This window comes from Pleurodeles waltl, chromosome 7 (genome assembly GCF_031143425.1).
Source record: "Pleurodeles waltl isolate 20211129_DDA chromosome 7, aPleWal1.hap1.20221129, whole genome shotgun sequence".
Taxonomy (NCBI): domain Eukaryota; kingdom Metazoa; phylum Chordata; class Amphibia; order Caudata; family Salamandridae; genus Pleurodeles; species Pleurodeles waltl.
In genome coordinates, this window is record NC_090446.1 from 89566804 (window position 1) to 89710982 (window position 144179).

Consider the following 144179-nt stretch of genomic DNA (forward strand, 5'->3'; position numbering starts at 1 on the left):
GTATTTTTCAGCTACTTTGGATCCGGTCGCAGCAGCACTCCCAGGGTGTTTGCGCGCCGTAGCAGCAGTTGGTATCAGCCTCACTCAGAGTGAAGGAATAGTGATGGGACACCCAGTAACAGTCATGGTCCCTCACTCAGTTGAGATACTTTTGACCCGCTCCCGAACGCAGCACATGACTGGAGCTAGACTCACAAGGTATGAAACGATAATTCTGGGCTCACCGAATGTGCAGCTGAAAAGGTGCACTACGTTGAATCCAGCAACCTTGCTCCCTGGAGAAAATGCTGAAATTGAGAACGCTGAAGACGTCGAGCATGACTGCCTTCAGGTGACTGAATTTTGCACAAAACCCCGACCGGACATTAAGGATACTAAGCTTGATGAAAATGACCAAATTCTTTTTGTTGATGGTTCATGCCTAAGAGACGGGATGGGGATTTTGAAAGCAGGATACGCTGTATGTACTGTAACAGGGGTCTTGGAAGCGGGATGGCTTCAAGGAGTCTATTCTGCACAAGTAGCAGAACTTGTAGCCCTTACCAGAGCATGTCAATTGTCTGCATTGATGAAAGTCACCATTTACACTGATAGTCAATACGGGTTTGGGATTGTGCATGACTTTGGACAACTATGGTCACAGAGAGGTTTTCTGACTTCTTCAGGATCCCCAGTGAAGAACGGGGAGAGGATAAGGGAATTGTTACACACCATTCAAGTGCCAGCCGAAGTTGCAGTGGTAAAGTGCAGTGCTCACACGAAAGGACAGGACTATGTTTCTCTGGGAAATGCATATGCGGATCAAGTCGCGAGATTTTGTGCCTTGAACTGTATATTACTCAGGGACGAATGGAATTCAATAAGTGAGCCAGAACTAGAATCAGCTGAAGCATTTGCCTTGAAGGTCGTAGATACAATAGATGAATTAAAAGCATTACAAAATAATGTCAGGGAGGATGAAAGAGATTCCTGGATTAAATCACAATGTATAAAGAGACCAGACGAGTTATGGGTTTCAAATGAGGGAAAATTTGTCTTGCCAAACAGTCTCTTATCACAGCTTGCGCGGTTCTATCATGGGCAAGCTCACCTAGGGAGAGATGCCATGATAAGATTGTTCAAAACTGATTGGTTTAACCCCAGATTTCGTCAAGCTGCAGAAGCAGTTTGCCATTGATGTGTCACTTGCCAGCAGATGAACCCAGGAAAGGGAACAGTTGTGAACGCGAGCCACATTGGTAGGGCAAGCGGGCCTTTTAGTCGTATGCAGATGGACTTCATTGAGATGCCCGTGCATGGAGGTCTAAAGTATGTGTTGGTGATTGTGTGCATTTTTAGTCACTGGATTGAGGCATACCCCACACGTAGAAATGACAGCCTTACAGTTGCAAAGCTATTGTTGAGAGAGTTAATACCACGTTTCGGATTCCCGATCTCTTTAGAATCAGATAGGGGAAGTCACTTCAATAACGAGGTGATAAAGTTACTTTGCGAAGCGCTGAACATTGAGCAAAAACTGCATTGTAGCTATCGCCCTGAAGCATCAGGATTGGTGGAGCAGATGAATGGTACACTGAAATCAAGAATGGCGAAAATATGTGCATCGACAAACTTGAAATGGCCTGATGCATTGCCCTTAGTGCTAATGTCAATGAGAAACACCCCTGATAGAAAGACTGGATTGTCTCCGCACGAAATTCTCATGGGCAGGGCTATGAGACTTCCTGCAGTTCCCGCAAACGCGCTTTTGAATATTACAGATGATATGGTGTTAGACTACTGCAAGGGTCTGGCTGACGTGGTTCGCTCTTTCTCTCACCAGGTGGAAGCGACCACCTTGCCACCGATACAAGGTCCAGGACACGCACTGAAAGCAGGTGACTGGGTCGTGGTAAAGAAGCACGTGAGAAAGTCGTGTCTGGAACCCCGTTGGAAAGGCCCTTTCCAAGTGATCCTGACGACAACTACCGCTGTGAAGTGTGCGGGGGTTCCCAACTGGATTCACGCCAGTCACACAAAGAAGGTGTTGTGTCCCACAGATGAGGAAGTTGAAGCGCTGAAACTACCAGTGCCTGACAAAGCAGTGCTGAGTGCTGAGACAGAACAAAATCGAACTGAAAGCGAACAGGCAGAAGCAGGAGAGAGGGGGATATTATTGGAGGGCGAAGAGTCCGACTCACTTGGGGAAGACCAAGGAGAAAGTTCAGACAGCGACGAAGAAGCTGAAGGTGACAAAGAGCCTGAAGCAGCTGAGGGTAGCAAAAAGCCTGAAGCAGCTGAAGGTGACAAAGAACCTGAAGCAGCTGAAAGTGATACAGAGCCTGACGAAAGTAACGGTGACGAAGGGCTCGAAAAAGGTGAAAAAGAAGGAGAGCCTGATCAGAGAAGGGCTTTCCCAGAAGCAGACGATACAGAAAAAGAAAAAGAGAACGTGATTGATTCCCCAGAAGGAGGGGACAAGGCAGAACAGAACGAAACAGTTCAAACTTCTACAGAAAAGGTCGCAGGTCCAACAAATGGACATGGTGCAAAGAGGAGACTAAGTATATCACCAGTAAAACAAAGGACTGGAGAAGGTTTGAACGACGGAGAAAGGCCAAAAGTGAAAGAGAAAAGAAAGGAAGTGTCTGTCGTGGTACCAACCTCAAGTGAAGAAAAAGACTTGACAAAAGAGGAAAGTACCAGCGAGGCAGAATCAAAAAGAGAAGCAAAATTGAAAAGAAAAAGGATACCGAATAGAAGATATTCCGGTCCTGAATGGGCATATGCAGTCAATGACGATTGGACTGACGAGTTTGTATCTCTAAGCATCGAGAACGAAGAAGAGGAAGAGATACCAATAGAAAAGAAAAGTTTTATGGACTCTGTCGATTGAAAGGGTAATAAATGATATTGCCTGCTACAATCTAAAGTGATAAAACCAGCTGAGACATTGCTAAACCGGATGAGACACTTGCTGAACTGATAAAGACTGAATTATTGCCGAATTGAGACAAATGCTGCTAACCGATAAGTGACTGGCCTCCTGAAGAAGACGGTGTGAACATTGCGCTCGTTCAGCTTTGTAACTGAATTGCTAAATAGTTTCATTTATAGGTGCTTCTAGCTCTCTGATTCTATACAGATCATGACGCAAAACAATAGAAAGAAATATTGTAAATATGTGTGTATAGGCTTGATAATTGCATGTGTACTAATAATAATGGCAATTGTGCTTGGAATACATGGTAAGACTGAGAATGAGAGAATTGATGCTTCTACTCTTGCTCCTGTTACTGTCACCGAACTAACCGCATTGAAAAGACCAGCATTGGATGAGAGACTCTTGCATGATAAGAAAGAGCTTTCGTATAACGTTTTCTATCGCTTGCTAACAGAGTATGTTGAGACTATGGATGCGAAAGATTGTTATGTGTGTACACAGATACCGACATCAGTGAAGGAAGGGGTGACATATCACCACATGCCTCTTACATACGGGATTACATGTAGTATAGTAATGTCTAGATTTTATGGTCAAACTAACATACAGTATTTTTACTCGAATTATGATGTTACCTTTGCATATGTTCCTATAATAGCGCAGCTAAGCCAGATTGCTAAAGATTGGGATGCTAAGATAATGAGGGAATTTTTTGAGCCAATGCAACCTTTTGAAACGGCTCACGCTCATAGGGAAAATCTCACCTGCTCGCTCTCTGCAGTAGAAATAAGCTTTTTAGATCGCACAGATGATAGAAGGGCACAAATGAATGCGAAATTAGAAAAGGAGCTACATAAGAGGACTTTAGTAGATAATTATGATTTTGCTGCAATAAAGACACAAGGGAAAATAGCTTTAGATGCTTGGCATGTAGGGAAATTTTGTATATATCGAGGTGAATCTTATTATGACAACATTTTTGTAGGAGCGAGTGAGTGTAAACATACGTTTATCTTTAAGGCCAAATGGACATTCATGATGGACGGACTTGACCCTGTCATTCCAGGTGTATATTACATTTGTGGGTATAATGCCTATTATCGTCTTCCAAAGGGATGGTGGGGGAGATGTTATTTGGGTATAGTGTTCCCAAAGGTTTATCAACTGGATGACCTATCGATGATTCAAAAGACATCTGGATCCCATCGTATCCAGAAACGAGAGACTGCAGCTGCTGTGGTAGGAGATATATTCGGAGCCATGATTCCTTCATTGGGAGTTGTGCTGAATTCCATCAAAATAAGAAAGTTGTCTACTATAGTGGATAACATGTTGACGAAGTTTTCAGGTGCTATAATCCTGATAGATGCTGAACTTGCAGCGGAAAGAGCTATGACTCTTCAAAACAGGCTTGCTTTAGACATTCTTTTAGCAAAGGATGGTGGCGTTTGCAAAATGCTTGGTGCACGACACTGTTGTACGTATATCCCAGACAATAGTGTGAAAATTAAAACTATGCTTGCTAATCTAACAAAAGAGAGTGCAGATTTGAAGGAACTGAAAGAACCAGGAGTGTGGGAGAAGGTTGGAAAAGGAATTGCTTCAGTGGGACATTGGATTGGGGGAATTTGGAATGGAATATTACTGAAAATAATAGAAGGAATATTAATAGTAATAATTTGCATATTTGGAATTTGGGGAATAAAAAGGGGAATAATAATGATTATGGAAAGAATTAAAAGGAGAAAAGAAGAGAAAATTATGAAAAGAATGGCAGAAGAATACAAAGCGCAAACCAGGGGAATTAAAAGGAAAAGGGAACTGACAGAATTTTAATGGAATAAAATTTGTGGGCATGGTTTGGTGTGATGACAGGTAGTCATCAGAGGAGGGATTGATGAAGCAGAAAATGAAGGTTTTACATTTATTAACGCATAAACGTAGTGTGAAATAATCATTTGTGACTTTAACCGAACTAATAAAGATTGTACGGGGACAAAATGTGCCCTCAGAGTAGTTTGCCAACATTTATAAGCGTGCTTTATATAACGTGGTGTATTAGAATTGCACTAATCCGACATAATCGTAAACGTGTGCTATGATTTGCTTGTCTGAATTGTTTTAGCTTAGCATTACTTTAGTGCAGGCTTCGGCCTAGTGGCCTGGTCTCACGGTTTAGATGCTCGTATTTTTCCAATGTGCTATTAAACGTGTATTTCTGCTTGAAGCTGTACTTTTCCACTGAGACCGTTCACATGCTTATCTTAAGGTTTCGTGCCAGCCTGGCATATTTTCTCTTTACTCCAAGGTCGATTTGCAGGTGCGGACAATGGAGGCTCTGAAAGTGAGCTAATTGATATACAATGTTGCAACTTGCGTACCCATCTCCAAGGATAATGTATGCTTAAGTAAAAGCTTGAGAACTGTCGTTTTTGATTGGACAATTTGAAGCTAACCTATGAACCCTCCAATGGAAGACCCTACTGGATTTGAACTGTTGTCTATAAAAATCAGGTGCACGAGAAGAAGGTAGCCATTTGCCCGCGATTACGAATATTCGGACATTGCAGCTATTATGGCCCACTTTGCTGCGACGCCATTTTGAAAGAGACTTTGATGCTTTCTCTAATCGAGAGAAAGAGACCTTAATGATTCTTGCCCTAGAGACTTTAAATTTGATCCCTTGCATGAAGTAGTAGTTTTACCTTGCCGCCGTGAGGCAATTGCCCCGTCCACCCCTGCCCTTTTTGCCCCGTCCCATGCTGATCGAAACGGTACCCATGCTGATCGAGAAACGGTACCTGTGAGACGAAGACTTCCTTGTATGCTGATCGTAATTGGTAAATATGAAAGGAAAATTGTAAAATTGCATTGTGTTTCCTTTAGGTAACCAACTGCTGATTTTGATAAGAGCCCTAGTTAGGAGTTTTTCTAAATTAATGTTGCTAAATTGTTTTTGCATGAAGTCCCACATGCCGATGCTAATTTGAGGTTAGACGAGGATTCCATATGTCGCATGATGCAATTTGAGATCTTGTTATGCTGACTAAATGTATGCAATTAGTTCATTACAGATTATCGTATTAGTGATTTGCATTGCTATTATCGAATGCCTTGTGATTCAAATGCTACATAGATTGCACCTGTTTCGCCGCTATGGACAGCTAGTAATGTTCATTTACGTTTATCATTTGGTGTTGAGACACATTTATATTGTGCTAGCTTTGTTAATATAGGGAAATAAAATTCACTAACTTTGAATAAACTGGTGTGGTTATTCCTGACTGAAAGGTCAGGGTTCGCCGAAATGTATTCTGGATTAATTGTCAAGTGTTATGTTGATCAAGGTATTGCTTATGTTCGTTATTAATTATTGATTTAAGGAAATTGATTGATATAGAGTACAGAGAGTTCCACTTAGTCAAAAGATTCATCGGCCTAAAGAGCGTCCGAAGTACCGGTAAATCACTAGTACGGACCGCTCTAACACTAGTGACGTAGCCCTCGCAGCCATCTTAGGTTGAGGTGCGCACACCCCACAAGGCTTATTTCAGGAGACACCTGTGCAGCACAGTTGAAACAACAAAAAGTCTAGACTGCAGTGCAGTTGGTGGCCATATCTCTAGAATAAAGGCTTTAATACACTGCGGCAGCCATTTCGTCTTGCCTAAACGGGTCAAATTTTGACAAGGTGATGAATGAGTTTTCATAGATAAATATCAGCATATGTTTTTATGAAGAGGCTTTTTCAAGGAAATTGCCTTGGACATTTTTTTTTTAACATCGTTCACCAGTGTGTTCACATTTAAAAGTGTAAGCCTCAAGAGCAGGTATAATATACTACCCACCAGTGAGTGAAATGGAGAAATAGAAGTGCAGGTACTCTGCATCAGAGTACCTGCTTGTTTCTGAGAAGTGACGGTACTCTCCAATGAAAAGTATTACATTTTTCTTGAGAGGTGCAGGTACTGTTCCTCTCAAAATAAAAAGTGCAGGTACTTAGTACAGGACAGTACTGGTCCATTTAAAGCACTGCTATCCACCAAAATTCAATTTGGGGCACAGATCGTCATATATGTTTCTAATGTGTAAAACGATGTCAACAGCATCCAATCAGGTGTAACAAATGACAATGGTTATTAGCACACTGATACACTCACTTTCTTAACAGTATTCTAGTGTATCAGTGTAAGAACAGTGTTTCATTCATTTTGGAGTTCCAGAACAGTGGTATTTTATACAGTGATACCCTGATTTCTGCATCACCAGTGATCGGTAGTATTTGCCTTTGGGAGTTTTAGAAATCTGATTTCTTCAACAGTGATACACTCCCTTCTTGCATCAGCAATTTGGTGTATCACTAAATCCATAGCACACGTTTGTTACCACATGAGAGGTGTCTTAAATGTTCTATTTGTTGTGACATATATTCATTGTGTATCTTTATATCTACAGTAATTATTTCTTGTGGAATATGCAGTCAGTTAATCCACTACCTCCTTTTTTGGCTAGCTGAGGTGAAACACCAGTATCCTGGAGGAAATGGTTTCCTGCTTTTCAAACATATCTTGGTTCCACAGGATAGTCAAGGTTTCAACCAGAAAGAAAAAAAATCCTACTTCATTCTTTTTTAAAGACCGTGCTATTTTTAAACATCTGCCAGATAGTGAAGTTGCACAAGGTGAAGAACCTGTTGATGAGTTTACAGAAGCAATCAGGAAGTTGGAAAAACGTTTTGATGTCCAACCCAGTATTGTGGTATGATAACATACTTTTTAATGAGGAAGCAGCTGACTCGAGAGGAAGTAGACACCCATGTATCTGCACTCATAAGTTTAGTTTCAGGCTGTGATTTTCAAAACCTTACAGATCAATTCGTGCGTGATCAATTCATCTGTCACTGTACTAATAAAGCTATTCAGTAGAAACTCCTGTCTTTGAACAATCTGTCTCTTGAGGAAATGTTACAGATTTCTGGAAGCATCAAGATATCAGCTATCTGTTAAATAACTTTAAGAAATAAAAATCTGAAGACATTGGTAATGTTCTTCTAAAAGTTTTAAAAAACTCAGAAAGTAAAGAGGTTCCAAGATCATCAAAAGGGTTTTTCAAACAGTGAAATGTGTATTTTTGATGTGGAAATATATCACATTCTAAGTCAGGTAAATAATGTCCAGACAAAAATGTATGCAGGAAATGTGGCAAATTATGTAATTTTGCTAAGGATTCCAAGGGACAATGGAATCGTACAGAGAAAAACACAAGTGTTGTAGGGAATTTAGCTGGACTGCGATACACAGTTTGGGAAAATTCAGAATGACATCCAGGATATGATTCTGGTCGTTGGAGATGATGTCTGTATGGGGAGTCCAGCTGATTGTGTTGATCTATATATGGATGTGCTTATAGGTGTTAAATGCACAGATTTTTAGTTGATTCTGTTGTCAGAATCACAATGGTCACTCAATATATTTTTGATGCATTGTGGCCTGGGAGAAAGTTGGAGCCACCAGATCGAGCACCGCTCTCATTTGAAGGATAGATTTGTCTGGATACTTCGAGACCAGAAGATTTTATGGATTTTATGGAAGTTGTATGTGACAGTGAAGGGTTTAAGCATACTAGGGTGGGTTCTCCAAGAGCTTTTCAAAATTGTACCTAGACCTGGCACAAAAGAACACATGTCTGTGGTTACAGAGGACCTAGTGAAAGACATTGCTGTCAAATTTCCCAACATTTTTTCAGGTGATCTGGGTACCATAAAAGGATTCCAGCATAAGATTGAAGTCAAGCAAAATGCTACCCTATTAAACATAAAATGCAGAATATTCTGTTCTCCATCAGGGAGGATCTGAAGAAAAAGCTAATGAAGTTGTGTGACAGTGGGATAATTGAACCTACAGAGTCATCCTTATGGTAATCTCCACAGGTGGTGGGTCAGAAACAAATGGTGAGCTTAGGGTTTGTGGTGATTTGCACAGTTTGAACAGTGCTATTTAGGTAGACTTGAATCCTCTTCCTAGAATCACTGACCTTTTGAGCATTGTGGCGGGCGAATTGGTTTTCAAAACTGTATTTAGCTTCCACTTATCACCAGGTGGTACTGGAACCTGAATCAAGACATTTTATAGCATTCATTTAATCAATAGGAACATTTCAGTATTGTTGGATGCCATTTGGTTTGGACTCTGCAGCATCTGTGTTCCAGAGGATCATGTATAATCTGTCAAAGGACATAAAATGTGTGGTTGTGTTTGAAGATGCTGTTTTAATTTTTACCAATACAGAGGAGGACCACAATAACATTTTAGACCAAATGTTGTTTATTTTACAAGAAAGAGCTGTATTATTGAAGTTGGAAATGTGTGAAATTGCTAGAACCCAAGTGGACTATCTGGGACATGTGGTTTCAGACGATGGCATCAAACCAAGGGCAGTTTTGATCAATGCCATCACTAATGCAAGACCACCTTGTGACAAGCCTGGGTTGAAAAGTTTTATAGGTATGTGCAAATTCTTTTCTCACTTCAGCCCAGATTATGCTTCCCATATCAAACCAATGACTTTTGTTGAAGAAGAATGTATATTGTGAGTGGGACACTACATGTCAAGAGTCTTTTGAGTGGGTCAAGAAAGAATTAACCAGCTCTAATGCACTGAAGCCTTTTGATCCTTGTTGGACCTGGCCCTTTTTGCAGGGTCATCCCCAAACGTTTTGTCTCCTCCCTCTTAGTTTTTCTGACCTGTTTTTTGTGACTTTAGGACTCTGAGCACTTCACCCCTGCTAACAAGTGCTAAAGTGTCTATGCTCTCTTTCTAAATTGTATTGGTGATTGGGCTATCTATGATTGGGGGTATTTGATTTACTGGTGATTCCCCAGTAAAAATGCACCAGAGGTGCTCAAGGCCTGTAAATCAAGTGCCACAAGTAGGACTGCAGCACTGATTGTGCCACCTAGGCCTGTAAACATGCCTCAGGTCTACCACTGCAGTGCCTGTGTGTGCAGTTTTAAACTGCCGTTTCGACCTGGCAAGTGCACCCACTTGCCAGGCCCAAACCTTCCCTTTTACTACATGTAAGTCACCCCTAAGGTAGGCCTTAGGTAGTCCCATGGGCAGGGTGCAGTGTATTTAAAAGGTAGGACATTTACTGTTGTGTTTTACATGTCCTGATAGTTAAATACTGCCAAATTCGGTTTTCACTATTGCAAGGCCTATCTCTCCCAAGGGGATTGCCTTTAAATATCTTTTAAGTGCAGTTTCCCATTGGGAGCCGATGGAGATATGGAGTTTGGGGTCTCTGAACTCAAAATTTAAAAATAAATTTTTGGGTGAAGTTAGTTTTTAGGTTGTTGTTTGAAAATGTCACTTTTAGAAAGTGGGCATTTTCTTGCTTAACCATTATGTGCCTCTGCCTGGCTGCTGAATACACGTCTGGGTCAGACTGACAGTTGGGCCGTTTGTGAAGTTACTCTAGACAGTGACACATAGGGAGCTGAGGTGTGTCCTGCACATCCTAATGAGTCTTCTTGAGCTAGAGTGGGAGGGAGCGCTGACACCTGCACTTGAAAGGTCTGTGCCTGCCCTCGCATGATACAGTGTCCAACCACCTATTGTGTGTGTCTGGGTCAGGGCAAGGAAGAGGCAAAGAAGATGCAGGGTCTTGTGCACTACAAAGACTTTCCTTTGACGTTTGCTTACTTCAAAGGAAGAAATGAGTATAAGTATTGGACTGCTGACCCCATAACTTCAGATTACTTCTGGATCAAGAGGAACCTCTGCCAAAGAGAAGAGCTTGATGCTTGAGGAGGATCTGCCACTCTGCATGTTGCTTTGCTGTGCTGGCCTGCTGCTTCCGCCTGAAGAGGTAAAGGACTTTGCTTTCTGAAAACCTGCTTGTGAAGTTTCTCCAAGGGCCTAGACTGAGCTTGCCCCATGTTCTGAAGTCTCAGAGACATTCATCTGCCAGTACTTGGGCTCTTCTGCTGAGAGTCCTGACTTGCTAAGTGGTGCAAACTCCAGTCCTTGGGCCCTTTAAAGTGGAAGCTGGTAACCTGCGGGGGAAATCCACGCACCGCTGTGTGCGCATCAGAAAAATCGATGCAGCGCCTGTCCCGCAGCTGAAAATTCGACGCAGTGCCTGCCTTGCAGCTGGAGAATTGATGCAGCGCCTATTCTCAACGCGGACTCTTGGCACAGCGCATTGGAATTTTCCACACCTCGACTCTGGGTGTCAAAATCCTCAACATCACCACTCGGACCTGAGGCTGGTTGTCTTGAAATCGACACATCCCTTCCCTGTGAGAAAAGAATCGACGCATCGTTTATCTGGCGGAGAATCGATGCATGGCCTCACTGATGAGAAAGGAATCGACCCATTGCTTGGTTTTCCGATGCACGCTCGCCCGTGCAGCTTTATTTTCAATGCATAACAGGTACCTTGAGCTAAAACAATGCATCCATTGATTTCAATGGGTTGAGACTCTTTCTTTTACCTTTTAAAAATGTATATCTTTGCTTGTGTATGTTGGTTTTTGTCATTTCGGTCTTGTTTGATTTAGATAAATACTGGCTATTTTTCTAAACTGGCGTGAAGCCTTTTGTGGGGTATTCACTGGGTTACTGTGTGTGTTTGTACAAATACTTTACACATTGCCTGTGAGATAAGCCTCATTGCTTGTGCCAAGCTACCAAGGGGGTGAGCAGGGTTATCTGAGCTGTGTATCTTCCTTACCCTGATTAGAGTGAGAGTCCCTACTTGTACATGGTGTAAATTGACTGCCAACTAGAGACCCCATTTCTAACAATCCTAGATTGCGATGTTGCATCACAGTGATGCATCTAATGTGAGTTTAGGTGCCATTCTTACTCAATCTGAAGATAATGATGAAAACACAGTTTTTTATGGATCAGGGGTGCTGAGAGGTACAGAAACTCATTATTTCACAATTGAAAAGCAATTATTGGCTTTTTGTTCGTCAATCCAAATGTTCAAATTATATGTGTGGGGATGTAGATTTACGATTGTGACTGATCATAAAGGTAAAGGAACAGACACCTAGGATTGCCATAATTACAGCCAAATTATTGCAATATCAATTTGACGTACAACACATCAAAGGTGGTAAGAATGTTTGGGCAGATTCTCTGTCAAGGTTTCCAGCTATAGATAACAATTCCGATGCTGGGTGTGAGGGTGTCAGATGAGATGTGTGAGGTTGTTGATGATGATTGTTTATCGCAGTGATGGCTTTGGAGGAATTGTGTGCTGTGTCCGGCCAAGCAAGAATGGAGATTCAAGCTGGATCAAGATGAAGTAATAAAATCAGTTTTAACTTATGTGAAATCAAAATGCCCATCAAAAAGGTCCCTGGTACCATCCTGTCCACCTTTTTGTAAATTACATGATGAATTATCTATTGAAGATGGTCTTTTGTTGAGAGGAGATAAGCTAGTTCCTCCGGAACAGATCAGATTTAGGTTAATCAGAATGGGACATAAGGAACTTTTGGAAAAGACCTTTACCAAATACAGAATTTGTCAAGCGTTCTATTGGCCATCCATGGATAGTGAAATTGACCAGTTTATGGGAAGGTGTGTTATTTCTGAACCCAGTTCAAAATCAATAATTTATTTTTTTAATGAAATTTATATCAGTGAAGGTTACCCAGGGTTCCTGATTTCTGACAATGGGGTTCAGCTCATGAGCAGGGAAATTGAGGATTTTCTTAAAGCAGGTGATATCAAGCATCTTAGGGCTTCACTTTATCATCCTCAAACAAATGGGCAGATTGAACGAATGACTAAAGTGTTAGCTCTGTGTGTGCAGTGGGCATAGACAGCAGGTGTGTTGTTTTAAATGTGGTTCACTCAATGCTGTGGTTTTATTACACAAGTCCACATTCCATTACACACGTGTCACCATTCAAATTGTTGAGGGGGAACAAGCCAGCCACAAAGAGTTGTCCTAGTTGGATGAGCAGATGGGTAAATGTGTTATACATTTGGATTGTATTGATGACAGGGTTAAGGATAATGTGACCAACGCTAGATTAAAACAAAAGAAAACATTCTATAGAAATAATTGAGTATGTGTGGAAAGATTTGAGGTTTGAGATAAGCGGCCCGATTTACAAAGGTAATGTTGGATCAAAATTCTAACTTTATTACTTTAGGGTATTCACAAAGATAAAGTTAGAACAAAAGTCTAACTTTACTACTTTTCGGTATTCACAAAGCTAAGTTAGTACTAGGAAAGTTAGACTTTTGGTCTAACTTTATCTTTGTGAATCACGCCCCTTGTCACAAAGCTCAATTCTTTGTATATCAGGCCCTAAGTTAATATCAAGAAGGGGGCCTATGTAAAAAAAGGAGATAAGAAATGTAGTGAACCATGTGTGCTGGACCAAGTATGTGGAAATGCCATCAGGGTTAATGGTACTGATTGATGGAATGTAGGGAAAGTTGTAAAATGTGAGGGCATGGCTGAATAAGTGACTCCACTATTGATTCCAACATTTATTCAATTCCACAACTATGTGATGTTTCGAAAACCAGTTATACCATGATTCGCAGAAGCACCAGGGACAGATAGATTCCTCTTTTATTTAGAAAGTGAATGGTATTTTATGATCAGAACTGCTTCTGCTGTATTCGTTCAGAACTAATTCTGTATTTTAGTGTTGTAAATTTTCACAGTATCTACCTGTGTATCTATATAGTTTGACTAAAGGTAATTTGAAGCTTCAAGTTTAAAATTTGTTTTTGTAAAGTTTTAGTTCTGCTCACATCTCCACTGTATCTACCTGTATAGTTTGACTAAACGTAATTTGCAGATTGAAGTTTATCATTTGTTTGTGTTTTTTATTTGTATTCTATTATTTTGGGTGCAGGTTATTCTGCATTATAAGATTACGTTTGTATTGCGTTCTGTGATTTAAGATGTTTTACTCCGCCTCTGTAGTATGTAAGTTCCTTTCCTTCTCCATTTGTTCTGTTCCGAGAGAAAAAGTGATGTGGTGTTTAGACCAGGCAATGGAATGTTGGCATGAGGTGGAATGCAGAGAGGATGGAATATTGGTATTGAATTGAGTGTTGATGTATTGTTAGTGGGAGCAGCCATGCTGACAGATGTGTGTGGTGGTCCTGTATTAAATCGACTTACTTCACACCAGATGAAATCGAGTCTGCTTTTTCATCACCAAACACTCTTTCTTCTGGCTTGACCGTGTTGCTGGGGAGCTGGTTCCTGCAGCTCCAAAGCCCAAGAAAGACTCTTCAGGCCCAAATAAGTTTCCGTCGGGCATTAGACTTCACCATACTTGGTAAAGAGGCCTGGCACATGTACATTTCAGGGGACCTAAACAAGAATCAGGCTTCCAGTCAGTAAGGAGTTCAGTTATGATATTTGGTCAGCCGGGTCACACTGAGGAAAGCATTCTTTTAGGCTACCTTTTAATAACTAGCTTAGGAGGGCAGGACATGTATTTAAGCCCTAAGCTAAATGTCTTCAAATCAGCTACTCATGTGGTGACACTACATAACGGCAAAATCTCTCTTGGGAAAAGGGTCATTTTTTCAAGGGTTTCCCTCTAGTGTAACAGTGACACACAAACATCCCTCCAAGAACTCACAGATTCTTGTATTTTTACCACGCAGTTATGGGCGAATAGAAGGATCCTGTTTGGTAAGTGCATATATTAGGATAGGGGTGTGTAGCACTTACACTAGTATAATAGTGAGAGGTGTGTACCTCTAAACCTGATAAGTGCCACCAACTGTGTAGTCTCCCAATAGCCAAGCAATGGAGATTACTGTATCTGTTGGGGGTGGGGTTGAATGGAGAAGAGAAAGAGAGAGCAAGGACCGGCAATTTAGTGAGTTATATTTTTCACGTCATTCAATATTTTATATACTTGAATATGCACAAGTCCTAAAAACTGCAAGGGGGGTAATTAGCATATACAGTAATAACCCTAGTGCACACCTCACCATAACTGTTATGGGTCTATACTCTGGTCTGCAGCTGTGTAATACTCTTTGTGTTCACATGGTTGGACTAGGCTAGTCATCCGGACTCTTCGGAGCCGGTTTATGCCTTTCAGCGGCTGGTGTTGCCTATAACACAAATGGGATTTTTCCAACCAAAAAGAGGCCCTGAATTGTGCCTTAGCCACGAGCATGCAAAAGAGGGACCCTGCCAGTTCTCTCCAGAACCAGCCTATTACTCCAGAGGCAGACGGCTCTGCGCCTCATTTCACTGTGTTATGGCTGGATGGTGGAGGGCTCTGCTCTGTCAAACACACTGTGTGTGAGGTGGCCTCAGCCACAGATCACAGTAAGCATGTCTTAGAATAGCTACAGCAGCTGCAGGCTGGTCCAATATGGAGCAGTCTTAGGGAGGCAGGCAGGAGCCACAAGCAAGAGCAGGACCCATGCAGGCGGCGAGAGCAGACAGCAGAAGGTAATTAAAACAAGCATTGCCAAAGCAAAATATGTCTGGGGTTGGGCGTCATTGTTTTGGCTTTGTCAATGCTTGTCTTCTCTGTTCATGTTTTAGCAAAATGTTACTGTTGGAAAGGCTTGCAGGCCCTCGTCAACCTTAAGAAGATACAGACTACATGCAAAAGTATTTTTGTCTAAGCCAACATACATTGCCATGGTAGTCCCCGACACTTAAGGGAACTTTTGTATAAATGTGCGCCTTTTGAAAGGGCAGGATGCCATTACTCATAGCGAATTTAGCCATTGAGTTGAAGTGGATGGAGACACTGCACCATGCTGCATGCAGTAGTGGGCGGAAGAAAAATATGAATGCCACAATAACAAACCAAAACCGGAAGTGGCCTAACTGAAAACCTCTAAATGTAAGTATATAATTGAATTAATTTGACTCAAATCAAAAGGTCTTGGCTGACACCACACCTGAACAACTTTTTGAATGCTGGGTGTTTGTGGGTTCACATGTGGGTGACTGAGTTTGGCAGTGGCCGTATGCATGCATGTGGCTATGTGGACGAGTATATCGAAGGCAGAACAGTTACATAAGAGGTTTACAAAAATGGAAAGGTGATGTCACACTCTCAACAAGGTTTTCTACTTCAGTCATGGACAACTAGAAGTCACTCTCTTCCAAAAATCTTAGGCTTAACCTGATGAGCACAAACATCAGCTCCAACTAACAAGAAAACGAAAGCACAGAATCCTGGTTCGTTGTCTTAACTGCGGGTTGGCACTTTACTAATGTACCTCAAAAAAGTAAGATTTTTTAAACTCTTAAGCCCTTAACAACTTCTATGAAAGCATATAAAAGGTTGTGGGTCTGCAAGTGAGGTCTGCTAATTAATGCATCATGTTGTTAAAAAGTGGTCTGTTATTGTCCTTCTAAATGAGTAACACATGTATCATGTGCTAATTCCGTGTTTTTCTCTTATCTTTGTTTCAGTTGTGTGTTCTGGTAGTTTTCTTTCTATTTTATAAATAGTGGAGGTTTATTTTAAAGAGTGAAATGTTTTCAGTTCCCATTACCTAGGTCGTGCCGATTGCCCTGATCTATATGAGACACCATCATTGGAGGGAAAGGATAAGAGAGCAGAAGAGAACTGGGCAGAGTGGAAGAAGACGTGGAATGCGGAAAATAGATGATGGAGAATAGGGGTCTAGAACCCCACAGTGCTTGCTGCACTCACTCACTCCAATCAGTACTGTGGCAAAGGTAACAAAATTGACCAGGACTGCTTTTGGGTCCCAGTCCAACCCTTCATGAGCCAGATGAAAATACATTTATTCTTCACATATACTGGTTTTACATTGTGTAATTTACATGTTATATCTTAACATTGGAATTTTGCAAATATGCTTAAATACACCTCTGTGACATGAGCACTGACTGCAAAACTGAGTTGTGCATCTAAGAGGTTCCCATATCAACAGTCTCAATTCAGCATTTCATCCTTCCAAAGTCAGTGAAATGAGTACCTGGTCAGTTAATAATAATAAATGCCTAGGAAATTGTTGGATCTAAAGCGCTTTGGCTCCAGAATCAAAGAAATTTGGTTATTGGTCGAGTGAGGTGAAACACTGGTCACACACGAGACACAATTCCTGTCAGAGTGAACCACTAAAAGACACTAAATTAACATGTGCTTAACTCTCTCGTAGCTTGGTACAAAAGTGCTTAACATAGAGGCAATCTGTAAAGTATTTTTGAAGCAAACAAACAGAAATAAAGTGAAAACACAACACAAGAAAAATCCCACACAAATTTAGAAAAATAGAGTAAGTTTTATACCAAAACAACAAGAATTCAATTAGGAGAACAGGAGCTATGCTACATTAACGATTTAGATACAAATGGGGCCAAAAGTTGCAAAGCACCAACTGAGGTCAACTGGTCGTGCTGGACCACAGCAAATTCTCAAGTTTAGGCCTATCACAAAGGAGCACAGGCCAGCACAGGGCCATGCTTGGCCCCCTGAGGATTGTACCTTATTTTCTTGGTGTGTGGTCTTCATGTCTTTGCTTTGAAAGGCTTTGTGTGGCTTTGCGTGGGTCTGCATTGGTTCCAGTGAGCTTTGTGGGGCTTTGCAGCGGCGTGCATTGGTGACTTTTGGCGTCTATATTGATATGGCTGGCAGCTGTGCGGTGGGGATTTGCATTGTTTCGCTTTGCATTGCGCCATGTCAGTTCTGATGGGGACGATAGCCAGACTGGCAGAGTACCTTTATCCCCACGTATAAGGGTCCAGGGCTGGGGAGTGGGCACTTGGTAGGGTTAGGATACCCACCAGGTGGAGTCCAGGTGCACAGTTTAAGATGGTTGGAGCCTGTTCTGTCCTTGAGACTCTGATCAGGAGGCCCGCCAACTAGCCACTCCGGTGGTCCTTGGTTCATGATGCAGGTCCAGTCCTTCTCACTCAGGCAGCAGAGCAGTCTTCTTGCACCAGCACAGCAATCCTTCTTCTGAATCTTGTTCTGAGGGTCTGCTATTGTTACCTAGTGCCCACTTTGAAGTGGGATGAGATTCTGGAGTCCTTCCCCTACATAGGTATCTGGAATTCCCATCCTCCCTGCTCTGGCTCCAGCTTGTCTGCTGCTGAGGCAAAGCCTTTGTGATGTGCAGGTGTGGCAGGTGAGAGCTCTTCCCCTCATCCTGACAGAGGTGGCCCACCCTTACAATAACTTTTCCCCCTTACTCTCACTGTCTGGGAGTAATTCACAAAGACCAACTGACGGCTACACCTAGTCATGTAACACAGGATACAGAGACTAAAAGGCACCAAATAATCAGGGCAAGAAATTGCCAACTTTCTAAAAGTATCATTTTCAGAATATTGACTTAAACTCAAACTTTACAATTAAGGAGGGTTATAAATTGCAATCTCTTAGAGACCAAACTCAACTTTCCCACCTTCTCCTAATTGAAAGTTATCATTTATTAGATGCAATAAGGTAACCTAGTGTGATCCTATGGGAGAGGTAAACCGTATAGTAATGGAAAATTAATTTAAGAGTTTTTCACTACCAGGACATGTAAAAATTAAAAGTACATGCCCAACTTTTTAAAAACACCTCAACCTGCGTTATGGGCTGTTTAAAGCCTACCCTAAGGTTGAGAAGGAAGGTATGGACCTAGCAAAAGGTTAATTTGGCCAAGTTGACATGACAGTTCAAAACTGCACACACAGGCTGTTGTGGTAGGCATGAGAAATATTTAAAGGGCTACGTAAGTGGGTGGCACAATCAATGCTGCCGGCCCACTAGTAGCATTTAATTTACAAGCCCTGGTTACATATATCTTCACTAAGGACTTATATGTAAATAAAATGTGTCAATTGGGCGTAAGCCCCTCCACCACATTTAAGGGACAGAGCACAAGCACTTTAGGACTGGTTAGAAGTGGCAAAGTGCTCAGAATCCTAAAGTCATCAAAAACGGATTCAGAAACCAGGAGGGTGAAGGCAAAATGTTTGGGGATGAACCTGTAGCGAGGGCCAAGTCCACCTACTCCATATAAAGAATGTGTTTCATTACTGTAAATTAATAAATATAAATACCCAGTCTCTGTCACAAAAGTGCTTTTGTGTTTTGCTGCTATTGTCATGCAGTCAAAACCCCAAAACGCATTGCTAGTGCAGCTAGATTAAAAGTGTTACACCTTCCACCTCCCCAGCTCATCTCAGCAATAAGGACATGGATGGAAGGCTATATCCTACAACATGTTCTAAACTGGTAGAAAATCTCGGTCCATCCATTGCCATCCACCCTCCACTTACAGGAGCATAGGCATCTCTAGTGCAGCAGGTGCAGTGGCTTCAGTGCCCAAAGGGATGGAAGTCTTTTGCTACCCGACTCAGGTGCGTGAGGGCCCATTAGCAATGTCAATAGGTCTGGCATACATTTTGTGTCCTGTATAAGACATTTTAAAAGAGCCTCCCACGGGAAATAAAATGATTTTTTTTCCATACAATACATATATTGAATAATTCATGCAATGTGATGATTCATAGTACTTTGACATCTAAAATAGCCCTTCATGCGCTGCAATGCAAGCACTCCAGAGGTGGCTGAATGATACATCAAACGGCCAATACCATGAGGTGAGATGGAAATGCTCCTTTGCATGGAGATAATGCCCACTCCATGTATATTTTAAACAATAAAATTGCAGAGCTGTGCTGCAAAGCCATACCTAAAATCAGCTATTCCAAGCGTTAAGTCAGTAGTACCTGAGTAACTTTTCACGTAAGTCCATCTGAATTTAAGAGAGTAGTCTGGGTGAAAGTGAGGAGAGTTTATTAAACCATTGACCCAATGTATATATCCTACACACAAGCAGGGGTATTGGCAAAGGTAGCTTACATTTGTTTGAATTTTAAAAGCACAAGCTTTCTCTTACATTTTTGATTAACTTAACCACTTCTGTCTATTAACCATTTACGAGTGTAAAGTTACTCAAACGTGTACGCTTACATAGCTCTACCTTTAGAAGCAGGGGTGTAGCTAAATTTATAAATGCAAGTTACTAGTGCCAAAAAGGAGCATTAGTAATTTCAGCACCACACATGGCCAACCACTAATACCTCAACACAGTCCCATTAAAATTAATGGAGCCAGGGACTTAAAAGGGAATCCCATTAGAAATAATAGTAAATTAAAGTATTTTATAATCATTTAATTTAAATGTGTTAGTTGTGCTGTAGCATTTTCTTTTCTACATTTAAATAAGTACATGAAATAATTTACATTAATGTTTTCAAGTTTAATAAATGTTTTTAATTCTCCCTATAATATACCACCGGGAGATCTGTGCCCCATTAAAGTATAGGGCAAAGTAAAAAAGTTTATTAAACTTGAAAAATAATGTAAAAATATGTTTATTTTACGAATGAAAGTAATGAGTTATCTTTATTTGTAGTGTAAAGTAAATAAAATAGAAAATGCAACAGCACTATTAACTTAATATTAGATTAAATAATTAATGTAAATATAGTAAACTAAATTAAAATGATTTTTCGAAAGTTTATATAAAAAGTCCCACATAAAGCTTCAAAATATATTTTTGTTGTAAATTAATCATTATTAAATATTGAAAGTGATCCATATAATTAATAAAAAATATTGTTTTTATTTTAATAAAAAAAAAGTCAGTTACATTTATTTTTAAAATCAAAATGTTTTTAAAATAAGTTTTGATAAAGTAAAAAATGTTTTATTTTTAGATATCTTGTTAGCATTAAATTAAATATATTCATATGTTTAATTATTTTACATGATTCAATTTAACATTATTACCTATGATTGTTTTAAATCCCTGCCTTCTTTACTTTCCATGGGGGAGTGCTGCAATACTAATGATTGGCCATGTGTCATGCTGGACTACACCAGCTCTGACCTGGAGTACATTTACTACTATTTGGGTCTTTTTTTCGCTGTGGTAACTTTGGAAATGCAGTTTGTGAATAGGACTGGGCTAACAGTTTTGTAGGTGGGTGCACACCACAGCCCTAAACCCCGCAATAATCCTCCCTTAATCACTCCTAACTCCTCCCTCAACTCCTTCCCTTTAATAGTCATATTTCCCATTTTCCAGCCACTCCCCTCTGTCCCTCCCACAAGTGCAATTCAAACGTATACTTACATGTGTAGAGAATTTGCAGGCAGGACACAGACCCCCACACAGAAAAAGATAGGCGAAGCAAAGTAAAAACCTCACGTATTTTGGTGAATAGCGTTTTGCAATACAAATCCCAGCAAGACCAGTGCAGCCTTTAATCATTCTGAGGTGGGTAAATTAAGAGGCACAAAAATGTAAATTAGCACTTGTATAGCGCACTACTCACCCGTTAGGGTCTCAAGGCGCTGTACTCATACCACTATGGAACCCCTCCTGGCTTTTCCCTGTGAGGCACCCACTCCTGAGCACCCCCAGGGTGAAGCCAGGCATCCAAGCGCTGTTGTGGAGATTAAGCAAGCTATTGCCCAGAGTTGCAGAGTGGGACCCATGAATTAGATTAGGCACCGAGGCAAGAATTATCTGGTCAAGGGGAATTGAGCTCAAGACCTGCTGAAGCGGGACTTGAACCCTGGTCTTGAGCCAGATCTCTGCTTCAGGGTCTGCCGCCCTAACCATTGAACCACACTTCTCCACTCGGGTAATAGTAACACCTGTTGTGTACAGCACATAAGCATTGAAGAAACAGTGCTTAATTTATGCTTGTTGTTTCAGGTGCAGAGGGCCAGCACTTACTTTTCTGCCTCCAGCATTTACTGTGAACAAAAGTCACATATGGGAAAGGCAGAGGAAGAGAATGGGAGAAAGAAGAAAGCTGCAGGAAAGAGCTGAAGGGGCAGGGAGTGGCTGTAAATGGATTAATGAGGTCCGCAATGCTTCAGGGTTACGCTGCCTCAGTATTCTGTGCTCGCACATTTAACTGGAGCAGCCGCGTGTAGAAGAGGAGAGCTTTGGGCACCAGCACGTTTAAATTTGCAAAGTAAGCACTGGGCAGAAGTATAGTCAGGGTCACTGAAATTATGTGGTAGGGAGCACTGTATTATATGACAGGGTTGACTGAATTCTGTGGTAAGAAAAAAAAAATATGCGCATAAGGCAGCACTTTTTCATAGTATAAATTCATTATTTTGTCATTTGTACACATGGTGACTGGTAAAAGATTTCACCTCACTAGTACAAGTTTAACAACCAAATACCGAGATATGTAACTGAAAGCTAACCTGATAACCTCTGCAGACAACCTTCCACTGCGCATGTAGCCGTCGCCACGTTTTTAGTAACTTTTGATCAATATTAGGTAGAAACAAACTTTTTTGTTAAAATCTGCACATTGTGCAGTAGATACTGGATTATGTGGCAAGTGCGACAAATCCACAACTATGCAAAAGAAGCAGCAGTCGAAGAATCGTGTAATTCCAGTGTCACTATATATAGTGCTTAGAAACAGCAGACTTGTAATATTAGATATTGTCATAGATCTGCACATAATTGATGACATCTGGATCATGAATGTAAGAGGCGGGCTCAATCAGTTTAAGACAGTTTTGACTAGTGTCGCTGTGTTTTTTTCCCTCTCTCTCTCAGTTTTTTTTCTTTTTATTCTCGTGATTGTGATTTTTTTCCCCCATGTAAAAGTAGTGCCTCGGGAATGCATCTGTGAAATAAATTCAGGCACTGGGTGAAGGTTTGGCCCTTGACACGGGGACATTTCGGGAGGCTGTTAAATACGGATCCCTGTGTGGGTCACCCCACAGCGACAGCTCCTTCAGTCTTTAGCTGCGACGTAAAGCTTTAATATGTTAAACTAACTTTATTGAGCAGGTGCACGGGCGGGGTGAAAGGGCCGCGGGACCAGGTATTGAGAGAGAGCTAACGACCCATTGTGGTGGAAGAGGACGTCAGAGCTCGGGAGAGCTAGGGCAGGAGGGGCCGGGCGGAGGAGGAGGAGAGGAGGGCTGGCTCTAGGGCTTACGGGCAGCTCGAACCAGAAAGCAACCGGTCTCATCCAAACAGGTGAGAACGGGCAAGATTCTGAGGAGAGAGAAACACACCGCAGGAGCAGAGGGGGTGCAGAGGGTCCCGGAGCCCCCGGAGGAGGAGAGACAGGTGAGTCTGAGTCCCTCACAGAGAGAGGAGCAGAGGGCACCTGATCCCCGGGGGAGGAGAGACGGGTGAGCTCTGAGACCCCGAGAGAGGTGCAGGTGGGACCTTAGCCCCCGGAGGAGGAGAGACAGGTGAGTCTGAGACCCTCACAGAGAGAGGAGCAGAGGGCACCTGAGCCCCCGGAGGAGGAGAGACAGGTGCGCTCAGAGACAGGTCCCTGAGTCCCTGAGAGAGGTGCAGAGTGCACTTGATCCCCCGGAGGAGGAGAGAGCGGAGGAGAGAGAGGTGAGCCCAGAGACCCTCACAGAGAGAGGTGCAGAGGGCACCTGAGTCCCCGGAGGAGGAGAGACAGGTCCCTGAGAGAGGTGCAGAGTGCACATGAGTTCCCGGAGGAGGGGAGACAGGAGGAGGAGAGAGAGGTGAGCCCAGAGACCCTCACAGAGAGAGGTGCAGAGGGCACCTGAGCCCCCGGAGGAGGAGAGACAGGTGCGCTCCGAGACAGGTGAGCTCAGAGACCCCGACAGCGGTGCAGAGAGCACCTGAGCCCCCGGAGGAGGAGAGACAGGTGCGTTCAGAGACCCCGAGAGAGGTGCAGAGTGCACATGAGCCCCCAGAGGAGGAGAGACAGGTGAGCTCTGAGTCCCTGAGAGAGGTGCAGAGTGTACGTGAGCCCCCGGAGGAGGAGAGACAGGTGAGCTCAGAGACCCCGAGAGAGGTGCAGAGTGCACATGAGTCCCCGGAGGAGGGGAGACAGGAGGAGAGAGAGGTGAGCCCAGAGACCCTCACAGAGAGAGGTGCAGAGGGCACTTGAGCCGGAGAAGAGGAGAGACAGCTGAGCTCTGAGACCCTCACCGAGAGAGGTGCAGACTTCACCTAAGCCCCATAAGAGGAGAGAGAGGTGCGCTCAGAGACCCTCACAGAGGGGGGCAGGCGGGTAGTGGAGGGGAGGGTGTAACGGAGGAGGTGCGCACACGCGGAAAGGCCGAGCTAGTCCGGCAGCCTGGAGCGGAGGAAGGGGCGTGAACATCTGGCGATAGGGTGCTCTCTGGGGACGGAGGCTGTCCTGCAGGCCATCTAAGTCACTTTCTTCCAAAGTGGAAGGCAGGCGCTATAGCGCCAAAGACATGAGTGCACTAAAGCGCGGTCTCTTTTAGAATGACATATATATATATATATATTTAAGTTACAAAGATGTGGAGTTACGTATAGTAAATTTATATTTACCTACATGCACTTCTCTTTACAATATTTTGGTTGTTGATATTGATATTTAGGCCTCCATATTTGCTCCCAAAATGCATGTCCTTGTTATTTTGAGATACTGTACAATGTGTACAATACAGTGAGGTTCATACTGGCGAACAAGGCGGACTCTGATGTAGATTATGGGGGTTATTCTAACTTTGGAGGAGGTGTTAATCCATCCCAAAAGTGACGGATTTACCACCAGACGTATTACGAGTCCATTATATCCTATGGAACTCGTAATACGGCTGGTGGTATATCCGTCACTTTACCATCACTTTTGGGACGGATTAACACTCCTCCAAAGTTAAAATAACCCCCTATATTTGGCACAGGTACAGAGCAGGTACCCCATTGTGAGACTAAGACCATTTGGAGTCAGAGATGTATTTAAAAGACTGGAATATATTTTCCCTTTAAAATCTCTTCAAAAGAGCAATGCAGTGGTTTTCATTGAAAATCTACATCTGGCCGGTTGACAAAGAACAGGTGTTCCCCTCAGTCAGAAAGAGGAGGTGCAATGAAATATGCCTTTAAGTCTTGCTCTTGTATGTCACATGTGCTCTGTGTTCACAGGCTTAGGCCAAGAGTCAGCTTGTCTTACAATTAATGTTCCTTCTGACTGCAGGGTTCCAGCATTTTGCAAGGTGAACAGCTGTCACCTGGTGTTTAGAGTGTGAAATAAAAGGCTATATGGTGTCCGGTTTTTCCTAACACACAACCTTTCTAAGTCAATTATACAAACATTTCCAAATATATGTCAGTAGTTGTGAAAGCCAACCCCATTTTTAGTATTTCTGTGTGATGAAACAAATATTTAAATAGGATGGAAACAAATCAGAATACTTTTTTATGTGCAAAGGATGTGTTTTCTGAAACCCAAGTTTCACATATTGTTAATACACTTTATAGTTTTATCAGTAAAGCTGCAAGTTAGTGGAAAGGTTTTTGGACATTTCTTGGAAATTTACTGTGTGTAGATGACAATATACAACCACATCATGCTTTAGTAATGTATTTATTAAAAGTGAGTGTTTATACAAACTGAGAAATACCCCTGCCTTGATGGCAATGCTGTTAGTAAACTAAAAGCAAATCAAGGGTCATGTGTCCCCAATATGTGAGCTAGATTCTTGTGATGCATGCAGCAAGCTTTAGTCTACTTAATCAAACAAAAGAGTTTTTTTGTACTACAGAAATGCTGAGCTCACATATTTGAAGATGCAATCATGGGAGCATGAAGAAAACAGTGCCTCTGTAGACTATTTACCTAGGATCACACAATTTGAGACACGTTTACAGGTCAAGTATATCACAGTTAGATGGAATAGATTATTCAAGTTACTTGAATTGCAGGTCTAGTAACATTTTAATGATTTTTCGAGGCCCACAATGGGTAGGAAAATGAACATGATATGCAGAAGAAACCCTCAGGCATGTCAAAGATCTGCTTGTCGGACACGTACTGGCCAGGATCGGAATGGGAATACATCCAGTGCCAGCTGTGTTCTATAGACTGGTGGCACTCTTTCGTGCCCAGCCACATACAATAGAAAGAATGCATTTTATACAGAAACGGGGTGAACAGGGTAAAAGAAGACAGATAGACAACAAGGCACACTGGCGCCGCAGCACCTCAAGTACCGTGTCATTATGAATAGGATTATATAACTGGGAAGCTGTGTTCTGTAAAATGAAAGCTATTTCCCAGGACAAGAGTGCACAGATTAGCTACTCAGTACACTAAACTGAGCAGGAAAGTGAAGCCAGATGTGCAAATCCCAAACACAATCACAAAGCTTTTGGCACAGGTAGTCCCAGAGATGCCATGAACACTTTTAAGAGTGAGAAGGGAGTTCTGAAAAGGCAGATATTTCACATCCTGTTAAAAACGATTTTATTGGGAATGCCATATGTATTTATGTGGCATTTCTAAAGTATGAGCCATGCCAAAGGTCAGCATAGCACTGTACATTGTCAAAGACAAGCATAAGTCAACAAGTAATAGGAGCCGTATCTGGGCTGCGAGCGGTTAATGCATAGCATCCTTTAAAGAGGTGAGTCTTCAGTTCTTTCCTAAATTCGAGCAGTAGTGGGCTAATCCAGATTGATACAAGGATGTTGTTTCAGATCCCGGGGGCATCCATTGCCATTCACCCTCCACTAACCGGAGCATAGGCATCTCTAATGCAGGAGGTGTAGTGGCTTCAGTGCCCAGAGAGATGGAAGTCTTTGCTACCCACAGTCCTTAATTTGTAAATAAAAAGGTGCCTGTGCCCAAAGCTCTCCTCTTAAACACACAGATGCTGCAATTATATGTACGGACACAGAATACTGAAGCAGCGTAATCCTGAAGCCATCTCTGGCCTCTTCAATCCATTCACAGCCACTCCCTACCCCTTCAGCTTACTCTTGCAGCTTTCTGCTTTCGCCCCCGTGACGCTTTTTCGTTTTCCTCTTCCTCTGTCTTTCACATATGTGTATTTTGCTCGCGGACAATGCTTGAAGCAGAAAAATAAGCACTGGCCCTCAAAAATAAGTGCTGGTGCTCCACAACGGAAACAACAAGCACAAAGTAAGCACTGGCTACCCGACTCAGGTGCATGATGGCCCATTAGCAATGCCAATAGGTCTGGCATACATTTTGTGTCTTGAATAAACCATTTGAAAAGAGCCCCCGGCAGGAAAGGCCCCAGCTAAGTAAATGGACCCTGGGACGGGCTGATCAGAGAACTTGTTCACTGGAATGTGCTCAACCGTAAAGTGAAAGTATGACATACAAAAACAAATTCTAGTGGTTCACAAAGGTCTCAGGCAAAGATTCTATACCATAACATTTTAGAAGAGTGATAGAACATGAAGCGACCACAGTGTTGAATATAATTGCTGAGATTTCGTAGCAGAATGAAATATTATAAAGGGCAATATTGGTGAAATGCAGGCACATCTCTGAGACATTTGGCAGATTCCTTTGACACAAGTACTCTTTCTATGCCCTGGCATATTCCAAAGCTAGGGTTGAAGGGATTCACAGATGACTTGCAGAGAATGACCCACATGTTCCATGAATATGTGGAGCAGAATATCATGTGATGTTTTTGCATGACATGAGTAGGATGTGTGAAAGTCCTTGCTGACAACACACAGTTGTACGTCAAATACATGTATCACAGGTAGTCTCGCAGTGTCCTGGCATATGGCAGGGCTAGGATTACTTGGACGTGACAGTAATATTCCACATTTTGTCAGCTAATTTAGAAGAGCAGATCAGCAATATAACATGTCAGAACATTATACTATGGAGAACATGTACTTGACATACACACTGAGTAGCATGTCACTAACATTTTTGGCACTGGGAATACTAACTTGTTCCAGGGCTCAGATTAACAAAACCATCTAAAAAATAGAGTCAAACATGATGGTCAGCCATTAATCATTTACAAGATTTTTTTCAAAAACAAAACTCCCAAAGTAGGTGTAATAAAATGCCTCCTTGTCATGGTTACCCCTTGACTTTTTGCCTTTTGTTTATGCCAGTTGTGATTGAAAGTGTGCTGAGGCCTGCTAACCAGGTCCCAGCACCAGTGTTCTTTCCCTAAACTGTACCTTTGTTCCCACAATTGGCACCCCCCTGGCACCCAGATAAGTCCCTTGTAAATGGTACCCCTGGTACCAAGGGCCCTGATGCCAGGGAAGGTCTCTAAGGGCTGCAGCAAGTCTTATGCCACCCTGGGGACCCCTCACTCAGCACAGACACTGCTTGCCAGCTTGTGTGTGCTAGTGGGGATAAAAAGACTAAGTCGACATGACACTCCCCTCAGGATGCCATGCCAACCTCACACTGGTATAGATAAGTCACCCCTCTAGCAGGCCTTACAGCCCTAAGGCAGGGTGCACTATACCACAGGTGAGGGCATATGTGCATGAGCACTATGCCCCTACAGTGTCTAAGCAAAACCTTAGACATTGTAAGTGCAGGGTAGCCATAAAGAGTATATGGTCTGGGAGTTTGTCAAACACAAACTCCTCAGTTCCATAATGGCTACACTGAAATCTGGGAAGTATCTCACTTGGCAAGGAATTTCAGAACTTTGCGTAGAGCACGGAGCCCAGAGTAGGGAAAATTCGGTGAACTTTGCCAGCGGAGTGGAATTTTCCGCCCACCCCTAGCCAATCAACTGAATGTATTTACTTCACAATCTACTGTTGTATAGTACAGTTTGTTCTCACAATTGTAACACTAACAAATTACCTATAATCTTTGTGCTCCTTGAAATCTTAACAGCCTTTTGTGATTAAAAGTATCTTTCCACCACATCCTACTTTGTGATCTGATAATGGATTTTTATCTACCTTTGAAAAAACATTTTAATGTTAAACAGTGTCAGCAGCAATTGTGAAAAAGATAATTTCAAAGTGAGTCATATTGACCTGCGCCTGTACCATTCCACAAGTTCTGCTCATACACGAACTCATGAGACTTGCAAGTAGTTCAGTGGTGAACACTGTACCTGTTACTGCCAAGATACACTTTTCAATAGTGATTCAGCACAGTTCCTCCAAAACCCACAATACAACACCAATATATGTGGCCTAACACTCTTAAGCATCCTTGCACGATTGAAGAGTGAACTACGTGGAATGACAGCTACGTTCTAAAGAACAGCAGCTATTTTTCATGACCAGGAATGCTGAACAAGAGAGAATGAACACAACTAAATGGGAATAGATTATAGCAGAATGATATTTAAAGGTAAACACAGAAACAAGCCTTAGGATAGCCAGAAGAAGAGGTGTGGATGCCATCCATTTGGCTTTATCAATGCCTATTTTGTTTTGCAATGTTTACGGGAAACATGTTCGTTTGGGGGCGGTGCCTAATGAGCTCTTAACAATTTAAAAAAAGAAAACAAATGGCTAAAAGGAGAGCATCTTTTTGGTCTCAAAAACCCACTTGCCATAAAGCCCATAGTGCTGAAAGGAGCTACTTGGCGTGTAGGTGTGCTCCCTTTAAAAGGACAGAATGCCGTCACTCATAGTGAAGTGGGCAGACCCCTTTCCCCATGCTTAATGGCTATAGTGGTTGGAAGGGAATAGTGATTGACTAGAAAAACAGACTAAATAATGAAGATGGCTGGCTGAAAGCACCTATAGGTATATTATACAAATAATTTTAGTAACATCAGTAAGGTGCTGATTACTGCCAGGTTTAGGAAACAAAAAATGTCACCAAGATCTGTCCCACGGGTCCTCCACCAGTACCCTCACATATTTTAAGAGTTGAATTATATGGAATAAGAGCACTGTTTTCAATATTCAGGCCTAGAAATTAGAAGCCTCATGCATTACAATGTGCAAGAAAATTTTTAAAAAATAAAACCCTGGGACATATTACAAAATGTCCCAAGTTGAACTAAGCCCATTAAGGGCCAGAGGGCAACCAGGTTTATCATTAGCTGGTGGACAAGACCAAACTGTGGCACAATGAGGCTCACAGGGACCTCTGGCATCAATTGTCTCTCCTCTGCCTGGAATCAAAATCAGAAATCAGATTTGTGTTCTATGTAACAAAGATGCTATATCCTAGAAAGGCGACGCCATGCTTATTGAATTCCCAAGTTCCACATGACCTCCTAGAAAAGTGTTCTCTGGTAGTTTGTCTGGTCAGGGGTTAAAGAAAGTTGGCAAATGATCCCTCCCTCCCTTAGAAAAGTCATTTGAGTGGCTGTCTCCCTGAGTACACCTTCTTCAAACTCAGCTACATTGGCTACAAAGTGATAAACTCAAGCATCTCACCATGTACAACACCTTTGACCAATGTAAGGGGTGGAGTCTAAAACAAACTGCGGTGGCAGCATTGTTAGGATGAAGATACATTAGAAAGAACAGAAGTTATCAGGCCTTCTCGTAGACCACAGAGAATATCTAAAATTCTAACCCCATCTAGTTACGGCAAGCTTGGTCCTTTCTTCACTTTAGCCTTCTTGTAAAACCTTAGCTCATCCCTTTGCAGCCTCCTTGCTCATAGGGCTTTTAAAGTATCCTGATATTGGGATTCTAATATATAATTTACTAATATAGATTCTCTCGCTTTTCTGTCACTTGGTACCCTCCTGGATCTCCTTCTTTTCTTCTGTATCCCATCTTGGCGATCTCTCATTGAGTCGGCATTTCCATTCTGTAAGTTACTCTAGAGCCTTCTGTGGCTTTGAAGCTGGGTTCATGCTTTATACAACACAGTTGTATGTCACAATATCAAGGTACAAATATTAATTCACAACAATATTGACTCCAGAAGATTGACTATCACTATATTGTCAAGGTATGCGGTTGTACGTTGCACAGTCGTATCTCACAATATCAAGGTACAAATTATTGACCTACAACAACATTGACTCCAGAAGATTAACTATCATTATACTGTCAAGGTACGCATGTGTGGAGATTTTTAGATATACTATTCATTCTGTTGATGGTGTGTATATACCTTATTGTGGAGTGGAAGTTGTTGCAAGAAAGTATTAAAAACAATATATTGTTGTAGAACTCCTAACATATGTGCACATGGATTAGTGTTTCATAATTTCTCTTCGCATGCTCCCTCTCCGAACATTCTGTTGTTGGGAAACGTAGGAATTTTTTATAGAACCCACCTGTCATCCCACATATTATGATTCGTTGGAGAGGACCTGCACCAAGGACTATTGAGATATATTCAGTGTTTATTCATGTGTCACTTGTCACTTTCATTTCACTTGTCATGAATTATGATGCTAATAGCTGAGACCTTAGCAAAGGAAACAAGTGCACCTCAACAAACCCATCTGGAGTCACATAAAAACCCAGTCTTCGACATGAAAGGGCGATCATAGAGGAAAATATATTTGTGACATAACTTATGTTTTTCACGTATGCCAATGTTTTCATTCCTATTCCTCTTATAGTCAATTGGCATTCTACTTTGTGAGGCTGGTCATGGAGAGTAGGTATCCTTTTATAGAATAGCGGTCTCTTTCCAAATCTCTAAGAAGCTAACTTGGCACTCGGGGAGTATCTGTGGTGCAGATTTCTGGGGTGGTTTTGTATATCACTTTAATTTCCATTCCTATTGGCTTTCCTTTGTGTGTTCTTCTTCTTGGAAGATGGATGTCCGTTTACTGGAAACATCTGTAATTCCAAGGATGTTTGGGCCAGACATACTAAGGGACATGTAAGGTGGCAAAAAGTGGTTGCATATAGTACCCAGATTTTGTCAACCCATCTCTGACTTGACTTACGTACTAATATATCACATCGCAAAATTGGTTGCAACCTATTGATATATGCTATACCGAATCAAAATTGGGAGGTTGCGCCTTTTTCACACCTCATCCTAATTGCAATTTGGGATGGGATAAGACTACCTAAAAAGTCATATTGCGGTGCAGAACCTGTGATTTTGTGAATTGCAGTTTTTTCAGTCACAAATTGGTTTTATTCATTTGGCCTTTAGTGATGCACGTCACTGTTACTGATTTTTGTCTTTGTATAGTATTGCCACGCTATTTTGTCTATCGGCGAGTTATGAACATGACAGCTTGTCACACTTAAAACATGCAAGAGTACTTAGGGGAGCAACTGTACGAAAGATATGTGTGATAAATCTCAAATGTATCACAAAATCTACCTATGTGAATGTTGAATTCCATGGCTCCTCCATGTTCTCCTGCTGCAGCTTGGGCTAGCGTCCACTGTTGTGCTTGCTCTGGTAGCAGTTCTGAGGTGGGAAACTCCCTGCTCGGAAGTGAAATGGGGCCAATACTCCCTGCATTAAGGCGTGGCATTTTTAACATCCTGGGGCAGGAAAGTGTATTTTATTCTTTTCTTATAAAAGCAATTAAAATGCCTACGTTAGCCCAAATTGGAGATTTTCTGTATGTAAAATTGCTTTTAAAAAGCCTATTATAACAATTCTTTGTCCACAGTAAGCTGGAAAAAGGAATATTTTGCTCTGTACAACATGTAAGAAATATGGTTGCTCAAAAAAGTACTATTTGTAAAATGTCCCAGCCTTACCTTATCTGGAATCCCACACATGGAGTGCGTAGAATTCTTCTGCTTCTAAGGTTCAATTCACTCCCTCTGTGTGCGATCACAGGAATCTGGGAAGGCGTAGCACAGGAACACAGTCTCTGTGAGTTTTGTTCCTAATATGTACAAGACTTAACTCATCTCGCTTTATGTGCCCCTATTTGCAGTTGCAACATTTGAAGAACACTTTTTCTACAGTTTAACAAACATTCTGCAGCCGAGGCGCATCATTGTTTATTTGCCCCACCCAAAAGATGGTTGCACAAAAAAGTGTAACTTTTTCCAATGTTTTTTAAATTTGTTTCAATCTCTTGTTTCATCTGTTAGTTGCAATTATAATTGCTCACAGTTATTAATTTGTAAATAACAAGTTGCCGGTGCCCAAAGCCCTCTCATTAAACACGAGGCTGCTGCAATTAAATGTGGGAACACGGAATAGTGAGGCGGCGTAATCTTGATGCCATCTCGGGCCTCTTCAATCCACTTACAGCCACTCCCAGCCCCTTCAGCTCCCTCTAGCAGCTTCTGCTTTCTCCTTTTGTGACACTTTTTCGTTTTTCCTTTCTTTCGTCTTTCCCATATGTGTCTATTGCTCGCAGCAAATGCTTGAGGCAGAAGAATAAGCGCCGGCCCTGAAATGTAAGTGCTGTGCTCAGCACCGGAAACAACAAGCACAAATTAAGCACTGATTGCGCATATGTATGAGTGCATCTGCACTCCTGCACTTTATAAGTGTTTTGTGAATCTTGTTATTCTTGTAACCTATATTCCCTATTTGCACTTTATAAGCTGCCACTGTTAAGTTTGTTTCCTCTATTATTGTAGTAACAATGACTGTGTAATGTTTTTATGGATGTCATTTGTACTTTTTATGTGGATCTCCATCGACTTTCCAAAACATAAATAAGTAATTGATTGATCGATTGCTGTGGTAAATCTCATAGTTTGTCCGTGCATCACTTTTGCCATCATAACCAGTTCTATTCTTTGTGACTGGAGCCCTGACTTGCGATTCGCCAGAGGGGTTGATATAACGCCCTTGTAACGCGACAGACGGGATATCCGTTATGTTTGTGACTGAGTAACCTATCCACCAAGCTCTAAATCAGGCTCAGAGGCTTCGAAAATAGCCTTCATCACTAGAACACAACTGTCATTCCCATCATCGGACTCTTAAAATATTACACGGTGCCCAGGAAGACCATGGGATATTTGCTAAAGTTTTGCAGAGTTGCTTATGTGGTGGAAAGTGCTGCAAAGTATTTTTTCAACTTTTGTAGCATAATAAAAGTCCAGTGGCACAGCACAACACCGCATAGCACCACACAAGCGCAGCCAGCATTATACAACCCTCATGTGTATTATGCCCAGGGCCACTGCAATTATGCAGTTGTGCAGATGTGGTGTTTTTGGCATGATCATGGATCTACAGTATTTGCTACATTATCCATCATCTGCTGTATAATCTGCTAATTTTAACAAAAAAAAATGTTTAAACGATTCAAAAGTTACTAAAAACGCAGCAACACTTGTTGCCGCTTAGTAGAAGATCCTTTGCAAAGGTTGACTGGTCACCTTTCTATCCCTTATTTCTGTGTTTGGGTGTTAAGCTTGTACGAATTGAGTGCAACCTTTGCCAAGCCAGTGTTAAAAAGTGTAAAAATGCCAAAATAATGAAATAATCCTATCACAAAATATGCTGCATTATGTAGCAGGATTTGCATTTTCTTGCCGCATAATTTGGCCCTCTCTTGCCGTATAAGTCCAGTGGCTCTGATTATGCCTCAGTTACGTTTGTACTGAGTTTCTTCTACGGTTTTCTTCCCGAATTGTGACTTGTTTATCGTTGTTTATGCCACACAGCCTTCATTCCACAGTACACAGTTGTCATTGCTCATCATTGCATGCTTAGACTGTTATTCAGCGAGTGCCACCTCCAAAGGTTTGGGTGATAGGTAATATCCCTATGGATTTGCCTGACTATCACTTTGTCTTTCATCTTACAGTCGTTTGTCTTTCTGTTCTGAAAGTCCACACAATCTAGCGTTTAGAACACCCCAGGGAACCTGAAGAGGGCCTGTGCTGAAGATGTCTGAGATTTGTCACCGACTTTGCCTACCTGTCGCTTTTAGTTTCTCTTCCTGGTTGCAAAGGTTTGCCTTGGCATTTTGATGTATGTGGAGCTGAAAAGCTGTCACTCTCATGGGTAGTAAGCGCTATATAAATACAATTAGGCCATTAGAGTTCTTTGGAATACCCACGACGTTCCCCCTAATCCCACTCTTATATTGTGCCACATAACTCTGCGAGCCACTGTGCCAAATATTTTTGATATTTTTGTAATTTGGCGTAAACTTTCTTCTGTTCGTCACTTTTAATTGTCCTGCTCTTCTTGCTATGAGGTAACCACCAGATGTGTGAACCCATTGTAAACTTATGGCTCTTTCTTAAAAAAAAAATAGGATGTGCATCCGGGCGAAACATGGAGCAAACGGGTTCCATTTTTCTTTACCGAATGAGAGGTGGAACTAATATATCGCCACACTTTTCGAATGTGGACTATGAGTACATTTGATGAAAAATTATTTCCCCACTGCATCAACAGTACAAACAGTGCAATGGTTTCTTTCACAAAATGACTATAAACAGTTTAAACTTTATTTGGAATTTTTTCTTGCCCTATTTAAAATCTCTGCTCCTGTTTAATGGTAGAACGTTTGTTTTATTTGGGCTCAAAAGCAGTTCCTCCGGCTTGCCCTGCTTTTAAAATATTTCTGAAATGTGGACAAGAACAAATTCTGTTTGGTTCATTCCATGTTGCACAATCTGCAGGAAATTATGCAAATGCTTTGCCCTGGTTTTGTCTTTTTCCCCAGTGCCAAGTTTCTGTGATACACCCTCGGTGTTCTCTCCTATCATTTATTTTATTATGTCCTGTCTGTTCAAATCTATGGTATCATGCTAATTAGCGGTGACATTTCGGTATCATTCTACGTATATGATATTTTGGCAGAAGTTGGACCATGGCATGATAACATATTTTCTCCCACAGTGTGTTAGTCCTGATGTTTTAACCAGTACATAATACTTCCCCACAGGTGTGTCAACCCAGTACGCAGAATGTTCCTCCAGAGGTGTCACCCAGTGCATATGTGGCGCGCTAACATCCGTGTGTCTGACAGTAAATTATGAGGCAGATTTACAAGCTCCCCCTTAATACTGCCTTAGTGTCAATTTTCATGACGCTAAGGCGCTGTTAAGGTGGCCATTCCCCTGCGCCATATTTACAAAGGAGTGCCATGCATGGCACCACTTTGCAACCCCTTGCTCCACATTATGCCTTCCTCAGGCATAATGTATGCAAGGGGCGGTCACACTCAGGTAGGCCTGAACAAATGGCGCAGTGAAATTTACAAGATTTCACGGTGTCATTTTTAGCGTCATTTTTAATGCCTGCTCAGGGCAGGCGTTAAAAAGACGCTCCCGGGTTGGGGTGATACCTTTCCTTGCCGTGCTGCTCCTTGCAGTCGCCAGATGCTGCAGCAACAAGGTCGCATCCTGCCCTGCGTCAATTCTGACGCCGCTCAGAGCAGCGCCAGGATTGGCTGGGAGCGCCCAACCAGGGCGTTCCCAGACAGACTGGGAGCCTATTGCGCATGTGTATTTGGCTGTCCCGAGACGCCCGGCCAAACATACATGCGCAGTGATGGGGGAGTGCTGAGCACTCCCCCTCGCTGCTCTTTACCCCCGTGGCCCCGCCGCCTTTACCAGAAAACAATCATAAACAAAGTTTATGATTGTTTTCTCGTAAAGGTTTGGCAGCTGCAGCTGTCGGCGGGGGAGCGACGCTCCTGAGCGCAAACGGAGGAGCCACCACTGATTGACACCTATCTTCCACCCTCTACATCCCTTAATCAACTTTCTACAGAGTCTCAGGAGAAGGTGACAGAAGATTCCTGTGATCCTCCCACCAGATAATGGTGGTTATTCTGATTTGGAGGCTAAGTGCTGTTACATCAAGAGGGAGGTCAGAGAAGAGATCATTGCCTATCTATTTTCTAACAGGGATTTTGCTGATACTTCACAAAGTTAGGCCCCTGAAGACAGGAAAGTTTTCTTGTTTTGTTCTTTGATTATCTTCAGTCTCTTCTTACATCATAACACCCGGAAGTTGAAGTTCAAAGAATGGAAGGATCCTAAAAAGGCCTAAAAAGGCTTTCGTTCCTAGATACAGTTCTAAGATATACCCTTTCACTGGTTTTGATTAGAACTATCATAATAGTCGAAATATACGTAGACTCTGATTCCTTGTTTCTCAGGATGATCCATCATAGTCTCAGAAGACTCTTTCTCTTTTAGATTGTGAATAACAGTTGAGCATTGGCAATAAAATGTCAACATGTGACAATGTCACACCTCCACCAGAATATACATTTATGCAGCTTTCTCTGCTCATTCGCTAATAAAACATTTCCAGGTTCCGTCTTCAGTTCCGGAACATGGGTCAGACAGTGCAACTCTTCTAGGTATTGAAAAACAGTTTCAGTTCTGCCCTGATATTGCCGTAGACTTTATCCAAGCTTTTTCTTTGGAAATTATTTCTACTGTTGCAGCAAGAAGACATTTCTGTCTTACAGCTTCGAAAAGGACACATCACGAAAGACTCTTTTTTGTAGGTTACTCTTTATAGGCCAACATTTGTTTGACCTTTGGAGGAGTTAGTTAAACAAGCTCCAGAAGATAGAACACTGATTTCTCCTTTTAAGCTTTAGCATCCAGCATCATCTTGGCATCGTCCAACTCAAAAATACTCTATTTGAAACCAACTTTAGGTCATTATTCCAGTGGAAGCATTTGAGACATATGTCCCATAACTTACCTAAGACACCTGGGGGGTCATTGTGACCTTGGCGGACGGCGGAGGCCGTCCGCCAAGGTACCGCCGTCAGAACACCGCACCGCGGTCGAAAGACCGCGGCGGTGATTCTGACATTTGCCCTGGGCTGGCGGGCGGCTGCCAAAAGGCCGCCCGCCAGCCCAGGGCAAATCAACCTTCCCACTAGGATGCCGGCTCAGAATTGAGCCGGAGGAGTGGGAAGGTGCGACGGGTGCAGTTGCACCCGTCGCGTATTTCAGTGTCTGTTGGGCAGACACTGAAATACTTTTTGGGGCCCTCTTACGGGGGCCCCTGCCGTGCCCATGCCATTGGCATGGGCACGGCAGGGGCCCCCAGGGGCCCCGCGGCACCCCCTACCGCCATCCTGTTCATGGCGGGAGAGCCGCCATGAACAGGATGGCGGTAGGGGGTGTCTGAATCCCCATGGCGGAGGAGCACGCTCCGCCGCCATGGAGGATTCAGACGGGCAGCGGAAAGTCGGCGGTAGCCCGCCGGCTTTCCGCCTCTGGCCGCGGCTGTACCGCCGCGGTCCGAATGCCCAGCGGTGCACCGCCAGCCTGTTGGCGGTGCTACCGCCGACCTCCGCCATGGTGGTAATTACCGCCAGGGTCAGAATGACCCCCCTGGTGTCAAGACATCAGATGGAATGGTTTTGGAGCTGTAAAGAGATTCATTAACTTGTGCCTCCTCCTTCCTTCTGCAGAAGTCCTCTCTCTCCTAACCTAATTAAACAATCATCTCTGCTTTTGAGGATAAAGAAACGTCTACACACGTCTGCAATGATTCCAGTCGCTCCACAGCAACTGAGGCCTGGGGTCCATTCAAATGTGTACTTGGTCTCCCAACCTTCAGGAGGGTTTCAGCCTAGAACTGATCTTAGAAATGTGAATGCGTATGTAAAGAAAGTACATTTCTGGATTGGGAACTTTCAGAAGGTAATTTCAGATGTTCTTGAGGAGATTTCATCTCCTCTTTAAAACTTTAGGATGCCTTCTTTTACAAACCAATCAAAACATCTCACCACGAGTATCATTGGCCCTGCATGACAATTTTTACCAATTCACTGTTCTTCCATTTCAACTGAAATCCACCCTGACGGTCCTCACAAAGGTTTTTAACCCATTGGTGGATCTTGGGGGCATTAAAATTCATTGTGCACCAGCGTCCTTATTTGTTACAGAGGATGCCAACCTCAATGGATGGGGTGAGACTCTAGGTCAGCTATTTCATCAGGAGTGGTGGTCTAAGGAAATAATGACTCAATATTTGAATCTGACCACAGAGTTCAGACTCCTTTCTACTTTTTGTCCTCTCTCAAGTGGGCTAGGATGTCCTCAGCAGAATTGACAATCTCCTTATGAAATGCTGTGTGAACAGGAGGGGAGCAATAACATCTCACTCTATGGGAAGATGTGCTCACAAGATCTGTGCCTGGGTGGAAGTTCATCTTCTCTCCTTTCAAGCTGATTATATTCGAAGGATGACCAGGGTATCACCGGATCTCCTTAACAGAGTGTTCTCAACTTCTACAGGTATTCCCTCAGAACAGACCACTTTCACAAAACTTGTTGCTGGTCTGGGAAAACCTTTTTTTAAGCTCAATTGCCTCTCTGCTCCCAAAGCTTTTTTTCCAGAGGGAGGCATCTCCTTTCACCATAGGGCACCTGTTTGCCTTCCCTCACTTTTGGATATTGTTATATTGGTAGAAGTTCTTATCAAAATTCATAAGATGAAGGCTTAAGTTGTTCTGGTAGCTCCAGCCTGGCCAAGGAAGTCCTGGTTTCCCATGCTCGTGCAGTTGAATATAGATCAGGAGTGGTTTATTCCTGTTTGACTATCCCCTCCATGGTGGACTCTTCCACACTTATAAGCTATGTTCCCAGTTGAAGCTGACATCTTGGCTTCTGAGAGATTCAGTCTTGTAGGGGTCCCTTAAACAATGTTTTTAGGGATTAAACCTCACCCCACAATCCTACAGTCTTATAACAAATACTGCGTCTCTTTTAGGTATTGAGGCACTACTAAGGACGTGAATCTTTGTTCTTGTGAGCCTCTTTCTTTTCATGACATTTAACATGATGGCTTCCTTCTGGGATTGATTGTCCATTATGGGCAATGTGAAAACCCCGCTTTGGAAACTATAGCGGAGTGGGGCTCTTTATGGGCCTCTTTTGTCTACAAATCCCATAATTAACATTATGAAGAAATACAGTACTAACAGAAGAGCAAGGCAAACAAAAGAGGGGTAAGTAGAAAAGGGAAAGAAGAAGGGAACAGTGAATAGAAGGAAGGGTGAAGGGGAGTATGGAGGGATGAGAAGGTGGATGAATGTGAGGGGAGATTGATGAATAGGTGAAAAAATGAGTGATTGAACAGGTGGATAGACAGGTGAAAGGATGGCCTGATGGATGGATGGATGGATAGATAGATAGATAGATGGATGGACAGGTGAGAAGATGGTAGAGTAAAGGGATGAATAGATATGTGTGTGTAAGAATGAACACATGGATGGCAGAGTGGATGGATGAGTGAAAGGATTACATAGTCGATAGATGGATGGATGGCAGAGTGGATGGACGGATGGCAGAGTGGATAGACGGCAGAGAGTGATGGGACAGAAGCATGGATCAGTGGATGGCAGAGTGGATGGATTGATGGAATTGAGAAAGATTGAATGATGCATGAAAAAATGAATGGATGTAGGAATGTAAAGGTGAAATTGTGGATATCAGTGGGTGGAAGGGTGAAAGGATGATTGTCTAGATGTCTGTATGGAAGAGACAGGGGAGATCTTCTAGGAAGGGGTTGGCTTGCTTGCTTTGTGCCACCAGAGCTCTCAATTTAAAGTGGGGGTTCGTTCATTTTCTCGCTACTCCCATGTTGTCCATACTCTACGCTGATAGCTTGCAATTTTTTGTGACTTTCTGCAAACCTCGGAGTAATCTCTAGTTTTTCTTACTGACTGGGCTCTCCTTCTTTTGAGGAGCTTTGATCTAGCTCAGCCTTAATTAGGCTTCCCCAGTATACCTTGGGATATTTCTTTGCTCCCCAAAGGTCTGCGATCTGTTCCTTTCAAAACCTTTGAAGAAGCTTCTTTGAAGATTCTTTCTGCTAAATTGGTGTTCCTAGTAGCTATTAGTATTGCCTGCAGGTTGGGTGGTATTGAGGCGCTCCCTTCTTCTGAACCTTTCTTCAGTTTCTGCCTGAGGGTGCTGGTGTTCACCTTTCTCGGTCATCTGATGAAGCGTTGTTGTACATACATCGGTTGTCAGAACAGCTGGAAGAATCCATTAACAGAGAACTTCTGATTTTCACAAATTGGTCTCCATGTGACATATGGTTCTAGCCAACACAGTCTTAAGCCTTTAGCTGCAACTCTGAGTTGGTGGGAACACTGAGGTTTATCTATGGCCTGACAGGGATTCCAGGTCTACTTTCCTAGGGTGTTCCACTCAGGATAGTTATGCTTCATGGACAGTTGCATGTGGTGTTTCAGTTGCTAATTTATGCAGATCTGCTACCTGGACTTCTCCAGGCACTTTCATTGACCACCATATGTTCCAAGTTGTGGTGCTGAGCTTGGTTCTGCTGTTTTAAGTGCTGTAACTAATTGAGGTTGTTTCTATGTGAGGTTTTATATTCACTGTTTATTAAATTCTCACTTACGCCTTATTTTGAAACTTTTCTTTTTCATCATCGCCACTGTATTTGCTTGCTGTAGACTCATATGTTAAGGATGTAGAGATGAAGAGGGGCGAAGCGGTAATGATTGCCTCACGTATAACCTCACAGAATGCAGTTCTTTTTCATACCAATTCATCTATCCCACCCTCCTGTCCCAGGAGTGGTGGTGTTAGTTTGTTACTGTTTGTGATAGTCAAAGGATTTCTTGTTGGGAAACTGATATATTATATACGCAATATCGGCAATGGTCTTTCCTTTTAGGAAAGGAAACATCTATTCAAAGGACCTGTCTTCAGAGGTGGGATGACTCATATTTTAAGGGCTAGGATGAGGAAGAGGAGGATGCAACATAATGGACATTACCAGTAAGAAATCCAAAACATCTCCAAAAGTACAACTCCTCGGACCTGCATGTTTCCCCATTGTATATCACCCAGTACAAAAAGCTCTCTCAATATCTATCCTAGGGTGCTTCTAACAGTTCACAATCTGTTGCCCCAGTTGTGCCTCCCAGTACATAGCATGTTGCCTCAGCTGTGTCCATCAGTACTTGATATACTGTCCATTTTCCCAATGCATTGTATGTTGCCACAGATGTGTCTTCCAGTGAAAGGTGTGTTAGTCCAGATGTGTACGTGATCAGCTGCTCCAGTAGCCCCCCACTACATCATCTGTCACCCCAGTTGAATCTCTCCGGTTATGATCTGTACCCCTGTTGTGGTTCTCAGTAAATTATCTTTTGCATGAGTTGTGTAATGCATGACCCGTGTCTATAGCATAGCCCACACTTATTCTCCCAGTTCATGATTTATTGAACGTGGGTGGGGGGGTAAAAGGGGAAGGTATGTTTCCCAGTATGTGATCTGGTTTCTCAATGTCTCTCTCTGTAAAATATCTCTAGCCCTGTGGTCTAGTAGTGAGAGTCTACTTCCCCCATAATCTTGAAAGTCAGATTGCCAATGTGAATAAGCACCTGGTGTGCAAATTTCTACTCACAAAAAGTGTTAAAAAATTGAGCTCTGACATTTTTTGAATGAAAAATAATTATGCAAACTGATTTTGGTACTAATAGGCCTGTTCATAAAATTCTGAATTGTAGTGTGGTGCAGACGACCTAGTTCATCGATATTCAGGAGGTGGGTCACAAATTTCCACTCGCTGCGTTTGGATGCCATTACAAGGATAGTGGCCTGCTGGGTCAGCAAACCCATATCTGTGATTGCTTTTAAATAAAAAAAATTTAATGCAGCAAATGAAACAAGCTGCATTCACAATTTTTTTTTAAAGCTTGTTCCACTGTGGGTTACTAACTCAACTCAGTAGCTGGTACATATCATTAAATATTTTGCGACTGGATTTGAGTTGCAAAGTACTGATATAACTCATAAGGAATCACTGTTTGTAAAGGACACCCAAAATACTCCACTTCCAAACAGTGATTCATAATGCCTTTCTAAATCCATTATGTGATTCAGTAACCTGTTATCGAATCGCACTTTGTATTGAGTAAATTAAGAAAGCCATTTTTAGGTTGCAAAGCAAGTAATTTTGTGAATTGAAGGCATTGCAGCCATAAAATGGCTCTGTTCATCAGGCCTCTGTCCTGTTTCTTTTAGATAAGCACCTTAAACCATACCCTGACGTTCTTCTGGTTGCTTTACACCATCACTGATGCCAATGACTAGGGGCAGGCAAGGGTTGGGTGTACCAAATTCACACAATTTGCTTTTGCATAGTTACACAAAATTTCAGCAAAATTTAACAAAATTATGTGTAATGCAAATATGTCATTTTGCACTATATTTTAGTGCAAAATGTGTCCTCTTTCAATGTTTCAATATATGATCTTCAAAAGTTGGAAGAGTGTGGGCCTATATTGACCATATTGAACACCTCTCAAACAAACTTTCATCCCAAAAAAAAACAACTCACACCAACAGTTATAATTGTTTGGTGTATTCAAAATCATATACCCAAATAATGTGCATAAGTTTTCTCTTTTTCATATATGGCTGTCAAGCACACATCACCTGGCATATTCATAGTGATAAGACGCCATGCAGTGAAACAATACATTTGACATTACATAACACAGACAAAAATTTTAACATGTTATAAAAAGAATGTTACAAAGATGCTTGTTCTTTCTCCTATGCATAATATTTGGATATATGATTTTGAATATATCAAACAATTATAACTTTCCGTGTGTGTCCTTTACTCGGGTGAAGTTTTTTTTTGGAGTCATTGAATTATGGTCACTATAGGCCCACACTCTTCCAGCTTTTGAAAAACATACATTGATCTTCATATATAGGTGTGATAATTTAACACCCATGTTTTCATGTAAAGAAATTGCAATACCCAACAGAGCACACTGTAGTTTGTAACATTAGATACTCAGGTTCTGTGGGACACGGGCCAACCCTATTATTTTTGAAGGCTCGTTCAATTTTTGGCATTGCTAACAACAAGCAAATTTTGACTGTGAGTGCAACAATTTGATGTAGATTTTTACTGTGAATAGCACATAATTATGTGAAGTGGTGTAATGGCATCATTTTGGGAATTTCACATAACAAGTGTAACACAAAACTCCCATAAATTCAATTTTGCCCAGGCTTAGTAAATACTAGTTTGGAGTAATTTAGTACACTTGAAATTACCAAAGAAGCAATATATCTCCTGCATCAAATAAAAAATGCTCTAGTCTGGACCATTTCCTACCTTAATGAGGCTGATTCATCATAGTGCATTACTATCTGTGCCAGCTACACAGACTTCTAGTCCAGAAATATATCCTCTTCAAATCAACATGTAGGATGTAGAAAATCTTCTACAAGTCTGTTCCAAGTTTCCTGGTCAGCACATTTAGACAATACCTACCAACTAGAACCCTGAAATCATGCAATAAAGCTAACTCCATGGTCCATGATATGCTAAATGGGGTGGCAGAGAATCTAGGGTGCTGCCCTCTGGAATAAAACACCACTTGAAATCTGCTCCCTTCCTCAGCTTCTAACATGTAGAACAACTTTAAAAACATGGCTCTTTGCTGAATAAATTCCTCCAGTGCCTTTACATCTTTCATGTGCAAACTAGTGCCAGGAGACTCCGGGAAGTAATAGCTGTGCTATTAAAGAAAAACAAATAAATAAATACATCTGCTACCCCAGTTGTGTCTCCCTGTACATGATCTGGTGTCCCTGCTGTGTGTCACAGTAAATGACATAATTGCCCCAGTTGTGTCTCCCAGTACAGCATATTAGGTGTTGCAAAGTTGTCATCTGATGTCCATGGTTCAGACCATGGTTTATCTTCTGATTCATGCTTTATTGGACTTAAAGAGTTTCGGTTACCGTTCAATAATAAACACTAGACTACCTTCAAATGGTGGTATGGGTAGGTTCCTGTGCTTTTAAAGTCTTCTCTTCTCTTGGATCAGTGCCCTCTGAGCAGCTACACTTGATAGTGATTCTGTGAATGAGGTGTGATGGAGTGCCAGAGCTCCCTCCCTTTGCCATCACATGTCAGTTTTGATGAACAGGAAATGCTTTGAGGAGTAAACATTTTAATCAGCAAATCGTTCAATTAAAGATACATCAGATAATTAGGGCCAATTCCTGCTCCGGCACATCCTTCTTGGACTGTCTCCTTACCTGGGAATGGTTGGTTAGTAACAGGTTGCAATTCCTGGCATTCCCTAGCCATCTCTGCTCATTACCAGTTTAAAGCTTCTTGAGTCATCAGTGGTACTCTGTCATTTCTTCCAGGCTGGTGTTGAGTACATTTAAAAAGCCCTTTTCAGATTGCAACGCCTGTAATTTCGTAAATTGAAGGCATTGCCTGGCTGCCCCTGCCTTGATGGATGGAGCCAGAACTACGGGCATCATCTCATTTATGTTTATGGGTCCTATGTTCAAACGTACTGTATATACCCACTTGGTGGAAGCCAAAGATTGCATGTGTTACACAAGATACCATGCCTAAAACAGGATCCCACCTAATGTCTAGTCCAATGACGTTATGATTTTTTTAATGTACATCATGCTCTTTTTTTCAAAGAACACACTCCTCCCATCTCTGCTACCAACTGAAATGAACCTGACTTAGGATTCAAACTAGTTGGTCTGGGTGATCAGCAGCTGGACTGGGCTGCAGGGGGACATCATGCTTGGATATTGTTGGAATCCATCACTGGTAGAGTCCACCTGCTCATTGCCATGCTTTACAGGTGCGATGGTTCTTACAGCCATCATCTCCAATAGTCACATAGTGAATATCCCCAAGTTTATGGTTAGGAAAGTTATAGTCATTCCAATATGGAGATGGATGTTCCTTCTTTCTTTCTTCCTTCCTTCCTTCCTTCCTTCCAAGTTCGTTCTTTTTTCCTTCCATCGTCCCTTTTGAATGTACATTTGACTCTCCTTCAGCATCCTGTTTGGATATTTCTCCAGGTGGGGGACATGGCATTCAGTGACATGGTCTTGGTGAAGTGCGTGCTTTGTCTACATTTCTATTAGTGGATACATGATGAGCCCCTAAAGAAGAAAGCACACCTCTTGCCAAGGCGTTGGTTGAGATGGTGATGACTTTTCCCTTAGGTTCTTTAGTGGACCCTGTGCATTGTTCCTTCTAAATGAGCCCTCCTTGTTCATATCTTTTGGCCATGGTGCTAAATAGAGAGAGCATACAAAATGGAGACAGGACACCTAGAATGCATATCTGACCATTGCTGGAGCATATGCCCGGATATTGGTGGAGAACATTGATCATCTGTATTTTAGGGAGGTGAATTCTTTCTCAGGTTAGGCCTTGACAATGAGTCAATGTGATTCTTCCATCATTTACAGGTACTTTGATGCTGATGTTAAAGGTAAATTCTCTTTGATGGAGATGTCCTGCTCCATCATTGGATAAGTGAAGACAAAGCATCTGAGCCCCTCTTGGCACGTTTAGCCTGGACATATCCATTGGTGGACCTGGATAACATTGTCTATCATTGAGTGTTGGAACTGGCCCTTTTTGTAGGGTCAGCCCCATACTTTTTGCCCTCCTCCTCCAATTTGTTTACCTCTTTTTGTAGGCTGTAGGACTCTGGGCAGTTTATCACTGCTGATCAGTGCTAAAGTGCATGTGCTCTCCCTTCTAAACTTGGTATGATTGGCATACACCTGATTGGCTTATTTAATTTACCTGTAAGTCCCTTCTACAGTGGTATCCCTTATACCCAGGGGCGGTAAATTAAATGCTACTAGTGGGCCTGCAGCGCAGCTTGCGCCACCCACAGAAGTAGCCTTGCAAATCTGTCTCGGGCCTGCCACTGCAGGGCCTGCATGCTTAGATTACTGCCACGTGGACGTCGCATCTACATTTACTTGCCAGGCCTGGAACTCCCCTTTTATTGCATATAAGTCACCCCTAAGGTAGGCCCTAGGTAGCCCTATGGACATGTGCCTTGTGTGTGACCTGTCCTAGTAGTATGGCTAAGTGGTATTTTATGGTCCATGAAAGGTGGCAGCGGCATGTTTGGTGTGGTTGGAATGGTAGTGAGAAACGTTGCTTACTGGTGTAGGTGGATTTTTTATTACCTTTGTAGAGATGTTTCTTTTGGAAAGTGGGCCTTTCTCTGTGCCTATGACTTGTGTTTTTGCAGCTTGACTTCAGTCCACATCTGGGGTAGATTGACAGCTCCACTTGGTGCATACAGCCATCACAGAGGTGGCTTTTGCATACTGATAGTCTTTCTAGGCTGGACAAAGGGAGGGTTGTTTACACCTTACATGTAAATAGGCTGTGTCCTGCCCTTAGATTATGGACTGATTACCCCTACTGGAACCAGTGCTGAGGCTGGAAGGGGGTGTTGTGCACTTCTGAAGATCCTTTGAAGTCTCTCCTTAGATTCAAAACCTTTTGAGTATAAGTACAGGGGGTTGTTCCCCATGTTGGGGAAGAGATACTGATGGACACTAAATGCTGCTGCAGGGACTCGCCAGGAACCGCCTTGGGACTGCTCTGCTGTTGGTCTGACCTGTGACCTGCTAGGTCACAAGAGGGACTGCCACTGCTTTTCTCTGGACCCCTGTGCTTGCCTCGGCCCTGCAGCCCTGAGCTCCCACAGTTGTCTCCGTGGGCTGGGTGTTGTGTCTGCTGTCCCCCTACCTTTCTTCTCCTCTGGTGCTGCTCTCTTCGAGGGGCATAGGTGGAGTGACTACCCTTCTCTTGTAAAGCGCGTGAAGAGCGGGCATTGTGATGAGTGCTTTTTGGCACTAGGAGTGTGAAGAGCACTTTATTCGTTTGTCATGGCGTGTGAAGAGCATCTGTACTTTGATTTCTGCCTCGCCGTGTGCAAGAAAGCACCCTTGTGTCTCCGTGCGTGAGGCTCCCACATCACAGAAAAGGTCAAAAGGAGCACCTCCTGATAGCGCAGATGAGTGCGGTCTTGGTGGTGCCCCGGTGGCACGAACAGGCACTTCTTACTGCTGGAAATTCATCACCGCAGACCCCAGGAAAAATTGAGTAGGAGTTTGTGGCAGTGCGGTGGCAGCAGTGTTACCTTTGGAGGCCGCACCGCCAACCAGAAGATGGTGAACAGGCCTCCTGGCCTTGAGGGGACCCGAGGGCTTGATTCAAATTAAGGTGGGGTCCTGAGCCACAAGGCTTATCCTGCCCAGCAGCATTGTTTTTCTGGAGATGCGCGGTCTCCAAGGACCAAGGGAGATGGAGCCAGCAGGAGCTGCCCCTCCCTACCCACACTGCACTGCATACTGGAGGGTGGCAGCCCCAGACAGGATTTCTATGCGGGGAGCCCAGGGAGAGTTTCTCCCAACATTTTGTGATGAGACAGCCCCGTCGAAGGGGTGCTGGAACGATCCCCTTTATAGTTGGCCTTTTTCTAGGATGACGGTCACATGTCCTCAAGGTTTATGTGATGAGTATACTGTTTTGCTGTAATAGGATGATGAGCATTTTCAGAATATACGTTATACGTTTGGGGAGGGCATTGTGTGTTTATGACATAGGCTATATAGAGATGTTTCCTTTTTATGGGCACTCACCCAGGATGTTTTATAGTATAGGTTCAGAGGGTGGGTTGTTACTCCTGATGTGTATCTTTGGCTAATGATGATCTGGCAACTGCTTATTTTGCAGCATACTAGTAACCTATGTAATGATCTGACAACTGCTTGTGTAGCAGGGTATTACTGAGTTGTGCTGTCATTGGTCTAAGAATGTTTTATGCAGTACAGTTTATTTTTATATAAGTTGCTATAGAGTTTTCTTTGTGGTGTATTTATTGGGTCACTAGTGTGTATATGTTGCGCAAACGCTTTACACATTGCTTCTGGGATATGTCTGACTGCTCATGCCAAGCTACCAAGGGGGTGAGCAGGGGTTATCTTGGGTGTGTAGCTGTCTTGCCCTGACCATAGTGGTGGTCGCTATCTGGCTCAGGTACCTACCCTAGCCAACCCGGAACCCCATTTCTAACAATGAGGATGATAGATCTCATCACTCATAGATTGAGTGATGAAGATATAGTACTTGTAAGTTCCTAGCATGTTGTCCAAGGACAGGATCCTGAATGGTGGTGGGCTATGTTGAATCGCTGGAGGGAAGCAAAATTACTTCTTCTCTAAGTAGTGTTGGAAGGACACTACAACTTGTGCACTCCTTGCATAATCTCCTTAGATGGATTGCTGACTTTGGTGGAGACTCCTGAATATTAGTAAGGCATAGTTTAGTCCCTTCCACAGATTGGGTGCCAAAAATGGTTGGGATAGAAAGCCAGGAAAGATTGTTCCATCTTGTTGTATTAGGACTGGTCCACTGATATCTCTAACAATGGTTATACTTGATAGTTAGCTGTAGTCCTTCTTAAAGATTAGAGCATTATTTGATATTTCTTATGGATGGATATAATAATGTATCCACATCTTCCATGGTTACTTGTTCTCCCTGAACATGACTATAAGTGTAAGCAGGGAAAGATGTATAGAAAAATGAGTTGGTCTAAGACAGGTCTGGGTGGAAACTGGGACAGATAATTCCATGAGTTGTAATGGGAAGGATCAGTAATATTTGTTCACTAAGTGAGTTCAGTACACTTGTGGATGTGTTTAAAAAACCAAACACCACCTCCATGCATACTCCTGTCTCAGTCCACTAAGAGGTGTAGCAGTTTTGTTGTACCACAATATTGAGATCTACTGACTGCAGAATACCGAATAAAACTATATTACTACATTAAGTATGTACCGGTCATGAAAACAGAAATACATATATCTACACGGATTGGGTAACTATGCAGCAATGTACATGCTTGCCTTTCTGATCACAGACTGCAAATCCTTAGTCAGTGGTTGCCTTATAAGAACTTACCCAGAATTCCTAGAATCACTTCATGGAGGTCGTTATGGAGATAATAGGGCAACAAAAACCACCAAGATGGCTGTCAAGGAAAGATGAAATAGAAAATAGCCATGGACAGCAACACCCCATAATGCCTCATGCCGAATTGGTAATGCGCACACAATGCGGATCAACTGCGCACTTCAACGGAATCTGTTCGAGAGATTAGTAATCTGTGTTTTCACAGGTTCCCCTTCATAGTGAAAATGCATGGTATTCCTCACTTGCTGTCTGAAATTTGGTTCATCATTGGTTGTGTCTCGGACGCTGAGATCCTCATTTGGAAAGCCTTCAGCACTCCTTCAATCTCAAAGTTCCTCCCTCTAAATTTCGTTGTGGCAAATTGGGTTGTTGGTTGACTGAGGTTTAGGTCCTGGTCAAGCCGTGACCACAATTCCTGTCAGAGGAAGGCACAAGCAAACCCTAAATTATCCTGTGCTCACCCTCCTGTAGCTTGGCATGAAGCAATCAGGCTTAACTCTAAGGCAATGTGTAAACATTGTGTGCAATACTGAGAACAGTAAAACAGTGAATCCATCCCCCAAAAGGATCCCACATCAGGTTAGAACAATCAAACTTATTTTAATAAATAAAACAAGGCCAAAACGACAATAATCCAATAAGTAGAACTTGAGTTATGAATTTTTAAAGAATAAACTGTAAAACAGCGCTTAGAAACTGGAAACACCAACCGGGGATATCTTGTCGCACTGGATTGGGACAAAGTCAAAAGTTCAGGCTGACAGCGATGGAGCGTGGGCCGGCTACAAGGACCCAGTTAGGCCCGCTGAACCAAAGAACCTTAAATCCTGGTTGTGGAGCATTGCGTGGATCTGAAACAAACATGAGTCACACAGATGAGGAGATGTATTGGTTCCAGGATGCTTCTAGGCTCATTGCGACACCCTGATGCGGCGCCTCCGAGGATCCTGTCATCTGGTATTGTCATGTGAAGGCCGCTATTGAGGATGCGTGGGCAGTCGAGGTGATGCGTCGGTTCCGATGAGTGCTAAGGCTGCGATGTGGAGCTGTAGTGCCGTCATCCAGGCTGCCGTCAATTAGCATTGCAAGGAGCTAGTGCCAGGGAAAGTGTCACATACTTGAGGTTCTGACAGTGATGGGCCAGTCTCAAGATGATATGCAAGTCTGTTGCATTGGTTCCCGACCCACGCAGCAGTGGTGATGCATTGGTTCTCTTCCACGCAAAAGTGGAAATGCATCAGAGTCTGTTCGCTGGAGCAAGCAACTTAAGCCCAATTCCAATGTCCAGGACTGGGATGGCACCACTTGGCAGGGCAGACTCACAAATGGCAGAGTCCAGGTGTAGGAGCAGCATGGCTGGAAAACTTTTATGTCCCTGAGACTTCAGACCAGGAGGCCAGCCAACTAGTCCTTGGAGTCACTCTGGGTTCTGGGTTGGAGAGATGTGGGCCCAGCCCTTCCCACTCAGAGGCAAGAGGGCAGCAGGAAACAGGTCAGCACATCAAAGCACGAGTCTATCAGAGGAGCAGTCCAGCAGAGTGGCAGTTCTTCAGCAGCCCACCAGTCCTTTTTCCTTGCAGATTATCCAATGGTCGAGATGTGTACTGGAGTGGTGGTGTCAGAGGTCCAGTACTTACACCTATTTGGGCGTTTAAAGTGGGGGAGACCTCAAGGACATGCCTTTGAAGTGCACAGAGTCCCCGCCCTTCCTGCTCCAGCCCAGACTCACTACAAGGGGATATGCAGCCCTTTGTGTGGCCAGGACACAGACTATTCAGGTGAAAGTGAGTCAGTACCCAGCTCCTCCCTCCCATCCTGCCCGGGATGGCCCATCAAGGCCCAGCAGGTCACACCTAAGCTCCCAATGTGTATGGCTGTCTAGAAGGAATACACAAAGCCCAGCTGTCACCCCACCCCAGACATATGAGCAGAGACATGCAGCAGGCACCAAATAGCTAAAGTAAAAAAATGTTAACTTTCTAAAAGTGCCATTTTTATAATTGCAATTTAAAATCTGACTTCAACATAAGTTGTGATTTTAAATTGTGATACCAGAGACACCAAACTTGGAAAAGCCATCTCTTCCCAATTTGAAGTTGTATTTATAAAAGTGTATAAAGCACCTCCAATGTTATCCTATGGAAGAGATAGGCCTTTGCAGATGTAAAACCGAATTTAAGATTTTTTTTTACTACCAGAACATGTAAAATTTTAAAGTACATGTCCAAACTTTCAAATATACTGCACCCTGCCCTTGGGGCTGCCTAAGGTCTACCGGCGCGGTGACCAAAATGTATTAAAAAGGACGGTTTGGGCCTGGCAAAAGAGTTCTTTTGCCAGGTCGATAAGGCATTTCAAAACTGCACACATAGGATCTACAAAGGCAGGCCTGAGTCACGTTTAAAGGGCTGCATAAGTGAGTTGCACAATCAGTGCTGCAGGTCAACTAGTAGCATTTAATCTACATCCCCGGCACATGTAGTGCACTTTACTATTGACTTAAAGGTAGATTAAATATGCCAATTGGGTATATGCCAGTCTAATAGGTTTTAGGGAAAGAGCACAAACACTTTAGCACTGCTTAGCAGTGGTAAAGTGTGCAGAATCCTATGGTCAGGAAAAATGAAGTCCGCAATAACAGGATGTCTGAAGGCAAAAGGTTAGAGGAAGTCAAGCCAAGAATGCCAGGTCCAACATTCATGAATACAGGAAAGCGAAAACTTTCATAGGTACCTGTAACCTGTGCTTAATTTGAGCCATTTGGTGGAGGTGGGGCCCCTCAGTACTAATTTTTGGGGACTAAGGGCCAGATGTATCATACAACCGGTTTGCGATTCTCAAATAGCGATTTTTAAGAAATCGCTATTTCAGAAATGCAAAAAGGTATGTATGATTTTTGCGATTCGGTAATAGCGTTTTCTTAAAAATCGCAAATGCTAATACCGAATCATAAATAGAGAATCTGTCCCCATTCGCACCTATGGGCCTGTTGGCCCATATCTGCAAATTGTTTGCATTTCCAAAATTGCGATTTCTTAACCAGAAATCGCAATTTTGGAAATGCAAAACCCCAGGGTTCTGGGGCCTAAGGCCCCCTCTGCTGCAACCCAAACATTTTTGGGGGGACATGTAAGGTGCACACATGCCAAAAGGGCACGTGTGCTTTACATGTACATTTTAAAAATGCATTTTTACATTTTGCACATTCAATCTGGTGGTAAATAGCGATTCCTAAATGCCCAAATCGCGTGGCTTCATACATGTGCTAAGAAATCGCAAATAAGGAATCCTTATTTGGGATTTCTTATTCAGAGAGTCACAATTTCCCTCCTCCGTGAGCTAATCCAAGGATGCATCTTTCTGGTGGTGCGGTGGTGTGGTAGGAGATCAGATTCTACACCCGAAGACTTGCGTGAAGCCATGGTGATGGCTGGGTGGCGTGGCTGTCATGGGAGCTACCTGCACCCCAGTGGTGGAGAGAAGAGATATATTCCTTCTCGCGTTATGGCCCATCGCACCCTCCTTAAACCGCTGGTGGGTTTTGTGTTCCATCGGTACTGTGCATTTCTGGCATGTTTTGTTCGGGCTCAATCAGCCATGTGTGATGCTCAGTGGCACCCCAGTGTACCAATATAACCCTGCATTCAGATTGTCTTTAAAAAAGCACTGAGTGATCTACGACTGCACTTGGGGTTCCAGTGTTCAGTAACAACATTTGAAATCACTCAGATTGTACTGCCCTTTGGATGCCATTGGCCAATTCCAGTGTTTGGAAGCACTAGAAAGCTTTTGTTGGTGCATTGAGGTGCCATTGGCCAAGTTTAGTCTGTGGAAGCACTTGGAGACTGATGTGACTGTGTTGGGGTTTCATTACTCAAATATCCTCTGTGCAAGCTCCTCTCCCTCGCAAAACAGGAACGCTGAACAGCTCAAAGGACAGAAAACACAGATCAGGAACAGAACAGGTACACCATGGAAGTAGCATTGAAAACTTCCACTCTTACAGATTATACATAGCTCGGCAGTAGAAATTCACACTTCCATTCTTCACAGAACAGCAGCAACTCAGGCAGCATCCTTCCTCTTAGAACTAGCAGAGCACGAGCAGCAAAACAAGCAGCTGTCTCCCACAGGAGGCAATAGCACACACAGCAAGGTTCTTTCACTGCTGAACTGATTGAGGATGGCAGCAATAGTGCAAGCCTCCCTTGATCACTGAAGATCAACAGATCAGGCACCGGCACTGCTTAATTTGCACTTTTTCCGGTGCTGAGCACCAGCACTTATTTTTTAGGGCCGGGGCTTATTCTTATGTCTCAAGCATTTGCTGCGAGCAAAAGACACATATGGGAAAGACGGAGGAAGGGAAAAACAAAAAAGCATTACAAAGGGAGAAAGTAGAAAGCTGCAACAGTGAGCTGAAGGGAAGGGAGTGGCTGTAAATGGATTAAAGAGGCCCGAGATGGCTTCAGGATTACGTTGCCTCAGTATTCTGTGTTCCCACATTTAATTACAGCAGCCGGGTCCTTAAGAGGAGGGCTTTGGCCACCGGCATGTGTATATTTACAAATTAAGCACTGGGCATCAGTGAGGTGCATTTCACAGAGATGTTTGAGCAGGTACCTAATTCATTGAGATGAGTATATGGGTGGATGAATAATAGAATGTACGAGTCCTATTGACAGTTTGACTCAGGTGGCAGTCCCCATCTCTGCTCCTGTCACTATTTCACTTCTGGTGTGACTTGTTCTGCTGCCCGAGGATTCCTCTGTGGTATTCTGCAAGCCTGTCTGGTTCCTGTTGTTGTCATATTCTGCAGTCTGGCTTCTGACATTGCATGCAACTCCGGCTTCTGTCATATCTCAGCAGACCGGCTGCTGTCACCCTGAGCTAGTACTGCGAAGCACTGCACATGGACCAATGAACTTTACCTGTGAGAGGCTGGACCCTTAGCTAAAACTTCTCGACGACCTTCCATGCTCAGAGCATAGCCGTCGCTGAAACTACAGTATTTCCTTTGATGAAGAGGGGGTGGTTGTCACAGGAGGTGGATGTGGCAAGTGAGGAAGGGAAAAAATGTCCATTCTTCTCATCAGAGGTTTGAAAGGGCTATGGTATTCCTTTCTGTGATATCAGTCCATATGATGTCATCACGCATCGCTTCGGCTAATTATTGCACCAACTATTTTTTTTTTACACATTTTGTTATACTCGACCATGGGTGATGCTTTTTTTACATATTTGAATACATGCACTGTACACGCCCCCAGACATTGAGCATTGAGTTAAACTCCCCTTGTGACCTATCACTGATTTTACTGATGGCCCTAAAGTGGCCAGAAGTCCTATGCCACCTCTGATTGGCTTGCAATGTAATGACCAGGCGCGCAGCTTCAGGCAGGGGTGTTTGCGGTGTTATCCCCCTTATAAATGTATTATTCAGTAACTAGTTGGGAACAGGTGCTTTCTGTTGGGCACAGTGAGGTGTCTGCCTGATTTCACCCAGGAATTGTGTTCCAAATTCTTAAAAAATGTTGGTTACTTAATAAAATATTTTAAGTTCTACTAACAATTGGCACTGCTCTCCCTTTGCACTGCCCCTTAACACCGTCCCCCATGCCCTGCCTCTCTGATAATGTATGTTAACAAGATTTGCCAGGGTGATTGTTGGGAAATCTGAAGCTCCTTTCTCAGTCTTAATGACGAAGCTACGCCCATGGTAATGACAGGCACAGGGTGAAATCTGAATTACGCCAGCGTAATTTACTTAAATTAGGGAATTTAATATTACCAAATTCCTGAATTTAAGCAATTAGGCATTGTTTGTGTCAAAAATATAGCTTAGAAGAGCTGTAACAACAAAAACAACACACACACAAAAATACGCATATCCGGGTAGTAGCAATTTTTTTGAGATTGCCCTGATGAAGTTATCCATGGTAAAATTGTGGGTGTGCTGAATTTATCTGGGTGAAATTATAGGCGTCTGCTGAAAAAACAAATAAATCTGATCTGTGTGTGGTAAGGAGGGCTATCTGTTTCCTGGGGCACTCGTGATCGGGGCCCTGAAAGACCCACATACATACCAGTAGGGAAGAGGTTCCACAAGAGTATGGGAATTAGGCAGTTCTTTAAATGGGCAGGTACTGTCCGGTACTGAGTTCCTGCAATCTTTAATTTGAAGGGGATAGTACCTGTACTTCTCAGCGCTGCTGCAGTACATTACAGTGAATGAATACGATTCTATGGGCCAGATTTACAAAGCCCTTGTGCCCCTTATTGCCACATTTGCTGCACATTTTTTGCAGCAAATGTGACGCTAACAGCCACTACCATAGTGCTATATTTACAATGTGGCGCAAACTAGGTTTGTGCCACCTTGTAAACCTGTTACGCCACATCATGCATAATATGCCCCTGATGTATGGAAAGCGGGTGTTCCTCTGTCAGAGGGTCGCTAAAAATGGCGCAATGGAATCTACAAGATTCCAGTGCACTATTTCTAACATTTTTAACGCCTCCTTAAAGCAGGCGTTAAAATGAGGCTCCTATGGATTTCAATAGGCCTTTTAACACTATACCGGATTAGGGTCATTTTTTAACGGTAATACAGTATAGCGTTACAATAGCGTAAAAAAGAAATAACGCTGTTGCCCTTAACATGCGCCATGGTGCGCTGTATTGTAAATACAGGGTTACCATGGTGGTGTTATGGGACACAAGGGGGCTGCAAGAAAAGTGGCGCATCACTAGTGATGCACCACCTTCTTGTAAATATGGCCCTATATTTCTATTTAAAACACGTTAGGTTCACAGATAAAGGGGATGTGGTGTTACAGGCTTGAGCTGCCCACTTTGGAGTTGGGGAGCCAGGTTCAAATCTCGGCACCGCCTCAACATCCTGTGATTCTGGGCAAAGCACTTTGGGCCAGATGGAGGTAGAAATGGGATTGCGAGTGGCAAATTGTGAGTCGGAGAGACTTGCAATTTGCGAGTCGCAATCCCATATGTAGAATGGTGTCCCTGACACCATCTGCGAATCGCAAGGGGGTCGCAAAGACCCACCTCATTAATATTAATGAGGGGGTCGCAATTTGTGACCCCCTTGCGATTCCCTGCACTCACATGGATGGTGGCCTGCTGGAGACAGCAGACCTCCATGTCTGTGACTGCTTTTTCAATAAAGCCATTTTTTTTTGTTGGTATTGCAGCCCGTTTTTCTTAAAGGAAAACGAGTTGCAATACACTCGTGAAAATGAAACCATCTGGTTTCATTTTTTCAGAGCAGGCAGTGGTCCATAGGACCACTGCCTGCTCTGAAAAACTATTTTTATAGCCATTCACAAAGGGACCCCTTCCCTTTTGCGAATGGGTTAGCACCCACTTCACAAGGGTGCTAACTGTGAATTGCTTTGCGACTGCATTCGCGGTCCCAAAGCAATTCTGCATAGCGATGCAGAATTGCACACCCCTTCCTATTTGCGAGTCGCATTCCCATTTTGCGAGTCGGTACCGACTCGTAAAATGGGAATGTGCATTGCTTCCTACATCTGGCCCTTAATCTCCTGGGGCCAGAGGTATCAAACATTTTTGTGATTGTAAAAATGCGTTTTGAGATGTAACAAGTCCACTTTGCGATTCAGTAACTCGTTACTGAATCGCAAATTGGATTTGCGACTACATACTGATTTGGTATTAGGAAGGGGCGTGTCAAGGGGGTCCCTTCCCAATACCGAATCGCAGAGGTATGGATGAATGTTTTGTGACCGTGAATGGGGTCGTAAAACAATCGCAGTTACCATCTACTTCAAGTAGGTGGTAGCCCATTCGCAAAGGGGAAGTGGTCCCGAGGGACCCCTTCCCCCTTGTGAATGCATGTGAAAACGTTAAAGAGCAGGCAGTGGCCTGCCGACTCTTAAAAAGTGAAAAGGAAACTTTTAATTTTTCATTTTTAAAGCATCCTGTTTTCCTTTAAGGAAAATGAGCTGCACTTAAAAAAAGAAAGATTGCTTATTAAATAGCAATCACAGACATGGTGGTCTACTGAGCCCAGCAGGCCACCGTCCCTGTGACTGTAGCCATTACCAATGGCTCTCAAATTGCGACCTACCTCACGGCTATTGATGAGGTAGGTCCATTTGCGAGCAGTTGCGAATCGCAGTATGAAACTCCTGGAGTGTTTTACATTCCAATAGCGATGACTTAATTGCTATTCGCTAAAAATCGCAATTAGGTCATCTTTATTGTAAAGATGGATACATCTGGCCCTTAGTGCTTTGGAGTTGAGTTACCGGGTTCGAGCCTCTGCGCTGTGTGATTCTGGGCACATCACCTGCCCTCCCCGTGCCTACCAAAAATGAATGTGTCCTTGTGTGAGGTAACTGGGGGCAGCTGTGAGAGTGGCGGGCAGGCTGGCGCTCACGGACAGCGCCTGGGCTCGCCCTGTCCTACCAGTTGCGCAGAGGCCGGCTTGGAGTGCATGAATTTCAGTTTGGGTTGCACACGCAGTGAGGAGGCGAGGGCAGGGCCGGGGAGCAGCCGACACAGATTTCAATCTGAGGCATCACCTGCCGGATGGAACTGGACGAAGCCAGCCTCATCCATCTCCAGGGGACATTGAGCCCTGCTGAGCCGCAGCCAGAAGGCGGAGTAACCGAGCAGCCGACGAAAGACACGAGGGAGAGGCCTGCGCCTCTCACACACCGGAAAAGCCGGTCCCTGGACGGACGTGATGGGAAAGGACCGGTTCTGATCCGATAGCCCATTTCAACAACGTGCTGAGTGCCAAGGACTTTGACGAGGTTTTTCACGGTTCCTTTGCAAAATTCTTCACGGCGCTGGATTTTAACGAAGCTCAAAGTGGTCTTTTCACTGCATTATGCCTTTCATAATCAAAGATGTTTCTTTATTTTCAGCAGAACCCATTTTGATCGGAAATTGAGTACAAGAGGGCCCGTTTTTTGTATTGTAGAACTGAGACGGGTATGGTGGCCAACACAGACCAATATGGTTGAAAGAGATTTGACACAGAAGGGCGATTGCATGTTGGGCTCGGAATTGAAATATAGAGGTGCCTAGCCCAGACTACCTGCTTGCTACTGAGAAGTTCCGGTAGTCCGCTACAATAATTGCACTATGGCTCAAATGTCCATGTGCATAGTACATGAAAGCGCCTATCTATATAAAGCACTGAAACCATATGCAAGCAACAAATTCGATTCCAGAATAAACCGCTTCCCTATTACACCCCATTGGAGTTAAGGTTGTAATAATATATTTACAACGGGTGTTAAAAGTCGGTGTGACGTGGTTATACACCACCTTGTGGGCCCACGTGTCTTTGGCACGCAGGTGTCAGCATTAATTCATGAATGTGGGCATGCAGGCCAGGCCATGATTAACTCAACGGCCACAAACTCGAGGAGTCATGGGGTTGGGATCCGAGTCACTCTGTTTAGAGATGAGCATTTCCGCTTCCTGTTGTCCAGTGTGAAGGTCTCCTCAGTTTCAGAAGTTGGAGTGTTCTTTTCTTCCACCAGTTAGACATCTAATGGCCTGTCAGTTGGTAAAACTTGATTTATAATGCTGAATCATTCGAGTGATGGTTCGGTTTTAAAAGGCCTGTCTCACTGTTTTACAAACTCAGGGCTCTGTCAGGATCCTGTTCTCAGAGCTGCCTCACAGGCCCACAAACGTGTCCATGTTTGTTTTCCTGACATTGCGCTGAATACGGTGTATACATTGAGCCAAAAAATGTCTGAATAATGTATGAACTGCAGACAGTAAAGCTCTGAAACATATAGAAGCGATTACAGCTCTGTTTTTAGTCTGCAGCACATGATCCTCTGAATTAATGCATGAACTGCAGACAGCAGCGCTCTAAACCCAGAGGGGCGATTATGCCTCTGTGTGTCTGAGCTCTGTCTGCAGCTCAAGTTCTTCCAGAGTAATGCACTGCTTTAAATGGAAATGTAGAAGTGCTGGTACTCACTCTGAAGAATGCCCGCCTGCCCCTGAGAAGTGCCGGTACGCTCCTAATAAATGTATTGCAGCAGTGCTGAGAAGTGCAGGTACTCTCCCATTAAATGTATTACAGCAGCGCTGAGAAGTGCAGGTACTCTCCCATTAAATGTCTTGGAGCAGTGCTGAGAATTGCATTTCCTGTCCCAATAAATGTCTTGCAGCAGTGCTGAGAATTGCAGGTCCAGTCCTATTAAATGTCTTGCAGCAGTGCTGAGAAGTGCAGGTTGCCTTCCATTAAATGTATTGCAGCAGAGCTGAGAAGTGCTGGTACTCTCCCACTGAATGTGTACTGCAGCAGTGCAGGGAAGTGCAGGTACTCGTCCATTAAATGTATTGCAGCAGTGCTGAGAAGTGCAGGTACTCTCCCATTAAATGTATTGCAGCAGTGCTGAGAAGTGCAGGAACTCTCCCATTAAATGTATTGCAGCAGTGCTGAGAAGTGCAGGTACACTCCCTTTCAAATTGAATAAGTGCAGGAACTCCGTACCGGCCCTCCCCATTTAAAGCACTGTTCAGAGTTATGTATGAACCTCAGACAGCACAGCTCTTAATGCAGCGAGGTGGTTATGGCCAAGGCCACTGGAATTATGCGGCAGGAGAGGGCCAAATTATGCAGCAGGGTGCAGTAAATTACACGGCAAGAAAAAGCAAATTGTGCGGCATAATGCGGCACAATGTGTAATAGCATTACTTCGTCATTTCATCATTAGATCGAGCATAGCAGTGCGCAAGCGCTGCTTTTCGGATGTATTGGTACATATCTGGGCTTTTACCCACGCCCACCACATGCCTATCCCTAGCATTAGATCATGGGCTTGCCTTTCAGAAATCCTTTTCTTTTCGTTGGTACCTGCTTTACGTTTGTCCCTCCTTAGGGCGTTTTTTTTACCGCCTTGACCATCGACCCTGTTACATGGATAATTGCACTATTGTTGATAATTTTGACTGCGAGCAAACTTCTTTTTCCTTTTGTCTCTCTTTTCGAGCTCACAGCTGTGCTTTGAATCCAGTCACTTTTGTCAACTGTTTTACTTTTTATTTTCAGTTTGTGTGGCAAGAAAAGTCCAGTTAGGAATTTACAATAGTAATAGCTCTAACTCGAGCAAATGTGAGACCCACTGCATTGCAAATGCTTGTTTTTAAGGTTGGTAACAGTGTCTGGGCATTGGTTGCACCTCATTAGTACCTATTTAACACCAAAATATAACAATAAGCCACAGGAAGGTTACCAGTCCGACTATGAAAAGGTCCTTACATGGCACAGCAAGACACGCCGCCGCATTTTAAGTAACTGTTGAACCGTTTGGGCTAGATTTTTTTTTTTAGTAAAATCTGCAGATTATGTGGCAGATGATTGATTATGTGGTAACTGTGACAAATCTATAATTATGCGAAAATTGCCATGGCCACACAATCGCATAATTCCAGTGAACCTAGTTATGGCCAGGGCCTTCTTTAGCGCTTGTGGCGACCAGTGTGACCATCATTTTTGGCTCCACACCACATGACCTCCTCCTCGGACTCCCTCACTACCACCAGGCAAAAGTGCCCCTCATTTCTCCATAGCCCACCCATCTCCCGCATACATTTAATTTGTTTTGAAGAACTGGTAAAGGCTGGCTTTATTAATAAGAATGTTTATCTACCCAAAAAAACAAACCCTTTTTTGCAACATTAGGAATAGATAATGAAAGACGGGGGGAATCATATCGTCATAACCTATTATCTGCAGTTTGCATGCAGCTCTTTGATGAGAGTTCATAAGTGACTGTTCTATATTAGGGTTGTATTTTATGAACTGTGATAAGAAAATAATGCCGGGGACAAAAGCAGGAGCCCACTCTGCTATCCACATAAAATACAGATCTTTGATCGGTACAGTAAACGTTTTTTGCAGCAGGCACATTGACCCTCTGCACTACTTTATGGTGAGTCAAAACTGCCACTAGACAAAGCTCTGACCTCTCGCTCTTTGTAGTAGGAACATTAATCACACTAGTTATTTATTCATATTTTTATCACTGTCTGAAAGCTGGGCACAAGGAACTCTGCATCAGGTGTTTTTAAATCGTTATTGCTAAAGCCAACATCTCGTTGAGGTCAGCGCCCCCTCCACCCTGTACAGCCGCTTCAGCCACACAGCTGTAAAAAAGGCCATGGTTATGTCTTCATGTCTCCAAGCGTTTATATCCGCATTTCTAGCTGACTCTGGTTAAATGTATGAACTGCAGACAGCACAGTTTGAAACACAGAGACACATTTATGAATCTGTGTTTCTGAGCTTTGTTGTCTACAGCGCATGCTACTTCTGCATCCATCTATGTACTGCAGACAGCACAAATCTAAACCCTCAGAAACAATTATGGCTCTGTGTTTCCAAGCATTTTTGTTTGCAGCTCATGTTCTTTCTGAGTTAATGTATCATCAACTGGAGGGAGCACAGCTCTAAACTCAAAGAGGCAATTTTATGTTTCTGAGACTTGTTATCTGCAGCTTATCCTCTTTCTAAGTTAAATGTATGAACTACAGAGAGCACAGCTCTAAACACAGATAGACAATGGTTCTGTGTTTCCAAACATTTTTGTCTCTAGCTCAAGTGCTTTCTGAGTTAATGCATGAACTGGAGAGACCACAGCCCTAAACACAAATAAGCAATTTTGACTGTATTTGCGAGATTTGTTGTCTGCAGTTCATGTTCTGCAGTTCATGGTCTTTCTGAGTTACTGCATGAACTGGAGACAGCACAGCTCTAAACACAGAGAGGTGATTACAGCTCTGTGTTTCAGGGATTTGTTGCCATACACAAACTAACATCGTTTCTGAGATGATCTATGCACACTACACCACACAACTTGAGATAATTAAAGGCATGGATCCATCCGACATGTGTACAGTGCTCAGACTGGGAATATGATATGACCTATGGAACTCATGATGACAATTATTACAAAGTATATCACACATTTCACGTCAGCGGTGTAACACAAAATGCTGTGTCTCTTATTCAAAATATGCTAAGATGCTCTGTAATTCCTGCTACATGTGGCATAACTAGTCTACCAGAAGTGTTGCAGCCCAAACAAATCCCTTGGCTTTTTGGTAAAAAAAAGGTTATGATTTAGAAGCACAACTCCCAACAAAAAACAAAGGAATACCATGGGGAGTCAAATAATCAGAAGTTAAGTAAAAGACAATGAATGAAGGGAGTTAGTGGAATTCCTGCTTGGAGATGGCTTTGTGTGAAAGACCCTTCATCTACTAGTGTTGGAGGAAGCAGTGCAGGGTCTGCCATGCCTAAAGGGTCCTCCCACTGTAGATAAAAACAGAGTTCAGTTTAAACCAGTCGTAAGTCTACGTAATCATCGGCAATAAGTCCAAAAATGTGTTGGTTGTGACATCATTTACTGGATGGTCCCATTAAACATGGTGGTGGGAGTTGAACCACCCTCTTTCTCGGCAGTGGCTGCTGTTGTGGGAGGAGACACTTTTGGGATGCGTTCCATGACTGACGTTCCACCATGTCCATGTAGCGCGACTGAACTTCCTCCAAAGTGAGCACTGGAAACGTTCATCCAAAGTTGGGGTACATTGTCAGTATCCGTATTTCAAGTTGTGCTGACATGCTGGTGGTTTATCCCTACACTGTATTTAGGACTCATCAGCCGGTATCGCTCATGCCCTGTCACTTGACAGCAACCTATTGTATTAAAAAAAAAAAATGCAAGCTTTTAGCCCGCCCATTACTTACCATTCGTTGGCATCACGGTCACTCTACTCTGCTGCATTCTATTCGGCCGCAGGTGTGAGGCATCACTTGCTGCATTCACTTCCTTTTGTTTGTGTGGAGCATGGACCAAGTACAGACTGATCAGTCTTAATTAGTGGCCATCCTCTGCTCATACCGTGATTGAGATACTATTTCTTCTTTTTTGGCATTTTTACATAGTGTAAACTTGGCCCGACCCAAAGGTATTGGTGCACTTTATGTGAGCACCAATTACATTACACAAGTTCACACCCCTTTTTAGGGGCGAGCGCAAAGCGCTACGTCTCTTCTAATCTCTCTTTAGGGGGATTTTAACCACGCCCATGTTACGTCAGTCACTTTCCTTGGTTTGTGGGCTTGCCTTTTAAAATCTGCTTGTTTTTATTCATGAAAAGCATGCATCCGTCATGCATTTTCCTGTGCTTAGCCCTCCTCAAGAGCACCAGTAAACTACTGGAAACAAATGGGGCTCCATGTTTTCCGTATGGTTTCTGGGCCACTTTATCTCTTTATTTCGCAGCACGATCGTGCTGTGTTCTACACAGCACGATTGCGCTCGTTTATTTTTTTATTTTTTCATTTAATGTGGCAAAAAAAGTGCGGTTAAGAGTTTACAATGCTAATGGCTCTAACTCGACGTAATGGAGACCCATGGAGGTTAAATGATTTGTCGAGGACCACAGGCTGTTAAGCAGACAATGAGATTTGAATATGGTTCTGCAGTGCCGTAGTGGGCTGCACTGCCCGTAGCATCACATCCTTCTTCCACCTCTCACCCACTCCTTCTCCATATTGGTTCTTATGACTGCCCGCATCTGGTTAAGAAACAAGCATTGGCAAATGCAATTCACTCCATTGGTGAGACATAATAACTTTGCCAATGCTTATTAACCATTTGCGGCAACATACCCCTGATCGTCTTGAAACACATTGGTCTGGAGTTATTTGGCTATGCAATGGAGGTGAAATAATCCATGATGACTGCAGTCATTCTGTTTGCTGCATTTTCTCAGAGGCATGAAGTGGCGAATAATAATTGTGAATAAATGGCACTGTGGGCTCAGTTTATGGTTTGGCGGAGAAGGAGCCCTGCTATTAACCTGTGGTTCTCTTGCCTCATTTACATGCGAGAAAATGTCATGTCTCTGACATAATAGCCTTATTTGGCTATATTGCCACCAACCCTGCACCCATCAGCACATCCTACAAAGGTCCTCCAGGATCGACGCCTCACAGTGATTGAAGTCTACCCAACTTAGGGTGGGACTTCCGTCACTATTTCTTTCTGTGTTGGACCAAGACAGGAATGCACTTTAAGTGGAGGGATCTCTCCCAGCATGGTGGGAATGTCTGAATTGAGTGGGTGGTTCTCTGCCAGGGAGGTGAAGGGGATCTCTGCAGATCTAGCAGGTTGCCCATCAAATTTTAAATGAGTTTCTATGTCTTCAGACATTGAGGCATGAATTGGCAGCTGGGTATCATGTTCACTCTCTGCCATGGAATGTATATTTAACTGCTGACTCCAAGGCGGCATTTTATTGATCGGGTTATATCCTAATAGTGATCTACAAAAGGACTATGGGTCTGTTTTAGAGTTTGGTAGATGGGTTACGCCATCACAAAGATGACGGATATCCCGGCCCCCATATTACGTTTTCCATTGGACACACTTGAAATCAGGCCCTTTATTAGTCACTGACCTGTAAGTACAAATGGTAGACATGTGTCATTACATGACCCCTAAAGCTTGCCACACTGGAGGTTCATTTTTTATATATGCCATTAGGCAAGACCTTTTTATTTTTACTAAAATTGTATGCAAAACGTACGTACACTTTGAGGCTTTCAGCCAGCCCTCTTCATCCATTGGTGTGTTGTTGTGTCATTCACATTTTTTTCCACCAACTACAGCAGAGATTCTTTACCTGTGGTCCTGGGACCCTTGGGGTCCGTGACACCTAGTGAGGGGGTCTGCAATATCTTAGAACAAAAAAAGAATCAACAGTTTAACATGTTTAATAAGAAGAAAAATGTGTATTTATTTGATGAAACTTGTTTCTGTAATTTTGTTTATTGTTTTATGGTTTATATTTTTGACACAGCTTAGACCGGGACCTCCTATTCCACCAATGACTCAGCGGGGTTCCCCGAATTCCAGTAATGATTACCGGGGGTCCACTGAATCAAATGTTTAGGAACCACTGCACTAAAGCAAACAACATGGGGTAGTAGACCTGACCGCTCCAGCCGTTGGCTAAATTCACTGAGAACAGTGATACACAAAGCACTACCCTTCAGTGCTTCCAACTGCTATGGCAGTCAATGGTTTTTTTTAGACCTAAAAATACCTGCGCCTTCAGCATCTGTTTATTTCTTTGGAACTTTAAAGACCACATTATATGGAGAGTTTCTGAAGAAAGGAATTGCTGCCAAAGTTCAACCCAACCTAAGGCATCTACTTCACTACTTGTGTATGCAAAGTGGCAAAGCTAAAACACCCATAATGCACTGGGTGGGGCCATACGAAGTCTACTGCTGCCTGCCTCCCAGGGAGCACACACCTGAAGTGCTGTGGGGTTTTGTTTACCATGGGCGGCCACCTAATCCTTCTCTGGGAACTCATGGGTGTTCAGCTATGCATAGGAAAATAAACAATCCTGCCAGAGTGCAGCTGGACAGCCTGTATGCTGGAATGCATTCCAGGTTTTGTAAAGGGGGGGTCGTTTGAGGCTATGGAACTACTTTGTACAAACTCTGGGGTCTAAGGGTGTGTCGTTCCCTCTGGGAACCTAGGTGCAAGGTCATGGTATCTTGACAGATAAAGTTACCAGATGACTCCATGTCTTTAAGAGACCCTGTCCCAGTCCTAGGCTTTCCTTTAACAAAATGCATTCTGGGAGGTGTAGTCCTGGCTCACATCAATACTGAGACAACTAGACTTTAGTGGAATTTTGGAGAACATTGAAGTAGGGGAGGATGCGATGGAACTTGCTGTCCCTAGGAACGTGTAGGTGTCGGGAAACCTTAGCTGGGATGCCCAGCCATGCGAATCATTTTGTGGTCGTGGTCAGTGGCTTGTGGTGTGACTGTTGCAAGCCTAGACGGAAAGGCATGGCACTGTGTAATAGTTGCAACCTTCATATTCCCTTAGTACTGTGTCACAGCACGGGAGGGGGTGACACTACCGTGGTAGATAGCGTGACAGTACTCTCGCACAACGCCATGCATTATAGACCCTTTGCTGGCATCAGTCCAGTAACAAGCATTTGCAATGCAACGGGTCTCGAATCTGCTCGAGTTAGAGCTATTAGTGTTGTAAATTCCTAACTGGACTTTTCTTGCCACATACATTGAAAATTAAAAGTTAAACAGTTTCACATAAGGGAGCCGATTCACAGCGCCACGGCCGCCATGAGCATCAGCGTGAAGAAACACATAAAAGGAAAAAAAAGTTCGCTTGCAGATAAACTAATCGGTAAAGGTGCAATTAGCTATGTAACAGGGGCGATGGCCAAGGGGTCGCAAAACCTACCTAAGGAGGGACAAACGTAAAGCATTTACCAATGTCATCAAAGGATTTTTTGAAGGGCAAGCCCACGAACGAGTGGTAGTGATGGGCGTGAGGTGGGCGTTGTTAAAAGCCCAGATAGTACCAACACGTGGAAAAGCAGCGCTTGCGCGCTGCAATGCTCGACCCAATGAATCAACGCCACAGACGTCACTAGTTCAATGTCCGAGATCGCGTTGGCACGTTCCCGGATTCCATCAACTCTGGTGCATTCGGGACCCTTTGCAGCTTTCCTACCTTGGCCACCGGACCTGCTCTTGCGCCTGGCACGAGCCCTCTGTCTCAGTAGCGCCCCCTGTCTCACCAGCACTCACCTCCCCAACTTTGTAGGTGCAGCACGGGGCCCAGAGAAGGCGTCTTAATGTTCCTCACTTTCACCTTGATTCACCCGAAGGCAGGTGGTGACATTTGGACCCAAATCAGCTGAGGCTGACAAAAACCAGTCTGACGAAAACATACATTTGTGCACTGCCCAACGTAAACGCCGTCGTCTCCAAGCACTTGGGAGAATTTAGGATTAAGATTCGGTGGCACTGGGGTCTGAAATCCACTTGTGAGCTTCTCAGTGCTCACAAGTGGATAGCAGACCTGTTCAGGAAGGTGAGTTGGAATTACAGCGTGTGCGCCCATTCAGTCCTTGGCCTCTGAGCTGCCACCACAAGCAAGAGCCCTACTTTTGATGGCAGAGATGGATTTTCATTAACCCGGTGTCACGCTTGAGTGAATAATTCAAAAGCAGGTATTTTCAACAAAGTGACATTGACGGTGCGACCACAACATGTATGCAAGATTACGCATGTGTGTGTTATTGCCGGAAAGATGGCTCAACCAGTTAAACTTGCTCCTGCAATAGTTGTGATCTGGAAGGCTGGATTATGAAATCTGGTGGGGTGAACGTTACCTTTAATCCTTCTCAATGATATATTGAACAACCGCAACGTGTTATTTAGGGAGCTTCGAACAATAGCTTGAACAGTTCTCTATATATCTGGTGTAACGGAAGAAGAAACTAGTAACAGTGTACTAACAGAAACACGCAAGTGGGCGGAGTTTACTGTTTTTGGACATTGCACATGTTTTAAATGTACCTGTAATTACACGTAAGCTTTACTGATAGGGTGACCAGATCTTGAGGAGCAAAAACCGGGACAGGTGAGACATAAAAGAAGGACTAAAGACTTTACTCTCACTATTTTTATATCTGGCCTGTCCCGTTTTTTTGCGTAGCTTTACGAATGTGTGCCTATACAGGTGAGTTATATTTTTATATACATATACACACACACACACACACACATTTAAAAGACTACATATATCAAATTAGCTATGGCTTGACCTCCCACCCTGCACCCCCAACCCTACCCCACCCACCTCTCTCTGCCTCCCATTCCGTCTCTCTACCAGGAGCAGACAAGGGACTGTGTTGCCTGACAGTAACGGATAATATACTTTAACTATTTCATACTTTGTAGGGGTTTTTAACCTGTGCTTCGATAGGTGATCTGACCTTTGTCCCCAAAAGCGGGACATTTATTTAAAATTAAGAGAAGCGTTGGGACACCGGGACAGTTCTCTAAAAATCGGGACTGTCCGGGGAAAATCGGGACGTCTGGTCAACCTATTTACTGAGCCACAGTAACAATGTGTTTTGGAAGCATAAAGGCAGAACACTTTAGTGCACTGCGATCAGCTCTGCTAACTTCTAAGCTCCCAGTTTTTGAAGCCTATTATTCAATGAAGCAGCGTCCTTGTACAGAAATAAGGGTTCTGCGATCACAGTAGACCCGTGTAAGGTACACACGCTAAGATGCAGCCAAGCACACTCTATAAGTGCCTTTTGTTGTCAAAATAGCAGCTGAAAAGCCATATTCCGAGGACAGCATGTCAAGGTGGATACAGGATTACGTAATTGCTGAAATATTCCATATTCGGATCAATGGGATCAATATAAAACGTATTTGCTTGAAATGAAAAAAAAAATATTTAACATGGTCCAACAGTGCCATACTGGTTGTTTAGTGACACTGACCCCTCTTATGTCTCCGAAACACCAAAGAGCATTATAAACAACACTACTTGTAAAAGAATCCTCCGAACAGGCACATCTATGTGGTTCGAATTATGTATTGCACGCAGTTGGCATCACACAGGGCCGTCTTTAGGGCGGTGCGAGCGGTGCGGCCACACCGTGTACTGACCTGGATTGGGGGTCGCTGACCTCAGGGGGGGCAATAACTTATGAAACTTGTGATTTAAAGGCACCTGCTGAAAATTTCCTTGTGGGTCCAGCCTTCAGGAAGTGTTTAAAATGCCAAGATACCCCTAGTGATTAATGTTCCTGCTAGGGAGAGAGATGGGAGTTTTGTCTAGTGCAGCTTTGACTCGCCATAAAGTAGCATAGAGGTTTAATATGCCTGCTGCAAAGAACAGAATTGTATTTTATGTGGATATGTGATTGGATTAGTAAAGCCAGTCTTTACAAGCGCTTTAACACAAATTAATGTAAATGAAAGGGGGGCTATGGAGAGATGAGGGGCACTTTCACCGAGCGGTTGTGAGGGAATCCGAGGAGGTGGTCATGGGGTGTGGGGTGCCAAAAAAGACTGCCGTACAGGGTGCCCCCAGTGCTGAAGCCGGCCCTGGCGTCACATAGCCAATTTTGGCATAGATTGACATCATTCTACTTGAAAATGGCTGTAGTGCAAACCCATGCTACCAATTCCAACACTACGCCGGCTGTTCCATGGCACTGATATACCATAGGTATGTTTTGGCATACTGATTATTGCCTTCCATGTCAGCAGACTGGCATCTTTGACCGCCTGATTATTCTGCTATCAAAGTTCAATCAGCTGTTGTTGGGTCTCGATTAGTATTCAGAGTATCTGAGCCACTTCTCGCCCACAGCCTTTAGGGGAATTAAAGTGGTGGCATGAAAGCAGTGTTAGGATTGGGCGCAGGGCAGGCTGGGAGCCTGGGCCTGCAGTGGAGGACCAGAGCGGAAAGGAGAGGCCCGGTAAGAGAGGTCGTTTTTTATTTATTATATTTCTATTTTGTCTTCCCCCGCCACGCGCTGCCCCTTTTCCCTCCCGCGAGCCACGACTGCTTCACATGTCTTCTGTCTGCCACCAGACGCTCTATTCTCGTGCACCAAAAATTAAAGTCAAAACATGAAAGGGAAAGAGACACTCCTATGGTGGATGAATTGCAAAATGTGAAAAAAGAAACCTTGGTAACAGTCCTGGCTTCCCCACTTGACCAAACAGTGTCTTCTTAGGCAACTGGTTAAGTTCACTTTACCTTCTTTTTTTCATTACCACATATGCGAGCCGCTTGAAACACACAAGTTCAGGATGTGTGCCGTACAAAACCTTCTTTTGTATTTTATTTTCTATAATGTTGTTCCATTTATATAACACACAGTGCTACACACAAGTAGCACCAGACAAGTGACTTGCTTCTTGGCTCACTAAGGGCATTGTTTTCAGAATGGGGGCCGCATGAATGTTTCCAAGATCATCTTTGAAAACTATCACTATAAATGCCTCTCAATGTAGTGACATAATCTGATCTACTAAGGTAAAACGCTCATGCAGGTTAATAAAATAATTTTTTTAGAATTTTGCTGAGTTTATCACGTTTAGTGCAAGTTGTCTTTAAAACTAAAGGTGTTTGCTTCTTCACCATCACTTTAGTTAAAATGCGAATAAAGTATCCCCATTTCACAGCTTTCTGAATGTTTTTGCTCTGTCAAGTGAATAGCAGTCCAGTGATGCTGTTCACCAGGGGCCGCAATTAAAAGTCAGGACGGCTCCGTGCGACCCCTGGGCCAAAGGTTGAGTAACCCTGGTATAAGGGAATGGCTTTCTGTCCAAAACTTCAAAGTTCAAGTTTCATATGAATAGTTCCTTCATACTAAAATTTAGATTCACAAATATTATGTAAATTTGAATAAATGCAGAGCAGTAACTATTCATAGTGTGGCAGGCGTGGTGGCACCTGTGCCCAAGAGTTGTGGAAGAGAAGGGCAACCCCAGTTTTGGCTATGTTTTTTACTGGTCAGCTAGCTGGGGTCATTTTAAGGTGTCACCTACAGACAGCTGCTATTGAAGAGGTATTGTGGCCAGTTTTAATACTTAAAGTGTGCTTTAGGACAGTGGTTCCCAAACGTTTGACTTCTGTGGACACCCACTTTTTCACTACTGGAACCCAGGGACCCCCACTGAATCATTATTGGAATCCGGGACCCCCCCCTAAGTCATTACTGAAAGCTGGTGTCCTAATCTGTTAATATTACTTAATTTTCTAACCAGTCACAGACCTCCTGAGGAAGTTTAGTGGATCCCCAGGGGTCCCCGGACCACAGGTTGGGAACCACTGCTTGAGGACATCCCATTGCTTACCATTGGTTGACTTTTTTCTTAGTTTCATTTACTCGCATCTCATTTAATGGCTTTCCTTCCTCTTCTCGTGTGCCCGCCCCCCTACTGTCAGATTATAGCTTCTTTAAAACATTTTTCATTAATGGTTATTTTCCTTCCACGACTCCGCACGAGGCAACTACTTCTTCCTTTTGTTTTTCCACTGCTCCATTAGTTTGTGTTTTCTTGCTTTCCCACGTGTGCTGCTTCCAACTCACATTCCCGCAAAGGAGTGCACTTAAGTCCCAGGACCGGGGTACTAGGGCTGCCGGCCTGCCCCTTTATTTATATATTTTTTATGTTTGCCATTTTATTTCATGCTGCATATATTTGCTGAAAATTAATGAAAAAAACAATCTTGCCAAGGCCACACCTATTTGCTTTACTGCTACCCGTTAACAATCACAAAACCACACATCCGAATAATAATTCAAAACGAACACAAAAAGTGCAGTGTGATAAAGTGCAGTTTTACTACAATAAAAAGTGCAGAACAGTATTTACATTAACGCCTGATTCAATCAACCATCACACAGATAATTGCAAAGAAAAACAGCTCTTCGGGGGTTACCTAGGTACTGCTTGATAAGGCGGGCATGATACCAGCCAGCTGTGTGTAACGCTATGTGGCCTGGTCTCCTAAAGCGTAACTTGAAATGCTTATCAGAAGCAGAGGAGGCTTCCCTGTACCACAGTGCGCATCTATGTGGTGCTGTCCATGAATTGCCACGAGCAGGTGATGGAATGGGCAGCTTAGAGAGAACCTCTGCTCTTAGGAGGTGGAGGACCTCCTCTTTCTATTTTGTAGCATCTATAGCTCTACAGGTGGCCCCACCAAATTGTGTCTTTGTTGCATCATCTCCAGAGGACCTTCCTCCTCTGACAATGTCTGTTCTTCTCCCCCTGCAGTGAGCCAAGATGACGGAAGAGAAGAAGAAAGAGAAGGAGGGCTTGATCGAGTTCTACTCGTCCTACCGTGAACTCTTCGAGTTCTTCTGTAACAACACGACCATTCATGGTACCATCCGCTTGGCCTGCTCACCCAACAACCGCATGAAAACCGCCTTCTGGGTGGTCCTCTTCATCGCCACCTTCGGTCTCCTCTACTGGCAGTTTGCACTCCTCTTTGGACAATACTTCAGCTACCCAGTCAGCATTAATATAAACGTCAACTCTGACAAGCTTCTCTTCCCGGCCGTCACTGTGTGCACGCTGAACCCATACAGGTGGGTGGTGTCCGCAAATGAACCAACATCCCAGCTGATTTCATGCACAATGCCAATATCTACGGTCAGATGGGGCAGGCTCATCACCTGAAAGGTCTTTGTGTGTCTAGATGATCCCATGCAGCCATAAGTCCACTAGAGCGACATTTCTTACGAGAGATCACATTATCAGGACCTCAGTTTCTACAAGCTGGAGGTGAACTAGGAGGAGCTCGCTGTCCCAGGACAAGCTCAGACCGATGTTGTCATAAAGTGCTACTCTTCATTCACAATAGGAAAAACCCAACTTCCCAAATTTCACTATACCAAGTCCTTCACATCTGTAGACATGAGGTCCACAGAAATGCATCTGGGGGTATTGCGCATGCCGCAGGTAACTTCTGTTGCTCTTGTATTTTTAGGTACACTGCCGTGCAAGAAGACCTGGAGGCACTGGATAAACTCACAGAACAGACACTGTATGATCTTTACCAGTACAACAATACACAGATGAACAAGCCGCACATGGCCACCAGGAGACGGCGCCACAGCACAATGCTCCAGGCTTTCCCGCTAGAGAGGCTGAGTCCCGAAGAGACAACAGGAAGTCGTGTTAAGAGAAGCATAAGGGCAGCAGTCAGTGAAAATGAACTGCCCATGCGCCGTAAGGATTGGAACATCGGGTTCAAATTGGTGAGGCCTAGGGAAAATATGGGAAAAGTTGGGGTACAGAGGGACTTCTGGGGCAATAGTACGAAAGCTGATACAGAGTAATATTTCTGTTGTTAAGGGTGGATGGTATGACATACCAGAAGTGTGATGAGGTGTGGATGGGACATGCAAGAGATGAATGGGAGTGAAGATGTGGAGACTGATTAGGACATGGAATGGTCCAACTTTACCCTCTATGAAATATTCAGGGCTGGTTTTCTGCTTGGCATATACATGCTTGTGCCCAGCATGGCTGACACTGTACTGAATTCAACAACTTTTCTTTTGATACTAGGACCCCTTTGTCCTCCTCCTGCTCTGTATTTCCTTATGTTGTAGATCATCACTTCTGCTCATTGGGCATGCTTCTCCCTGAGCATCTATCCTTGCAGAAGGACGGCACTTCAAAATTCACAGGGAGTTTGCAATTACAGAATAACCCATTTTATTCTTTTTATACAAAGTAATGGATGTTAGATGATTATTTAAATGAAATAGTTTTTTTGAATGAAATCAATTCAAATTAATAAAAAAAAAACATTACAGAAGAAATGGAACACTATTCGAACTCTATTTTATATTTTTGATGGAAAAGCATAATGATCAAACCTGATCACTTCGTGTAGGAAAAGAGGGATACTCTACTTAATTCATGAAAATTACAGGACTGATAGTGGGCTAGGAAGAAGGTAGATGGTGGCGAGGTCCTGTTTTCTCATTTGGTCTATTGGCAAGGCACATTTACTTCTTCAAACCTGATTCAGCTGGTCAACAGGGAATTACAGAGGAGTAGGCATGGCTGCAGCTGTACGTCTGTACAGTAGCATCAAACCCAAAAATATACAAATTAAAATACATAGAAAAGGGATGATTTTAACCATGTTTTCCACAGAAAAAATGTCCCTTCAGTTTGTATGGATGGTGTTTTCCCATCTCTTTCCTCGAGATGGAGCACCATTAAGTTTGTTCCAGAAAGTAAGTTACAAACTCTTTGCTTCACTCTCACTGAAGATTTCTCATCTCCTTGCTGTAATGCAATCCTTGTGCATTGTTTCCGCCACTTGTTTTTTGGGAGTTCTCTGAATGGCGGAGAAGGGTGTTCTTTTGTCACTTTTTTAACAAGTTTGTTTATTTAGTTTTTTTAACAAACATATAACAGGTAGATCCATGTGTGTACAAGGCTTTTACATAGTACTTATGGGGATCAAAGGGCCCACCTCATCCTTGAACCCTAAAAGCCCCCCACCACCTTAAACTCCACCTATGCCTGATCCCTAAAACACCCTCACCATCTCTAAACTCAACCCATCCCTGAATCCAATAAACCCTCACTACCTCTCATCTTCACCCGTGTGTGTGATTTTGGATGTTTTCTTGACATTATCTTTCTTTTAAAATGTTTCCTTTAATATCAATTTTCGATTTATTTTCATCTCCTTAAATTTGGGTTTCTGCGATTTGTTTTCCTTCAGTGTGTTTTTTTCAGTGACATTTTTCCATTAATTTACATACTTCAGATTCAGCAAACTGCTTGTATCGAACACAGCGAGTTGAACATTGCCAGGCAATCAATATGCTCAAATATAACAAACATCTGATCAGGAATCTCTTTTCTAGATGGTGCTGCCAGAAAGACAAATTTTCCCACTCTCAGTTTCTTGTCTTGATAATGCTACCCCCTTCAAAGTAGAAGTGTCATGGACATATACGTTTGGCCAAAAATGGGTGACGACAATTTAGGATTGCCAGGAAACATGGTGGTGAAAACACAGAAAACCACAGTACAGACTTGGCTTGTTGGTCATTGTGGTCTTACCTGTTCTCCTCTCTTGCTGGTTGTTGGCCTACTGTTACCTGTAGTAATAACTCTTTTCATTACTCTTCCAGTGTAACGACAGTGGGGAGAATTGTTTCTACCAGAAATACTCCTCCGGGGTGGATGCCATCCGTGAGTGGTACCGTTTCCACTACATCAACATCCTGGCTAGGGTCCCCTCGTCTTCTGGAACCCCACTGAATGAGGAGCACTTTGAGAGTTTCATCTTCTCCTGTAGATTCAACGATAACGCCTGCTCGGAAGGGTGAGTGGAGAACGAAATAAGGGGGAAGAACGCGGGCTGGAAGGACGTGGCTAAAGTGTGGGAGGTCAGGAGAGAGAGGGGTGGAGACAGTACAGCATATGGATTTAGGGAACAATATGGGAGAGAAGTTCAGGGAATTTAGGAACAAGATGACTGAGTAGGGAAGGTGATGCAAGAAACATGAGAGTTAGGCCCTCATTATGACTTTGGCGGTCTTTTGAAAAGACCACCGAAGCCGCGGGCGCCAACGTACAGAGAGTGCTGGCGGTATGTTTGGCACCACATTATGACATTTCTGCTGGGCCAGGGGACGGAAACAGCGTTTCCGCCCGCTGGCCCAGTGGAAATGTCACCACAACATTGAAGCCAGCTCGTAATGGAGCCAGCGGCAATGTTGAGGTGCGCCTGGTGCAGCAGCACCCGTCGCGCACTCCACTGCCTGTAATTCGGGCAGTGGAATGCGCGATGGGGCTGTTCATGGGGGCTCCTGCAGTGTCCATGCCAAGTGCATGGGCACTGCAGGGGCCACAGGGGCCCCCGAGTCACCCATACCGCCAGCCTTTCCATGGCAACTGCAATCTTGTAGCGCTGCTTGCAGCGCTGCCCTGGTGGATTACAACCGCCGGGACCGCCAGGCTGCAGACTGGCGGCAGCCTGGCAGTATCGGCGGTATTACCATTGCGGGATCACCATGGTCCTAATGTGGCGGTAAGTACTGCCAGGCTGTTGGCGGTACTACTGCCACATTATCGCCTCCCGCCGGGGTCAAAATGACCCCCTTAGTGATAGAGAGGCAGGGCCGGACTGGGAAGCCAAAGCAGCCCTGGCAATTTTGTCAGAACAGCCCTTGCAAAAACAGCAGCTGAGTGCAAGTGTGAAGCACTGGCTGGTCCCGGGAGGCAGTAATGAGAGAGAAGGGATTATGCTGGCTTGCTGCTTTTGTTATTGGGGGCCGATATTGCAGCACCGTTGCAAACATTAACAAAACCAGGTCCCACCCTTCGGGCCTCCTGGGAAAACGCTCGATGCCCGGTCCAGCCAGTCTGGTGCTGGAGAGGGGCTCTGAATTTTATGCCTTCCTTCTTGATATATTGTTACTTCATGACCACCTGAATACTGACCAACATCTTGTCTCTATTGCAGGAATTACACACACTTTCACCATCCCCTCTATGGGAACTGTTACACGTTCAATGAAAACCGCACTACCAAAGTTGAGCCCTGGGCATCCTCCATGCCTGGTATCAAAAATGGTAAGTACGCTAGATATATCAGAAATTGGAGAACAATTAGGGGAAGTAAAGAGTTTAACATGTAATGTTTTATCGTTGTTTATATGGAGCTGCCTTTCATTTAGCAGTATTTTCATTGCACCTTTGCCTCTCATCCTGGGAACAAAACTGTAGCTTGTGCTAAGATTACTGGTCAAACATATAGAGTAATTACTGTGTTTTAGTATAGGATAATGTTACAACAATGTTCATGGCTGCTCAGTCACCTTTACTTGCTTGCTTTTTCATCCAAATACGTTATATTGCATTTATTCAATATCGACTTAGTGGCCCATCAATTACTTTCTCTGCTAAAGTTCAAGATGACCTGTGTCTGGAAATTATGAATTTGTTTAAGTAGAGGGCTGCTCCATTTAACCACTATTCATATTTCTGATTCAGAAATATGGAACCTTCTTTACCTAATGCAACCCACATCTTGGGAGTGAACCAGGCAGTGGATTCAGGAAACTAAAGGGCAAAGGTGCATATATTGAAGTGTGAAGGCATATTAGACATCTATCAGAGGTGACACTCTACAGGCTGTTGCCCCAGGAAGCCATGAAGACTGTGTTAATCAGCAACATAACCATCTCTTAGAATGCGCTCAAGGGTCTTGCACAAGGCAGACAAACTGAGAACTAGAGAAAGGAATACCAACTTCTAAACATTGTTTCAGTGTGTAAGGGGAGAGGATGAGGCTTTGAGCAGAATATGACTTGTAAGGTACCTCTAACCCTCAAAACACAAAAAAAACAAAGCACCTCAGTCTGTTGCCAGTGTCCTATAGTGTTTTCACAGTTAATTGAAGGAGGAGCAGAATCTAGTTCGGATTTTTCCCTCAACTAGAATCAATTCTAAGGGGACAGAAACTAATTTATGGTTAGGGTCATCTCTTCAAGTGCAGAAACCAAACTCCATTCCAGGAAACCCCAGAATCCACCTCTGCTTCATCTTCTCCATTTATGAGGTCTTACCTAGTGTCTCTACAACGCGTTTGGTAGTGTCATGGTCTTTCCACCTTCCCATGCATTCCGTGATGTTTCATCTCTTCTGTCTGTTTACACAGGTCTGTCACTGGTGCTAAAGACTGAGCAGAAGGATTACCTCCCCCTGCTATCCACCACGGCTGGTGCCCGAGTGACTGTGCATGAACGCGATGAGCCACCATTTCCTGACGATGGGGGCTTCAACATCCAGCCTGGGGTGGAGACCTCAATCACCATGTCTAAGGTAGAACAGCAAGAAGTTTAAGCAGTGCTTAAGTTGGAAAGGAAAGTGTGCCGGTGCCCAAAGTTCTGCTAAGTAGCCCACACCCAGTTCATTTAAAGTTGACATGTCATATAACAAGGCTGCTAGGCTTAAATACGGCAAATCATCTTTAGTACCCTACCAGACACTCCTTGGCCTTTAATCTCAGGTTCCTGTTTTCTCCCTTTGTGACAGTTTTGCCCCTAATTCTTTTGGTCCATTTTTCTTATCTGTATGTTTTCCTTTGCTCATGCTTCGAAAATATCTGTTGCCACAGAGAAGTGCCGGTGTCCCCCATGGCAGCCATCAGCTCAAACTAAGCACTGAGCTTAAGCAACAGCTAAACTGGACTTCATGCCATGCCCACACAGTACCTACAGAAGGCTGTGTGTGAGGCTGACTGACTCATCTTTTTGCTATCTTGATGCAAGGGCTAAAGTGAGTGTCATCTGGCCAGATTGTGCTGGGTATTTCACAATTTTATGCAACCCCTGTTCCGCAGGTGAGTATTACATGCCCTCCTACGTGGCGCTAAGGAGGATTTCTAGATGTTGGCTCTGCCCTGCAGAGGAAAGGCCTATCTTGCCTGGTGCTCTTGACTAGGATCATAGCAATGGTACAATATATTTGCACACACACAGACAATCCTCCTCTTTTCTAGATTATTTAGAATCTTGCCTTTATCTAACAATCAGGGCATAGGAATAAAATCTACTCAAACACTAATAATCACGCTATGATAATTGGGTGCCATGCCTCCATGCTTAATCAGCAATCTTCCGATCAGGGTTGTCTGATAGATTATCAATGCTTAAAATATCTTGTAGACAGAATATTGTGTCAAAAATATCGAGGACCGAATAATTGAGAAGGTAAGTGCAAATAGGTAAGTATGGATTTAAGATTCTTAATGGCACAACTATGTACCTTGACAATATCTATATTGTGAAGGTACACATATGTTGAGTTAAGTATAGTAAAACTTTCCTTACCCATAGACACTTACCTTCATTATATTTTAGTTCCTGATGCTCTTGACGCAATATTTTGCCACACAATATTTTTCACTTGATATTTTGCCCGAACACAATGCTCATTTCATCCGGATGCTTTTCCTTACCATGCATCTTCCATCCCACAGTATCTCAGCCAGTGCTGTCACTCTTACACTGTTTATCTCTCTCATACCCCACAGACCCATCTACATCACTGTGCACCCTACTCTGGTGCACACAGAAGGTGCTGATCTCCGAGTTTCTTCCTCTTAATCTCTTGGCCTACTTCACTACTCCCTCTCACTGTCTCTCCCGCCTGCTCTCTCTCTCTGTCTCTTTCTGATCTCTTTCTCTCTCAAGGGTAGCTGTAGAGAAGGGTCCCTACATATAGTTGTGGTAAGGAATGATAATGCTAAAGGAACCTTCCTGCCTATTGTAATCCAGTTTAATGGGACAAAAATCAACACCCCAACATGTTATCCCTTATCTCACCCTGTCTAGAAGGTCATAGATGCTTTGTATCGGCATTTTGTGGTTACGCAACAACAGATCACAAAATATCTCCGAGTCTGTGGCAAAATTCCTAGATAGAAAAAAAGAATCATTGCAGATCAATAAACACAAATTACAATTCCTGAAATCATTTAGGTGTATTCTTCAAGTATTCAACTCTTTTACTTTCACCTTCCATCTTATCATTATGTTTCACTCCAGGACTTCCTTCCACAACCCATTTATTCTTCCAGTGCACTTTAGAGACAATCTCTCCAGTTGCTGATGCCATTCTCATACCAATCTTCTTGGCTTCCAAATACTTATATTGTTCTTTTTGTACATATTAGGATTTGTATATGTATGTACGTATTTGGTATTTGCATAGCATGAACATACTCGAAAAGGCAGCAGAGCGATGTAGTGGGTTAAAGGCTAGCCTACACTCAACGAGTGATAGTAGAGGTAGCTGGATATTGGATTGTTACTGCATTGGGACATTGAATTCTTTGAAGAGGTGTGTTTTTAAGTGTTTCCTAAACTGCAGCAGCACTGGGCTGGTCCTTACAGACATGGGGATGTTTCTCCAGATCCTAGTTCCATAAATCATAAAGGCATGTTGCCTTCTTTTTTCTCTTTTGCACCTCTTAGTCTTTTAGGGCCTTATTACGAGTGTAGCGGTCCGAGGACTGCCACACTTGCGTTGACTGTCGGACCGTCACACTTCAGGCAGTCCGACCACCCAATTACAACCCTTGCGGGCAGACCACAGTCCCGTGGTGGGACCGCCAAACTCCTAATGAGGCCCTAAGTCTTCAATCTGATGGTGTCCTGGGCGTGCTCTCTAAAGCAAACAGGCTAAAACTTGTTCCATTGTTGGCCAACCTGCTGCTGGCCCATACTAATTCTGCCACTGTGTTCTTACAGTCCGCCCTCTTAAACAACGCCAATTAATGCCTTCCCCTGTGCATTCTATCATTAATTATTTTGGCCTTATTTCTAGGTGCCCAATGTCTCAACTCAACATCTTAGCAAGTAATCTACCATATCATTTTCTTTTCCTGGTAATGGACTGTGCCACAAAATGAAACCTGTTCATACTCATTACCCATCTCAAAATCCTAGGCATTGTTCCACTGAACCTTTTGTCATTAGTAAATGAATCAAGAGCTTTTAATGTGAATGCATTTTAAAAGGCGCGCCTCGCAAATATGTTCCAAAATGGTTGACACCCTTAATCCACGCCAACGCCTCGCTTTCCAACACTGTTTTTTTCATTCTCTGTCATCACTAATGATGCATATGCCACTGTCACCTCACAGCCCTCCTGTACTTCTGTGGGAATTGAGCCTTATACTTTGTTTGCAGCTGTCATCAACATTATGAACTTCAGTGCTTCAAAGAATGTGAGGAGAGAAGCATCAGTTATGCCTTTTAGTCTGTGACAATCTATTCACTCTTTTCATACAGATCCCATTTCCTCAATAATCTTGTCATAACCTAATTATCTTTTCAAAATAGGAAACCATCTACTGGAATATTATTCCACTAGCCACAGATATGATCTCAGTTACTCTTCTTTGTCTTAAACACTCATTTTGTTATTGCATCCATATACTTTATGCATCTTTTGTCTTTGTTAATGTGTGTCCTAAATATTTCACAGCAGGTACTTATATTTGATGTACTTGTTATGGTGTTGAATGCTTCTCATCAGAAGCTCCAGCACCAGTCTCAACCATCAATCTTGCTCCTACTCTGTAAAACAACCTACCTAAATATTATCTTGAAAATACAAAAATACATCTCCCGTTGAACTTTATATGATACATCCATAGGATACAGTAGGCAAAAGCTTTGTTCCTCTCTGGAAGTGGAGAAGCACAGTGACGTGCCCAAGGGATGTGATTTCGACAACAACACAACTCAATGAGGTCACAGTCCTTGGCGACAAGTGTGTAACCTCTCAATGTCATTGTGTTGGCTAAGTTTGTTTTCATGCTTTTATTTAAGTAGACATGCATGTTACTCCAGAACTGATAACTTGCTTTTGCTTTTATAAGAGTGGAGTGGAAGGAATTAAGGAAAGGTGAGGACAGAAAAAGTAGCAATTTAGAAGGTACAGCATTTTTTCCAGCAGCATTTTAGCGTGTCCTCTTTTTGTGTAACTATGGTGACTAATTGTAGCCATAAATATACCTATTGTTTTAATTTGCATGCGTAAATATTCAGACCAATAATGCATTATTTTCAGGGTCAGGTGCCAACCGAAAGGCATGTATATTCATCTTATTTCATAATGAAACTTAATGAAAGATATCAAATGTTCTGAGGATGATTATAAAGCCACTTGATGATGGACAGAAGACAAATCAGAAAGGGAGATCCCTTCCATGTACATGAGTATCTGGAATACTTGGTTTAGGGTGACCAGGTTTCCAAATATTAATAACTATCTCTGGTCTTTACAGATGGAGGGCTATTCACAAACTGCTTTTTGTAGTATGCTTTGTAGTACTACGAAATGCTGTTCTCAAACCCAGGTACAGAGTTAAGCCTTCGCCTCTCCTATATCTACATGTGCAGAGATCTCTGTCCTGCCTGCAGAGCCTTAGCATATATCGATATACATTTTAGTAGTAAATGTAAAGGGGGCACAGGGACGTGGCTGGATTATGGGGAATACTTACAATAGAGGAGGGATTAGGAAGGAGGAAGGAGGGGTTTAGGGAGAGTCAGGGAGGGGTTTAGGGAGAGACGCCAACCCACCCACAAAAAAGTACGTCCATAGCTATCCACAAACTGCACTATTTTAATTACTACAGGCAAAAAGTGACCCAAAACAATAGTTCCTACTCCAGCTCTGAGCTGGAGTAAATCTAGCTCCACACTTTGACAACAACTGGTATTGCAACCGCATCCCATTGAAAAAATGGAGTTTGGTATTTAAAATAATACCCTATAGGAAATAATGTTGAATGACATTAAATTATTTAAATTAGTTAAAATATAAATCACTATATTATAACGTTAAAAATCATTTATAAAATAGTAGAGTTTAAAAAGAATTTTAAAACGTAAAATTTTTGCATTTACGAACTATTCTGACAAGACATTTTTAAACTTTAATTCAAATACATCTATTTTTTAATCTAAACTGCTGAAAAATAATTTAAAAGTAATTTATTATATTTACATCGTTGAAATAGCTAATTTAGCATTAATGTAATAGTGCTGTTGCATTATTTTTTTATTTAGTATTATTTTTATATATTTATAAATATAAATTCAATTTGCATGAATATTTTTCATAAACATATTTTAATATATATTTTTTAGAGTAATATACAATTGTATTTTTGCCTATACTTTACTGTGGGGAAACTCCAACAAAATGCTATAGCACTAATACGTTAATTTTGAATTAAATATTTAAATAGTTTAAATGTGATACGTCAAATGTAAATTGTTTTTCCGAATTTCACATTATAAAATAAATTCCCACCTAAAGTAAAACAAGCAATGGCAAAGTCAATAGGTTTTGCCTATGGAAGTGCTTATGGCTTTATCAATGTGTTTTTTCGATGTTGTACACCACCGTGACTCCTGCTCAGCATGGCTACAAGTTAGTGGCATTGAGGAGGGCGGCGCAGAGTGTCGTAGAGTGGAATGGCATAGATTGGAGTAGAGTTGTAGGGTGGGGTGGCAGAGAGTGTAGTGCACTGGAATGTTATAGAGTGGAGTCGCGTCGAGTGGCATGCAGTGGAGTGGCATAGAGTAGAGTGGACTGGTGTAGAGTGCATTGCTGTAAAGTGTGGCAGAAAATAGCACCTTGGAGAGCAGTTGTGTAGAATGGAGCAGCATAGAATTCAGCAGCATTGATTGCAGCGTCAAAGAATGCAGTGGCGTAGATTACACTGTTGCATATAGAGTGCAGGGGTGCAAAGTAGAGTAGAGTGGCACAAAGTGCAGTGGCATAGAATGATGCAGAGTACATCATAGTGCTGTAGAGTGCAGTGGCCTAGAGTGGAGCACTGTGGAGTACAGTGTCGTAAACAAGAGTGATGCAGAGTAGGGTGGCATAGAGTGCATTTGCACAGGATGTAGTAGTGCAGAGGACCGAGGCCTTGAGTTCTGTGGCATAGATGCCGTGATGCAGAGTATAGGGTTGTAGAGTGCAGTGGTATAGAGTGTACTGGCATAAAGTGCAATGGTGTTGAGTACAGTGGCATAGTGTGATGCTAAGTAGAGTGGCATAGAGTGAGGTGGAATAGAGTATGGTGGTGCAGAGTAGAGTGCAGTGGCATACAGTGCAGTGGCGTAGAGTGCAGTGGCGTGGAGTAGCGTAGAGTGAAGAAAACTGTGATAGAGTGCATTGGTGTAGAGTGTTGCAGAATATAGTGATGATGAGTGCAGTGGTGAAGCAGCAGCATAGAATTCAGCATTGTAGAAGGCAGTGGCATAGATTAGAGTGGTGCATAGTAGAGTGGAGTGGTGACGAGCGAAGTGGTGCTGATTGGAGTGGCAGAGGTGTTGCTCTACTTTGAACTAAGAGGATACATTGTCAAAGAATGCAGCACTCTTAGTAATGAGTTTATTAAGACACTTCCCAGATATCAAATAAAAGTACATGGAAATATGAACGTTAGCATTTACTTGAATGCAGTAAAACATGTAGATGCCAAAATACAGCAGTTAAACAATGACCAACAGAAAAAGTGCAATACATCAACAATGAATATATGCATTGAATATATATATATATAAACTTTGTTTTTATATATATATATATACATATATACATATAAACAAAGTTTTTCCTCTTCATACAAGGAAGGCCAGGACGCGGACACGGAAGGCCGGGACATGGAGTAGGTATACAAAATGCTTCTTGTTATTTAGAGAAGCATTTTGTAAACCTACTCCATCTGTTACCAAGGCTACGGCCGAAACGTGTTTGAGGGGAGACTTATTTCTTCCAAATAAACCTTTTTTGTATTTAGAACACCTTAGAGGTGTCCTGATCTTCCTTGTATGAAGAGGAAAAACTTTGTTTATATATGGGAATTCCGGAACTCGGCCAGGACCGCTAAATCCCGGAATAACGAGGCTCGCCGTGTGGCGGTCCAACCATGGAACCGGGAGATCCATAAAACATATATCAAACGTTTCCTAGCCCAATGAAAGGAAAACAGTCAGGACACTTTCGACAAGTTGCAAATATATTTGCTGTCACCAGGTTTTTCCTCCCAACGCGTTTCAGCCGTAGCCTTGTTCACGGATGGGGGAGTCAAAGCATACACACACACACACACATATATATATATATATATATATATATATATATACACACACACACATAGCCAAGCTAGATAATTAACAATTAAAATGCATCACAATGGGGGTTGAATTCTTCATCCTTGCCAGTATCAAGCCGAGGAGCCCTGGACGACTGAGGCAGGAGGTCTTTCCGACATGGGACTCTGAACCGTGCATTCATATTCAGGCGAGCTCCTTCTACCTCAGTGACAAGTTTCCCCACCTTATATACCTTAAACAAACTCAAGAGGAAGATTCCAGCAATCTCTCCCTCCCTTCGGTTATGAAATTCAAGCTCTGGCAGAAAACACGCAGTGTAACAGGCCTTGCCCCAACGCGCATTCCAGAGGCAGAGGAGATTTACTTTTCCTTGATGAAAACATTCCCAGGCTGAGACTCTCTTATCACGTCTACTTTGATCATTCCCCATGTTATGTTCCTGCACAGTGTGACTGTGCTGGTGAGAAAAGCGCAAACAGGTTCTATGTAGAACACAAGCTTGGTGTGGAAGCTAAGCACAAAATGAAGTCAGTGGTCAAAATGGAGTTGTTGGTCAAATACTGATAGCATTACAGAATAGAGTGTAGTGGCATAGAGTACAGTGGTGCAGAATACAGATGTGTAGAGTAAAGTGGCGTAGGGTGGCAGAGAGTGTAGTGGCATAGAGTTTTTCAGAGTGGAGTGGTGTAGAGTGGAGTAATGCAGACTGCAGTGGTGTAAAGTGCAGTGATGCAGAGGAGAGTGGCACAGAGTGCACTGGCGTAGAGTGCCATGGCTTAGAGTGGCTTTGGGTAGAGTGCAGTGATATAGAGTAGATTGTTTCAGAATAGAGTGAAGTGGCACAGAGTGGAGTGGTGCAGGGTAGGCTGCAGTGGCATAGAGTGGAGAACGGTGCAGAGTGAAGTGGCAATGAATGCAGTGACTTAAAATGGAGTGGTGCAGATTGAAGTAGACTGCAGTAGAGCTGAGCACAGTGACATGGAGTGGTGTGTGGTGGAGTGGGGCAGAGTAGAGCGCAGTGTTGTGGAGTGGTATAGAGTGGATTGTGCATGGTATGGTAGCACGCTGCCATTACAGACAACACATCTTCAACGGAAATGACCATTACATTTAAACAAACATACAGTTTTACTAATAAAACTATACAGCACACACACGATAATGCGTGGAAATGCATCACTTAGTGTAATTATTTGTTTTAATCTTATTAAAGTATTTGCTTCCAACACACTTCAGAATTAACAAAAAAATAGCTTCATTTGTGTTCCTAATTCTGATATATTCTGAAGTGCTTGCACAGTTCATTTAAATGTTATTGTGTGCTATGACATAAACTCTGCCCTACCCTCAGTGCCAAGCAAGCTTGTCATATACATCCTCTCACTTTGAAGTCAGAGAAAGTAAAGTGAACACCAAGCTCCCTCAGAAGACAGATCCTGACATTTGACTATGCTCTTTGAACGTACAGCAAATGTGACAAGATAAGAACAAGATTTACAGGCCTGCTTACTGAAAGGAGCACTCGCAGAAGAATACAAGGGGAGTTGGTGTGAAAAGGCTTTGCTCCTTATGAGGGACAAACTCACCCTGGAAAGTCTAAAATAAATAAAGCCAGCAACTAGAAATGTAGAAAATGTGAGTTACAAGCCACACAGTCAATGGTAATCAACGGGGGAATGCATTTCCAGGGAAGCTTTCTGAATGTCCCCAAGATGTTTTAGCAAACCAGATGGCTACGCTTTCTGGTAGGCTTTGACCTAAAAAATGCAATAATAATTATTAAGTGATGTATAGAATTTATTAAAAGTAATTTAATTATATTTTTGAAACATTTATTGTTGTGTTACTTTTTAAATGCAAAAATGTATATTAAAATAATTTAGAATTACATTAGAATATGCACTATTTGTAAAACATACTTTAATATTAACTTATATTGATTTATATTTTTAACTATTTTAAATAATTTATTTTAGCATTATTCTCTGTATGATTTGATTTTAAGGTCCTACCTTCATCATTTGCTATTGGTGGGTTATACACTATGAAGAGGTATCCATGGGTGGTGCTAGAATTACTACAGTTTTTTTTAGTAGTAATGTATATTTGTAAGTTAGGCTTCATCCACTTTTTTAGGGAGTGGAGACATTTAAGTTACACTTGTTGAGTAACTTTGCACTCAGATTGTGTGAACAGTCCAAAGTAATAACGTCAGTAAGATTAAATTACATGTGTAAATGTACTCAGAGCTGTCAGTTACCTTTATGAATAGCTGTGTTGATGTTTTTTCCTTTGGGATTGTAGAGTATTACACGTGGAAAAGTCACATTGAGGCTCTAATGTACTATATTACCTACTGCTATTCATATTTGCATGCTGAACCCGTAAGTAAAATTGCAGTTATAGGAGTTTTTTTGATCTTATACATTCAAGGTCTGGCTCTTATCTTTAATAATATTACAATACAAACTGTGTCGGGCATATGCATTTCTCATTACAAACCTCAAGAATCATGTCTTGCACTTTTTACTTTCCTGTTTCCTCACTGACCATTATAACATGCACCATTCTCCTAAAATTCAATCTCAATATAAAATTAATCATGAGAAATGCTGCTTGATAAGCCAATCCCAACAGTCACCCCCTTATCAAAAATATAGAACTTTAATGTTATTTGCATCCTCAGAATCTAAATGTCACTTTGACAAAGCCTAAGAATTTTTCACTTCCCTACATACACAAATGGTATTCTATCAGCCAATTAGTATTTTTAAATGACTTCAAATCTTTTCAATTAACAACTCTAGCCCCTCAATTGAGTATGGAGACCTTGGCTCTATCAGAACAAGTCTATACATTCAATGGAGCATAAAGACCTTAGTTCTATCATAATGTTTATGTCCAGTCCACTTTCTCTGACTATCTCAAAGGTGTTCTCCTGTTTCCTCTCACATTTAGGGCCATATGTACGAAAGCTTTTTCCCATAGACACAGAATGGGTAAAATCCTTTGGTACATCTGGCCCTTAATGTACTCCCTATACCGTCCTTGATATTAACACTATCTAGTAGGACAATTTCTACAATCTCTTTAAATCATATTTTATATACTTTGGGAAATTGCCCGTTTTTACCCTACCATTAAAATATTTTTGGACATCCCTACAAGATGTCCATGCAGATCTCAGATACAACATACCACTTTCACCTCTATGTCTGCCCCCCCCATCCTCAGTTGCTATATTCTTGTTAAAGGTGTCAGCGTTTGCCATCTGCCTCCTCTGAGTCTTCCTCAGTACATTTCTCATTTTGCAGTATATCCCATTGGGATTACTACGTATATACTTAAACGTTTTTTAGATATTTCTATAAACTTTGAGCTATTACAATGACATGTAAATACGCATGATTTTGCCTGAACTACCGCTCCAACAGCATGCTATGCTACATAAAAACTCTGATGGTCAGATACTCTAATCATAAACTCATGACAACGCCTAAGCCACTCTGCGCTACCAGCATGTTCTGAAACATCTACCTGTTATGTCCCCTTTACTAGAAGTCTATATTGCATGACATTGGTGTCACCTGCTTACTTCAAGAGTTTAAAATCACACAGGACAACCCTGCTGCAACCTGAAACACAAAATGTATAGTGACGCACATGTTGCAAATATATATATATATAATATATATATAGTAGTCCTTCTACTTGCATTTCATAATTCTGTTGCCTTCACCAATCAGATTTATACATTGATGTATCAATCAATGATACAATCTGTTAATGTCAGCAATTATTTAACCAATCCAATTGTCATTTCCTCAATGCCATAATTCATTCTATGAATTTCTTATTGAAAATAATTTGCTGCTTGTAAGTAAACACAACTTTAAAAAAATGTCAGTCACTTTGCTTCCACAGTTGTTCTTGTAGTTTGAACATGGACATCAAAAGATGATCATCTTAAATGGAGTTGAATTGGTGTGTGCAGATTAAGAATCAAAGGAAAGCTACATCAGCAACTTCATGTGCCCTCCCTTACTTGAAAATAATTTTGTATCTTTTTAAAATTTTATCCATTTTATTACCAGAAGAAAAGTCAAGAAGGTGCACTGTGGCTTAGCCTTGCCCCTTCCCTACATAATGTCTCGCCCTTTTCAGTATCTTTATCACTTTGTGCAGTATCTTTTGTCTATTTCAATTGTTTTGGTGCAGGCAGCACCCGTTTTCTTCATTGGTCAGTAGGAGCAACACCACCCTGGATGGGATGCACTCAACACCACCCACCTAACAGACAACTGGCAATGTCCCTTCTCCATCCCAGCCAACATGGTTGTGGTATGCCACAAGCGCACCTGCGTGCCCTTGACGTTTTTTGCTTCTGGCCCAATAACAAAATCCACAATGTAGACTGGCAGGGTGCCCACCCTGGGTCATGGCGATGAGTACTCAGGACTGGTTGATATCTTATTCTTCAGTCTCGTACCTCAGCTCTTCAGGTAAACTGCAGGGTGCGGTCAGCATTTCCACTCGCCCAGCAGATCTCATGCAGTACTGATTTCCACAGCACCCTTTGATTCTGGATGCATAGCTCTGTGCATACTTCAGGGGCTCTTCAGGACTCCCACACGAACCCTCGGCAGAATGGTGCAAGCCCTTCTCCATGTTGCTGCATACTGCTTCGGTTGGTCCCACCTTAACTCATTTATCTGCCCCTCACCTTCTAGGCAGTTCCTCGTGCAAAGACATTTCCAATTTCCCTGCTGAGCAATTGGTCAGCTATCCCCTTAGAATCAGGTTCAAGGAAGCCTATACTGCCAGACTGGTATAACTTCCTGGGTTTCTGGTCCCAAGTCTGGAAAGAGGAGCTGTCAGTATTACTCCAACTCTGGAGCAGAGGGATGTTTCTCAGACGCCACTGACGTGGATGCACTGGATTCCGCTAGACAAATCTTGGCACTGTAGCTGGAAGTCGCAGTCTCACCTACATACCAAAGTTGCAGACAGTATTTGTGTATTCCCACAGTCAGCTATAAAAACAAAACTAGACAGTTCTTGCTTTTTGCCTATTTCACTCCGATTGTTCCAGCCATACTTTCTGTTGTTTGGTACTAGCAGGAAGATGGGGTGGAGTTGGGTGTCTCCTGCGAGGGATGACCCAAAGTAAGGTACAAACCAAAGGATGGTAATCCCACTTGACTACCTGATAACTTTCATGGATAGCCTGAATGAACAACGGGGCAGGAAAGGGCAGGTGAAACTACCTAGGCTTCAAAGGAACCCTCGCCCTCCATACCCAAATGTCTGACCCAGTACAAAGGAAATCAGGAATGTATTGAGCAGGTATGCATTTGACATTGCTGTCTGGGGCTCTCACCACCGTACACCTTAGGTACCAATTTGTAAGTACACATGGATTCCAGAGTAGCTACTGCTAGTTGTGTCACAGCCCCTGTCACTGGTCAACGGTGAGCTACCAGCAGTGCTTAAGGGCTTGGTCTTTACGTCCCCTTATCTAATCCATATACTAGCCATTAGGTTAAGATAGTATTCACTGATCAGAAGTAGCTCTCACTGTTTAAAACGTTGGAGACCCCTGCTACACATACATCCCCTAAACACGGAAGTGATGTGTACAAATGCATCATCTATTTCTCAAATGGAAGGGCAACAAAACCCAGCTAGTGTGAGAGAACTGGCAGACCAATTTAAAAAATGCAAGACAGGTCAGTACATGACTTTCCCTCAGAGACTGGAAAGAAGGTTTTGTCACTACAAGCGCATTGCTGCCACCATAGCATGAAGAGCTGTTGGTAGCCACACTCTATAAGGAGGGTAAACATGGTGTGTTTCTCCAGACCATGGATCCCCACTCTGGGTCACAATCCATTTTCAAACTTAAAGCCGCCTGTGAGGACATATGCCATGAGTGCTTAAGTGGGGGTAAAAATATCTACAGGGCTTGCTTTGTTTAATGTCAGGCAGGAGCACTCGCTTCACAGAGCCATGCTTGAGACTTTCCTCGGCCAAACAGTGCCTTTCTTCTGATCCCTTGGAATCACCGGGAACTGGACAAAAATGTTAGCCAGTTGAGCAACCAACACAGAGGTAACACTTTACAGAAATCTTGTCCACAATTGTTTTCAACCAGATGCCTGTTACCATCTAGATCTTTCAATATTTGTTACATGAACCTATTCTAAGTTAAAATGCTATGCATTATTATGTCATCTTGTGATACGGTCTAGGAATAAACCTTTAAGTAAATAAGATGTTGATCTGGACATCAACAATAGGAGAAAGAAGTATGACTCACTATGATCTTCATCAGTCCACAATGACCCATTTTTTAGTGGCCATCTTCAGATTCTCATTTTTGGTATGGTGTCTGAAGGGAGAAGAACAGATTTGTGTTGACGCTCAGAATTGTGTACATCACCAACAATGACTGTATTGATTAATATAAAAAGCAGATGAGAAGAAATTGAAGAATATGGGAATTGAGAAACAGGTTTTGAGTAGTCTTCAGCCAAAGAAGGTCCAAGTCAGAGAACGCATGTTGTTTTTATGAGCTATTCTTTTACCTGCATCCTTTCAATTCTATTGTGGGTTAATACACTACGAGGAATACTCCACTTTAATTTTGTTCAAATAGTTTTAGAAAAATTGCAGTTTATGATAAGAAGGTTATTTGTAAATTGTGCCTACCTTACAATAAGCCTTAGGCTGTGCTCCAAAATCTTTACTTAAACAAAAAATGAAAAGGAGAAAAATATAATTGGGCTCACCATGCCACATTTCAAAAGTCCTCTTGAGGGATAGCACAAGTTAAGTTACTCTCTATGATAGTCTTTGATTTCTGTGAGGAGGAGGTTTTTACTGACCTAGACGTCACCACAGAGCCTAAGGGAGAGTAATTCCAGACCTCTGGCATAGAAGACGAGACATTATATTAGCTGGAGGTACTTGAAATAGTCCCAAAATATATATCTTTGATGTCTACAAAATAAAAGAAGGCAATGCATCAAGACAGAACACCACTGGAGACAAAATACTCAGATTCTATAAGTAAACAAGGAACTTTCATGTCAAAATTCTGGACAGACAAGAGAGGTATCAGGAAGAAAATGACTTCTGTGCCAAATCAAAAATATGTGAATAAGGACAAGCATGGGCAAATGGAACTGACTCTTGAAGATGATTGAGATGACAAGGAGAAGGGTGCATCTGCATCACTAAGAAAAAACATTAGAATTGATGGGAGTTGACAGCGGCTTCAAGAGATTCGATGTTGACAGAAAAGCTACACTGTTTTCGATTCCAAAATGCCTGCAGTCTGGCAAAAGAAGAGATTTAATACAACATTAAGTAAAATACCCTAAAACAAGTAATAAGAAATGTAGAGAAGACACCTATCAAGATGTGGGTGGAAATATAAAGCCAGATAAAATACGCCCACACTGGACTGGACAGTGATGAAGCTACAGACAGATTTGCCACTACTTATCCACAGGTGTATGAAGAAGCTATACATTGTGAAAGGATGTGGAAATTACCTGTCTAAATAATGAAACTGGTTGTCCCAAAGGATGGATAAAATCAGAGTCACCACCACCATCAGATGATTTGACACTGTTTTGGGTTCTGGCTGCAGCTAGGAAAAGATCTAAGAATTCCACATTTACACGTCTACGTTAAGTGTGGCCCGTGAGCTGCACCACGTGAATACACATGTATCTTCATCCCTCAATAGAATAATGTTCCTATGTGTGTTCACAGGCAAGCCTCAACCTCCTCCAAATTTAAAATATTGTTTCAGTAGAAATTTTACATGTTCAAGGTTAAATCTTGCTGTCTTAGCAGAGCCACACATGAATGAAACAATATTTCTTCTAGTGCAGGAGGCTTCATGTTGTAGAATTATGAGAAGTTTTCAAACTGTATTTACTTGAAACTGTTTCACACTGTTTACCACCGCTTGGTCTATTTTGTGGGAATTGTGTACAACTGTATTAAGTGTTTGAAGTTCATTGTTTCAGGTCCCAATATAAGAGTGCATCCCTTTCCTATTGACCTTAGGAGGCGACTCCATGTCAGATAGCTCCCCCATTTTATACTTTGTATTTTGCTGACTTGAACTTTACTAAGTTCTTCTGATTGATTCTGTATCTTATCCAAACTTTGCACTCTGATTAAGGTTTAATAGATTCTGATATTATTTGATTTCTGTACACCTTATAATGTGGAAATAAACCTTTAAGTTTAAGTATCTGTTGTTGTGTAGGACAAAATGGTTAGTGCGTGTCCATATTGAGATTGTCCTTTAGTGTGCTAATAATGAAGCACAGGTTGGTAAGGAGTGCCAAAATGTATTAAGGTATTAACAGCACTCCCGGCCCATCAGTCACGCAGAGAACGTGGTTTAGGGCAACGTAATCATCATGTATTACTGAGAAAGAATTTGCATAACTGGTCTGTTACTAATACTGTATGAGAGATCTACAGTGACTGACTGAATGTTTATTTACTACACAGGAGATTGTGGATCGCCTTGGAGGCGAATACAGTGACTGCACAGAGGATGGCAGTGACATTGATGTGTCAAACCTTTTCAACTCCAAATATACCCAGCAGGTAAAGTAGATTGGTATTGGCTTTTGCAGGGCAAGTCTGATCTGAAGAGGTCTGGTCAGGCTGTAGTTACGAAACAGTAGAAAGGATTGGATTATTTGAAAGTCAATCCATCCAGTCACATTATCTTCAACCTCTAACGGCAGACCCTCCGAATGATATTCACTGAGAGCAGCACCGAGAGTCACCATGATGCATGTGATACTCAATTTTGTAGAAACTTTCATGGCTCTTAACATTCAACGTTTCAAGCACTGGCTTCACCTCAGCCTGGACAGGATGTTTAGCCCCATTAAGGCCAAATCCTTCACCAGCAAAGAAAGGCCCAAGGCAGGTTCAATAACATAGGAGGCTTCCACCAATGCCAGCTCACTAGAATTCACCCTCAACTTTTAACTTAAGGATTTTATTCCTATGAATAAATTATATGCTTAGAACTACAATTCTTATGTCAGAAATCATCTTCCACGAAGAACTAGGCAGAGAATATTACCAGTCCTCTCTCTTGAAAAAAGTGAAACCCTTCATCCCAATTCGCAATTTCATCACTGTAGCCCAAGCCCTAGCACTCTTAAACTAGGATAGAGGAAATAACCCCACCAAGGGCCTGAAAACATTTGACCATATCTCCTCTACCCTGATGGAAGTCCAGTGGCTCGAATCGCTTACCTACATAATTTCATTAACCAGGGGCATCATTACAACACCATCATGAATCACAAGCATATATATCTTGATCTGTAAATGATCTTGGAGCATACTATCGGCTATAGACCTGGAAAGCTCTCTGCAACTCCTGTTTATCGTCAGACTATGTAAATACACATACCTATACATACATAAGTACTCCAAAGTTAAGCTACACAGTATGGTCATTTGTGTTTACAGGTGTGTTCTAGGACGGTCTCTCTGAGCATTTGTTACCCTTAATGCAACACATACCTAAAACCCATCTATAAACACAACACAACCTTTGACAATCATTAACAATCTGAGGGATGTAGAGGTATTTACAGACTAAAGTTATGCCACGAGCATTTGAAAAATATATATGAGAAATGTTTATACCTGACAACACACGTTTGGGAAGTGGGAAATGTACAGAATTAGAACCTTTGGTAGAGACAAACTTAGTTTTGGAAGAACCCAGCACATGGACAGCTGTGCCTGCTTCCTTCTGGAGTCAAGAGTCTATAGCAGGAGGTGGAGCTCCAGGAGCCTGCTCCTTCTTCACTTTGGAATAGATGTGCATTGCATGTCCAGGGTGAATGTGTGCTGTATAGCACACTCATAAGCTTCTTCGTCAAGCGGTGGGCCCTGCCACAGGAAGTCTCTTAGAGTATAGGGATGCTCCCTACCCAAAAGGAGTAACGAGTAAAAACAACAAGTGGCTCATGTTTACAAAAAGGAGAGTGAAGTCTACCAAAGGACAACAGCAAAGGGTAATGGGGTAAAATAGCACAAGGTGGACAAGGGCTTAAAATAAAAAAGGACGGGAGCACAAAATAATTGGACCAAATCCGAAAACACTAAAACAAAGAGAAAGCATGTGTGGGTATCGCCATCATTACAATGGGAAGTGAGAGATGGGAGTAAATTACACACATGCAGAAATTGAGACTAAAACAAGGTCTGTATTATGTACAGTATTTTAATTATCAAAGTTATGACCAATACTGACATGCAGTTTCTTTTTACCTCCCAGGTTTGTGTCCGTTCCTGCTTCCAGACGGCCATGGTCAAGCGCTGTGGCTGTGCCTATTATTTTGATCCCTTGCCCCCTGGACAAGAGTACTGTGACTACCATAAGCAGCCCAACTGGGGTGAGTACCGGCTGCAGTGCTTAATATGTCAAAATAAAAATGCCACGGCCAAAATGTATTTCTCCTGATTCTATTACAGCTGCCACACCCACAGCTCCAGTCAGTGCCAACATTGCCTTTCCAGATATTTTCTGACCATCACAGTCTTACAAGTGAGATGTTTTGGACTATTCCAGGTCATCTCAAAATGTATGGATGTCCTGGAAGTCCTACATACTTTTAAAGCCCATTGATTTTATGTAGTACTCCACTGATTGACTGCTAAAAAAAACCCAGACAACGGCACCATGTTGTAGACTTTGCTAAATTAACTGCAAATGTTTTAAAGTAAATGCCAGTGTCAGGCACCGTTAAACATTGGCACAAATTAAGCACATGGTTTCGGGGATTCAACAGCGACACCAGGTTGAGGGAAACTGTCCCTCTTCTATTGGAGTTTCATTAAATGCAAACATTACCTTATTTCCAGAATGTACTATGTCCATTGTTGCCTTATGTAGCAGTGAATTAGGGCCTAATTATGAGTTTGGTGGTCTAAGGACCACCAAACCTACAGTGACGGTGGGACTGCCACATGCCCAGGTGGCCCACTGCCATATCGCGTCCCTGGCGGTCGGATTGCCAGGAGACCGCCACCACTGACATGATCAAAGATCCTGACAGGTTGGCGGCGGTCGGAGTCCTGGTCAGCCACAGCTGCATGCCTAATGATAATTCTGATGACTAACTATTTGAGCCAACAGTTGTAAAATCGCACATTCCTTATACTTTTTTTATCTCATCATTTATCTTAATGTTTTCTCACTTCAAACAATAACTTTTTTTCCCCAGGACATTGCTACTATAAACTTGAAAACGAATTTGCCTCTGATAAACTTGGTTGCTTCACGAAATGCCGGAAACCCTGCAAGTAAGAACCTTTACACAGCGTGCAATGATTGGTTACTTGAAAGGATGAAGGATTAGGTGGACCTACATAGGCCCAAAAGGAGTAGAATGAGCACTGGCGCTGGAGGTTGGGGTAAGCTCAGTGGCTATTTCGGTAAAGGTGTTGGGTGTAGTGTGTGCTGTGCATGTCTTGTCTGTATCATCATACTGTAGGATCACTGACTATAAGAGATGGTATAATGGCACTGACTATAAGAGATGGTGTAGAGAAGCTGCCTGTCCTGTGTGGGCACCAGTTGTGGTGTTCTAGGGGTGGTGTAGCAGCACTGGTTGGGGGAGTTGAAGCACTTGTGGATGATAGTGTTGGAACAATAGTCCTGCGGTGTGTTGTCAGACCACTAATTGTGGCAGGTGGTGTAGGAATACTGTCTATGGGTGGAGGTGTAAGAGCACTGATTCTGGATGACGGGACGGGAGCTCTAGTATTGGGATAAGTTGTAGAAGCAGTAACTGCAGGAGGTGACAGAGGAGCATTGACTTGATGTGGTGAAAGAGCACTGGTAGTGTGCGTGGTTTAGAGGCACTGGCTGCTGCTGATGGTGTAGAAGCACTGGTTGTGGATGATTTGCTGTGCAGGAGCACTGACTGTGGCTGGTGATGAAAGAGCACTAGTACTGGAATATGGTGTGGGACCACTGATTGCAGGAGGTGGTAAAGAAGCATTGAATGTAAATGTAGTCTAGGCGCACTAGCTATGGCTGACACTGTAGAACACTGGAAGTGGTTAGTGATGGAGGAGCCCCAGTTTCAGGAGATGGAAGAGAAGCCTTACCTGTAGACGTGTAGGCACTGTTTGTGGGGGGTGCTGTCAGAGCACTTGGGGATAATGCCGTATGAACCACAGTTTTGGGGACTGACAGGTGGTCTAGGAGCATTACACGCAGATAATGACAGTAGGAGCATTGGTTGTGGAAGGAGCACTTGCGGGTGAAGGTGTAGGAACCATAGATCTGGGCTGTGTTGTAGGAGCACTGATCTCCCCAGGTGGTGTAGGAGCACAGCCTGCAGATGATGGTGTCAGAGCACTGTTTGTGGAGGTATTGTACAAGCACTTGTGGATTATTGTGTAGGAATCATAGTCCTGGGTTGCGGCAGGTGGCGTAGCCGAACTGTCTGCTGATGATGGTGTAGGAGCACTGTTTGTGCAGGTACAAGCACTTGTGGATGATGGTGTAGGAATCATAGTCCTGGGTTGCTGCAGGTGGCGGAGCAGTAATGGCTGCTGATGATGGTATAGGAGCAGTGTTTGTGGTGGTAGAAGCACTTGTGGATGATGGGGTAAGAGCCATAGTTCTGGAATGTGTTGTTATGGTGCTGTTTGCCCTGCTGGTGTAGGAGCACTGTCTGCACATGATGGCATAAGAGCATTAGTTATAAGAGGTGTGGTAAGAGTGCTGGGATTGTCTAGACATGTTGGCTGGCAGAGTGGAATAGGGAGTCAGTACTGATGGTGGAAATTGTATAGCAGGGTTGAATCGCTCTCTCTCGCTATTTTGCACTGATTGGTGGTAATTCTTCCTCAGGTTGACTGAGTTCCATCTCTCTGCTGGATATTCTCGGTGGCCCGCGGAGTCTAGTAAGGTATGATTCCATGCAAGCGCCAATCCTACGCATTCAGTGTTCTATTGGGTTTAAGCCGATCAAATAAACAGGGTGTAAACAGCTCCTTTCTGTGTGCCCATAGAGCACTTCGCTCAGCCACACTTTGCACATCTGCACATCGCACTTTGCACACTTCCTGGGCACCACCAACACTTTTCTGGGGCACAGTGGCACCGAAGGGATTTCTCCTGGGCACATTTCCACTCCTATTCAATAGAAACCTTCTGTTTCATGCACTAGGAGTGAACATGGCTTCACCCATTCTGTGCACACTAGACGCCACACCACATTTAAGTGTTCCACACATTTTCATTTTAAAAGATCTAGAAAACTCTGGTATGTGGTTAATCGCTCCTCTGCAGCAACAATAATGGAATTCAATAGGCTAATGGCCAGTCACAGACAGAACTCTATTAGCACATAGGCCCTAATTTAGAGTTTGGTAGATATGATACTCCGTGACAAATGTGGCAGATGTCGCGACCACTGTATGACAAATGCATTATAGCCTATGGTACCTGTCCACCAGGTTTGATGGAATATCCCATTCCATTCACCAATCTCTAGATCATGCTCAGAGCCAGTTAGTACAAGGCACAGTGTGCACCACACACTGCTATACTTTAAACAAGTATGATGATGGAGAAAACACATGTAGAAAAGGTTTTATATTGATGTTCTCTGCAGTTGCCTTCCTAATGTCCCACTTAGATAACATTTATATGTGAGAGCTAAAATAGCAAAAGTGTTAGGTCCATACTTATACTTTTTTAGCGCCGCATTTGCGTTGTTTTTTGATGCAAAATCAATTTTGCGCTGCTTTTGCGTCAAAAAATGTCACAAATGCGGTGCTAAATAAGTATACATATGGCCCCTAGAGTGCTGCTGCCCATAGCCTGCTGTAAAGAAAGTGTGTCTGCTTACACAAGGGTTGACATATCCCCTCCTCACTAACACCCTCTGACGATTGTTATTGCTCAAGCTAATAGGAGCTGATAGATCTCTGACAATACAAGTGGAATATTCTGACTAGATTACACACACTTCCTTGAAGGATCTTGCATACTGTGGACCGGGCAAGGAACTTCATAATGTCTGTGTCCCTACAAATAGTTAATTAGGCCTATGAAGCTAACGACATTTGTGAAATTTATTTTGTCTCAAATTTGTGAAATTCCTCAAAATTTCCAGGTGTGAAATGTAATTCAATCAGTGCTTAATTTGTGCTTGTTGTTTCCGGTGCTGAGCACCGGCACTTATTTGTGAGGGCCGGGGCTTTTTCTTATGCCTCAAGCATTTGCTGCGAGCAAAAGACACGTATGGGAAAGACGGAAGAAGGAAAAACTAAAAAGCGTCATAAAGGGAGAAAGTAGAAAGATGCAGGATGAGCTGAAGGGGCAGGGGTGGCCGTAAATGGATTGAAGAGGCCCGAGATGGCTTCAGGATTACGCTGCCTCAGTATTCAGTGCTGGCAGATTTAATTACAGCAGTCTCGTGTTTAAGAGAAGGGCTTTGAGCACCGGCATCTCTTAATTTACAAATTAAGCACTGAATTCAATACTTTAGTATGAAAGACCAATACAAGTGGGAAATGTCTTAGGGAAACCGGTCAGAGTAGAACATGTGTAGCAGGAGACATTTTTTCCTTGAACAGGTCCATATGCCCATATGTCATGTGATGTTTGAATTCCAGTTATGCCTTTGCATTCAGTTTTAAATCTTTTCAAAATTAATTTTACATAATTTTATGTAATCTTCCTGATATTTTATAAATTAACACAAAATAGATTTCTCCATTTTGCACAGGTCAGAAAACATAACATTTGTTGAGGGGCACTCTGCTTTCTATAAAGCACTACTAAGAATGTCCTCGAGCACCTGCAGCCCCCCAGAAGAGTTAAACAGAACTCAGTTTCAGGTGGAATTTGAGAATCTCGTTTGTGGGAAACTGCCAGTATAACAGCGGATGAAAGGGAAAACCCCAGAGGCTCGATTATTGCAACTCAATTTCCATCACTTTCTCGTGACCAGCTGCACTAGGCCCCTCCTCTTCATCAAAACTGATAATCCACAAATTGGGGTTTCTCTTTAATGCTGACTTGTACCTTGTGCCTCAATCTAACGTGGTCTCAAGGATTGTCTCCTACCAGGAGGGGCCACTATGTGGGATTTTCCTCTTACAAAATTCTTCTGGAGGGTCAGGCTATTTTGTGTTGTTTTGTCCCTTCTGAACTGTTCTATTTGTCTCTCCATCAGCATCCCATAAAAAACACTATTCAAACTACAGCAGGTATTACGAGGACCAAGCTGTCCTCGTATTTGGAAAACGAGTCATAATACATACCCCTAGCCTTTAAGGCTCTGCGTGGTCCATGAAAGATCACATCAAGTCTGAGCATGTCTCTCAAAGGCATCCTTTTCAAGTTTCCCAGCTACACATGAGAATATCTCCATCCTATCACATAAATAAGGGTGGATTTCTGAAATCCACTTGGATCCTGCCAGGCAAGGTATGCATAGCTTATAGGGAACACTCCTGGACTACCAGTTCTCCTGTCTGGAAATCTAAACTTCATTCAATTCAAACATGATCATGTGACACAGGAGAATCCTACTCCAATTATCTTCTTACAACTTGAGCGCAAAACGTTTCCAAAGACTAGACTGGTCTGTCCAGTGCAGGAAAGTGGCCCTGGTCTGCCAAACTACCATATGTATTTTTTCACTTATTAAACAGGCTCTTGCACAGAGGCACAATTGAGTGACATGAGTTTTTTACAAAAGCTCCTAACAATATACATCAAAAAAGTGCTGCCATGACACATGCGTAAAGAGACTCAAGATGGAAATGGCTCACCTCGTGGCACCCCAGAGCTGATGACTTTATATACCAGCTGTAGTACCTACATAGGAAGGCACAAATGTTAGGCCTTTTGAAGATTTTGTGATAATGTCCGTGTTTTCGATTGGGCAGGGACATCTAATGGATTGCATGTTATCATTGCCCGTGAGATCATCTACTCATCTTTGGGAATGCCAGGGATGGTCAGGGTGTGATATGTAAACAATGTCCATGACAGGACATGGCTTTCAAGGTTCAATGAACACTGAATGTTTTGTCTTTTGCAGAAATGGGTGTTCTACATGTTGTCCCAGCAGAACAATTACAACATAACTGACTCTGAAAGGTAAAAGTTCTCATGATCTCCTTAGGTGAAAGTCGGTGGAAATCCCAGCATGCCGCCCCCTTGCTGATATCACTTTAGTGCAGGTCACAACCAATCGGACAACACTGCCTATAAAGAAAATCCTTCCAGGTTTCCAACTAAGATTACAACACCTCTCAGTCACTGGATGTTGTAATCCCTCTAATCCACTGCATAAGGTACACAGTATCTCCCATTGGCTTTGTAGACCATAGTAATCCCCACTCATACTCTAGACTACAATCCTACTTATTCATTGAATGGTCTGCATGACCTCTCCTTCACAGTAGAGAATGCTATTCCCATTCACATAGTACACCGCAGTATTTCCCTTTCACCCCCCACCTCTAGCTCCCCCTATTCATGCTGTAGTCTAAGTGTCACCCGTCCGTACCATACTATTACCCATTACTATTGTAACCTAGAGTTAGGAGTTGGAAATTGAGAGCCGAATTATATTACAAGGTTGAATAAGTTATGTGACAAGATAAATCTAATTTTGCAGCATAATCTGTATCAGCATTGTTTTGATAACTTGTCATTTCATCACCTATTGCTACTGCTTGGGCAACGTTGCACTTCATTAATAGAAGTTGAACACCTGAATACAGTAAAAAATCACTGGGTAATTTTTTCAAAGGTTCCGTTTCTGCTCACAACATTTTTTACCAACTTTTGATCTGTTTGAGCTATAAACATTTTTGTCAAATCTGCAAATTATAAAGCAGTCCCAACAGTACATCTTATCCACGCTATATAATGCACTTTTCCCATGTACACACCGTAGCCCACACTTACGTTCATACCCACACGGACTGCACCACGACCCCTTCCGATTCATAGCATTTAGTTGCAGAAATAGATTTTTTTCAACAACATTTTTACGTTTAAGATATTTTAAAAGTTCCTTATCGTGTTTTTCTCTCTGTCGAAGGAATCACCATATTTTGTTTTTGGTTTCTCCATGTGTTGACTCTTTATCATTAAGTAGTAATCCCCCCATTCGCATTAATATTAAACAAGAGTTTCTTTCTGTTTAGCCTAGCACCAGCACTGGTACAACTGTGTAGAATAACAACAATGCCTGCAATTTTTCATGACTGCTCCATCGAAGTGCCTGTGAACCTACAAGCTTTTTAGATAATTTATTTGGAACATTGTGAATTAATAAGCACAATTTGGCCACGGGTTTTATTCGATTTTACTCCTTGTGGAGATCCTCTTGGGTTTGGGATAGTGCACATGTTAGAAAGTCAGCTAGTGAGGTTGTGGTGGAGCCTGGGAAAGAGGCCTTATATGGTCCTGTATTGTTTTCTAATGAAATCTTCTCTTTCGGTGCAGGAGCGGTGTTTCCAAATTAAACATCTTTTTTTCGGAAATGACGTATAAATCTACTGTGGAATCCCCTACGCTTAACGTAAGTGACAGGAACTATGTGGAAGTGACCTGCAGAGCGGTGGGTTGAGGCGGGGACAGGAATTGGCACGGCATTGCCCCCGAGTGATTATCATCAATGATGTGGAAACTAGAGGCAGCTATTTCACCTTAGGCTGTATTTCATATAATTTTCATTAGGCCTGGGAGAACTTTTTATTGCGGTGGCGTAATTTGCGTAATTGTGTGACTTTTGTGCTATGCGTATCATGCTAAACTTCCGAAGTGATAAGGTCTTGTGTTGTATAATTACAAGTCGTTCATGGCCAGAATGCACAAAACTGTTGCTCGCGAAACCTAGGTTTTTTTTGTGGTATATTTGTACCCTCGTGTCAAAAATTGAGGATGCATTTTGAACTAAAATATAGCGGTAAATGATTTATTAGCATCTTGTGTAAATATGCATAGTTTTGTGTAGTTTTCCCGAAATTTCGCGTAATTACGCTACAGGAAGTTACTTACATTTCACACACCCCTACATTTACCCACTTTCTGGTCTACTGTCTATATCTCACCATTGCTTTTCCCTTTGTCCCATAGATGGTGGTTCTTCTATCCCTCCTGGGAAGTCAGTGGTCCCTCTGGTTCGGCTCGTCTGTTCTGTCTGTTGTAGAGATGGGAGAGCTTTTGTTTGACCTTGTGGCCCTCACTGTCATCTTGTACCTGAAGCGCCGGCAAAAGAGGAAGATGGAGTCTGTGGAAGAGGATGCTTCTGATCCCACCCCAGCATATCCCCAATGGGAGGGCCACCACAATCCGGACTTCCAGCATGAGGAGGAGCCGCCCTCGCACCAGTTCCGAGTAGTGGCCGACATCACCCCGCCACCTGCCTATGACAGCCTAGAGCTGCATACCACAGAGGAGTGTGATGTCAGCTGCTCCTGCTCACACCGTTCAAGCCTCCGAAGCAATCTGTCATCTAAAAGCCAGGCCTCGACAGCCACAGTGAATGCCTGATGGAGTCTGGTCCATCAGCATCCCTTCTGATAGATTTTGTGGCATGAAGGGATCTCCCTGACACTGCCATAGCTTCAACAGTTCTACCACTGCCCTACTGAGAAAAGGGGTACCCACCTCTTAGCAACATTACTACCGGTACCAATCATCCTTAAGCGTGTTATTTCTAGGTGGAATTTTGGTTTGGGAACACACAATGCAATGAGTGGGAAAATGGGAGAGCTTGGGATCTTTGCCTTCCATGGATATAGAAAAGGTACCTTGATGAATGGCAGTCACATGGCCAAGATCTTCTTGTGGGCAACGCTGGATGATCATCATCCATCACACAGTCCCTCCAAGGTTTATTGTAGATACTTTTCCTGAAAACCTGACTTTCGACACAGCTTGAACGTGCATTTTCTTACTAAAGTTTGAATTTTACCAATTAAACAAAACACAAGTTACAAAATCAGCTAAAAATAACAAATGCTGCACTATTCCTCTAGACAAAACAAATTTATCAGTGTTACATTATTAGAGGTTTTTGTTTTTGAAGGCAGTAGAAATGGTTGAATATGATAGTTGACGTGTCAGTAGTGTCCAAGCGTTAAGGAAGTTCACAATGACCAGTATCTGCGATCCATAGTTTTAGTTGCTTGGGCAGGGTAAACCAACCTCTCCGTTGTGAGGTTGATAGTCTTGACACATAGGAAGCTTGTAGCCTTCATATGAGAGTGTCTTAAGTCTCAACCACTCTCAAATCAATGTCTTTTTTTCAATTGCTACCTTTTAACTTGAGGAATTTCAGTTACCATAGACCTAAAACCTCTTCAAGAGCATTGAAAGAGGTTCTTCAGTGAGTTATGTCCTGTTTAATACAGAGAATAATGGGTAAGTTCTAGAGAATATTGAAATTTATGATAGAGCTGGGCCGGGGAGGAGTTCATGGAGTTCCACTCCACGGAATTCCACGGAGTTGATAAAAAAACTCTGTGGAATTTCTGCAGAGGTGGAATTCCATGTGCCGTGGAGTGGCAGTGTGGCATTCTCTCCTGAATATGCCTGACCTCAGAAGCGTTAGGCAGGGTCGGGCTTAGTTAGCCAGGCCCGACCCTGCTTAGCGCTTCTGAGATTGTTGCATTCAGTAGGGGGACATAGCCAGTGAAATCTGCCGTTTCTGGCCTCTTGTGCACCGGCCTGTAACATGTGCAGTGCACACGGGGCAGGCCAATGCACAAGAGGCTTGGGAAGGCCGGTGCACAAAAGGCCTGAAATGGCAGCTTTCGCTGCCCATGACCCTGGGCTGAAGCTGCCATTTCAGGCCTCTTGAGAACAAGTGTGCAAAACAAACAAAAAACAAGGACTCACCTGAGTCTTCGTTGCCAGAGGCCTTGCGCTTTGCCTCCCTGTGCCCCCTGCTCCCGGGCCCGGCTGGAGGCCTGGAGGATCAGAGCTGGCAGCAACTCCATGCTGCTGCGCCAACGTTGGTCGGGCCGGTGAGTGCGCACTGCAGCCCAGTTATGGGCTACTCAGCGCAAGCGCAGACTGTCTGCGCTTGTGCTGTGTGGGCCATAACTGGGCTGCAGGGCGCACGTGGTGAGCTCTGTTCTGCTGGTGGGGCAAGCGGAGTTTTTGGGTGAACTCGTGCAGATTGACAAAAACTCTGTTAGTTCCACCAGCAGAGCTCGTCGCCCACCCCTATTTTTTATTCGGCAATGTGGTTAAATAACACTTCTAAATAGGCACTGTCTAACAATGTTGTAGCAACAAGTATCTAAGAACATCTCATTCATGCCCTGATTACACCTGGGGTGTGTCGAGGAAGGATTAAGCAGGTCTTTTACAGGCAGTAGATGCCGTTGGCCCCAGTACCTTATTTAGCGTTCTTTCCACTGCTGTGAAAATTCTTATCGGGTAAATTAGGCATTCTCAGGTAGGGAGACTTCAGAATATTGTTTTCTCCAAAACTATAACTTCTGTTCTCTGAGATTAAGGCTACCTAATTACCTTTTGTCAACACCAAGTTAGAGCCTTTCATTTAACATCTCAGCAAGGCTTACCTGGCCAAACCTGGCATCGGGCATTTCCCTGGGAGGCTGGGAGGGTGGGGGGTGTTTTTGTTACTGGGGGCCGATTATGTAGCAGTGCAGCAGTTTTAAAAGCACTGCAGTGTTCCTTGTATATCCAACAGTTTTCAGGCAACAATAAAAGTGGCAAGATAACTCTGGTGAATAATGTACCCACTGGCGAGAGATCGGAATTTGTCCAGTGCCAGTTCTGACTCATCTAAGGTAGCACAGAAGGTTAAAATGCCTGGTGCAAAGAACGTGTGCTATCCAGTTCACAGAACAGTATCTAATGTGCATCGCATAGTGCGAGATTACTTTTGTCTAGGAGATCCTTTTGTTACAGTGCAGTTCATAAGTAACAATCATAATCTGCACAGTGAGCTATGAGCTGCCATCAAAGAGCTTCACGCAAACTTCATAGCACAGGTTGGAAAGTTATGTTTTTTTCCCAGTCTTTGATTATCCTAATTTTGCTAAAAAAGGGTCTGTTTCGGTAGAAATAAATTGTTATCGGTAAAGTCAACCCTATCCACTGTTCACATTCTGAGTACTGAGTTTATTCTTTCCAAGCACTCTTAAAAATGCCTACCTGTATGAATGACGTGAATCCTACACCTTGTAGTCCCCTTTGTCTCATGTAACATTTTCTATACACTGTTTTATACATATGTGATTCATTGTCTCTGTAAGTGTGTGTGATATAAGGTGCTCCAACAACCTACGCTGGCAAGAGAGGTGCTATAAAACACATGAAACACATGGCAGAGAGGAGGTATGGCGAGATGAGAGGCACTGTTAGAGGGTGATGGTGAGGGAATCATTGAAGAACCCCATTACAGACTGACATATCCTTCTGCACTGTAAGGTTGATCATCATTTACTATGCTTTAAAAACGAATACAATTGAAAATATAATGAAAAATGTGCTGTAGACTGCATTGTTTTTGCCATTTTCTCCCAAATATTCTTAGATGAGAACCCCCGAAGCCCAATAGTAGGTCAGGCTCGCTCTCTATGAACCCTATGGCAGCTCCTCTAACAAAATTTGCCAGGGCTGCTTTGAGTTCTCAATCCAGCCCTGAACCTCAGTGAATTCTGGGATTGTAGTCTTGTTTCACATCAATTGATGCAATAGAACTAAGGTCCAAGATTACAATGGTATGTAGAAAGAAAGATAGGACTCCAATAAGTTGTCTCTGAAGACACAAGGGGCCTGATTTCAGAAAAGTGGTGCTGTACCCAGTGCAGGGTTACTTTTCTTGTGCCCATTAGCTCCCCTTAATGCCACCATGTGTGCGCTGAATCCAAGATACGGCGCACTATGGTGGTAGTGAGGGGAACTAGGATCAAAAAATTGTATGCTAGTTTGGAGTTTTGCAGGATTAGCGTCAAAAACTTTGATGCTAATCCTGCAAAGCCCATTGAGGCTCATTGTAAACAATGGTGTGCCTCCTTGTAATCCCTGCTCTGAGCAGGCATTAAAAGTGCCAAAAAAATTATGCAAAGAAATCTCTTAGATGTCTTTGTCCCATTTTTTGTCCTCTCTAACGGAGGAACGCCCCCTTTGCATACATTATGCCTGGCACAGGCATAATGCAGCGCAGAGGATTACAAAGTGGTGCAATGCATGAATTGGGCCACTTTGTAAATTCGGCACAGAGATTTTCACCTTGTTTGGCTATATTGGGTAAACAAAATGATGCTAATGTGGCGCTGGGAGGTGCTAGGGGCTCTTAAATCTGGCCCAAAGTCTTACAGTACTTTCTCTGCAATCAATATATGACATTTCAAGAATATGCAAAGATCTGCTTCCCTTCCACTAGAAGTCTTATACCAACCACCCTTCTGCCTTACTAGAGGAGGGGGTTTAACCACATATTGTCAGTGTGAACAAAAAAGGAACGATGCACAGTCTTTGGTCATGGTCTAGATAGAGGAGGGTCTGAACAATGGGGTGCATGATACAGGAAGTAGATATTGGGGTTGGCAAACAGGGGTTGCACTGTTGAGCAGAAGAAGATGAACTTCCCTGTGCCATGCTGGTTTTACAAAAATGAAGGACTTCTGTTATAAAAAAATATTAAATCAATGGTGCAAAAGTTACAATTTGTCTACCGATTTGGAGAGCAAGTTTGGCTTACTAGATGCCTGTTTCAAATCAAAACACCTTAAGGCAACAATGTTAAACTTCCCTGTATAAAAACGTGGGTCATTAAAAAAAATTAAATCTGCATTTTATTCCAACGAATGAATTGATCTTGTTTGATTTTTGTCTTTTTACAAACTGCACAAAAACGTAATGTTACATTCACCGGTGTGTAAAAATAGCAGTTGACGCAATGTGTTCAGATTTTCTGATGATGTAACATACTTTGTAATTAATGACACCAGAGACAATCTAAGTGATCACCAAGGTGCTTCTCATTGTGTCAACAAATTTGGATCAAAGGACAGGGTAACTTCTTTAAGAAAAAAGCGAGCAGGATAGGTGAAAGACTACAGGACAAGGTATTAATGTTGTTACTTCGCTGTTTATGGTCTGGCTTGACAGCGAAACTGTCGCCAGACAATTTTGTGAGCGTCACCAGGGGAAGGGTGTGCCCACATGTTGGTAGTCAGGAGTACATGTTTTTTTCATTGGGGTGAAGTGTGTTTCCTCAAAAAAGCAGCACTTTCCCTCTACACAGCTGTGATCATTTTGTTTATTTATACAGCTGCCTTAGCTTTAACTCTCAGGGGTACTCAACACATTGTAGTGCTATTAAAGTGTCTTAGTTAACAAGATAATTCATGGTGTTTTTCTCTGGCAGGAGCGCGGATGGGATGGGAAGTGGGCAATCATTAACCTACATAGATTTTTAGGTCTGGCTTGACAATCCAAATGTCGGACAGTCCAACTGTCATCTGACCTTTAAACCTACACCAATATTATTTTACAGTTCTTTGTTTCCACACAACTACAGGTGGCGGTGCCCCCCTCCCTCCCTGCGAAGCGCTTTACCGCCATCCCAGCTGACTAGAACCCCTACCTCCCTCCCCTTCTTAATAGTGGCCACTGCACACTGACAGGGCAACTCCGCTGACCTCCTGGTCTGCGTCTGCTCCCTCTCCTCTGAGCAGTTCCACCTGTTTCTGCTGCTGCTACTTCTGCCGTGTTTCAAACTGAGAGCCCGTCTGACTCTCAGTTCGAGGCCCACCTCTGCCCGCAGGCTTCTGACTGTGCCTCATCCCTCGTGACCTAGTGGCCATCTGCATGTAAGTATCTTGCTGGCTCTTTTTTACTTTTAGCGCATTTTCTGTCATCTTTATTTATTCTTTTCTTTATTTCTTGTCTCTTTCTCTCTTGTCTCTTTCTCTCTCTTTCAGCCTTTCACTTTCCCCGCATTTCCTGCATTCCCTTCCCTGCTATGGCTGCCCCTGCGGCCCCACCCCCTCCCTCCCTGTGAAGCGCTTTCCTGACCTCCCACCTCCCTGCTGACCCTACCCTCGCCTCCCTCCTCTCCATAATGGTGGCAGGGATCTGAAGCTGTCGTATATGTCTTTGATTTTCCGGTGGAAGAAGTTGGCTAGTCTGTTGCAGAGGTATTGAGATGCCGTTTCTGATTGGGGTTTGGCAAACTCTTTGACCACGGAAAAGAGCTCTTAAGTGTTGTGAATGGTGGCACTGATATGGTCCTGCAGGGTGGATTTTTTGGTGACTCTGATGAGGAGGTGGTGGAACTTGGTGGTCGCTTTGAAGGCCTCCAAGTCTTTCAGGGACTTGCCGTTCCTCCATCTTTTCTGTAGCCTTCTGCATGTGCACCTGGACTCCTGGAGGGTGGGGGGAGAAGCAGCTGGACTTCTTGAGGTGGTGTTTTAGCTGAAGTCGTACAGAAAGGTGCTATGGAATTGGCGCTTTCGGAGATCCATTGGACCCTCCGAGCCCTCCAACTAGCCCCAGCTCTGCCCACCAAACCATCACAGATCCTGCACCGCTGAACCACCCTCACCACAGACGAGACGCACACCATCATGAGCAGCATCCTCTCCGGAGCCTCTGCGGACCCCTGTCCTCACCACATTTTCAATAAAGCAAACACCTCCATAGCACCCGAGCTCTGCCACACCCTCCACTGTTCCATAGAGACAGCTACCTTCCCAGAGGACTGGAAGCTCACCAAGATCTGCCTGCTCCTGAAAAAAAACATGTCTGACCCCCTGGACCTCAAGAATTACCACCCCATCTCTCTGCTGCCTTTCCCAGCCAAGGTCATTGAAAAAGCCAACAAAGCCCAGCTCCGTAAGCACATCCTGGACACCTCCCAATCAGGTTTCAGGAGTAACCACAGCACAGAGACTGCCCTTCTTGCCACCACAGATGATATCTGCTCGCTCCTCGACCGCGGCCATACAGCAGCCTTCATCCTATTGGACCTATCAGCCACCTTCGACATAGTCTTGCACCTCACCCTTTGCTCCAGACTCCACGCAGCTGGCATTGGCACAAAGGCCGTACAATGGGTTAGCTTCTTCCTGTCCGGCAGAAAACAGAGAGTCAGACTCCTGTCTTACCTATCAGAACCTATGAAGATCAGCTGCTGATTTCCACAGGGTTCCTCCGTGAGCCCACACTCTTCAACATCTACATGGACCTGCTCGCTTCCATCGTCGGGAACCACAGGCTGAACATCGTCTCCTAGTCTGAAAACCCCACTACTGCCAAGAAGAATTTCCACAACAGAATGGAAGCTGTCGCCGCTTGGATTAAGAACAGCTGCCTCGAGCTTCACTCTGACAAGACCAAGATCCTCATCCTGAGACCATCCACATTAACCTGGGACAATTCCTGGTGACCATCCACCCTCGGCACCCCCCACCACCCCAACAAACCACGCACGCAACCTCAGCTTCCTCACACTCATCGCTCACAATGACCTGCCAAGTCAACTCTGTTGCATCCTCCTGCTTTCACACACACTGACTTCTTCAGAAGATCTACAAGTGGATCCCAAAGTACTGCCGCAAAACTGTAACCCCTGCCCTGCTTACCAGTAGACTCGACTATGGTAATGCCCTCTACACCGGCACCACCCAGAAAATCCTGAAGAAACTACAGCACATCCAAAATGCCTCCACCAGACTCATTCTGGACATTTCCCTCTATAAACCCTGATTTGATTTGATTAATTCCCAATGCTATTTACTTGGAATGTTTCACGTTACCCTGCAACATTCCTTGAAAAACCAGGCCTATTGGCATTGCCAATGCTTGTTTAAATTTCAAAATGGTTATTTTTCCTTTACCTCGAATATGTTTCTATTATCAATGTCATTTTGTTTCCTATTACATGTACACCTGTCTCCTCTTTCCTTTTTAGTTGTATTTCATTTTTGTTTTCACTTTTCTGTTTCCATTTCTTTCTTGTATGGGCCCTCTTCCCTGCCCCCTGGATCCTGTTCCTAGTCCCTGAGTGTGGTCTCTTTTGTTTCCACTCTGTTTCCTATATTTCTATGATCTGGATTGACAGTGCAGCTGTTGCCAGGCAATTAAGGGAGCATCCCTAGAGAGGGACTTTGGCTGTGCCACATGTTGGGAGCCAGGGGCCGTATTATGGAAAATGCCTCAAAAGTGGATGCACATGCCCATTGCGTGCCCCTGGGGCACTTTGGTATTGCAGAAAGGGCCACTGATAGTTTTACAGCCCTTTCTGTGATACAGTTAGCACTGGAACACATATAGGGCCAGCGCTGTGACCAGAGGGTGTTCCCTCATTTGCCTGGGGACGTGGCCCCATGCAAATGATAGAATCCCTTTGCCTCTGTGCCCACATCCTATTATAGAATCAGGCACAGTGGCAAAGAAACTGTCAGAAGGCGCACTGATAGTGCCCCACCTTAAAGGCGGGGCACTCACTGTCAGTGTGCCACCTGATTCCAGCCCTCTGGAGGGATGGGTGGGGGTCCTATAGACCCCACAGACATCCCCTTGCAGTCGGGTGCAATCACTCACTGCCCCGCCTGCAGTGAGATCTCTAATCCCCATTAAAAGTGCAGGTGGGTTACCGCCTGCACAGTGACACACAGAGCAGCAGCTTCAAAGCTGCTCCATTTTTCACTTAAACTCAGTGCCCTCAGGGAAGCAGAGTTCGTGGCTGCCCCCTGGGCAGCGTATTCAAGGTAATGGAGTGCACGTTCTCTGTTTGCGTTCGGCACTTCTGTTTTAGGTGCACCGTGGAGCAAATAGAGAAAGCGTGCCCTAAATGTAGTCAGGCCCCATGAGTACATGTTTTGGTTGGGCAAAAGTTGTTTGCTTCTACAAAAAAAGTGTTTGTCCTCCACTGCAACTGTGATCATTTTATTAATTCAGCTGGCTGAGATTCATCCTTCAGGGGTACACACATGACATGTTAATGCTGTACAAGTTTCTTAGATAAGTAGATAGTTTGGCACATATTTATGAAAATGTGAAGCATCAGAGCTGATTAGCCACCTTTTCAACTCCCCCCTACTGACACCTAACAACACCATGGTTGCGCCATATTTATAATACAGTGCACCATGGTGGTCGTTAGCACAACAGCATCAAACTTTTTGATGCTATTGTGGTGCTTTGCTACACTAGTATAAAAATGTTGATGCTAGTGTAACAAAGGGCAAAGAGGGCCATAGGTTTCTATGGGTGCGTCATTTTAACGCCTGGTATGAGCAGGCATTTAAAATGATGCCAAAAATGGTGCAGTGAAATCTGTTAAATTTCACTGTGCCATTTTTAAGGGCCTGCTAGTGCCGGAATGCCCCCCTTGCATACATTATGGCTGGAGCAGGCATAATGTGGCACAAAGTGTTACAAATGCATGCATTGCACCACTTTGTAAATATGACACATGGAAAAGGCCATCTCAGCGCAGCCTTAGCGTAAAAAAAATGATGCTTAGTTTGTGCTAAGGTGACACAAGGCGCTCTTAAATATGCCTCTTTGTGTTTGTCATTTTCAAGCAGCAGCACAGATGGGAGGAGGGCGTGCATTAACCTACACAGAACTATCATGACCGTTCCACTGTCACCTAACGTTTTAACCTACATCAAAATAATTCTACTTTTCTTTGCTTCTACACAAATCATTTTCACTCCCATGCTATTTACTTGTAACGCTTCAGATTACCTTACAACATTCCTTTACAGACAGACCTATGGACATTGCCAGTGCTTGTTTTATATTGCTTTTTCAAAACCTTACTTGGACGAGGTAAGGTCATTTACATGTCGGAGATAACTAATACGCAATGTTGAAGCAACATCAAGGACTACTGAAAACAATGCATAGTAGGTGTCTTTAGTGCTCTCCCTGACAAAATGTGTGATCCTCTTTCCAGGGCGTAAGGGCAGACCCATTACACCAGGGGTGTCCGGAGTAGACCCTGAAGGTTGGAATCCGCGTCAGCTTTTCATGATAAACAGTGATCATGCAAATAAGCTCCATTTAGATTAATTGCATGCAAATATATTTTATGTGGATAACATGAGGTCTGTATGAAGCACATGCTCACTTGTAATTGGATAATTGTAGCATGCAGCTTCACTTCGTGGCTCCCCCTGCCGGCCAAATACAGCATATCTCTCAGGATGATGTAATTTGCCCGTGTGACCTAATTTATGCTATTTCATTACTTCATGCAAGGGTCCTATACGGAAATATGATTCATACCACACTCATTAGTCACACCTAACATCTCTAAAGAACCACAACCTAACGAGGCCAGAAACACCACTAAACCCCAAGAAAGTCAGCTCACAGTGTGATGCGACAAGGGCAGCGTGTAGTTTGCTGGTACTTGAGCTTCCAGTCGGATAGAACTACAGAAAGGGCAGCTTGGACTGTCATGTCACCTCAGTTCTTAGTCCACAAGGGCAGCTCGCACCATGATGTCACCTCAGTTCTTAGTCCACAACGGGAGCTCGCACCGTGATGTCACCTCAGCCCTTAGTCGACAACGGGAGCTCGCACCGTGATGTCACCTCAGCCCTTAGTCCATAAGGGCAGCTTGCACTGTGATGTCACCTCAGCTCTTGGTCTACAAGGTCAGCTCGCACCATGATGTTACTGTAGGAGGCTGGACTGGCTTGTAGTGAGTACCAAGGGGTACTTGCACCTTGCACCAGGCCCAGTTATCCCTTATTAGTGTATAGGGTGTCTAGCAGCATAGGCTGATAGATAATGGTAGCTTAGCAGAGCAGCTTAGGCTGAACTAGGAGACGAGTGAAGCTCCTACAGTACCACTTAGTGTCATATGCACAATATCATAAGAAAACACAATACACAGTTATACTAAAAATAAAGGTACTTTATTTTTATGACAATATGCCAAAGTATCTTAGAGTGTACCCTCAGTGAGAGGATAGGAAATATACACAAGATATATGTACACAATAGCAAAAATATGCAGTATAGTCTTAAAAAACAGTGCAAACAATGTATAGTTACAATAGGATGCAATGGGGACACATAGGGATAGGGGCAACACAAACCATATACTCCAAAAGTGGAATGCGAACCACGAATGGACCTCAAACCTATGTGACCTTGTAGAGGGTCGCTGGGACTATTAGAAAATAGTGAGAGTTAGAAAAATAACCCTCCCCAAGACCCTGAAAAGTGAGTGCAAAGTGCACTAAAGTTCCCCAAAGGACATAGAAGTCGTGATAGAGGAATAATGTAGGAAAGACACAAACCAACAATGCAACAACGATGTATTTCCAATCTTGGGTACCTGTGGAACAAGGGGACCAAGTCCAAAAGTCACAAGCAAGTCGGAGATGGGCAGATGCCCAGGAAATGCCAGCTGTGGGTGCAAAGAAGCTTCTACTGGACAGAAGAAGCTGAGGTTTCTGCAGGAACAAAAAGGGCTAGAGACTTCCCCTTTGGTGGACTGATCCCTCTCGCCGTGGAGAGTCGTGCAGAAGTGTTTTCTCGCCAAAAGAACGCCAACAAGCCTTGCTAGCTTCAAATCGTGCAGTTAGCGTTTTTGGATGCTGCTGTGGCCCAGGAGGGACCAGGAGGTCGGAAATTGGACCAGGAGGTAGAGGGGACATCGAGTAAGACAAGGAGCCCTCTTAGCAGCAGGTAGCACCAGAGAAGTGCCAGAAACAGGCACTATGAGGATGCGTGAAACGGTGCTCACCCGAAGTTACACAAAGGAGTCCCACGTCGCCGGAGACCAACTTAGAAAGTCGTGCAATGCAGGTTAGAGTGCCGTGGACCCAGGCTTGGCTGTGCACAAAGGATTTCCACCGGAAGTGCACAGGGGCCGGAGTAGCTGCAAAAGTCGCAGTTCCCAGCAATGCAGTCTAGCGAGGTGAGGCAAGAACTTACCTCCACCAAACTTGGACTGAAGAGTCACTGGACTGTGGGAGTCACTTGGACAGAGTTGCTGGATTCAAGAGACCTCGCTCGTCGTGCTGAGAGGAGACCCAAGGGACCGGTAATGCAGCTTTTTGGTGCCTGCGGTTGCAGTGGGAAGATTCCGTCGACCCACGGGAGATTTCTTCGGAGCTTCTAGTGCAGAGAGGAGGCAGACTACCCCCACAGCATGCACCACCAGGAAAACAGTTGAGAAGGCGGCAGGATCAGTGTTACAGAGTTGCAGTAGTCGTCTTTGCTACTATGTTGCAGGTTTGCAGGCTTCCAGCGCCGTCAGCAGTCGATTCCTTGGCAGAAGGTGAAGAGAGAGATGCAGAGGAACTCGGATGAGCTCTTGCATTTGTTATCTAAAGTTTCCCCAGAGACAGAGACCCTAAATAGCCAGAAAAGAGGGTTTGGCTACCTAGGAGAGAGGATAGGCTACTAACACCTGAAGGAGCCTATCAGAAGGAGTCTCTGACGTCACCTGGTGGCACTGGCCACTCAGAGCAGTCCAGTGTGCCAGCAGCACCTCTGTTTCCAAGATGGCAGAGGTCTGGAGCACACTGGAGGAGCTCTGGACACCTCCCAGGGGAGGTGCAGGTCAGGGGAGTGGTCACTCCCCTTTCCTTTGTCCAGTTTCGCGCCAGAGCAGGGCTAAGGGGTCCCCTGAACCAGTGTAGACTGGCTTATGCAGAATTGGGCACATCTGTGCCCAAGAAAGCATTTCCAAAGGCTGGGGGAGGCTACTCCTCCCCTGCCTTCACACCATTTTCCAAAGGGAGAGGGTGTAACACCCTCTCTCAGAGGAAGTCCTTTGTTCTGCCATCCTGGGCCAGGCCTGGCTGGACCCCAGGAGGGCAGATGCCTGTCTGAGGGGTTGGCAGCAGCAGCAGCTGCAGTGAAACCCCAGGAAGGGCAGTTTGGCAGTACCAGGGTCTGTGCTACAGACCACTGGGATCATGGGATTGTGCCAACTATGCCAGGATGGCATAGAGGGGGCAATTCCATGATCATAGACATGTTACATGGCCATATTCGGAGTTACCATTGTGAAGCTACATATAGGTAGTGACCTATATGTAGTGCACGCGTGTAATGGTGTCCCCGCACTCACAAAGTCCGGGGAATTGGCCCTGAACAATGTGGGGGCACCTTGGCTAGTGCCAGGGTGCCCTCACACTAAGTAACTTTGCACCTAACCTTTACCAGGTAAAGGTTAGACATATAGGTGACTTATAAGTTACTTAAGTGCAGTGTAAAATGGCTGTGAAATAACGTGGACGTTATTTCACTCAGGCTGCAGTGGCAGGCCTGTGTAAGAATTGTCAGAGCTCCCTATGGGTGGCAAAAGAAATGCTGCAGCCCATAGGGATCTCCTGGAACCCCAATACCCTGGGTACCTCAGTACCATATACTAGGGAATTATAAGGGTGTTCCAGTAAGCCAATGTAAATTGGTAAAATTGGTCACTAGCCTGTCAGTGACAATTTGAAAGAAATGACAGAGCATAACCACTGTGGTTCTGATTAGCAGAGCCTCAGTGAGACAAATAGTCACTACACAGGTAACACATTCAGGCACACTTATGAGCACTGGGGCCCTGGAGAACAGGGTCCCAGTGACACATACAACTAAAACAACATATATACAGTGAAAAATGGGGGTAACATGCCAGGCAAGATGGTACTTTCCTACACAACCCCCCCCCCCCAAACGAAGGACAATAAGACTAGCCATGACCTGATGAGTCTTCATTGTCTAAGTGGAAATATCTGGAGAGTCCATCTGCATTGGAGTGGCTACTCCCAGGTCTATGTTCCACTGTATAGTCCATTCCCTGTAGGGATATGGACCACCTCAACAATTTAGGATTTTCACCTTTCATTTGTTTTAGCCAAAGTAGAGGTTTGTGGTCTGTCTGAACAATGAAGTTAGTGCCAAACAGGTATGGCCTCAACTTCTTCAGTGCCCAGACCACAGCAAAGGCCTCCCTCTCAATGGCAGACCAACGCTTTTCTCTAGGGGTCAACCTCCTACTAATAAAAGCAACAGGTTGATCCTGGCCCTCAGAATTAAGTTGTGATAGGACTGCCCCTACTCCTAATTCAGATGCATCAGTTTGGACATAGAATTTTTTAGAGTAACAAGGGCTTTTCAGGACAGGTGCAGAGCACATGGCCTGCTTCAGCTCCTCAAAAGCTTTCTGACAGTTTGCTGTCAATAATACCTTTTTAGGCATTTTCTTGGATGTGAGGTCATTAAGAGGGGCTGCAATGGAGCCATAGTTCTTAATGAACCTCCTGTAATACCCAGTGAGGCCTAGGAAGGCTCTCACCTGAGTCTGAGTAGTAGGGGGAACCCAATCAATAATTGTTTGGATTTTCCCCTGAAGAGGTGCAATCTGTTCTCCACCAACAAGGTGTCCCAGATAAACCACCTTACCCTGCCCTATCTGGCACTTTGAAGCCTTGATAGTGAGGCCTGCCTTTTGCAGGGCCTCCAAAACTTTCCATAGGTGGACCAGGTGATCATCCCAGCTGGAGCTAAAGACAGCTATATCGTCCAAATATGCTGCACTGAAAGCTTCCAGCCCTTGCAGGACTGAGTTCACCAACCTCTGAAAAGTGGCAGGTGCATTTTTCAATCCAAAAGGCATTACAGTGAACTGGTAATGTCCTCCAATGGTTGAAAATGCTGTTTTAGGTTTAGCATCTTCTGATAATTTGATCTGCCAATACCCTGCAGTCAAATCAAAAGTGCTTAGATACTTGGCAGATGCCAGTGTATCTATGAGCTCATCTGCCCTGGGTATAGGGTGAGCATCAGTTTTGGTTACCAGGTTGAGACCTCTATAGTCTACACAAAACCGCATTTCCTTCTTTCCATCTTTGGAATGGGGTTTTGGTACAAGTACCACAGGAGAAGCCCATGGACTTTCAGAGTGCTCAACCACTCCTAGTTCTAACTTCTTCTGTACCTCTTGCTTTATGCAGTCCCTGACATGGTCAGGCTGCCTATAGATCTTACTTTTGACAGGCAAGCTGTCTCCAGTATCTATAGTGTGCTCACACCAAGAAGTGGTACCTGGCACAATAGAGAAGAGTTCAGAGAATTGTATTGTATTGTATTGTATTGTATTAGGTATTTATAAAGCGCATTCCGGCCCAAAGGCATCGAAGCGCTAACTGGGTGAGGCGGAGGAACTCGGCCGGAGAACTCCCGAACTTATTGAGGAAACAGCCAGGTCTTGACCAGTTTCCTAAATGTTAAATAGTTATGTTCTTGCCTTATATTCAATGGTAGAGAGTTCCAGATTTTAGCAGCTGCAATAGTAAATGCTCTGTCTCCCCATTTTACTTTCTTAGTGCGGGATGTTTGAATTTGATAGGCACCGGCCAAGCGCAACAGCCGATTCGGCCTATGCCATTGCAGCTTAGTGGTTAATAATGTAGGCCCAATCCCATGGACGGCCTTGTGAGTGATACAGAGAGCCTTAAAAGAAAGCCGATGGATAACCGGAAGCCAGTGTAGATCTTTAAGGCACCTCTTAACAGAGGCCCCACGTGGCAATTTTAATAACAGCCTGGCAGCAGTATTCTGCATCAGCTGAAGTCTGTGCAGAGATTCTTTATCCAAATTAAGTAAGAGCGCATTTCCATAATCCAATCTGGAAATGACTAGAGCCAGAATGACGGTGGTTCTACAGGTCTGTGGAATAAAAGGAAATATTTTTTTTAGTTTCTTCATAGTCCACAGACAGGACTTGATTGTCAGATTGACCTGAGGTTTGAATGACAGTTGCTCATCAAATACTACTCCCAAATTTCTTGAGGTAGACCGTGGAACAGGAAGCGTCCCACACTCTTCAGGCCACCAGCTAGAGGACCAATGTACCCTTTCAATTCCAAAGCACAAAATCTCAGTTTTTTCACAGTTGAGTTTCAACCAGTTGGACTTCATCCAGTGATTGACTGCTGTCATACAGGCGTTGAAGCGGATAGCCACTTCTTCAAGATCTTTATCAATAGGGATAATGATTTGAGTATCGTCAGCATAAGAAGTGGGAAAGAAGCCAAAAGAACGAACCAGCTCTGCCAGCGGTGCCACGTACACGTTAAATAGCGTCGGGCTTAAAGAGGAGCCCTGAGGGACCCCACACGGCAAAAGGTAGGAAAAAGATCTAAAATCACCACTGCTAACTGTGGCCCACCTATCAGATAAAAAAGATTCGATCAATTTGAGAGCCTGGTCTCTAATGCCTGCCTGATATAAGCGGTCTAGGAGAATATGGGGAGCAATGGTGTCAAAAGCTGCCGACAAATCCAATAACACCAAAAAGACCCCCTGCCCCTTATCCACCAATCTACGTATGGTGTCTGATGATGCAATGAGAGCTGATTCAGTGCTATGGGATTTCCGAAAACCATGTTGCGAGCTGTCCAAGCCTTTAGAAGCAGACAGGAAATCCACCAATTCCTTATTGAGATGTTTTTCTAAAATTATGGCCGCATATGGGAGATGGCCTATTGGACGTAAGTTCGTCAAGTCATCGGGTTTACCAGCTGCCTTCTTTTTTAGCGGAATAATAATAGATTCTTTCCAAACCCTAGGGTAAGAGCCCGATGCTAGCACTTCCTGAAAAATAGGGGCCAGCATAGAAACCACTAGCTCAGGTACTAATTGGAGAATAGCCGGGGGGCAAGGATCCATAGGGGAGCCAGATTTGCCATCCAAGAGCAATTTACACAGAGCCTCAAAAGAGGGCATCTTAAAATTTGAAAGTAAAAGTGGCTTGTCTAGAATTGATCTAGGAGATTTATGCAATGGTCTTTCTGCTCAGCATTAAGACAATCAGCCAAAACTACACCTTCCACAAGAGCATCTTGTTCTGTGGAAGAGAATAGATCAGGTAGAGGATCACTGTCTTCTTCCTGTCCCTCATCAGTTGCCATGAGCAGGGTGAGATCAGCCCTGTCATAGTAGGGTTTCAGGCGGTTGACATGGAGCACCCTAAGGGGACTCCTGGCAGTGCCTAAGTCAACTAAATAGGTGACTTCTCCCTTCTTTTCAACAATTTTGTGGGGTCCACTCCATTTATCTTGGAGTGCTCTTGAAGCCACAGGCTCCAAGACCCACACTTTCTGCCCTGGTTGGTACTGAACCAAAACAGCCTTCTGATCATGCCATTGCTTCTGGAGCTCTTGGCTGGCCTGAAGGTTCTTACTGGCCTTTTTCATATACTCAGCCATCCTTGATCTGAGGCCAAGTACATAATCCACAATATCCTGCTTAGGAGCTTTTAAAGGTTGTTCCCAACCCTCCTTTACAAGTGTGAGTGGACCCCTAATAGGGTGTCCAAAAAGAAGTTCAAAGGGGCTGAAGCCCACTCCTTTCTGGGGTACCTCCCTGTAGGCAAAAAGGAGGCATGGTAAAAGGATATCCCACCTCCTGCGGAGTTTTTCAGGGAGACCCATAATCATGCCTTTTAGAGTTTTATTAAATCTCTCCACCAGTCCATTTGTTTGTGGATGATAGGGTGTAGTGAACTTATAAGTCACACCACACTCCTTCCACATGGCCTTTAAGTATGCAGACATGAAATTGCTTCCTCTGTCTGATACTACTTCCTTTGGGAAGCCCACCCTAGAAAATATTCCCAGGAGGGCCTTTGCCACTGCAGGTGCTGTAGTGGTCCTTAAAGGAATTGCTTCAGGATATCTTGTGGCATGGTCCACTACCACCAAGATAAACCTATTGCCTGAAGCAGTAGGAGGGTCAAGGGGGCCAACTATGTCAACCCCTACCCTCTCAAAGGGAACCCCAACCACAGGCAGTGGAATAAGGGGTGCCTTTGGGGTGCCACCTGTCTTGCCACTGGCTTGACAGGTTTCACAGGACTTACAAAACTCTTTTGTGTCCTCAGACATCCTAGGCCAATGAAACAAGGGAACAAGCCTGTCCCAAGTTTTCATTTGACCCAGATGTCCAGCTAGGGGAATGTCGTGGGCAAGAGTTAGGAGGAACTTTCTGTACTCCTGAGGAATCACTAATCTCCTGGCAGCTCCAGGTTTAGGATCCCTTGCCTCAGTGTACAAGAGGTTGTCCTCCCAGTAAACACTGCGAGAGTCACTGACATCCCCATTAGCCTGTTTGACAGCTTGCTGTCTTAGACCCTCTAATGTGGGACAGGTTTGCTGTGCCACACTCAGCTCCTCTCTGGCAGGCCCCCCTTCACCCAAAAGCTCAGCAGTGTCTGCTTCAAGCTCCTCTGGTGTAGGTTCTGCACAGGGAGGGAATTCTTCTTCCTCAGAAGTTGAATCCACTGTAGAGGGAGGGATAGTAGGAAGTGGTTTGCTTCTACTAGCCTTAGCTTTAGGGAGCACTTGGTCCATTGTCCCAGGATCCAAGCTTCCCTGTCCTTTTTGCTTTTTGGCCTGAACCCTGGTTAAAGCAAAAATATGCCCTGGGATGCCCAGCATTGCTGCATGGGCCTCCAACTCCACATCTGACCAAGCTGATGTCTCCAAATCATTTCCTAGTAGACAGTCTACAGGTAAATCTGTGGCTACCACAACTTTCTTTGGACCAGTAACCCCCCCCCAGTTGAGATTTACAACAGCCATGGGGTGGCTAAGTGTGTTGTTGTGAGCATCGGTTACTTGGTACTGGTGACCAAGGAGGTGTTGTTCAGGGTGGACCAGTTTCTCTATGACCATAGTCACACTGGCACCAGTGTCCCTGTAGGCCTGAACCTCAACACCATTTATTAGGGGTAGCTGCTTGTACTTATCCATATTAAGGGGACAAGCAACTAAGGTGGCTAAATCAATGGCCCCCTCAGAGACTAATATAGCCTCTGTGGTCTCCCTAACAAGACCAACCCCAACTAAGTTACCAATAGTGAGCCCAGCTACTCCCTTGGATTGGCTATTAGTAGGTTTGCTCCCACCACCACTGCTATTAGTAGGGACACTAGGTGTAGCAGTAGGGGTTGTAGTGGTAGGAGGCTTGGTGCTTTTCTTTGGACAACTGGGATCTGTTGTCCAATGGCCTTTTATTTTACATAAATAGCACCATGGTTTCTTTTCCTTGTTTTGATTAGAAGAGGATTTGGCCCCACCACCCCCACCAGAGTGTTTTTGTGGGCCTGATGAAGACTCATTTTTAGATTTGTCCCCACCCTTGTCAGAAGACTTACCATCCTTCTTCTTGCCATCTTTGTCACCCCCTGTATGAACGTTTCTGTTCACCCTTGTTCTGACCCATTTGTCTGCCTTCTTTCCCAATTCTTGGGGAGAGGTCAGATCAGAGTCCACCAAGTACTGGTGCAACAAATCAGACACACAATTATTAAGAATATGCTCTCTCAGGATCAAGTTATACAGGCTGTCATAATCAGTAACTTTACTGCCATGTAACCACCCCTCCAAGGCCTTCACTGAATGGTCAATGAAATCAACCCAGTCTTGTGAAGACTCCTTTTTGGTCTCTCTGAACTTTATCCTGTATTGTTCAGTGGTTAAGCCATAACCATCCAGGAGTGCATTCTTAAGTACTGTAAAATTATTGGCATCACTTTCTTTCACAGTAAGGAGCCTATCCCTACCTTTTCCACTAAATGATAGCCATAGGATAGCAGCCCACTGCCTTTGAGGGACATCCTGTACAACACAGGCCCTCTCAAGTGCAGCAAACCACTTGTTAATGTCATCCCCCTCCTTATAAGGGGGAACTATCTTGTGCAGATTCCTGGAATCATGCTCTTTTGCAGGATGACTATGGGGAATACTGCTGCTGCCACCATGGGTTTCTAAACCCAACTTCTGTCTTTCCTTCTCTAATTCTAATGACTGTCTATCCAAATCCAGCTGTTGCTTTTTAAGCTTCAGTCTGGTTTGTTCCACCCTCAACTTATTGAGTTCCCTCTCTAACAATCTGTCATCAGGGTTGGTGGGAGGGACATTCCTAGATACAGAGGTATGATGGGAATGAACAGGAGACCTGTCCCTTACAGAGGGCACCCTAGCAGCTTGGCTAACAGAAACATCAGTACCACTGTGGTGAGAATAAATGCTTTTGCTATGATGTGAGACAACACTATTTGTATGGTGTGGCTCATCATCATTACCAACTATGCTAGACTGTCTAGTAATCGGCAGGCTAGGAAGTTTCTTTCCTGAACGTTTTCCTGGGGGGAGTCCCTGGATCAGATTGGGAACCATTAGCTACTTTTTCAACAGATGGGGCACTTTTAGCCTTATCTTGTTCTCTAAGCATGTTAAGTAACAGTTCCAAGGAAGGATTCTTCCCTACACTCAAACCTCTCTCTATGCAGAGACTCCTTGCTCCTTTCCAGCTAAGGTGATCATATGCAAGTTTGGACAGATCAACATTTTGGCCTGTGCCAGACATTTTTAGAGAGAGTTAAAGTGATAGAAAAAGAGAAAAAAGTTTTCAGAACTTTTTAGAAAGACAGAAAAAAAAACTTTTTAAACTTTTAAGAACTTTTTGAAAGTTTAGAAGTACTTTTCAGCACTTTTAGAAAAGAGTGAAAAGAGGAAATGCAAAACTTTTTAGCTATGTGCACACACACTGAACTTGTTTTGTATATTTTTCTCTTATGAAAAGTACAATGACAAGAGTGGTAAGTAGTCTCAAAGCACTTATCCCACCGCTGCACAACCAATGTAGGAGGCTGGACTGGCTTGTAGTGAGTACCAAGGGGTACTTGCACCTTGCACCAGGCCCAGTTATCCCTTATTAGTGTATAGGGTGTCTAGCAGCATAGGCTGATAGATAATGGTAGCTTAGCAGAGCAGCTTAGGCTGAACTAGGAGTCGAGTGAAGCTCCTACAGTACCACTTAGTGTCATATGCACAATATCATAAGAAAACACAATACACAGTTATATTAAAAATAAAGGTACTTTATTTTTATGACAATATGCCAAAGTATCTTAGAGTGTACCCTCAGTGAGAGGATAGGAAATATACACAAGATATATGTACACAATACCAAAAATATGCAGTATAGTCTTAGAAAACAGTGCAAACAATGTATAGTTACAATAGGATGCAATGGGGACACATAGGGATAGGGGCAACACAAACCATATACTCCAAAAGCGGAATGCGAACCACGAATGGACCCCAAACCTATGTGACCTTGTAGAGGGTCGCTGGGACTATTAGAAAATAGTGAGAGTTAGAAAAATAACCCTCCCCAAGACACTGAAAAGTGAGTGCAAAGTGCACTAAAGTTCCCCCAAGGACATAGAAGTCGTGATAGAGGAATAATGCAGGAAAGACACAAACCAACAATGCAACAACAATGGATATCCAATCTTGGGTACCTGTGGAACAAGGGGACCAAGTCCAAAAGTCACAAGCAAGTCGGAGATGGGCAGATGCCCAGGAAATGCCAGCTGTGGGTGCAAAGAAGCTTCTACTGGACAGAAGAAGCTGAGGTTTCTGCAGGAACGAAAAGGGCTAGAGACTTCTCCTTTGGTGGACGGATCCCTCTCGCCATGGAGAGTCGTGCAGAAGTGTTTTCCCGCCGAAAGAACGCCAACAAGCCTTGCTAGCTGCAAATTGTGCGGTTAATGTTTTTGGATGCTGCTGTGGCCCAGGAGGGACCAGGAGGTCGCACATTGGACCAGGAGGTAGAGGGGACGTCGTGCAAGACAAGGAGCCCTCTTAGCAGCAGGTAGCACCCAGAGAAGTGCCAGAAACAGGCACTATGAGGACGCGTGAAACGGTGCTCACCCGAAGTTACACAAAGGAGTCCCACGTCGCCGGAGACCAACTTAGAAAGTCATGCAATGCAGGTTAGAGTGCTGTGGACCCAGGCTTGGCTGTGCACAAAGGATTTCTGCCGGAAGTGCACAGGGGCCGGTGTAGCTGCAAAAGTCGCGGTTCCCAGCAATGCAGTCTAGCGAGGTGAGGCAAGGACTTACCTCCACCAAACTTGGACTGAAGAGTCACTGGACTGTGGTAGTCACTTGGACAGAGTTGCTGGATTCGAGGGACCTCGCTCGTCGTGCTGAGAGGAGACCCAAGGGACCAGTAATGCAGCTTTTTGGTGCCTGCGGTTGCAGGGGGAAGATTCCGTCGACCCACGGGAGATTTCTTCGGAGCTTCTAGTGCAGAGAGGAGGCAGACTACCCCCACAGCATGCACCACCAGGAAACCAGTCGAGAAGGCGGCAGGATCAGCGTTACAGAGTTGCAGTAGTCGTCTTTGCTACTATGTTGCAGGTTTGCAGGCTTCCAGCGCGGTCAGCAGTCGATTCCTTGGCAGAAGGTGAAGAGAGAGATGCAGAGGAACTCGGATGAGCTCTTGCATTCGTTATCTAAAGTTTCCCCAGAGACAGAGACCCTAAATAGCCAGAAAAGAGGGTTTGGCTACCTAGGAGAGAGGATAGGCTACTAACACCTGAAGGAGCCTATCAGAAGGAGTCTCTGACGTCACCTGGTGGCACTGGCCACTCAGAGCAGTCAAGTGTGCCAGCAGCACCTCTGTTTCCAAGATGGCAGAGGTCTGGAGCACACTGGAGGAGCTCTGGACACCTCCCAGGGGAGGTGCAGGTCAGGGGAGTGGTCACTCCCCTTTCCTTTGTCCAGTTTCGCGCCAGAGCAGGGCTAAGGGGTCCCCTGAACTGGTGTAGACTGGCTTATGCAGAATTGGGCACATCTGTGCCCAAGAAAGCATTTCCAGAGGCTGGGGGAGGCTACTCCTCCCCTGCCTTCACACCATTTTCCAAAGGGAGAGGGTGTAATACCCTCTCTCAGAGGAAGTCCTTTGTTCTGCCATCCTGGGCCAGGCCTGGCTGGACCCCAGGAGGGCAGATGCCTGTCTGAGGGGTTGGCAGCAGCAGCAGCTGCAGTGAAACCCCAGGAAGGGCAGTTTGGCAGTACCAGGGTCTGTGCTACAGACCACTGGGATCATGGGATTGTGCCAACTATGCCAGGATGGCATAGAGGGGGCAATTCCATGATCATAGACATGTTACATGGCCATATTCGGAGTTACCATTGTGAAGCTACATATAGGTAGTGACCTATATGTAGTGCACGCGTGTAATGGTGTCCCCGCACTCACAAAGTCCGGGGAATTGGCCCTGAACAATGTGGGGGCACCTTGGCTAGTGCCAGGGTGCCCTCACACTAAGTAACTTTGCACCTAACCTTTACCAGGTAAAGGTTAGACATATAGGTGACTTATAAGTTACTTAAGTGCAGTGTAAAATGGCTGTGAAATAACGTGGACGTTATTTCACTCAGGCTGCAGTGGCAGGCCTGTGTAAGAATTGTCAGAGCTCCCTATGGGTGGCAAAAGAAATGCTGCAGCCCATAGGGATCTCCTGGAACCCCAATACCCTGGGTACCTCAGTACCATATACTAGGGAATTATAAGGGTGTTCCAGTAAGCCAATGTAAATTGGTAAAATTGGTCACTAGCTTGTCAGTGACAATTTGAAAGAAATGAGAGAGCATAACCACTGAGGTTCTGATTAGCAGAGCCTCAGTGAGACAGTTAGTCACTACACAGGTAACACATTCAGGCACACTTATGAGCACTGGGGCCCTGGAGAACAGGGTCCCAGTGACACATACAACTAAAACAACATATATACAGTGAAAAATGGGGGTAACATGCCAGGCAAGATGGTACTTTCCTACAGTTACCTCAGCCCTTAGTCCACAACGGGAGCTCGCACCGTGATGTCATCTCAGCCCTTAGTCCACAAGGGTAGCTCGCACCGTGATGTCACCTCAGCCCTTAGTCCACAAGGGAGCTCGCACCATGATGTCATCTCAGCCCTTAGTCCACAAGGACAGCTCGCACCGTGATGTCACCTCAGCCCTTAGTCCACAAGGGAGCTCGCACCGTGATGTCACCTCAGCCCTTAGTCCACAAGGGAGCTCGCACCGTGATGTCATCTCAGCCCTTAGTCCACAAGAGCAGCTCGCACTGTGCTGTCACTTCAGCCCTTAGTCTACAAGGGCAGCTTGCACTGTGATGTCACCTCAGCTCTTGGTCTACAAGGTCAGCTCGCACCATGATGTCACCTCAGCCCTTAGTCCACAACGGGAGCTCGCACTGTGATGTCACCGCAGCCCTTAGTCCACAAGAGCAGCTCGCACTGTGTTGTCACTTCAGCCCTTAGTCTACAAGGGAGCTTGCACCGTGATGTCACCTCAGCCCTCAGTTCACAAGGACAGCTCGCACCGTGATGTCTCCTCAGCCCTTAGTCCACAAGGACAGCTTGCACCGTGATGTCACTTCAGCCCTTAGTCCACAAGGGAGCTCGCACCGTGATGTCACTTCAGCCCTTAAACCACAAGGGCAGCTTGCACTGTGATGTCACCTCAGCTGTTAGTCCAAAAGGGCAGCTTGCACTGTGCTGTCTCTTCAGCTATTAGCAAGGGCATATTACACTGTGCTGTCACTTCAGCTACCAACTGTAAAGGCAGCTTACACTGCTTTCACCTCAGCTCCCAGTCTGTAAGGGCAGCCTGCAGTGTGCTGCCACTTCAGCTTTCAGTCTGTAAGGGCAGCCTGCAGTGTGCTGTCACTTCAGCTCTCAGTCTGTAAGGGCAGCCTGCAGTGTGCTGTCACCTCAGCTTTCAGTCTGTAAGGGCAGCCTGCAGTGTGCTGTCACATCAGCTCTCAGTCTGTAAGGGCAGCCTGCAGTGTGCTGTCACTTCAGCTCTCAGTCTGTAAGGGCAGCCTGCAGTGTGCTGTCACTTCAGCTCTCAGTCTGTAAGGGCAGCTTGCACTGAGTTGTCATTCTGGCTCTCAGTCAGATACACCTTCAGCAATGGCAGCTTGCAGCCTGCTTTCACTTCAGCACCCAGACTGCATCCAGGACATGCATACATGAGTTTTTTCCCATGCAACCTCTTCCTGTGTTTGTATCTAAACATATGCATGTTCTATATAAAGTACTCAGGTTCCTAGAGATGTATAACATTTTGTAACCAGGGCACTGGAATTATGTAGCAGTGCAGGACCAAATTATGCAGCAAGAACATGCAAATTATTCAGAGTAATGTAGCACCAGCCATGTTGGTACTGTTTCGCTATTTTACCAATGTAACTCCCAGAACTGTCTGGTCAAACGGGTTTAACACCTGAATACAGCAATCACTACCTGAAAAATGACCAGCTAATCTTTGCAAAGGATTTGCAAGTTCAAAGCAGGATGTATGGTGTTTTTTGGATTTTTTTAATTTTTCAAGATCAAAACATTTTTTGTTAAAATCTGTGAATTATGGTCTCCGTCCTAAATATTCCCCAATCCCATGCACTCCGTGTTGCTGCCTCCACATCCAGCCCCCATTTAATTCTGTGCTTCCCTCCAACCATAAGGATTTCCATTTTTAGGTCTCTGCTCTGAAAAGTGCATGCGCTGTCTCAAGGAGACATTTTGCATGTACTTTTTTGGTCTTCAGCCAGCCCATACCCTTCCTATTTGCTGGCCACATTGTAGCTCTCCTAATCTTTTTCCCCATCTGTTCATGGCATGCATGTGTCATGCCTCTTGCTCTGTTTAGCCCTCCCAGAGAGCAGGGACCATTAACTATATCAATTTAATGGTCACTATTTTACCATCTGTTTTAGGAACTACTTTTTTGTTTGTGGAAAAGCAATTTACCCAATCGGTTCTGTTTTCACTTGTTCCGAGTTTTGATCTGTTTCTGTACACATGCCTGTAAATCTTATTCTTATTTCATCACATTTGCAGTGCAATCAAAGACCAAGATCAAACCATTGCTTCACCTGTTCCACCACTGCCTCCCTTATGGCTGCTTGTTGAGGCTGTATGCGTCTTGTTTAATTATTGCATCAAAATTGTCGCATTTGGATAGAAGTTGGTACTTTCAAAAACAGGAAGTCGAAATGCTGCTTATTGTGGAAGAAATGCCATAATCTTGGGTGTCATGTTTGTATTCGTGTGAGTAGAGGAATGCATTTCTAATTACAGTTGTAAGAGCACAAGGCATCAGAGAACAAACCTTACAGCACTGAAAATACAAATGAGGACGTTTGGAAAAAGTGTGTTTTTTCCTGCTATTTTTTTTATTGGGCACAGAGAAATTAAGTGATTTGCCCAAAATCACAGGATGTTGAGTAAATGCTAAGACTCTAACCTGGTTTGCCATCCCCAAAGTAGGAGAAGCAGGGTCAAGACAGATTTGCATATGGCTGGGTCCAAACTGGGGTGGCATGGTGATAAAAAAACAATGGATTAAACCCAGATCTGTGACTGGGGGTGAGTGTTTGAAAAGTTTCAGCACTCCGTCCATCATCTTTTTGTGCTGATCTAATTTCCTCTAGACTAGAAGGTGTAGGTAAACTTAGTTCTACAAGCAAAGTAATTAATATTAAGGGGGGCATTTACGACAATTTTCCACTGTGTTTGCATCACAAAAGTAATGCAAATCAATACAAAATATTTTTGTCTTGCTGGAAAAATTACTTAAAAGTAATGCGAAGCAGCGCATAGCATTGCGTTGCATGACTGAGCACCAATGGGACTTTCCATGGGTGGGGCAAGGGCGTTGCCAAGCTACCACCCAAGATTTTTGATGCAAAACCTTATTTACTAAAAAAAGGAAACAGGGGTTTGCATCAAAAATAGTGCCTATTCCAACTAGGCTCTTATGTCTCCTTTCTTTCCTGACTTTGCATATGTGCTGCACACATACAAAGTGGGAAAAGTGTTAATGTTAGCCTAAGCATAGTACTTTGTACAGGAAGAGTATTTTTCCAGAACACAGCCTATTCTTGACTCATGCAGACACTCTTGCGCTCTGGTGCAAAGGTGTGTGCGTGGCGCACTGCAGCAAATTTCTGTGCTGGCGCTAGGAAGAGGAACGAGAGTACCATAGTTTTGTAAATATGGCGCTCTCCTGCTCTTTGCTTCTCACGCAGCTTAGCTTTTTTTGCTACTGCACTGTGGGACAGTTTCCAAATCTGTGCCTAAAAGGCTTGCTACTAATATTCCTGCAAGTATGTATTTACATCTACCATTATTATTATCAGGCTCCATTATTTCTCTGAATTCAGAATGTTTAGTAAAATGCAGGAGCAGCAAAAGTCTTCTTCACTGATTCTCACTTGTGCAGTGGTGGCAAAACAATGTCCATGCAATGAGTCACCTCTATGTTCCAAGGTCTTCCTGAATCTTCCTTAGTCCTACTCTATGTTCTAAATGACAACCCTACTCATTTCCTGCAGACTCAGACCTGGGTACTCTCCTTTATTCCCTACAAAGTCTATTTAATGTCTCTGATAAATGCACAGTTCAAATTTGCTAATTATCACATCTAGGATAAAATGTCTCAGTCTGTTTAGTAGCGATATAGTTTCAAAGCTCAGTTCAGCCACACTGTTCAGTTCAAGGAGGATCAATCTCATTCAAATTGTTAGACCAAGCTGTCCAAAACACTCTCTCCTAGTCATTAGCAGCAAAACATGTCTTTTCAGGTGCAGAGTACCTTCAGCAGGGTACCCTTGCTTCCTTTGATGTCTTTACTACTGGTCCTTCATCATCTCCGTCACTTAGGCCAGGTTCATCATTTTCTTCGGGGATACCGTGTGGTACTCATATTTCATGCTGGCTCTGGCCTCTCCTCGGCATCAGGTCTCTAGGCACAACTTGCTTAACTGCGGTACTAGGCCCACCACCAGAATCTGAGTGTTGACCAGTCAAACACTTCACAATTAGACTTGCTTGCCCCAACATCACCTGTTGACACATTCAGGCCCTTCTCAGGCCGAACATGTGCTGTTCCAGACTCTTGTTCCCTAACAGCTTGACTAACATCCTTCTTTTGTCTCACTGTAACCACCAGCATGTCAGAGAGAGGTGCTGTTGTATCATCAAATGGACAATGGAATCTGCAAGTATGTGCTTCATGCACCCAGTTGAGGAGATCCCTACATGACACAGCTGTTGTAGTGACCAAAATAACCTGGTATGGACCTCTCCACCAAGGCTCCAGACATGTTTTGCAGACGTTTTTCTTCATTATAAACCAGTTACCGGGACTGAGGTTCTGGCACAGTTCCTGTTGAGGCACAGTTGTAGCCTCTCCACCCTGATGAGATACAGAATGCAACGCATCAGCCAATCCTTTGCAGTAATCACAAACCATGTCATCTGTAATGTTCACAAGTGTATTTGCAGGCACATCTGGCAATCTCATGCCCCTACCATGGTGATTTCATGAGGAGACATTCCTTTCCTCCGATTAGGTGTACTGGAAAGACTCATCAATACAAGTGTACAATACATGTGTTCTCTGTCTCTGTACATGCTGTATTGTCAACTGTATTATTACCCTGAGTCTGTGTAAATCCACTATCTGAACCTGGTTCTCATTTGGTAGTGAAACGACACTCCCGGTTCCAATGCCCCATCCTGCTGCAAACGTTGCAGGGATTGGTTTTCTTCACCGTGGCCACATCATTTCCTGTACTCGGATCAATTGGGACACCATGACCTCAATTATGTTGTTGAAATCCATTACCACCTTGCATCACCGGAGCTCACTGCTGATACACTCCCTGCATACAATCTCTACAAACTGTTGATTCTGTCTTCATTGTGCACCATTAATTTGTGCTACGATTAGCTTCTCCATCAATTTCTTTTGCTTCATCTTCAATTCATCACTACAGTATTTAACATACCTCAGATTTCATCAATTGACTTACTCTGCCAACAAATTAAGTGTTGCTTAATCATCGTACTTATCTCAGGATTCAATCCATGCACAAATCTGAACAAAGAATGCCCCATACCTTTAGGCTTAATAGTCTCTGTCTCAATATATTTTTAATCGCCTGCAACAGTCTCTAATAATAGTAATGTATTGACTCTTTGGCAGTGGCGGCTGGTGACTTTTGAAACTGGTGGGCCTAAAGGTTTGGGATGAGTGGCCAGTGGCGAGCATGCATAGCGAGCAAGCCCGACAGTCATAAATGGGATTTGGGGGGAGGGGGATTCTCCCTCAGGACAATTTGGAAAAAAAGAGTGGACAAATGGTGCATTTTCATGCAAATTTGAGAAACCAAGCAACTGACATACATTTTAAACCAGAGAAGGCTTTTGGCTTTGTCAATGGTGGTTCTTAGCTGTATAAATGAGTAACAATGATTTTGCTGTAAATAACATTGAAAATGTTTCAATACTGAAATTTTAAGACTGTGTATCAAACATTACTGAGGCCTTTGGAAGGGGTAGTGGTGTTCAGAGTGTCTCAATCATGCCCATTATGCTCATTCGACGTTAGACATGCACACCCTTTTCTCTCCACATCTCGGCCATATGCATATGTTATCATCAGTGCTTAATTTGTAAATAAAGAGGTGCCGGTGCCCAAAGCCCTCCTCTCAAAAACGTGGCTGCTGCTGCGCGGAATACTGAGGCAGCGTAATCCTAAAGCCATCTCTGGCCTCTTAAATCCATTTAAAGCAACTACCTGCCCCCTCCAGCTCACTCTTGCAGCTTTCTGCTTTCTCCCTTTGTGACGCCTTTTCGTTTTTCCTTTCCTAAGTCTTTCCCATATGTGTCTTATGCTCGCAGCAAATGCTTGAGGCAGAAGAGCAAGCCCCGGTCCTCAAAAATAAAGTGCCGGTGCTCAGCACCGGAAACAAAGAGCACAAATTAAGCACTGGTTATCATCTTCAGCAGCCTCCTTTCACTGAGTCCTGCTCACATCTCCTTAATTTCACGACCCCAAACATGCAAGGCACCGACTCACCTATAAGCACCGTATTTTCATTTACTTTTGCCCTCACAATATTTTGGCACTGTGTACCTCCTTCACACACAGTTGCACAGACTCACAATTGCAACTGGAATAAGTGACCATAGCTCTGACTGTTTAGCAGAGAAGCCAAGGATTGGATGAGCAAGTATTCTGAACACCATTTTGACCCACTAAAGGGCACTGTGAAACATTCACACTGCCTTCAGCCTTTGCTCCAGAGCTCTCAATGGTGGCACTTCAAATGATCTACACATCTTATAAAAGCATATATCTGCATCGTTTTTCCCCCAAAAGCTTTTTTTCCAATCAGAAGGTAATATAAATTAAGCAGTAAATGATGCTGTGCCCTACTGTAACATTTGGCAGTGAAGGTCCCTGCTCTACGCCACAGCTCCCGTGGGCAAACTGCTAAGATCTGCCTCATTTCTAATCAGGCCTGATTTCTCCTTTGACTCTGATTAATATGTTTATTATCAGTGCAGAGAGCGCCTGAATGAATCATTCATTCGCCTTTGAGTGGGCCAGGCGCTCATCACCTTGCTGTCGGTGTGCCTCAGAAGCAGGCCTACTGCAGGGCAGTGAGTGCTCGAGAATAATTCACACACACTCCCTAATGGCCAGGGTAACAGCCAGAGACAGGCAAATGTGTGACCCAGGGTTGGAAGCAATTCAAAACTGTCTTCTGTTTCCAGGCAAAACATTACCGGTTTTGGTTCACTTGATTACAATTATTTTTCAATTTTACACACATGATTTCTTCTCAAATGTTTGAATTGGTTTGTTTTACTCTTCATGTATTTAGTGTGTGTGGGGGGCGTGGCATTGTAAAATTACTTTACACAAAAGGGTGGGGCCACAGTGAAAAAGTTTGAAGGCCATTGCCCTACAGCCAATTCACTGCACATAGTCTTACATGACTGGTTTAGATATTATAACCCTTAACAGGCGGCTCTGCCAGTTTGTGCGCTGTTCTACTTCGGAAGGATGACTGGCAGAGACGTGCAGACTGCACACACACATATGATATGCGCAGACCCATCTTAACAGCAGGAGAATATCTCACTGAGCTGTCTTCTCTCGGGAAGGGACTGTTCACAGTGTAGTTGTGTAGCATACACTTCTGAATGTGTTAAATAAGCACACCATGACATACATTCCATGAAGGTGAGGCTGAAGGAAAGAGACGAGGCGGGAGAGGAGTGTGCTTAGAAAGAAAAGAAGCGTTCTTGGAGGTGTTTGTATGGACAAAGGCTGTTTTGAACAATAAGTGTGTGAAAACGAAATATTAAAGTGATATGATAGACAGTGCGTAATTTGTGCTTGTTGTTTCCGGTGTGGAGCACCAGCACTTATTTTTCAGGGCCGGCACTTATTTTTTGCCTCAAGCATTTCCTGCGAGCAAAAGACACATATGAAAAGACGGAGTAAGTGAAAAACGAAAAAGCGTCACAAAGTGAGAAAGCTGCAAGAGTGAACTAAGGGGAGGGAGGGGCTGTAAATGGATTGAAGAGGCCCGAGATGGCTTCAGGATTATGCTGCCTCAGTAATCAGTGAGCGCACATTTAATTGCAGCAGCCGCAGGTTTAAGAAGAGGGCTTTGGGCACCGGCACATTTTTATTTACAAATGAAACAAGGAGGACAGGGTATGTAGTGCCGGAAGCTAGAGCGTTTCCGGAAAAATGACAAGGGCAAAGGAAGCAAAGGAGAGAGTGACTTGGTAAAGAAAAGGAGGGAGAAAAGAATGCAAGTGGGAGAGGGGCTAGATGGCATGCCTATAAAATGAGCCAAATGTGCTTTGCTTTGCATAGCACTTAGTACCACAGCTCTAGTTTCTAAGCCCTGTGTATTGTATTGTAATAGTATTTATATAGTGCTTACTACCCCTGACGAGGCGTCAAAGCACTTTTCGGCAAGTAGCACGCTACTCCGGAACCCAACAAGAATTAGTGATGGATTAGTATACGGAAACATGAGAACAGTTTTAGTATTATTATGAGTTAATTCGAGCTGTGTATATGAGAGTTTTTAGTTAGATTGACTGGAGTAATGGAGGGGTGGAGGAGGAAAGAATTCAGAAGTTTTAATTGGGAGTTGATGATAATAGGATTTAGGCTTGGGATGAGTAAAGGAGGATGGAGGGGGGAAGAGTTTGTGGAAGGGGTTAGGGAGATCATAGTAGCAGGGTGAGATAAATGAGGACGAATTTAGTAGGGTTGTTTGGAGGTCATGGTAGTAAAGTGAGGTTTGGTGAGTTAGATGTGGAAGCGGAGAGAAGAGCTTGGCAGAGTTATTTAGGAGATGAAAGTGGTAGAAAGGATTTGGGATCAGTCAGAGTGGAAACGGAGGATAGTTTGATAGAGACATGACATATGATGATGGGTAGATAAGTGTGATAAGATGAGAGCAGGAATTCATAGATATCTAGTATAACAACTGACCCAGGAGCCATGCAATGACCCACAAACATGCCAGGCACAGAACAACATACATATATATATATATATATATATATATATATATATATACACACACACACACACACATACATACACACATATATGCACACATATATGTACATATACATATTTAAAACAATGAGTAAATATACTTAGTAAAACAGGTTAAAAAGTGTGTGTGTAGTTTATTGTTATGACATAGTAGGGATATAGGTGTATATACTGTGTATCACAGGTGTTGGTGTTTTCCAGTTTAAAGGTACCTAATGTGTCGGCCTTGGAAGGATGAAAGGGTGGGTTGGTCATTGCAGGAACCTACTTATGAAGTGCTAGCTCCAAAAGATCTGAGCAGCAATCGCCTGCGCCTACATCACAGCGTCTCTCATCTAGAATCTCAAGTCTGGTGACTGCTGTTCTTTGCCAGGTTTCATCTCTCTTTCCTCCTGTCTTCTCTACCTCCATCCCCATTTCTCTCCTACCCGTCATGGCCTGCGCTTCCTCATACCTTCCAGAGTCTGTTCTCTGCGCCTTGGATGAGTCTTTCCTCCAGGGCTCAACTCGGGGAGTACACGCAGGTACGTGGCGGCCACCCACTATTTTCGCAGGAGGGGGCCACACTGAAATATGCTGAACTTGTCCCGGTGTAATTTTCAGACACCGTGAATTTGTCCTGGTGTAATTTCCAGACACTGGGACACATTCAGCAGCGCCTGCACCTTGTCTGCTTTTGGTTTCCAGCAGCAACATGCAGGCGGGGAGGGGGCTTTCATTTTGCAGACTGTAGTTGAGCCCATAACAAAGGCTGAATTTATGGGACCAGTGGGCCTCCTTTTGTTCCACTGTGGCAGGGGTCTTTAAACTGGGGGGTGGGCCCCCCTAGGGGGGCCCCAAGTGATCCTAGGGGGGTCGCCAGGCTCTGACCAAAAGAGGCATTTTGCAGTTAAAACTGCTTTCTTAAAGCAGGAATACATGTATTGTATTTTTAAAAATGTAACAGAACTTAACTGCAATGTTTGAATAAGTCTAGACATATTTAAATATTGCCAACTTAATAGAATAATTGTTATAAATTCTGAGGGGGGCTGATGATTTTTTTTTCCCCACTGGGTGGGGCGCGGTATTAAAACGTTTGTGAACCACTGCACTATGGTGAATGGGAGCTACCTGAGCCTCACACCTAGATGCAAGGTAGGTGAAACACAGGCACACAGCTTGTTGTTATCACTTCACAAATACTTGAGAGGCTGCCTTTTACTTGTTCAAACCCTGGTTATGAGAGATTTTCATGCACTGTAAAAATGTGTGTTTGGCCTGCCGTCTCAGGACAGCCAAACACACATGCGCACTGAGCTGTCTCCAACCCAGTACTGTGTTTCCGGGTTGGAGGGAGCAGGCACAGACTCCCAGTCTGCCTGGAAGCACAAATCGAGCGTGCTCAGGCCAATCCTGACGCTGCTTTCATGCTGACAGCAGCATGACAGCAGCATTAGAATTGGCCACAGGACAGGCTGGGAGCCTGTGCCTTCAGCGAGGGGCCAAGAGAGTGGCGAACTGGCAGCAATGCGGCAGGCAAGTTTTTTTTTGTGTCTTTTTTGTTTTGTGGACCCTGCCCCACCATTTTACCCTGACTCCAGCCGCCTCTGGTCATGTGCATGTTAGATGATGTGCTTGGCAGGAGACTCATTAACCCTCTGATTTGATTCAAAACTGGGGCTAGGCAAATCACAGCTCTCCACAGCAAATACGCTACCCTTCAAAGTTATTTTACCATTATTATTATTATTCCCTGAGAGTTACTGGGCACACAAAGATCTCTGTAACAGGGGCCCTAACTCCATAAGATATTTTAAAATGCAGACTTTGAAACCAATTGAGCTGAACAAATTGATTGCCACGTTTCTCCTTGTTGCCAATTTCTTTGTGGTAGGGGTATTAAAAAACAAAAAAACAAATTATAAATTGAGGCCCAGATTTTGCATCAGATTTGCATCACTTTTTTTTGGCACAAGCCTGACGTAAATTCTCATGTGTTAAATATTGAAATGCGCTCAAATATAATCATGGTAGACCTGCTAAACCTGTATGAGGTCTTTAGATTTGATGTCACTTCTTGTGAGGTCATGGGTTGTAATGCCTTTCCTATGATCAGTGGCGTAACAAAACCTGAGGGTCCCCTGCAAAGTACATGGAGGGACCATCCTCCGGACTCCCTCTGGAGCTCTTAGGCCAGGGTACTGTGCTAAGTGGGGCACCTGGAGCTTGCAGACCCCCTCCCCCCCGGCACCGCTGGGGCTGCAGGGTCCTTTGTTACGCCACTGCCTGGGGATACTGCATGCGATTCTATGCACCGCGATGTCATACTCTGTAATGTCATGCACCATGATGTCACTTGCATACAGCCTAACTTGATTAGTTGCCCACTTCTTTTCTTAGGACTTGTGCCCTGCTTTCCTCACCTCCTGATCATGTCTAACTGGTCCTGTTTCATCGAAAATGGGCCAGTCTTAGCTATTCCTGGAGGAACAGCCTTCAACTTCCCAGGCGCAGACACCCCATCTACCGAAAATATAGTAGTGCTTAGAAGGCAACGCTCGCTATCTGTGGTGTCTAAGTGGAGGAGAGCCCAGTCAACACCTGTACACAGAGTAACCAAGAGAGACGAGGGTGTCAGCCTTCACCTCTCTAGGCGCTAAACTGCCACAACGAACCTGGCAACACTACAGCTGCCTCGTGTTTGCCTTGTATGTTTTATTTATATACAAGCAAGGGCATCTAATGAAGCACATCGCTCTACATTCAGTTTAATTTAGGCATGGTGTTAAGCGCCTAGAAATACAAGTTGAAAGATAACAATCTAAATAAGAGTAATGTGCTTGCTCTAACATGAGTGCTGCAACAATAAAAGAAACACATACATTTTAGTAATTACACAGGTACAACACATTCTGCGATTCTGGGCCAATCACAATCTTGATTGGCCCAGAATCGCAGAATGTTGAGCTGACGACAGGACTCAGTGTTCTACTCAATCGGTAATCAGATTCATAAATTCAGCACAAAAATTGCGGAAAAGAGGTAACAGGTAGCACTTAAGTCGCTTCTTGGGTCACCAGGGACCAGGACCAGACGGGACCAGGACCAGATGATGAGGAGTGATGAGCTCTAAAATTATGTTACTTATTTGACTAGTCTTAGTTTGGAAATTGCTGTGGCACGGCTTGCTCCTGTCATCCACATTTTTACTTCGAGGCCATCATTTAGTTCTCAGGGCTAAATCCAGAGGTGCACCTCTGTGGTAATCAGAGTGTTTTTTGCAGTAAAGATACTGGAAAGCAGGGGCGGCTCCTCCATGAGGGCGGAGGAGCGTTGCCCCCCGCCAGCAGCGACATCTGCAAAACTTTTACCTAACAACAGATAATAAATTGTGTTTATTGTCGTTGTTTGGTAATAGGGCGGAGCCACTGGGGTGACGAGCAGTGAGGGTGAGTGGTCAGCAGTCCCCCTCAAAGGGCATGTGTGATTGGCTGCCGTCTAGGGCTGGATAAACACACATGCGCTGTAGGCTCTCTCCAGCCCAGCAACGTAGGAGAGACCCTGCACAGGCTCCCAGCCAATCCTGACGCAGCTCTGAGCAGGGCGCTATGCGCCTGTGCCTGCAGTCACAGGGACAGCTACATTATAAATTCAAAATTGGAAACAGTGCACACATTTACATGAATTCTTCTTGTTTCTGATTTAAAATACATTGTAATAATATGAGGATAGTTTCAAAATTATTTCAAATTACAAAATTTCATTTAATAAGGTTAAGGCTCACAGAGCATAATTTCGAGTTTGGCGGAGGGGTTACTCCATCACAGCGACGACAGGTATCCCATCCGCAGAAATATAAATCCCATTGGATATAATCGGATTTTTATTTCGGCGGACGGAATATACGTCACCGTTGTGACAGAGTAACCCCTCTGCCAAACCCTATATCAGGCCCAGTGTCTAGTTCTACAGTGGAGGCACTTCAATATAGGGTTCAAGTTCAATACTTTACATTAATAATGTGAGAATACAAAGGGTACATAGCGGTAAGTGCACATATATATTGCATATTTGTGATGTGCAGGGGGGAGCCACATTTACACTCCTCCTCCACATATAATGAAGGAAATATACTGGGGTCAGCAGCTGCATTGTAATGATTTTGTAGTCTTCAGCAAAACTACATTTTGTTGTTGGAGCGCTCCTTTTTCGCATCTGATCAAAGCCATTTCATGGCTATTTTTTGCCAGTTGCCTCCTTTCGTGCCATTTGTGAGAGGCCTTCGGGTAGTTGCCAGACGTGTAACATAAGCCCCCGCGGAGGAGGAAGGCTACCGAGCTCCAGGGAGTAGTCCCCTCACCATATCTGATAGGTGATGGGGAGGGGGCCCCTTCATGTAATTTGCAGGGAAAAGAGGGGGGCTCCTCACGTTTCGTTACGCCACTGGTACTTGTTTCCAGTGGCCTTAAACCCGCATTTCAATGAGTGGTGATCTGCGAAAACAGAGAAATTCCATGATGCACGTGACGTGACCCCCACAGGGCCGTAAAATGTGGGTCACAGGCAGTGCAGAGCCAGTGACTGAAGGAGATCTGCTCCGCGTGAGCTCTCGGACGCAGAGAAGGAAGCAAAGAGCGGGTCACAGGGTCCGTTTCCGGCCATCAGTTGCATGTCTGCAAGCAGGGCCACAGGCCACAGAAGCTTACTGCAGCACGTATTGTGACGGCCCCACAAGAAGCTGTAGGACGTGTCAGCCGCAGCACGGGGGCGCCATCAACTTGCAACGTTCGGAGCTGCAGTGCATCAACCCCACTTCAGTCTCTTTAAAACAATTGTGTGCAGGCCGAATCAACACACGGGGACAATACACGATTTTAAAATAACTAAACGGTTCTCGAATCCCATAACAAATCCATGCACTGTAACTGCAGCCACCCCACGTGTGCCCGAGTGCATTAGTGCACCCATGGCTGGGCGTGGCTGTATCCCTATAACACACGGGGCGCGCGCTGCAGGATCTAGACACGCGCACCAGTCACGCGCCAACAGCCTGCAAAGGGATCGTGGCAGGATACAACGCAGGCATTTTAACACACAGACCAGGCACCCCGGCTGGACTAAATATAGAAAAATACAAGGTGCAGAGACCAACACACCCAGGTGTTCACGCGCACCTACACAAAGGCAGAGCTGCCAGGCAGACGGACAGATCGTTCAGACAAACAAGAGACACGCCTAATTAGATGTACTCCTTTTTGTACATGTACACAACGTGCACAGAAATTGATGGACTCACGCCTTTAATACACACACTCTTACACTTCTAAAAGCACTTAAAAAATACACGAAATTACCTGGGTATACCCTATTCATAGAAATCGATTTATGTGGGTTCGACAAATTAGCAAACTATTAGTATACACAAATTATGCAATTTAAACAATAATCATTGCATTTAATCAATATTGTAATGCTTGTAACTCAAGTGTCCTCTCTGACTCCTTTGCTGCTGTTTCTTTTTTGATTTTCCTTCTGTTCTTGATTAGCACTGTTCAGCATTCCGTCCATCACCTGGACTTTTTGCTTTTGTCGAAAGCCCAGGCGTGGATCCTATCTTCACTAGCCACTGGATTCAAGCTAGCTTGGCTGATGAGGAGTGACACCCCAAAACCAGTCCCATGATGCTTCTTTCCGTTCCAGGGAGGACCTGGCTTAGCAGTTCAGGCGGGACTGTTCCCATGGGGAGCAGGATCAAGACCGATTTCCATATGACTGGGTCAAAACTGAGGTGGCGTCGTGGGCAAAAAAATGATGGATTAAACCCAGATGTTTGTGAATGGGGGTGAATGTTCTTTTTGCTTTTGTCACCATAAGTGGGAAGGGTATCCCCAGACGTGGTTCCGGTGCTCACTCTGCTACTGGATTCAAGCTAGCCTGGCTGATGAGGAGTGATATCCCAAAACCAGTCCCAGGATGTTTGTTTATGGTCTATGGAGGACCTGGCCTGGCAGTTCGGGTTGGACTGTTCCCATAGGGAGCAAGGTCAAGACTGATTTGCATATGGATGGGTCCAAACTGGGGTGGCATGGCGGGCATTGGTGAATGTTTGCATTGTTCAGCTTTCCGTTCACCTGTTCTTTTTCCTTCTACTGGATAGCACCTTTTTAGGTCTCGTGTCTACACAGCACATGTAATGTGCTGCGAGACGCAATGTTTACAGTTCAGTCGCCTTACAAACCGCCCACAGCATACCATTAGTTGTTTTCGTTGTCACTATCATTTGCAATCTTTCGATTCTTAATTCAATAGGCTTCCCTTTCTTTCTTGTGTAAGCCCCTCCCTGGAGCATGGACCAAGTACAACTGTTCTTCGTTGTCTTTGTTCTTCTTCGTAGTTTTGCAATGATGTGAAAAAAGTAGAAAACCCCTGGATGTTGATGAAACACGGTTTATCAAGATCTTCAATATAATAGAAAGATGCCATCCATGTCAGCTGCAGAACATCAACTAACTCATATAGTTCTACCTTTGCCTAGCTTCTGTCTCACATTTCTAAGACCTATATATGTTCTATTTTCAACATTCTTATCTAAAGAGGCAGGTTGTGCTATATTACGCAGACAGGATACCACAAATGCACTATTTTTTTTTATTAGTGTTTCAGTATTATTCCTGGACTTGCAATGTGCTTTCCTACTTTTAACAGAGGCATACAGCTTCTTATTTATGTTGCTTTCACCCTATCTGCCATCTCTATTGGTGCTTTAGTTATTTACACCCACAACTGTACTACTTTTAGGGCGTTGCCAGGGAACTTGGCCAACTAGATGCGTCTCCAGTAGCTCCCGCTGGCAATCAATGATCCTCCTAATTATCCTGTGGTATCGGGCGTGCCACTGAATCTAATCTGCAGTTCGATGTTCCGAGTAAGTGAGGTGAAATTTAGGATTCAGCCACAATGCAATGGAGCCCAGGTAGGTGGGTGGTAGTGCTGCGTCTCGGCAGCTGTGCCTGCGGCAATCAAATGAGGTGTCAGGTGGGCCCAGGCCTGGAGACAACACAAGGGAGAGCGCACTGCCATGGCAGTACTGTCCCTGCATTCAGAGAGGTTCCATTTATGCCTGAAGAACAAGGTGCACTGGATCAGAAAGGGCTGGTGCAGAGACCAAGGCCTGCAACATAGGTGAGGAGAGTGCCCTGAACTTTGCAGTCCTTCTCCTGTGAGGTCGGGCATGGGTTTGGACCCAGTGACTGAGATCGCTGCATTTTGGGTGCAGCCTCCTAATGCCTGATGCCAACTGAGGCAGAGAGGGCTTGCTGGCCCTGGCAGCTCCACTTTGAGGGCAGTGGCCTGTGAGGCATGGCAGAAATAGACTGCAGCACTCTTGACCTGCCCCGGGTGGATGCTGGAGTCCCCGGGGACTGAGGGTGGCCTCCCCTGGTGCAAGGACTGTGTGACCAATTGGCACCGGACCGGGTGCCTGCTGGCCAGAGAGCCAGTGAGTGTTGGCCCTGGAGGAGGTGGGCTGGAACGTGAGACCCAAAGGTGGAATTTTTTTGGCACATAAGGAAATATATGTCAGGGATGGAGGATATAAATGTGTTAGTGACCCGCTTGATCCTGGGGGTCCCCCCTAACAGCAGCACAATCAGAGAGAGAAGAGAGCCAGAAGAGCGGACCAGCAAAGGGGAACCCGGAATATCACCACAATTGCCTGACAGAAACATGATTGGTTGGCACTGATCATAGAAGTTGAGTGCAAGAAATCCAGTGGTGTTGAGGACACTTGGGGTTGCCCTGAATTGCAATTCACAATGGGGAAAGAAAAGCAAAGCAAGTAGTCACAGAAGAATAAAATTATGAACTACACGAACGTCCTGAACTCGCCCCTCACGACCGCAGCACCAACCTGCTGCCTTCTGCCTCTGCCCCACGACCACGCTGCCGTCTGCGTGTTCGAGGCCCTCCTCCACCCGCAGGCATCCTCCTGCGCCTCATCCCTGGTGGCTAGTGGGCTCACTTGACCCGAGTGCCGCTTCCGCCGTCCCGTAAGTTTGTTTTTCAGCTTTTTTCCGCTTTTCTGCGCCTCGCCGCCGGCGCTTTTTGCCCCATTGTGCCCCCCTGATTGCTGTCTCCCCGATCGTATTTAGTGCCAGTATTGTGTCCATATTGTGTTTTTTCCTGCATTTGTGACTGTTTTTGCCCGATTTCTGTGCCTTTCGCCCCTTGTGCGCTCCTCGACCCCAGCCGCTGCTTCCCTGCGGCCCCGCCCCCCTCGCGCCTCCCGCGCCCACTTCTCGGCCGAAGAGCTCCGCGCCCTCAACCCCGGGCCCTCCACTGAATGCTTCCGGGCATCCCCGAAGCTCACTAAAGGACCTTTCTCCTGTCGCACCTGCAACTTCTCCTGCACCAGAACGACGAATCCAACTATAAAAACTTTCAACCCCAATCACCTGAACTGCATCCTCATCAACACCCGCTCCGCACGAAAACACGCCATCGAGCTCTGGGACCTGCTCGACACCACTACACCTGACGTGGCCTTCCTGACCGAAACCTGGTGGAACGACTCCTCTGCTCCGGACATCGCCATCGCCATACCGGACGGATACAAAATCACCAGAAGAGACCGGACCAACGGGATCGGCGGCGGAATAGCCATCGTTCACAAAGCCACCCTCAAAATCCACACCCACTCGGACGACACCCTCAAAACAGCCGAACACCTCCATTTCCAGATCCACACGGACCCCAAAACAACCCTCAGAGGAACCCTGATCTACCGCCCTCCAGGACCAAGAGCCCCCTTCAACGACACCATTGCAGACCTCGCAAGCTCCCACGCCCTAGCATCCACTGATTACATCCTCCTGGGAGATCTCAACTACCACCTAGAAAATACTTCCGACGTCAACACTACTTCACTGACCTCCAACCTCCTCAACCTCGGACTCCGCCAACTAGTCAACACTCCCACCCACATCGCCGGACACACCCTGGACCCCCTCTTCACCTCAAGCAACCACATCGCTTTCAGCCACACCTCCGAACTCCACTGGACCGACCACCACTGCGTCCACTTCACCTACAAGAAAATCACAGAACATCACCGCATCCAGCCACCTCCCCACCGCCGCTGGGGCAAAATCACCCAGGACCAACTGGCCAGCACCCTCACAAACAACCCTCCACCCGACGCAACCGACCCGAACACAGCCGCCATCAACCTCCATCAATGGATCCTCGACTGCGCTAACACCCTCGCCCCCCTAAAGAAACACACCGCCATCCAAGGAAAGAAAAAACCAGCCTGGTTCACAGATGACCTTACAACCTCCAAAAGCATCTGCCAGAAGCTCAAAAAGAAATGGATCCAAGATCGCACACCGACAACCTCGCCACCCTCAAAAACGCCAACCGTGAACACCACCAACGG

General features: G+C 44.0%; 1 protein-coding gene across 3 annotated transcripts; it reads left to right on the top strand.

The window, feature by feature from the left end:
* The first annotated feature begins 22908 nt into the window (after positions 1 to 22908).
* SCNN1A (sodium channel epithelial 1 subunit alpha) lies at positions 22909 to 107337 on the top strand. 3 transcript variants are annotated; one of them, XM_069243125.1, is made up of 13 exons: positions 22909 to 23041; positions 72019 to 72335; positions 72737 to 73007; positions 74913 to 75106; positions 76250 to 76359; positions 77447 to 77610; positions 92973 to 93071; positions 94774 to 94891; positions 95723 to 95801; positions 97363 to 97420; positions 100571 to 100629; positions 101989 to 102064; positions 102622 to 107337. In XM_069243125.1, exons 2-13 carry the CDS (start codon positions 72028 to 72030, stop codon positions 103036 to 103038), a joined length of 1953 nt encoding a protein of 650 aa, XP_069099226.1. In that variant the 5' UTR covers positions 22909 to 23041; positions 72019 to 72027; the 3' UTR covers positions 103039 to 107337. The 3 variants fall into 3 exon arrangements, with proteins under 3 accessions (XP_069099226.1, XP_069099227.1, XP_069099228.1); XM_069243126.1 differs by lacking the exon at positions 22909 to 23041 and adding an exon at positions 23700 to 23729; XM_069243127.1 differs by lacking the exon at positions 22909 to 23041 and adding an exon at positions 69595 to 69704.
* Positions 107338 to 144179: the final 36842 nt, after the last annotated feature.

Bases quoted from the DNA above. Each gene is read 5' to 3' on its own strand.
- SCNN1A (XM_069243125.1), top strand. From the start codon at position 72,028: ATGACGGAAGAGAAGAAGAAAGAGAAGGAGGGCTTGATCGAGTTCTAC. The intron at 72,336-72,736 runs GTGGGTGGTGTC...TTGTATTTTTAG, and splicing joins TGCACGCTGAACCCATACAG to GTACACTGCCGTGCAAGAAG. The intron at 95,802-97,362 runs GTAAGAACCTTT...ATTCTTCCTCAG, and splicing joins AAATGCCGGAAACCCTGCAA to GTTGACTGAGTTCCATCTCT.